A 144,179-nucleotide genomic window follows, 5' to 3' on the forward strand; every position below is an offset into this window, starting at 1 on the left:
GGGAGTTGAGCAATTTAATTTTAAACAATAGCATGAATTGATAAATGTTACCAATTTTAAATAGCAAAAAGTTTATAGTATTTTTTTTCCTGGGGAAAAAATAAAAGGGGGAAAAAGACTTTGGGTCCGAAGTTTGAATAGTGTTATGATGTGACTGCATTTTTCGAAAGAAAAGAACAAAAATTGTAGTTATCCAAATGCAGAAAGGTTAATCCTACATTAAATGTGAATTGTGATTAAGAGATCCAAGATAACGTGTATTTAATAAAATAATTTAAATCAAATTATTGCTTTAAATCTACATTATACATTCAAGAATGCATTATAGGTAGCTCAACACCTCATGCAGGTCAGTCAGGTATCTCCGCTCCCTTTAAACTTGCACGTTTCTGTTTCCCAGATGCCTTTGAAACTTACTTTGACCTTATTTTCTGAGCTTCTTTTAAACTTGCAGGTTATGTGGAACACATCATTCTATAATGTGATGTCTAAAAACAGTGATTTGGAAGTGAGGTATGATGTATTAATATGAGAACATCTAATAATACAGAAAATCTGCTAGTCCGACACCCAAGACCCAACCATGGCAGGTTCACTAAGTTTTACTGTGGTTAGTCACAGGTTTGGAGGGCTGTCGCCTGAAAGTAATGATCATTAATCACCATCAATGTTACATAGTTCACACTAAAAATAAAAGCACAAGGGTGAAATCGGCCTCTGCAGCAGCTTTTTTTTTAGAGTGCTCAGTGGTTCATTTGAAATCAGGTCCAGAATTCACCTGCACTTCTGATGGGAAATCTGTTGGATGTGTTTCTGACAAACATACACCCAAAAAATGTTATGAGTAAATGCACCAAGTGGATTGAACGCCCGCACTTTTGAACAGTGTGTTTCAGCCTATTCTGTTTCAATCTTTATGAAACGTGAAATAATCTGAAAGGTCTAGAACTTGATAGAGGGCTAAAAGATTATGAGAGGCATAGACAGGGTGGTTAGTCAGTACCTGTTTCCCGGGGCAGCAATAGCAAACACCAGAGGGCATATGTATAAAATTAAGGGAGGGAAGTTTAGGGGAGACATCAGGGGTAAGTTTTTTTTTACACAGAGGGTTGTGAGTGCCTGGAATGACTTGCCAGGGGTAGTGGTGGAGGCTAAAACATTAGGGGTATTTAATAGCCTCTTGGACAGGCACATGGATGAAAGAAAATGGAGGGTTATGGGGTAGTGTGGGTTTAGTTCTTTTTTTTAAGGTTTATATGGGTCGGCACAACATGGAGGGCTGAAGGGCCTGTACTGTGCTGTAGTGTTCTATTCTATGGCTCTAAAATCTTTTACATCACCAGTTGAGAAAATCATCTTTGTTCTACCTCCAATCACAAAGAGGAAATCTGCAGATGCTGGAAATCCAAGCTACACACACAAATTGCTGGAGGAACACAGCATTAGTACTCTTTTCCATAGATGCTGCCTGGCCTGCTGAGTTCCTCCAGCATTTTGTGTGTGTTGCTTGTTCTACCTCCTCTCGGTCTGCACTTTTCTACCGGTGAGAACATGCTTCCACCAATTCTGTCTAGCTACATAATGATATCAAACACCTTTGCCCTGGCCAACAAGTAGCTTTCACATCACAAATGTGCCAGACTCCTGTGAGACACACTACTGCCCTTCCCTTCATATTCAGTGGCATTGCATTCACTGAGTTCACCACCGTCAGTCACCTGGGTGAGACTTCAGGGGAAATATTTATGTACAATACTGTGTGTATTGTGGTGATGCAAGAGTTGCTGGAGAATTTTCAAGTGGGAAGAAGTGGAGTGATATTTGGAAATCTGAAATTTAAAGCATCATTTAGGAAGAAGATCACAAATAGGTGGTTTGCCAAAGCTGTAGCGAGTAAATCCTTCATTAACCTGTTACATAGGTTGTATGAGAGTGCAGATGAACTCAATCAAGCCTAGAGCAGATTAACGTTCTTACTGACAGTGATTTGCTCGCTGTTGAAATGAATACCTCTCTATATAAAATTCAATTTGCTCATGTTGTTGTCACTGGGTAAAAATTGTACAGCACAAGATTTTTGCACACACTGGTCATTACAAGTTAGAGGGGACACTGGTGGGAAGGCGGGGAGACCTCCAGTGTCCCTGATGCCCTCACGTAGAAGGTATATATCAAGCTGCTCTTTAAGGAGTTGGAGCTGGAAATGGATGAATTCCGCATCATCCAAGCGTTGGAGGGTGTGATAGGTATGACGTGCAGAGAGTTGAGTTACACCCAAGGTGCGGGACATAGGAAACTGGGTGAGAGTCAGGAAGGAGAATGAAGTTAAATAGCCATCACAGAGTACTCTTGTTGCCATCCCACACAACAACAGGTGGACACTTTACAAATTGTTGGGGGGGATTACCTGGCAGAGGAAAGTCAAAGGGGGGTGATAGAGGATTCGTTAGTTAGGGGAGCAGAACTAGAAAGGGACTAATATCCTAGTTGCAAGGCTTGCTAGTGCTCCCCTGTGGGGTGGGTGGTTAAACTAAAGTTGCAGGGAGGATTGGAGCCAGAATGACAGAACAGATAGTGAAGAGGGTGAATTGAATTGAATTGACTTTATTACATACATCCTTCATATACATGAGTTGTAGAAATCTTTATGTTATGTCTCTGTCTAAATGTGCAATGTGAAATTTATAATAGTTTATAATAAATAGTATGTACAACAGGACAGTCAGGATAAATAAAAGTACAATTGTATCAGCATGAATTAATCAATCAGAGGGCGTGGTGGAAGAAGCTGTCCCTGGGCCTGTTGGTCCGGGCTTTCAGGCTGTGGTACCGTTTCCCAGATGGTAGCAGCTGGAACAGTTTGTGGTTGGGGTGACTCTCGTCCCCAATGATCCTTTTTACACAGTGGCCCTTTTTACACACCTGTTTTTGTCAATGTCCTGAATAGTGAGAAGTTCACATCTACATATGCGCTGGGCTGTCCGCACCACTCTCCGCAGAGTCCTGCAACTGAGTGAAGTACAGCACCCATACCAGACAGTGATGCAGCCAGTCAGGATGCTCTCAATTGTGCCCCTGTAGAAAGTTGTTAGTATTTGGGGCCCCATCCCAAACTTCCTGAACCGCCTGCGGTGAAAGTGGTGCTGTTGCCTTTTTCACCACACAGCCAGTATGTACAGACCAGGTGAGATCCTCGGTGTTGTGTATGCCAGGGAACTTGAAGCTGTTCACCCTCTCAACCCCAGATCCTGGGTCAGCCTGTCTCCAGTTCTCCTGTAGTCTGCAGCCAGCTCCTTTGTTTTAGTGACATTGAGGGCCAGGTTGTTTTCTTGTTACCAAACAGAAGTTGTTCAGACCTCAGGGCATGAAATTATGATATTGTAGCCATTACTTGGACTTGCTTGCACCCAACAGTCTGAGGGATTTCAAGGAACAAATCTGTAGAGAGATTATGTACTATGCCAAGAAACAAAGGTTGATAAAGTGTTACGAACCCCATAACTGTGTCACTTACCAGCAAAGTTAGAGAGGTCCGTTGAAGTCTGATGGTACTATTTTAACAGTATTTATTGGAAAAAGTACACCAGCATAATATCAATGCAAACATACAGTTACTATACGTCGTCAATACTAGATCTAAAAGTGCGGGTATAATAATAATCAATAAGAAATAAGCTCTTTCGTTGTCTAGGGGATAATGTATTGTCCGATGGAAATATCAAAGGTCATTTAGTTCATGCAGGCTGCAGCCTTTGGTTGGAGTCAAGAGAGGGATTTTTGAAACTTGCCAGCTTTTCCTTTTTATGATGTCGATCCTTCCAGAGTTCCGTTGGTGTTGGTTTCTCCTTTTAGCTAAAGCCGTTCTTCCGTGGTAAGGCCCACCAATTCCTTGGCAAATGGAAAAGGACGCACGCGGGCCCCCCACCGGCTGTCACTATTAAACGCTGTCACGGGATTTCTTAGCGTTTCTCTTGGTGAGTCTAAAGGGGTTGTTCCCCAGACCCTCTTTTATCCTTACTCACGGGGTCTCAGATATCAATCAGGTTGGGATGATGCAATCCCTCAACCAGCCCACTCTGGTCATCCCCTGAGGGCTTCAATGAATAGTACAGTACTCAATACACAATTCCGTCTCCAAGAGACAATGGCCAATATCCGTGGCTTTGTATCGCCGAGGCCAGGACACATTCCAAATGTCTCTCTCTCATTTCCTGGGTCCCCAGACCCGAATTAATAGCGATCTTGCGATTCTCGAAAAGGAGGGGGCTACTTTGTACCCTTCGGCCCCTCAGAGTTGTGGCACGTTCATAACAAAAGTGAGTGATTTTAACTTTCCATTTATTGACTGGACTCCCGTGCTGTAAAAGGACTAGATGGGGTAGAGTTTGTCAAATCTGCCTTGATCAGTATTTAAAATTCCCGATGTAGAAGTGTGCAATAAGCTATTGGGAAGTGATCCAGTGCTAGTGACAGAAATTAGTGTATGGGAACACTTTGTATCTACTGATCATGAGATTCCAAGTAAATACAGAAAAACAGAGGCCTGGACCTCTTTCGAGATTCTAAATTGGAGAAAGGCCAATTTTTATGATATTTGCAAGGATTTGACAAGTGTGGATTGGGACAGGCTGTTTTTTTAGCAAAGGAGTACTTGGTAAGTGGGAGTTCTTCAGAAGTGAAATTTTAAGGGTGTAGAGTCTGTATGTGTCTGACAAAATGAAAGTTGAATGGTAACTAGTGCAAGGAATCTTGGTTTTCAACTGTAAAGGGGATTTCTTCTTTTTCTTTGTTACTGTGTATGTAATCAAAATGGCTTCTTTGTTTTGTTAAAAGTAGGAATGTTTCTTTGTTGCGAGAGAGTGCTGGAAGCTTGTTTGGGTTAAAATTTACTGATAACGAGAATTGTATTCCTTTGTAAACCAATTGGGATTCATGTTGTTTTGCTTCTGAGTCTGTAAGCTATTGTTGGCGGGCTTTTGGGGAGATCGGCGCGAGGGGGTGAGAGAGATAGGACGCGATGCTGTAAACTGGGCGAGGAACGGACCCCAAGCGGGGGGGGGGGGGGAGTCCGAGGCCAGGAGGTACCCCGAGGAGAGGAGATGAAGCTAGATGTGCTTGGTGGACCACTTCGGGTGGTCCTAAGCTGCGGGTCGAGGAGTTCGGAGGGGATCGTATGCCAGAAGACTTCAGTAATTGAGCTCCTACGGTTGTGCAGGAAGTGGTTTGGACTTTGATAAGTTTGGCGCCTTTTTATTTTTTTTCCTTCATATATATTGTATTGTTATTAATAACTTAGTTTTAGTAACCTTTATAAATTGTACTCATTTAATCGCATATGGTGTACTGTCTGTTTATGAGCAAGGCGGGGACATCACACAGCATCCACACCAGCTGATTACCCAGTTTGGCAGGGCCGAAGGCTGCTCCCCCTAGAAGAGAACAAGCTGAGCGAGCCTGAGGCGACCCAGGGGGTTGCACAACAGATATTGAGGCCCTGGATATCTCATTCCTCTAAATGCCACGGACTGTTGGGTGCAACCAAAACTCATTAATGACAACCATTTCATAATTCCACTCCCAAAGTCATCTGACTTTCCTTTAGTTGTCTTCTGTTGGATTCTAAAAGCTTCCTAACGGTCTTTTGCTCTTTTGTTTGCCCTCTCCTCGGCTTTTATGTTGGTTTTGGATTCTCATTTAACCCACAGTTGTGCCCTGCTGCCTTTCCAATGCTGCCACGTCTTTGGGATGTATCGATCACTCAGCTCTCGAATTGCTCCCAGAAACTCCAGCCATTGCTGCTCCGTTGTCACTCCTACCTTTTCCCTTCCAAACAAGTTTGGCCAGCTTCTCTGTCACAGAAACATGGAGAAGTTCAGTGCAGAAACAGGCTATTAGGCCCATCTAGTCAATGCTAAAAACATTTAAGCTGTCTAATGCAACTACCTGCACTGGGATCATCACCCTCCATACCCCTACCATCCAGGTACCAATCAAACTTCTCTTAATGGTGAAATTGAGCTCATATTCACCACTAGTGCTGACATCTCATTCCATACTCTCACGACCATTTCAGCAAAGAGCTTTTCCACATGTTCCCGTTAAATTTTCACCATCCCCACTTACCCATGACCTCTGGTTGTCGTCCCACCCAACCTCAGTGGAAAAAGCTGCTTGCATTTACCCTATCTATACCCTGATAATTTTGTTTACTTCTAACAAATCCTCAAAACAATGTATAATTTCCTTATTTATGTTCAGAGCCTTTTTTAGGTGTATTAGATGATGAGGGGCATTGAGTGTGTGGATAGCCAGAGGATTTTTTCCCAGTGTTAAAATGGCTAACAGGATGGGGCATAGTTTTAAGGTGCTTGGAAATATATGCCGAGGGGATGTCAGGGGTAGGTTTTTTACACAGAGAGTGTTGGATGTGTCGAATGCACTGCCAGCAGCGGTTGTCGAGGCGGATACAACAGGGACTTTTTACACTCTCTTAGATAGTTAGATGGAGCTCAGAAAAATAGAGGGCTATGCGCTAGGGAAACTCCAGGCAGTTTCTAGAGTAAGTTACATAGTCGGCACAGCACTGTGGGCCAAAGGGTCTGTAATGTGTTGTAGATTTCTATGATTCTATGAAATTCAAGGGAAATCTCTAAACCCACGGAGTGGTGACTAGTAGTGAATAGTGGGAAAGTTACTGGAACGTATGTGCAGGAACCGGAAATATAAGTATTTGGATAGATGTGGACTGATTAAGTATAGACAGCATGGCTTTGTGCATGGTAGGTCATGTCTAACCAATCTTATAGAGTCTCTCGAGGAAGTTATCAGGAAAGTGGATGAAGGCAAGGCAGTGGATGTTGTCTACATGGACGTTAGCAAGGCACTTGACAAAGTCTCATATGGGAGCTTGGTCAAGAGGGTTCAGTCACTCAGCATTCAAGATGAGATAGAAAATTGGATGAGACACTGTCTTTGGGAGAAGCCAGAGTGTGGTAGCAGATGGTTGCCTCTCTGACTGGAACCTGTGACTAGTGGTGTGCCACAGGGATCAGTGCTGGATCTGTTGTTGTTTGTCATCTATATCAGTAATCTGGATGATAGTGTGGTTAACTGGAATAGCAGATTCATGACCACCAAGACTGGTAGGTGTAGTGGACAGTGAGGAACACTATCATGGCTTGCAGTGTGACCTGGAGCCCCTGGGAAAAATGGTTTGAGAAATGGAAAATGGAATTTAATGCAGACAAGTGTGAGTTGTTGCACTTTGGTATGACCTACCAAGGGAGGTCTTTCACAGTGACTGGTCGGCCACGGAGGAGTGTTGTAGAAGAAAGGGACCTGGGAATACAAGTCCTTAATTCACTGAAAGTGGTATCACAGTTAGATAGTGATGGAAAAAATGATTTTAGCCCATTGGCTTTCATGAGCCAAATACTGACAATAGATGGATATTATGTTGACTTGTAAAGGAGGCCTAATTTGGAGTATTGTGTGATGCTTTGGTCACCTACCTACAGGAAAGATTTAAAAGAGATTCAGCGATTTTAGAGAAAATTCACAAGGATGTTGCCAAGTTTGGAGGACTTGGGTTATAAGGAAAGATTGAACAGGTCAGGACTTTATTCATTGGAATGTGGAAGATTGAGGTGAGATTTGATTGTGTTAAAGGGGCATAGATAATGTAAATGCAAGCTGGCTTTCTCCACTGAGATGGGGGTGGGACTTCAACCAGCGGCCAGGGGTTAAGGGTGAAAGGTGAAATGTTAAGGGGAACATGAGGGGAAACTTCTTCACACTGATGGTCATCTAGGTTTGGAATGAGCAGCCATCCCGAGTGGTGCATGCGAGCTCGATTTCAACATTTAAGAGGTTCGTGTAGGTACCTGGATGGTAGGGGTATGGCAGTGGGCAGTTTAAATAGTTCAGCACAAGACTAGATGGCCCAAAGGACCTGTTTCTGTGTTGTACTTTTCTACAAGAACCTGAAATATTACAAAAATTCACTCTAACCCCTTTTAACAGCTGTGCAGACCAACCATTCCTCTCAGCAGGAATTTTTTTATATGGTGTTAAAACTGTAGCACTTTCAGTTAATAATACATAAAAGAAAATCCCAGATGCACATCCACAAAGACTATTTGTGTGAGAGTGTTTCAGTTACTGTGGGGCCAGGCACCCATGCTGCTCAGCAGGAACAGGGAATAATACCAATGGAGAGAGTCAAACTGAGCCAAGGCACAGATTGGAGATGACAGAAATGCCCCATTCTTATAGAGACAGGAAGAGCATCAGAGAATTGATGGTCATTCCAGATACCAGCACTCTGCCCAGTCAGGAGATGATTTCTCTGTCCAACTTTCATTGAACCTCACTGTAACAGTGTGATACCAGATCAAACCTTGGCAACTAAAGTAATTTCATCTGAAATGTTGTCCTAAACCCATTGATGAATTTTGTAAATCTTTTCACAGGATAAAAATGAGAAGGAATTTGTCGCCGGGAATCTCAAACATGGCACGCCAGTTTTGCTGTCTCTGTCTGGATATTTAAGAAGTGGAGCAAGAGATTCAATCGACCATCCTTCCTGCTCAGACTGTGGAGAGGGATTCAATTGGTCATTTGACCAAATAGCAAGCCTGTCATTTTACACAGGAGAAAGGCTGTTCACCTGCTCAGACAGTGGGAATGGATTCACTCGGTTATCACAATTGAAGGTACATCAGCAAGTTCACACTGGGCAAGGCCATTCATCTGTTCTGTGTGTGAGAAGGGGTTCAGTCGGTCTTCTCACCTGTGGACACACCAGTCAGTTCACATCACACCGGGCAGAGGCTGGTCATCTGTTGAATTTCTGAGAAAGGATTCACTCAGTCATTTGACCTAATGGCTCACCAGCGAGTTCACACTGGGGAGAACCCATTCACCTGTTCAGTCTGTGGGAAGGGATTCACTCATTTATCCCAACTACAGAGACACCAGCGAGTTCACACTGGGGAGAGGCCGTTCACCTGCTCAGTCTGTGGGAAGGGATTCACTCTGTCATCTACCCTACAGAGACATCAGCGAGTTCACACTGGGGAGAGGCCGTTCACCTGCTCAGTCTGTGGGAAGGGATTCACTCAGTCATCCAACCTACTGGTACATCAGCGAGTTCACACTGGGGAGAAGCCTGTCACCTGCTCAGAATGTGGGAAAGGATTCAGTGACTTATCCAGCCTACTGAGACATCAGCGAGTTCACACTGGGGAGAAGCCGTTCACCTGCTCAGAATGTGGGAAAGAATTCAGTCAGTTATCCAGCCTACTGAGACATCAGCGAGTTCACACTGGGGAAAAGCCGTTCACCTGCTCAGAATGTGGGAAAGGATTTACTAATTCATCCACCCTACAGAGTCATCAGCGAGTTCACACTGGGGAGAAGCCGTTCACCTGTTCAGAATGTGGGAAAGAATTCAGTCAGTTATCCAGCCTACTGACACATCAGCGAGTTCACACTGGGGAGAAGCCGTTCACCTGCTCAGAATGTGGGAAGGGATTCACTCAGTCATCCCACCTACAGACTCATCAGCGAGTTCACACTGGGGAGAAGCCGTTCATCTGCTCAGTCTGTGGGAAAGGATTTACTGATTCATCCACCCTACAGAGTCATCAGCGAGTTCACACTGGGGAGAAGCCGTTCACCTGTTCAGAATGTGGGAAGGGATTTACTCAGTTATCCCAACTACAGTGTCATCTGCGAGTTCACACTGGGGAGAGGCCATTCATCTGCTCAGACTGTGGGAAAGGATTCACTCGGTTATCCCACCTACAGAGACATCAGCGAGTTCACACTGGGAAGAAGCCGTTCATCTGCTCAGAATGTGGGAAGGGATTCACTCAGTCATCCCACCTACAGAGTCATCAGCGAGTTCACACTGGGGAGAAGCCATTCACCTGCTCAGTCTGTGGGAAAGGATTCACTGAGTCATCCCATCTACAGAGTCATCAGCGAGTTCACACTGGGGAGAAGCCGTTCACCTGTTCAGAATGTGGGAAGAGATTTACTCAGTCATCCCAACTACAGAGTCATCAGCAAGTTCACACTGGGGAGAGGCCATTCATCTGCTCAGACTGTGGGAAAGGATTCACTCGGTTATCCCACCTACAGAGACATCAGCGAGTTCACACTGGGGAGAAGCCGTTCATCTGCTCAGAATGTGGGAAGGGATTCACTCAGTCATCCCACCTACAGAGTCATCAGCGAGTTCACACTGGGGAGAAGCCATTCACCTGCTCAGTCTGTGGAAAGGGATTCACTGAGTCATCCCATCTACAGAGTCATCAGCGAGTTCACACTGGGGAGAAGCCGTTCACCTGTTCAGTATGTGGGAAGAGATTTACTCAGTCATCCCAACTACTGAGTCATCAGCGAGTTCACACTGGAGAGAGGCCATTCATCTGCTCAGAATGTGGGAAAAGATTCGCTCGCTCTTCCACACTACTGAGACATCAGCGAGTTCACATTGGAGAGGAGCCATTTACCTGCTGAGAATGCGGGAAAGGATTCACTCAGTCATCCGAACTACTGGCACACCAGTCAGTTGTTATGAATCCCTAGGTTTTGTTTGCTGTGGACTGTCATTTTAAGAGAGAGAGAGAGATTAAGAAGGTGAATCAGTCTGACTTGCAGCTTTTTTTCATCACTCCCAGCTTGTTTAGTTTTAACTGAGGACACAGACACTCAGAGTCAGACGGAGATGAATGAGAAAAAATGGAAGGATCAAAACAAGGGAAATAGGTGCCAAGGGTCACTGTTTGGAATTTTCCTATGCCCACAAGTGTGGGTTAATTATCGATTCAGCGTATATCGAATGTGTGGTTGTCACCTCGTTTAATCGATAGGAGTGGATCTGATTTGGGGTATCCTATGAAGACCACCGATGTGTTTACCCTTGCCTGGGTGTGGTGTGGTAATTCAATTGAAGACGATACCCCTTGTGACAAGTCACTTTGGGTGATAATTCGTATGTGGATTTGGAAGGATGACAGATAAAATCTACAGTGACTGTTCTCTTGTTTTACCACCATGGAACCTGTGGAATTCGACATAATTGCCTTCCCTTGACATTTACCCTGGATTACAAATATCTCTCTCATCACCTGTTCTGTGGTTGAACTGAACTTTCATAATTTACCATCTCAAGACTCCAGACCTTGTTTCCCCCAAGCTCAATAGTTTTGGATTTATATTTACACACATATATACACATAACACTGTTAACTTTTGTTTATCTTGCTTAAGTTACTATACTATAAGTAGATTCTAATAAAGATAGTTTTAACATCAAAAACAGACTCCAGGTGTAGTCTCCATGAGGAAATCTGCAGATGCTGGAAATTCAAACACACACAAAATGCTGGTGGAACACAGCAGGCCAGGCAGCATCTATAAGGAGAAGCACTGTCGATGTTTCAGGCCGAGACCCTTCGTCAGGCAGTCTCAGGCAGTCCTGACAAAGGGTTTCGGCCTGAAACGTCGACAGTGCTTCTCCTTATAGATGCTGCCTGGCCTGCTGTGTTCCACCAGCATTTTGTGTGTGTTGTTCCAGGTGTAGTCTATTGGTGCTGATTCGTTTCTGAAGTTTTACGATTCATAACAAAATTGGGGCCTGCATCCGGGATATGAACAGCTATGGGGGCGTAGTCATTAATTATCGATTTCATTGGGGAAGTCGCTTTTGATTGATTTGTGTGTGGAAAATCAGCAGCGGATGCTGATTATTGTTTGGAAGCGGCAACCTCTGAGGCATTAGAGGATGCCAGACGGATTGAGTTGTTGAGTCTTGCTAGAAGGTTAAAACTTGCTATGTTGAAATTGACAATGAGGAGGGCACAGATGCAGAGGATAACAGCTGAACATTATATACCTGAGGGTGTGTTTAAAGTGGAGGAGTTGGAGGTGTTTCCTGAAAGTAAACCTAGTGAGCTTGAGCTCCAGTTCAAGTGACAAAAATTAAAGATGGAGGCTGCGGAAAGGCAGAGGCAGTTTGAGGCTATAGAGGCAGAAAAACAGAGGAAGGAAGCAGAAAAACAGAGGCTATTTGAGCTGGAAAAGATAAAGTGGTTGCAGCAAAGGGGTCTAGCGTTAGACTCTGGTGATAAGTTTGAGGCCAGTCAGGAAATTAAATTGGTACCTCCATTTGATGAGACGGAGGTTGATAAATACTTCCAGCATTTTGAGAAGGTTGCTTAGAATTTAAAGTGGCCAAAAGAGGGTTGGTTCTCTTACAAAGTGTAATTAAGGGGGGGGGGGGGGTGGCTTAGCAAGCCTATTCTGTTTTGTCAGTTGATTAAGCAGCTGATTATGTCATAGTGAAACAGGCTGTGCTCAAAGCTTACGAGTTGGTCCCAGAATCATACAGGCAAAAGTTTAGAAATTTGAGGAAATCTGTGAACCAGACATATGTAATTTGCTTATGAGAAGTCTGTGTGTTTTGATCGCTGGTGCACATATATGATGATGATAAATATATGATGATTTTAATAGCTTGAAAGAGTTAGTTTTAATTGAAGATTTCAAAAGGTGTGCTCCTGACCACATAAAGACGTATTCAGATGAAAAGGATGCTGCCACTTTGCAGGAGTCTGCTAGATTAGCAGATGAGTTTGCTTTAACTTGCAAGGTTAAGTTTACCCAGAATAAGAGCTTCCAAAAGAGTGCCAGGGATCACCAGGGTAAACCAGAAATTACATCTGGGACTAGTGACAAGAGTAAGGATGAAGGGAAGCAGTTAAAGGAGAAATTTTCTGGTCATACTTGTTACTATTGTAAGAAAGCTGTTCATATGATGGCTAATTGTTCTGTCCTGAATAAGAAAAAGGAAAAGGGGGCAGTCCCAAATGCCTGTGTTCAGTATGTTGAAGCACCTATCAACCCACAGGGTTCTGAACATTCTGTTTCAGGCTCAGTTAAGGTCTGAGAGGTCTGACCGAGTTAAGAAGGGATTCGATCATTTTATGTCAGATGGGTTTGTATTAGTAAAGGAAGGGTCAACCCCGGTGCCAGTGAAAATTCTTTGAGTTACTGGGGCTTCTCAGTCACTTATATTAGACAGCGTTCTAAAGTTTGGTGATGAGACTAACACTGGTGAGGTAAATCTTATTAAAGGCATTGGGGGTGGCATGGTTTCTGTGCTGTTGTACAAGGTAACTTTACTGTCAGGGTTGGTTTGGGGACCTGTTAAAATCGGATTATACTCCAGTTTATCATTGGAAGATGTTAGTTTGCTGTTAGGGAATGACCTAAAGTTGTTCCTGCAGTGCTGTTGACAACTAAGACAACCACTGATGACCCACAGATGGATTTTAACATTTATCCTTCCTGTGCAGTAACTCGAAGTATGGCTAAAAAGTATGCCGACTCAGACAGTTCTGTGCAGCATGATTCTGATACCCATGATAGCCAAAATCGGGATTCAGGTTATGATGACTTGTCAGGGAATTTCTGCCTTCATTGTTTCAACAGGATTCAGGTCGTAAGTCTGATGAGAAAGACTTATCCCTGTGTAGGAAGGAGTTTATAGCAGGACAGAACCGAGACCCTGAGATTCAAGCTTTAAAAGAAACAGCTCTCTCAGATGATGAGATTAAGAAAGTGCCAGTAGGGTATTATCTCAAGGATGGAGTGATAATGAGGAAGTGGAGGCCACCTGCTATACCAGTGAGTGGGGAATGGGAAATTGTTCACCAAGTTGTAGTTCCTAAAGTTATATGGCTGTAATTTTAACTTTGGCCTGCAGTATGCCATTAGGTCGACATTTTGGAGTGAATAAAACTGTAAACAGGATTATGAAATAATTCTACTGGCCTAATTTGAGGAAAGATGTTGTGACCTTTTGCAGAACCTGTCACACTTGTCAAGTTGTGGGTAAACCGAATCAGGTCACGCCAGTGGCCCCACTCCGGCCTATACCTGCATTCAGTGAACCCTTTTTAAAATTTATAGTGGATTGTACTGGCCCATTGCCAAAGACTAAAGCTGGCCATCAGTATCTGCTAACTATTATGTGTACTGCATCCAGATTCCTAGAGGCAATACCTCTCAGAAATGTTAAAGCTAAAACTGTGGCGAAGGCTTTTACCAAGTTCTTTATCTAGTTTGCCTAAAGAAATCCAGTCTGATCACTGAAGTAATTTTAGATCTGGATTATTCCAGCAGGTAGTTTATGAACTGGGAGGGAAACAAATTACATCGTCTGTGTACCATCCAGAATCACAAGGGGCTTTAGGAAGATATCATTCTGCCCTCAAAACAATGACTCAGACATACTGTGTTGAAAATTGAGAAGACTGGGATGAAGGAATACATTTGCTTTTGTTTGTAGTAAGAGAGTCGGTACAGGAATCACTGGTCTTTAGTCCATTTGAACTTGTATTTGGTCAAAGAGTGAGGGGACCTTTGACCTTGTTAAAGGAACAGTGGATTGATGGGGATGTACAAGTTAACCTATTAGACTTTGTTTAGAAGTTCAAGAATAAACTACACCAAGTCTGTAGTCTAGTGAGACAGAACTTAAAGATTTCTCAAAACAAAATGAAGTGTTGGTTTGATAAGTGGGCTTCAGAAAGAAAATACCAGGTGGGAGATAAGGTGCTTGCCTTATCTACAATATTGATGAATCCATTTCAGGCGAAGTTCAGTAGACCGTATCAAATAGTCTCTCAAACTAATGATCTGAATAATGTTATTAAAACACCCAACCAACGTAAACTAACACAGGTGGTACACATAAATATAATAAAGCCTTATTTTGACAAGCAGGCACCGTCTGTGAGTGTTGTTGTCAAAACATATGAATCTGACAACCCTGAGAATGAAACAATTGACTCGTCTGAGACTTTTCACAAGCCAAACATGGTCCCAGTTAGGCTAATGAACTCGGTTGTTCCAGAAAACATTGTTAACAAGTTGGCTCATCTGCAGCCAAAGCAACAACAACAGCTGAAGGAAGTAATTCTGAAGTTTAAAGATTTATTTCCCGATGTTCCCAAGCAAACCACGGTCGCAGTACATGATGTAGATATTGGTCAAGCCAAACCAATTAAACAATACCCATATTGCATGAACGTAGAAAAGTGTAAATTGGCTGAGCAAGGAATTGAATATATGCTGAAAATGGTATTATTAGTCCTTCAGCATCAGATTGGAGCTCACCCTGCATTATTATGCCCAAACCTGATGGTAGTGTTAGATTTTGCACTGATTATGGGAAGGTAAATGCAGTAACAATAACAGAATCCTATCCTATCCCTAGGGTGGATGATTGCATCAATAAGGTTGGAAAAGCTAAATTTCTTACAAAGACTGATCTGTTGATAGGGTACTGGTGTGTTCCATTGACGGACAGAGGTAGAGAAATTTCTGCATTTGTGACACCATCTGGGTTGTATGAATACAATGTTTTGTCTTTAGGAAGTTAAAATGGTCCAGGAACCTTCCAGAGAATGATTGATTCTGTAATTCGAGGGTCAGAACACAGATGCCTGTATTGATGACAGAGTCACAGGGAGTGACACTTGGGAAAAGCATATCTCTGCAATAGAGAAGCCGTTTGACAGGCTTTCTCAGGACAACCTTACAGTTAGCTAAGAGTGAATTTGGCCATGCCACTGTGACCTGTCTTGGCTATGTTGTTGGTCAAAGCAAGTTGGCTCCTTTTCGGGCAAAAGTCCAGGCAATTTCTCAAGTTCCTATTCTGACTGCTAAGAAGGCTCTTAGAAGGTTTCTGGGAATGGATGGATGTTACCGGAAGTTGTGTAAGAACTTTGCTGCTATCGCTCTTCCTCTGACCAATCTCCTGAAGAAGGGTGAAAAGTTTGTTTGGACCGAGCCTTGTCAGGAGGCATTTGATCGATTGAAAGTTATTATTTGAGATTAGGCCAATCAATGCAGTGTTGTCAGCAAATTTAATTAGCAGATCGGAGCTGTGGGTGGCAACACAAGTCATGGGTGCACAGAAAGTAAAGGAGTGGGCCAAAGAGACAACCCTGTGGGTTTTGTGTCCTGAGGATCAGAGAGACAGAGGAGACGGAGCCCACTCTTACCACCTGCCGGCGATCTGACAGGAAGTCCAGGATCCAGCTACACAAGACAGAATGAAGGCCGAGGTCTCTGAGCTTCTTGTCGATACTTCATGCCTTTGTATGGCTACTGCTCTGCCCATGACTGGAAGGAACTGCAGAGAACTTTGGAGAGCAGAGAACATCAGCGAAACAAGCCTCCACTCCATGGGCTCTTCCTTCACTTCCCCTCCCTCGGAAAAGCAGGCCATGTACACAAAGAACCTCATAACCTGGACATTCTTGCTGCAAATCCGCTCCCACATTGGCGGAGAGATACAAAAGCCTTGAAGCGCGTAACACCAGGGTGAAGGACGGCTCCCTGTCTGCAGTTATAAGCCAAATGAATGATAAAATGGACTCGACCTCACAATGTAACTCGACGTGACCCTGCACCATATAACAGATATGTCAAAGCTGAACAAAGTTCAGAGTCTTGAGATGGTAAAGTACGAATGTTCAGTAATCCACGGAATAAATGATCGTCGGGAGATATTTGTGATCCAGGGTGGAACGTAGAGAAAAGGCAGTTACTTCAAAATAACCGTCGACGAAGTTCTTATCCGTTGAATCTGTCCACAGACGAGTTCTCAGCGAAAGTGACCTGTCACAGGAATACCGTCTTCCCGGGGTTACACACAACATACCCAGGTAAGGGTTAACACAAGATATTCCAAAATCCACTCCTATGGATTATACGAAGGGACAGCCACACACATTCGTTGTGGTTCCGTGTACCGATGATCAACCCACTCTTGTGGGCACAGGAGAGTTCCAAGCCTCAGCTGCGACTGACTGAAGCGATCAACTTTTCCGGTCTCTCTCTCTTTAGACTGGCTGACTGCCTGTCTGCAGATCGCTCTCTCTCTCTTATGGTTCAGTCCACAGTCAGCGCTGTCAGCCTGTGACTGACGTCATAGTCCCGCCTCCTCACGCCGGCGCTCTTAAAGAAACAGTCACCGTACGACCACAGGCTCGGAACAGCCGCAACACAACTTCCCGACTTTTGAACTCAATGCTTCAACTAATAAAGACAACCACGCCATTTGCCTTCTTAACCACCCGATCAATCTGTGCAGTCTCTTTCAGGGAGCGATGAACTTCGAGTCTAAGATCCCTCTGATCATCGACACTGTTCAGGGTTTTGCATTTAACAGTGTACTGTCTCATACATTCGACCTACCGAGCTGCCAAGATGATCATCACTAATCAAATCTCACTGAGATTTCTCAGGTCCTGTTGAATTTATTGCCAAGTGCACAAGTACGGGAAGGTACAGGTACAGAGAAACACTGACTTGTGGCAGCATCACAGGCAAGTACATTCAGATAACACACGGAACAGAAATTATACGATTCTCTGTCAGTAACAATCTATAAATATGTTTTATGTTAATAACGATATATAAAATACATTGTGTCATGATCAATATTAAAATGTGCATTTTGTGTCAATAACAGAGTTGGAAATGTTGAATTTGGTTCCTGTCTCCATTCCTCCTGTAATCCACAACCAGCTCCTTTGTTTTTGTCACAATGAGGGAGAGGTTGTTTTCTTGACACCACTGTGTCGGGGTGATGACTTCTTCTCTGTCGGCTGCCTCGTTATTATTTGAGATCAGGCCAGTCAGTGTAGTGTAGTCAGCAAATTTAATTAGCAGATTGGAGCTGTGGGTGGCGACACGTCATGGGAATACAGAGAGTAAAGGAGGGGGCAAGGAGACACCCCTGTGGGGTATGTGTGCTGAGGGTCAGAGAGACAGAGGTGAGGGAGCCCACTCTTACCACCTGCCGGCGATCTGACAGGAAGTCCAGGATCCAGCTACACAAGGCAGGGTGAAGGCCGAGGTCTCTGAGCTTCTTGTCGATACTTCACTCCTTCGTATGGCTACTGCTCTGCCCATGACAGCAAGGAACTGCAGAGAACTTTGGAGAGCAGAGGACATCAGGGAAACAAGCCTCCACTCCATGGACTCCTCCTACACTTCCCCTGCCTCGGAAAAGCAGGCCAAGTACTCCAAGAACCTCACAACCTGGACATTCTTGCTGCAAACCCGCTCCCCCATCGGGGAACAGATACAAAAGCCTTAAAGCTCATAACACCAGACTCAAGGACGGTTTCCTGTCTACAGTTACAAGCCAAATGAATGATAAAATGGACTCGACTTCACAATGTATCTCGACGTGACTGCACCATATGTCTAGTGATTGTTTTGCCAGTTTCATTTTTCATTTTTAGAATCTTTTTTATTGATACATAATCTTCTACAGCTATAAAATGATACAAAACGTCAATAGATTAATATGTATACAATTAATAAAGCTGAAAAAAACTGATCGTAAAATATAAAAATGGAAAAATATATATGTAGAAAAAAGGGAAAAAATACAACATCTAACTCGGAAAAGAACCCAGTAACCACAAAAAAAGGGGGAAAATCCATTTGGAATGAACCCTCCGGAGCAATACGTTTGACCATCATCTAATTTTTTGTAAAAAGAATCACCAACCGCCATTTCATATTTATAAAAAAATAAAATTGGACGGAAACCATATAGCATAATTCAAATTAAATGATAATATTTAGCAAAAGAACCCCATCTTCTCTCAAAATCGAATCGAGGATCAAAAGTTCTACTTCTATTTTTTCCAAACTAAGACATAACATTCCTTGAGAAAACGATTCAATTAATGTAGGGGAAGAAATATTTTTCCATTTTAATAAAATAGCCCTTCTTGTCAGTAGTGTAACAAATGCAATTACATGTTGATCTGAAGATGAAATACCCTGAATATGATGCGGAACTATTCCATATAGAACAGTCAATCTATTAGGTTGTAAATTAATTTTCAGAGCTTTAGAAATTACAGAAAATGAAGATTTCCAAAACGATTTTAATGAAAAACATGAACAGAACATATGTGACAAAGTAGCTACTTCAGTTTTACATCTATCACAGCATTTGTCTATACTAGGAAATATTTTAGATAGTCTCTCCTTTGTTAAATAATAACGGTGAACAGTTTTAAATTGAATTAAGCAATGGTTGGCACATACAGAAGAAGAATTTACATTTTGCAAAACTCGAAGCCAATATTCATTAACAAAGGTCATATTAAGTTCTCTCTCCCAATCTTGTTTAATCTTTAGTGATAGGTTTTGTTTTGTAACAAAAATAAATTATAAATTCTGCCAATGGAACCTTTCACAAAGGGATTCAATTTCAAAATGGTATCCAACAAATCAGATTCTTGTAAACATGGAATCTTAGGTAAATATTGTAAAAAATGTCTGAACTGAACATATTGCAAAAAAATGTGTATGAGCGAGAGAAAATTTGTTAATTAACTCTTCAAAGATCATAATGGACCGTCACAAAATAAATCTGTAAAAGAATGGATCCCTTTATTTTTCCATAGGAGAAAAATGGGGTCAGTTGTTGAAGGTATAAATGAGAAGTTTCGATGTAAAAAACTAGTCATCTTAAATTGTTTAAACATTTTTAAAAAACGAAACTGAACCCAAATCCGTAGGGATTGTTTAAGAACCGGGTAAAGATTTAAATTTGGAATTTTAGAGAGCTGTAAAAGTAATGGAGCGCCTAATATTGAAGTTAAATGAAATTGTTTAACTGCTTTTAATTCCAAATCAACCCATAATGGATTTTGGTTCTTATTAACACAATATAACCAAAAACAGAATTGTCTAATGTTCTCAGCCCAATAATACAGTCTTAAAGTAGGAAGTGCAAGTCCACCATCTTTTTCAGATTTTTGTAAATTATACTTATTAATTCTTGGACTCTTATTGTTCCAAATAAAGGAAGAAATAAGTGAGTCAATTTGATCGAATTTTCTTTCAGTTAAAAAGATAGGTATATTTTGGAAAATATATAAAAAGCTAATTAAAATAATTTTACCAGCATGAATACGACCTATTAAAGAAAAAGTAAGTGGATTCCATCTAGAAAATTGTTGTTTCATGGAGTCCATTAAAGGAACTATATTCGCTTTATAGAGATCTTTATATTTTTTTAGTAATTATAATACCTAAATATCTAAATGTATTAACAGTTCTAAAAGGAATATCATTATATATACTAACAGGGACTTTTAATGGAAACAATTCACTTTTATTCAAGTTAAATTTATATCCAGAAAATTTAGCGAAATCTTTAAGTGTTTCCAAAAGTTTAGGAATTGATTCCTCAAAATTTGAAATAAAAACCAAATCATCATCTGCATCAAGAGAAATCTTATGTATGGTTCCATTCACAGAGATACCAAGAATATATTTAGCTTCACGTAGTGTTATAGCTAAAGGTTCCAATACAAGATTAAATAATAAAGGGTTTAATGGACATCCCTGTCTAGTTCCACGAGAAATTGAGAAAAAAAGAAGACCTGCAGTTATTAGTAATGACAAGCTCAAGGGAGGCTTCCTGTCTGTGGTTATAAGCCAAATGAATGATAAAATGCTCTCGGCCTCACAATGTAACTCGACGTGAACCTGCACCATATGTCTATCTGCACTGCACTTTCTCTGCAGCCATAATGCTTTGTTACAGTTATTGTTCTGTCGTATATCAGCTCCATGTACTGTTGTAATGTATCTGTCTGTGTGGATGGCACGTCAGGGAAGATTTTCACTGTAGTTCAGTACATGATGATAATAAATTCCCCATTTTGATTGTGTGTAAATATTAGTCAGACTGAGCTTCTTCTCTGGAACCACAGAAGGAAACTGAACTGTTGTCTTTCTGAGGAACGCAAATAAATAGAAAAGGCTTTAATCTCTCATTACGATCTGCGGTAACTGGGATCAGGTGCGTCTCACATATCAATATCAGAATCAGGTTTAATAGCACCGGCATATGTCATGAAAGTCGTTCAGCAGTAGAACCTAATTTTTAACCATAGATTTTAACAATTGTGATTTAATATAAGAATATAAATATCACATTGTTAAATTATATAAATAGTACAAAATGAAAAAATAAAGATGTAATAAACTATTTTAATTGTGCTGACTGTTTGACTGACTGGGTTGTTGCTTTGGAACTAGTGGAGTGAAGCTTAACTGAACTGTACACATTTCTGAGAAGTTCAGATAATTATAAAAAGCTAAATTCTCACATAAGTGGGTCAGACACCCAGAAACATCCGCAGCACTTCAGCAGGTGAAAACAGTGGAATGAAACATGCTGATAATATTGCCGAGAAAAAAACATATTGTCCACCACAACGAGAGGATATCACAGATCCGGATCTCACTGCCTTGTCTGAACGGGGAAAGATGAAGCTACACGTACACGTAGAGCAGTGACTCGCAGATGCTGCAGATCTGCGGAAAACGTGAACAGGAAACGGGATCACATGGCCGCTTTGGTCTCTCACCTCCAGACAGATGTCCATTTACTGACTACTCTGTGGAAAGAAGAAAATGCCGCTCACATCTCCTCTCACCTTAAATGTATTAGACATTTCAACCCCCAGGAAAAATATATCGTCTGTCCACTCTATCTCTTCCTCTTGTAATCTTATAAACGTCCATCCAGTCTCGCCCCAGCCTGCGCCGCTCTGGAGAAAACAACACAAGTTTGTCCAGTCTCTCGTTATAGCTCATGCCCTCTAATCCATGCAGGGTCCTGGGTTACCTCTTCTGCGCTCTGTCCAAAGCCCCGACATCCTTCCGAGAATGGGGGCGACCAGAACTGTATGAAACACACCAGATGTGGGCTAACTAGTTTTATAAAACTGTGTTACGAACTGAAACGTTTTAGAAACGAACCAGCAGCAATAGAGTTCACACTGGAGTCTGGTTTTGATGTTAAAACCATTATCTTTAGTAGTATCGACTTATAATATGGTAACTTAACGAAATAAAGGAAAGTTAACAGTGTTATGTGTATATATGTGTAAATATAACTCCCAGACTATCGAGCCTGAGGGAACAAAGCTCAGAGTCTTGAGATGGTAAAGTAGGAAAGTTCAGTAATACACCTTTCAGTAATAAAAGCTCCCAGAAGCTCCAGCCATTGTTTATGTTTGGAGCCTTTTTTAGGTGTATAAAATGATGAGGGGCATTGATCGTGTGGGTAACCAGAGGTTTTTTCCCAGGGTTGAAATGGTTAATACGAGGGGGCATAGTTTTAAGGTGCTTGGAAATTTGGTATTACACTGGTATTATAAACTGATTAAACACCCATATCACATGAACGTAGAAAATGTAAATTGGCTGAGCAATTGTTGTAAGTGGGGAAACAGATTCGGTAGGTCTCAAAGGCAAGGACTTTGGACACACACAGTAATGGTAGAAACGTATTTTATTTACAGAAGGCAAACGTGGGAAAATGGCAACAGAAGCAACACGCACACAATTTACAGCAGTCGGGGGAAAGTCGAATCGGCAATAAAACACACACGGACAATTACTATCGAATGTGGGAAAATCGCCTGTGAAGAAAGTACACAAGCACACACCCACACACAACCAATGCGATATGCGCCACACCTTGACCGAGTGCAGGCTCGGCTCTGTGCTATTCGGGACACTAATCGACGCTCCCAACCCTATTCAATGCACAGCTCACCAACAAGTTCTCCAGCGCCGTTCCACGGTTCTCAGCCTGGAGTGAAGCAGGGTGGTCCCTCGGAGATGGCAAAGGGAAAGGGTCCAGCACACGTGGCACCCTTTATAGTGCAGCAGGGCTGGAGGGTCCCGCCCCGGTAATTCACAGGGGGGCTAATGGCTCGGTACCAGCAGAGTTAAGCCGATTACAAAGGCCAATTGCTCGAGGCCAAGTACAAGGCTAATTAAAGGGGCCAATGTTGGGGTGTGCATTGATCGGCGAGGAGGGGTCAAACCTTGATTGACAGGTGTCGTGCCTTCCGACCAGGAAGTGAGCAGTGGTGTCACGTGACAGTCACGACCCCATCCATACCTCGGATCCACGCCACTCGCCAAGCATTACATGTAACACAGTGAGAAGGAAAGTGATATATCTTAATGGAAGTCTTACACTCAACTATTTCTAAGGTTAACGCTGTATGTGACTGTACAGGCCTGAAAAAAAGGCAGACGTGCTCTGAATAGTTTGGCAAGCACAGCATAATATACACACAGCGATGATAACGAGAATGAGTGCAATCGACCAGTGGGTGACAGTTGCCCAGGGACCCAAACGGCCACCAGTTTCCCCATGAGGTGTCGTGCCGGAGGAGCTGGTCCCTCGATGTTTGAATTTTTGACACCGAGTCCCGAATGTGAGCAGCCCAGTGGGTGATGTTGCTCCACACGTCCGGGGTAAACGTGCAGCACTCCTTACCAATGATTGCACAGGTACCACCATCAGCCGCCAGTTGGTAATCCGGGGCCTGTCGATTTTGCAGGGTGACCATCCTGACGGCCGCTAGCTCTGCCGCCGTTCGGGTGAGGGCATCTTCGGTCTGTTGCAGTGCCACTGCAACCTCCTTGGCCAGCGTCTCGAGCACACTGGTCATCTGGATCACCTCACGGGGCAATCGGGCCGTGCCGTATCTGGGAGAGGCTATCATCCAGAACCTCTCCGCCTCCGTGATGGCCCTCTTGTCCCGGTGGCCGCTGTGTGTCTGGTGCGCCCCCAGATCGTTCAGGGGGTGGATGAAGGGCAGCACATATGGCACATAAAGCAACAGCCGGACCAGCTCGCGAGAAGCCACGGGTAGGCGCGGTGGCCGCAAACCCAGCGGGTCCCGTTCAAAGTCCAGGGAGCCCCCAGCTTAGCGGCACCATCGGCAGTGGTCACTGGAGCGCCCGGATGTTAAAACCACTATCTTTATAAGGATCTACTGATAATATAGCAACTTAACCAAGATGAACAGAAGTTAACAGTGTTATGTGTAGGTGTGTGTAAATATAACTCCCAAACTATTGAGCTCGGCGGAACAAGGCTCAGAGTCTTGAGATGGGAAAGCATAGAAGTTCAGTTCATCCACGGAGTAAATGATGGGAGAGGGATATTTGCAATCCAGGGTAAAACGTAGAGAGAAGGCAATTACGCCGAAATCCACGGGTTCCACGTTGGTAATTAATAAATATCAGTGGTGGAAGATCCTCCGTCGAGCCGTTCCAAATCCACACCCGAATGACCACCAGAGTGATCTGTCACAGGGATGCCGTCTTCAACGGGTTACCACATCACACACCCAGTCAAGGGGTAACTTCGAGTGGTACCAAAGGACATTCCCAAATCCACTCCTTTGGATTATACGGAGTGACAGCCACACATCCGATGCGCACCGGATCGATGATCACCCCACCCTTGTGGGTGTAGCAGAGTTCCAAATTCCCAGCTTCGACAAGCTGGAACTGCTACCTTTTCCAGGTTCGCTCCTCTCTCTCTCTCTCTCTCTCTCTCTCTCTCTCTCTCTCTCTCTCTCTCTCTCTCTCTCTCTCTCTCTCTCTCTCTCTCTCTCTCTCTCTCTCTCTCTCTCTCTCTCTCCCCCCCCCCCACTCCTGACCGTGACTGTCTGTGTCCTTGTTTTAAAGGTAAACAGGCTGCGAGTCGGTCAGTGAACAACATCATAGTCCTGCCTCACTGAAGCGCTCTGTTAAAGTGACAGTCCACAGTGAACGAAACCTGCGGGTTCGTAACAGTGTATTGATGGGCGAGGAGGGGTTAAACCTTGATTGGCAGGTGACGTGGCTTCCGACCAGGTAGTGGGCTGTGCTGTCACGTGTCTGTCACGACCCTCTCCGATACACTAGGTCCAGCAACGCTCGCACAAACCGCTCAATCTCAGAGCCCCGCCTCTTTGTCGACCTACTAGTGTACTCCCGACATAAAAACAGTTACCCGTCTTTCCCTCCAGGCGACCTAGAACGCTCGGAACGAGACGCGGAGCCGGCTGTCCTTCAGCAGCTGGTTCTTACAGCGCCAGTGCCGGATCCGGAGAAGAAGAATACCCTTAACTCCTGGTGGAGTCATCGGGCGCCGTCATGACAAGCTTTATGCACTGATCTTTTCGTTTCTATAGCATTCTCCAGTTTTATTTTTACGAGGTCGAGTTAAGCGTGCAAGGGATCCGGCTGGATTCGAAATCGGGCCCCATCGCTCCGGAGTCTGGAGCTGATGTCACTACTCCACCAGCCGGCCCCACCTCAGAGTGCAGAGGAGCAAATTCCATCCACACAAGGTCATAGTTCGAGGACGACATTTGCCGCGTGCAGGTTGCCGTCGCGGGGGAGCTGTACGCTTGAGAGACACAGAGGCGGTCTATTCGGGAATCTCCCCCTCTAGACCTTCTCGAGAAGGCTCCAGAGTCCGAATGTAGATCCCGCCAGGCGTCTACCAAGTCAAAGGAGCCGACTAACTCCTTTAACTTCTTTGCCGATGCTCTGTCGCGCTGGAGACTGCAGAGGTTCTCCACCTCGAAGGTACATTTGAAGTCCCCACCCCCAGGATCCAGGGAGCTCAGTAGAGTGGACAGCTGACGGAATAGGGAGTAGGCGCGTCTGCATCACCCCGCCCCTCAGGGCATACACGTTGATGAAATGCAGAGGTTCACCATCCAGGCGCACAGCCAGATGGAGCAGGCGGCCGGGCTCGACATCCTGAGCTTTTACCATTTCCGGCTGGAAGGTCGAGACCAACAGGATCGCCACCCCGCTAGAGTTGGAGCTGAGGTGGCTCATATAGACCCCGCCCTGCCACTCCAGGAGACAAGCAGACTCGTCTCCCGGGATGGTATGGGTTCCCTACAGGAAATTCACAGCGTATCTCCCATCCCTGAGGACAGGGGGATTGTTATATCTGTGGAGAGAACTCCTGCTACCATTAAAATTTAGACCAGCTACAGTGAGCGTCATGTTGGGTGTACACTAGGCCTCAGCAACAGTACCCTTCCCGCTGAGAGCGGAGGCGCCCTCAACCACACTATCCAGAAAAAATGCAAGAATGGTCTTTGCTTTCCGGGCCCGAGTGGTACCAACGCCACCCTGTGACCCACCGTCTCCCGAAGGAGCGAGGCTACTTTCCACCCTGATGTCCCTCACCAGGTCATCCAAGAAGGATTTCAGCTGCCGTCTGTCATTCCCCGACACAGCATTCCTCTTCCCCTTCCCCTTCCCCTTCCCCTTCCGTCTGAGGATGACCAGCAGGGACTTCACCAGCCTCGGCATGCTAGACCAGCGAAGCGAGGTTAGTTTAGTCCGATGCTTTGCACCCTCAGAGGTGAGAATGAACTCTCTCATTTCCTCCACAGGTATCAATGGGGATTTCTCAGGAGGGTTGAGGATTCCATTGTCTCACTATCAAAGGAGTCTCCCTCCAACCCCTCACTGCAGATAGATCCCCCATCTTCCTCCTCGTGTGTTGTATAAGGTGGCTGCACTTGTAACCCAGACTGCACAGAGGGTACCTCCCTCAATCCTTCCCGCTCCACCGTCGCATCAGTCTTATCCACAGTTACAACAATGGAGGGATAATCCCCAATAACTCCCTGCGAGCCATAATTTCATGGCGTCGGCCTGCAGAGTATATCATCCTCCCCAGAAGGCAGGTACGAGGTGGACTCCAGCAACTGCGGTCCTAGGGATCCACTGGCAGCCTGCTGAGAGTGAGAGAGCCTGGTCTCCTCTCTGTTTACATTATTCAATACCCTTGCTTACTACTAACTGCTCAGTCCTGGGTGCAGGGCTCCAGGACAGTGTGGAATGAGTTTTATCCTGTGCCTGATACGGGGACTGTGAGGTAGGCTGGAGTGGAGGGAGATTCTCTTACTATCTGACCCTGTGACTGTCTGATGAGACTCTGTGCCTGATCCGGGGACTGTGAGGTAGGCTGGAGTGGAGGGAGATTCTCTTAATATCTGACCCTGTCACTGTCTGATGAGACTCTGTGGAGGGAGCTCTATAAGACGGCCTGACTCTTTGAGTGTGTGATGAAACGGTGCGGAGCGAGCTTCAGTCTGTGTCTGATCCGGGGAGTGGAGGTTGTGTGGTGTGGAAGGAGATTCCCTCCGTGTATAATCGGGGGACTCTGTGATGGAATGGTGTGGAGTGAGCTGCAGTCTTTGTCTGACACAGGAAGATTGTAATGGGTCAGGCCGGAATGAGATCTGGTCAATGTCTGACCCCGTGACTGTGTGATGTGACGTTGTGGAAGAAAGCTCGCTCTGTGTCTGACACAGGAATTTTGTAATACGACGACATTGAGGTATTCTCAATGTCTGAGCCTGGGAGTGTATCATGGGATGGTGTGGAGGGAATTATCTGTGTCTCACCCTGTGAGTGTGTGATTCTACAGTGTGGAGGGGGATTTACTCTGTGTCTGATCCTTGGAGTGGATGATGGGACGGGTTAAAGAGAGCTTTACTCTGTGTCTGATCCATGGGCAGTGTGTAGCGAATTCCACACTGTGTCTAATCCTTGGAGTGTGTGATGGGACTGGTTAAAGGGAGCTTCACGCTGTGTCTGATCCGTAGATTGTGTGATGGGACGGTGTGGATGGAGCTATATTATCTGTCAGATCCGGGGAGTCTGTGATGCGAAGTGACTGATCCGGGAAGTGTGTGATGGGACGATGCGATGGAGCTTCACTCTGCGTCTCATCCGGGGAGTGTGTAATGGGACTGTGTTCAGTCTGTGTTCAAGCTTCAGTCTGTTACTGATTCCGGGAATGTGTGATGGGATGGTGCGGAGGGAGCTTCACTCTGTATCTGACAGGAATTTTGTAAGGGGCTGAATCGGAGTTATATTTTCTCAATGTCTGACTCTGGGAGAGTATCATGGGATAGTGTGGAGGAATTCTTTGTGTCTGACCCTGTGACTGTGTGATCCGACAGTGCAGAGGGATATTCACTCTGTGTCTAATCTGGGAAGTGTGTGAAGGGACTGCGTCGAGAGAGCTTCACTCTGTTTCTGACCAGGGAGTGTGTGATGTGATGGTGCGGAGGGAGCTTCTCTCAGTGCTTCACCCGGGGTGTTTGATGGGATGGTGTGGTGGTAGCTGCTCTCAGTTTCTGACCTGGGGACTATTAGATGGGTCGGTGTCGAGGGAGTTTCTCTCTGTGTCTGAGCAGTTAGTGGGGTCGAGATGGTGGCGGAGGGAGTTTCACACTGTTTCTGTCCCCGCGATTGTGTAATGTGATGATGCAGATGCAACTTCACTGTGTTTTAACCCCGGGATTGTGTAATGTGATGATCCAGATGCAGCCTCTGTGTTTTAACCCTGGGAGCGTGTGATGGTACATTGCGGAGGAAGCTGCACTCTGTTTCTGACCTCGGGAACGTTTGATTGCTCTTTGTGGAGAGTGTTTTGGTCTGTATCAGGAATGATTGATGGGAGACATGGAGGGAGCTTCACCCTGTGTCTAATCTGGGGATGGACGGTGTGGTGGGAGATTCTTTCAAAGTCTGACACTGTCACTGTGTTATGTAACATTTTGGAGGGAGCGTCACTCTGTGTCTGACGCAGGACTTTTGTCATGATATAGCCTGGAGTGAGATTTTCCCAGTGTCTGATCCTGGGAGTGTAACATGGAATGGTGTGGAGGGAATTCTTTGTGTCTGACCCTCTAAGTGTGATGATAGCATGTGGAAGGAGATTCATTTTGTGTCTAATCCAGGGATTCTGAAATGGGATGGTCTTGACGGAGATTCACTCTGCGTCTGAGCTGGGGTGCGTGTGATGGGACAGTGTGGAGGGAGGTTCACTCTCGGTCTGATCCGTGGAGTGTGAGGTAAGGTGCTACGGTGGGAGATTAACTAAATATCTCAGCCTTTGAGTGTGTGATGTGATGATGAGGAGGGATCTTCACTCTGTGTTTGATTCAGGACTATTGCAATTCAACATCCCGGAGTGAGATTGATGGGACGATGCAGACAGAGCTCCAGTCTGAGTCTGACACCCCATGTTGATTGCTTCTGTTCCATTCTCTATTTTGTGACCTTTGTGGACACAGGACAGAGATATGAGCTTCCAATCACTTTTGTCGTTTTTGTCTGTGAGAGCAAGGACAGCGCGCAGGAATGTGGGGGTCAGGATAGTGTGTGTATCTGGGCTGTGAGGAGGCGGTGGTCAGCCTGGATGGGGATGGGAAGTGAAGAGGTCCTGGGGACCAGACACTATCAGACTGACATCCCTCAGCCTGGAGCTGAGACGCTGCTGTACCAGTGTGAGGAACTCAGACTCGTTATTGCAGTTCACCGGGTGCTGGGGGGCAGCAGTAACCCCAGGTCACTGTTTCTCCTTTCATGTGACTCGAGTCCGACACCAAAACAGGAAGTTACAATGGTTTATTGATATCATCATGACAAATGTAAATTAAAAATTGTGTGAGCTGTTAACGTTCTGGAATAAGCTGATTAATGTGATTGACTATGTTTTGAAATTCCGAGAGAGGCTCGGCAGGATATGTGACCTGGCCAAGGATAATCTGCGAGACTCCCAAATTAAAATGAAGCAGTGGTATGATAGACGAGTACGAGAACAGGTATTTCAAGTGGGCGTTAAGGTATTGGTTCTGTTCCCATTCGTGACCAACCCCCTACAGGCGAGCTTCCAAGGTCCGTACAAGGTAATTAAGAAAATAAACTCTCCGAACTATATTATCGAAACCCCGGATAGGAGGAAGCCGAGCCAGTTGGTACACATTAATATGCTGAAAGGTTATCATGATTCAAAAGCCGCGCCAGTCGGTGCTGTCACGAAAACAAATGAGGCTGTAAGGATTGATAATGAGGGGCCCGAGCATCTTGAAAAGATAAACATAGTGCCCACCAGATTAGAGAACTCTGTTATTTTGGCCAAATTTGCTGATAAGGTCATGCATTTGAAGCCTGGACAGAGAGAGCAGCTGACAAATCTAATTAACCGGCATGCAGATTTATGTCCAGATGTTCCGAGGAGATGCGAGGGAACAACACATGATGTTATTCTTACTTCAGCCCAGCCTATTAAGCAGCCCCCTATCGGATGAATTTGGAAAAGATCAAGCCAGTGGAAAAAGAAATTGAACATATGCTAGCTGCTGGTATTATCCGGGAATCTTCTTTAGCACGGGCATCTGCATGTGTGGTTGTCCCGAAGCCTGATGGTAGTGTAAGGTTCTGTACAGATTACAGAAAGGTGAATGCCATCACAAAATATTGATGCTAACCCTATCCCCAGGGTGGATCATTGCATTGATAAAATGGGTAAAGCGAGATACATCACCAAGATTGACTTGCTAAAAGGATACTGGTGTGTTCCTTTAACTGACAGGGCTCGAGAAATTTCAGCATTTGTCACTCCGTCCGGGTTCTATGAGTATAATGTCTTGCCTTTTGGAATGAAAAACGCTCCAGGGACATTTCAGAGAATGATTGACTCAGTGATTAAAGGATTAAAGAACACAGGGGCTTATATTAACGATTTAGTGGTTTGGAGTGATACGTGGGACGAGCACATTGAGGCTGTGGGGGGAACTGTTTAAACGAATGACTGCAGCCAATCTCACCGTGACCCTCGCCAAAAGTGAGTGCGGCCATGCCACAGTCACGTACCTGGGGTATGTGGTAGGCCAGGGGCAACTGGCCCCTGTGCAGGCTAAAGTACAGGCTATTTCTGAAGTTACCGTGCCGACTAATAAGAGGGCACTGAGAAGCTTTCAGGGAATGATGGAGTACTATCGGAAGTTTTGTAAGAACTTTGTGGATATTGCCCTCCCTTTTACAAAGCTCTTGCAAAAGAATGAAAAGTTTGTGTGGAGCAATCCTGGCCAAGAAGCCTTCGAGAGGCTGAAAACTATACTATGTTACCACCCTGTGTTAAAAGCACCTGACTTCGAAACTCTTCTCCCTGGCAACCGACGCAAGTGACGAGGCTGCAGGGGCAGTCCTACTGCAGAGAGCTGAGGACGAAATTGAACACCTAGTGGCTTATTTCTCTAAGAAGTTCAATGTGCACCAAATAAATTATTCCACTGTAGAAAAAGAATTACTGTCACTTATTCTGGCGTTACAGCATTTTGAGATTTACATTTGTCCGGCACAGAAACCATTGATTGTTTAAACTGATTACAACCCATTGGTATTTTTGACTAACATGAAGATTAAAAATAGACGGTTATTTAGTTGGAGTCTGGTGTTAGAAGAATTTGATATTAAAATCAAATTCTATTAAAATCATTGTCAGTAAAGAAAACTGACAATGTAATTGCTGATTGTTTATCCAGATGTTAGATTTGAAATTATATCTGTGTTACTCTGTTGGTTAATGACTGCATCTGTACTATATTAGATTCTGTAATGTGCCTTACTATTGAATTTTCCCCCCGGTAAAAATACTTTTAAGGGTGGGGGTATAATGTGTGATGAGAAAACCAGTTGGAGATGGGGTCCAGAGTTGACCCCCCTGTGAACTATGCTGCTAACGAGAGAGAGAGGGATGGGGCGGGGGCATCCTGTTGCAGATGGGAGAGCGAGAGACAAGGATTAAAATGGATGATTTAGTATTATGGCTTCTTCGCTAATTGTTGACTTTGACGCCAAGGACATTTGGCCTGTTTGTGTGGATCTCTGCTGACACAGCAGAGTGATGCCAGGTGCCTGCTGAGACAGGAGGGAGTGGCCAGTTTGATGGACATGGTCAGTTGATGGATGGCTGAAGCTCGTCAGGGGAGATAAAAGACGGGTCTGCTGAGACACCGGGAGACACGCCAAGAGACACTGCAAGAGTGTTGTGCACCCACAGGAAGGTGGAGGCTTGGAGGACCGAATCGGGAGATCGGTCAAAAAGCACACAGTGTGACGGCAGGGCTTTATTAATGCAACAGAGTTAGTCAGTTTTTCGATGTTCGTTGTCAGCCGGGTCAATCTGTCCGTGAACTCCCTGTCGGTTGCTGCCGTACGCTCCAGTATTTTTTTTAAGTTTTAAGTTCTCCTGCGCGTGAGCCAACAGTTGTCCGTCGTTTTAAGTTTTTCTAGTCTGTAACTACACAAACCCGTACTTCTACGGCGAGATTCGACACCAAACATGTCGCTTGTTTTCGGCAGATGTTTCCTGCGCATGCGCAGCAGGAGGAGATTCGCCGAAATCTCCGTTTCAGTGTGGACAGAGATATTTTCAAAAACGCATAGTGTGGACGCCTATTGTTTTTACGCGAAATCGGTGTTTCCAAAATTATCCGGTGTACTGTGGATGTAGCCCAAGTGTTAGCAAAGTTATGCATATATAGAGGTATAAATAAAGTTCTCTTTCTTTTTAAATCTTTTTATTAATTTTTTAAACAAACATAAATAAAACATGAATACAAAGTGTTTGAGAGTACATAATTAATAGTTTAAGTAGACATTCAAATATATAATAATCAATATATATAGCCTCCCAAACTCATAGTATTTATGAACAAAAGAAGCAAAAAGAAAAAAAAAACAAAAAAAAAAGAAGAAAAAAACACTAACCAACATGGTCATTGCATAATGTTAAATACATACAGTAGTGCCAATAACACCGATCCTCCATCCAAATAATTAAGGATAATAAAAGTGAGGTTTAGGAAAAGACAATTTAACTCATATGAAAATGTTGAATAAATGGTATCCAAGTTTCTTCAAATTTAACTGAAGGATCAAAAACAACACTTCTAATTTTTTCTAAGCTCAAACAAGAGATAGTTTGAGAAAACCACTGAAATATAGTTGGAGGGTTAATTTCTTTCCAATTCAATAAAATGGATCTTCTAGCCATTAATGTAACAAATGCAATCATTTGTCGAGATGAAGAGGATAAACGACTATTATCCACCATTGGTAAACCAAAAATTGCTTTAAAAGGATGCGGTTGGAAATTGATATTCAGAACTCTTGAAATAATACTGAAAATATCTTTCCAGTAATTTTGTAAACAAGGGCAAGACCAAAACATATGGGTCAATGAAGCAACATCAGAGTGACATCTGTCACAGGTTGGATTAACATGAGAATAAAATCGAGCAAGTTTATCCTTAGACATGTGAGCTCTATGTGCAACCTTAAATTGTATTAGGGCATGTTTAGCACAAATAGAAGAAGAATTGACTAATAGTAAAATTTTCTCCCACTGCTCAGTGGATATAAGACAATGAAGTTCTTCTTCCCATTCCTTCTTAATTTTTTCTGATACTTCTGGCTGTATTTTCATGATCATATTATAAATGACAGCTACTAAACCCTTTTGACAAGGATTCAGAGCTAAAATTCTTTCCGTAATGTCCAATGGACATAGTTTCGGAAAAGACTGTAACTAATTATACAAAAAATTTCTGACTTGCAAATATCTAAAAAAATGAGTATTAGGTAAATTATATTTATTAGATAGCTGTTCAAATGACATAACGCTATCATCCAAAAACAAATCACGAAAACATGTTATACCTTTTGATTTCCATAAAAGAATCGCTTGATCCATAAAAGAGGGCCGAAAAATATAGTTAGGTATTATAGGGCATGATAAAATAAACTTATTCAAACCAAATAATTTACGACATTGAAACCAAATTCGCAATGTATATTTGACTATAGGATTAGTTATTTGCTTATTCAATTTAGATAAAGATAAAGGAAGTGAAAATCCTAAGATTGAAAACAATGAAAAGACTTGTACAGATTTACATTCCAAATTTACCCATTGTGGGCAAGCAGCTGTAGTCAATTCTTGTGTCCAAAATATTAAATATCGTGTATTAACTGCCCAATAGTAAAATCTCAAGTTTGGCAAAGCCAAACCGCCCTCCGTCTTAGGCTTCTGTAAATATTTTTTTGCCTTGTCTAGGATTTTTATTCTGCCACAGATAAAAAGATATTTTGGAGTCAATAATATCAAAAAAAGATTTAGGAATAAAAATTGGTAATGCTTGAAATAAATATAAGAATTTGGGTAATACCATCATCTTAATAGCATTAATTCTACCAACCAATGACAAAGATAGTGGAGACCACTTAATAGCAAGTTGCTTAATTTGGTCAATTAAGGGTAAAAAGTTAGCTTTAAATAAATCTTTATGGTTTTTAGTAATTTTAATACCTAAATAAGTAAAATAATCTGTAACAACTTTAAATGGTAAATGTTTATAAATTGGAACTTGCATATTTAATGAAAATAATTCGCTCTTATTAAAATTCAATTTATAACCAGAAAAGTTACTAAACTGAGCAAGCAAGGACGAAATAGCAGGAATAGATATTTCAGGATCAGATATGTATAGTAACAAATCATCAGCATATAATGATAAATTATACGTCCCCTCCCCACGAGTAATACCCAAAACATTAGGTGATTCACGAATGGCTATAGCCAAAGGTTCCAAAGCGATGTCAAATAGTAAAGGACTTAAAGGACAACCTTGCCTTGTACCACGGAATAACTGAAAAAAAGGAGATCTTTGATTATTGGTAAAAACCGAAGCCAAGGGCTTATAGTATATTAATTTAATCCATGATATAAATTTTGAACTAAAATTAAAATGCTGCATCGTATTAAATAAATATGGCCATTCAACTCTATCAAATGCTTTTTCAGCATCTAAAGAAATGACACATTCTGGTATTTTGGATGAAGGAGTATAAATAATATTAATTAATTTTCTAATGTTAAAAGATGAATAGCGATTTTTAATAAATCCAGTCTGATCTTCAGAAATGATTCGAGGTAATATATTCTCTAATCTAGTAGCCAAAATTTTACTAAAATTCTTAAAATCCGTATTCAGCAAGGATATAGGCCGATAGGATGCACATTCAATAGGGTCTTTATCTTTTTTAAGAATTAAAGAAATAGAAGCTTCAGAAAAAGATTGTGGCAATTTGCCTATAATTAACGCATCTTTAAAAATTTTACAAAGCCAAGGAGAAAGTATAGAGGAAAAAGATTTTAAAAATTCTGCAGAAAAACCATCTGGACCAGAAGCTTTACCGGAATTCATTGAAAAAATAGCCTTTTTTATTTCAGTTTCCGTGATAGGTGTATCTAAGAATACACTATCCTCTACTGTTAATTTTGGAATATTCAATTTCCTTAAAAATTCATATATTTTAGAAGAATCCTCAGCAAATTCTGATTGATAGAAGGAATTATAAAAATCTTGAAAGGCTTTATTTATCTCTTTATGGTCGATTGTTAGAGTGCCATCTTGTCTACGAATCCTAGTAATCTGTCTTTTAACCGAAGCAGTTTTCAATTGATTAGCCAATAATTTACCATACTTATCTCCATATACATAAAACTGGGTTCTAGATTTAATTAACTGAATTTCAATCGAAATGGATAATAACAAACTATGCTCCATTTGAAGTTCCACTCTTTCTTTATAAAGTTCTTTGCTGGGGGTCACTGAATAAATCTTATCAATTGCTTTGATTTTATCAACCAATGTTAATATTTTAGAATTAGTTCGTTTCCTAACTCAAGCAGAGTATGAAATAATCTGTCCTCGAATAAATGCTTTAAATGTGTCCCATAAAATTCCACTAGAGATCTCTGCTGTAGAATTTGTTGAGAAAAACAAATCAATTTGTTGTTTGATAAAATTAACAAAGTCTAAGTCCTGCAATAAAATAGAGTTGAACCTCCAAGATTTAGCATTAATAGATGAATCCATTATCCTAATAGATAACTTCAAAGGTGCATGATCAGAAATGGTAATAGAGTCATATTTACAATCGATAACATATGTAAGTAAACGGTGATCAATGAAAAAGTAATCAATTCTTGAATAATTATGATAAACATGAGAAAAGTATGAAAACCCTTTGTCATTGGGGTGTAAAAAACGCCAAATTTCGCAAATTGCTGAATCAGTCATAAAGGAGTTGATAATATTTATTCGGAAGAACCTGGGTGGGCTTAGATCTATCCATCGAAGGCTTTAAACAACAGTTAAAATCCCCACCCATTATCAGTCTGTACTGATTCAAATTGGGAAAGAATGTAAATAGACACTTAAAAAATTCAGGACAATCAGTGTTTGGAGCATAAACATTAACTAAAACAACTTTTTGATTAAAAAGTAGACCAGTAATAAGCAAAAATCTACCTTGTGGGTCTGAAATTGTTTCATGATGTATAAAGGAGGTTGAAGAATCTATAAAAATGAAAACGCCTCTTACTTTGGCTTGAGAATTCGAATGATATTGTTGGTCTAAAACCTAAAAAAGCGTTGATTATCCACTTTCCTTGATTGAGTCTCTTGTACAAAGATAACGTTAGCATTCGTTCTAAGGAATACTTTGAATATTTTTTTCCGTTTGATCGGATGATTTAAACTATTAGTATTCCAAGAAACAAAATTAATATCCCTATCCATATTGACAATATTTATTACAATTAACACATAAGGTTAAAAAAAAGATGAACTCGTGAATTCGGAAGAGGGAAGTAAGTTCAAGGACGAACCGGAAGTCACGGCACTGCAACCATTTTTGTAGTTTCATATCAGCCCATGAAGTAAAACTAAGCATAAAGCAAGCAAAAAGAAAAGAAAGAAAAAAATCCCCCTCCCTCCACCCTCAAAACCCCAGGAAAAAAGCCAAAGAGAGGCAAGCAAGCAATCTAACACTAAAATTACCCCCATGTCTCAAGACGGTAACTGAAACAAAAAAAAAGTTGAATAAAAAATACAAACTACCCATATTATGAGAAAGGGTTGGTATAACAAAAATTAAAATATAAAGTTAGTATTATATATATAAAACAAAAGGATTTAAAAATAAAATGATAAAACCCATAAATGAATAATACTGAATTAGTGTTTTAAAAGAAAGTTTAAAACTTATTCAAACACCTCAAAACGGATGTGACGTTCCAAGCACTAAAGTCTTTCGGGAAGAAGAAACGACATTTTATTTTTTTTTTTAAATCTTAATATTTAAACGTTAAAATAATAAAAAAGTGTATACAAACTTAAAAGAAAACCCTAATAAATTACTTTCGAAACTAACAGATTAATAATATGAAAAAAATTACAAACTCAGAATAAACCAAAAACGAACTTTTACCATGTATAAAAAATACATGTAAGCCATACATAAAAAAAAATCGGTTTATAAAAGATCCAAATCTATAAACTAATTATTACATTAGTCAACCCGATAAAATGTTATTCTTCCAGAAATCTTTGAGCATCCGCTGGAGATTTGAACAGCCGATAAGTTCCGTCTTCGAGAGAAACTCTCAAATGTGCTGGAAATAACAGCGTTTGCTTGTAGCCGTCCTGATGAATTTCCGACATAACCGATTTAAAAGCCATTCTTGCCCTTAAAACTTCGGGACTGTAGTCTTCCAGAATACGGAATTTAAAATCTTGAAAGCTGATCATACCCTTTTTCCGTGCAGTCCGAATCAAACGTTCATTGGTATGAGGGTAGTGGATCTGGAGAATTACTTGTCGTGGTTTCAAACTTGAATCTGAATGAAAACGAGAAATGCGATGTGAACGGTCAATTATTAGAGGGGAATCCAGTACTTCTGAGCCAAAGACATCCATTAAAAATTTGGAGAAAAAAACAGTGAGATTGCCATTCTCAAATTTTTCCGGAATCCCAGTTAACCGAAGATTTTGTCTTCGAGAGCGGTTTTCAAGATCAGTGATTTTAGATTTATAACGATCCATCTGTTGAGAAGTCGAAGTTTGCTGTTGTTGCAAAGTTTCAATTATACGATCTCTCTGGCGAGCGGCTTCTTCAAGAACTAAAATACTTGATGTTGTTTTTGTGACTCCAGTGTAATTGCTTGAAGTTTTGCGTCAAATGTCTTCAAAATTTCATCGAACGTAGAAAGCTTTGCGGTTAATTTACTCTCCAGTTTTCCAAGTCTGTCGTCCATAAGAATCGCAATTGCTTCTAAAGTTACCGGTTCTTTCGTCTGTTTCGATTCCTTTGCTTTAGACATTTCAGCGAGTTGAAAATGATTCAAACAGTTGAAAAAAATTTCATATGTCTAAACCCCTTTAGAATAGATATAAAAAGATCAAAGGGGGGTGTTTGCAGGTTAAAATAAAGTAAAAGGTTTGGAGCAAAGCCTAAAATCGCTTCACTCCATAAGCGCCATCTTGAGACTCCCCATAAATAAAGTTCTCAAGCTCATTCAAGCTCAGGTTGCAGGAATTACAGTCTTACGATGGTACGTAAGAAAGTTCCATTCACTCCGCAGAACTGAGGCGAGAGAGAGAGGTATTTGTAATCCGAATGTCGCTGATCTTCCCGTTGCTTTCCGAATCCTTCAGGTGAGCCAAATGTTGACTTCACTAAGGGTACCGTCTTCAGGTGGTAAAGCGACTGACCCAGGCAGGGGTTAAACACACCGGTAGTTCCCACACTGTGACAGCCGCTGGTCCAGTTCCGCGATGTACGAAGTATCTCCAACAGTGATTTGCCTTCTTCAGTGAACTATCACGCCCAGACAAGGGTAAACACGTAAGTGGTATTCACAATAGCTTCCCCCTCACCAGAGAACCCACTCCTGTGGATTAACGGGCTGACAATCATACTTCCGTATTCGAACGGAATCGAAATCACCCCTCACGGGCTACTTGGAGGGAGAGTCCAAACAGAGATCACTTTGTCACTAGGTTTTCTCTGTTTCAAACCTTCCTCTCCTCTCTGCAAACTTCTTCTAGCTGCAGCGCTTGTGAGGGTCATATATCAACACTCTGGATCGATCTCCACTCACCACTTTTAAACTCCTGAAAGTTTAAACCAGCCACCCCACGCACTGGTGTGTTTCATTGACCAAAGCCATCTCGACTCTGACTGTGTCCTTGTATATTGCAAATCTACAAATCTCTGGTGAGACCGCACTTAGAGTATTGTGTTCAATTCTGGTCACCTCATTATAGGAAGGATGTGGAAGCTATGGAGAGGGTGCGGAGGAGATTTACCAGGATGTTGCCTGGATTGGAGAACAAGCCACATGAAGCAAGGTTAGCAGAGCTGGGACTTTTCTCTTTGGAGTGTAGAAGAATGAGAGGGGACTTAATAGAGGTCTACAAGTTTATGAGAGGCATAGATAGGGTGGATAGTCAGTACCTGTTGCCCAGGACACCAATAGCAAACACCAGACGGCATAGGTACAAAATTAAGGGAGGGGAGTTTAGGGGAGACATCAGGGGTAATTTTTTGTTTTACACACAGGGTTGTGAGTGCCTGGAATGAATTGCCAGGGATGATGGTGGAGGCTAAAACATTAGGGGGGATTTAAGAGCCTCTTGGACAGGCACACGGATGAAAGAAAAATGGATTTAAAGATTTAATTTATTAATTAGTTTATTTTTCTTTATTCTCTTTTGGGAAAATCCTTATCCGTGAAGGTTCGGAGATGACTGGAAGGATGTTTTTTTTTTCTCTCTCTCTTTTTTTAAAAAAAAATATACTCAATTGGACTGCCCAATCTTTCTTCTTCTTTTTCTTTTTTTTTGGTTTCAGTTTAGTTAGCGGTTTTTCCCCCTTCATCAAATAAAATTTCCAGGTTTTTGATGATTGCTATGAGGAGTTGTAGTTTTTTTTCTACCGTTGTAAATATAACAGCATAACATTTTGCCTGTCTGATTTTGACATTATATACGTTCTGATTTTTATTGCTGTTTATATGTCTTTTATATGAGAAGTTTAGCAAACAGATAATATAAACGACATTACGCTGTTATGAAAAATGGAGGGTTACGGGGTAGTGTGGTTTTAGTACTATTTTTTTAAGGATTATATGGGTCGGCACAACATAGAGGGCTGAAGGGCCTGTACTGTGCTGTAGTGTTCGATTCAAAACAAGCCGCAGGGAGAAACATTCATTGTCCATCAGATAACTCCACCTCCCTCACCATAGTAAACAAGTCTTTCTCCACCCCCCACCTCCCTTCCAATTTCTCTCTCTCTCTCCCTGTTCCTATCTCCTCTTCCTTTCTACTTTCTGGCAGTCTCTCTCTCCTCCTCCCTCTCTCTCTCCATCCCCTCCCCCCGTCTCTTATCTCTCTCACCCACTCTCTTTCTGCATCCCTCTCACCCACTCTCGATCCTCCCTCTCTCCTCCTTTTTCAATTCCTCCTCCACTCTCTCTCTCTCTGTTCCTCCTCCCGCACCGTTTCCACACACACACTCCCTCGCTCCCCACTCTCGCTGCTTTCCCTGTTCAGATGGTATCCCCACACCTCTGTCACTTCCACTGTCCCTTTCAAACTTATCTCTCTCGCTCCTTGTCTCTTACCCCTCCCTCTCTGTCTCCCTTTCTCTCTCTCCCCCTCCCTCTCTCTCTCCATCCCCCCGTCTCTTATCTCTCTCCCCCACTCTCTTTCTGCATCCGTCTCTGTCTCTCACCCACTCTCGATCCACCCTCTCTTCTCCCTTTCATTTCCTGTCCCACATCTCTCTCTATCGCTCTGTACCTCCTCCCACATCCTTTCCACACACACACTCCCTCGCTCCCCACTCGCGCTGCTTTCACTGTTCAGTTGGTCTCCCCCCCTCACTTTTACTGTCCCTTTCAAACTTATCTCTCTCTCTCCTTGTCTCTCCCCCTCTCTCTCTCTCTCCCTTTCTCTCTCTCTCCTCCTCTCCCTCCTCTTCCTCTTCTCAGTTTATCCCTCGCTCTGTCCTCCCACACTCACTCTCACTCTCTCTCTTTCTTTCTCTCTCTACGGCAGACCATCGCCTGCCTGGTTGCGAATGTGATCTGCGCCCTCGCCTGCACTCCCGCCGTCATCCTGTACTCGCTGAACGTCCGCATCTTCCCCTGCATCGGGTACTGCTACACCGGATGCCGGATGGTGAGTGTTCCGCCCGCCTCCCAACACACACACACACACACACACACACACACACACACACACACACACACACACACACACACACACACACACACACACACACACACACACACACACACACACACACACACACACACACACGCTAGCGAGCCAGCTCTCATCCACACACACCCACCCGCACCCACGGCTCTCCCGCGCCGTATCGCTCCCTCTCCCCTCGTCAAGCTCCTCCGAACCCTCCTTCCCCTCTGTTGTAGCGGCCCCTCTCTCCTCTCCTCCCCCTCCCTCCCTCGACCACGTCCTCCGGCAGCTCCTTCCACTGACGGACCACCCGTATCCCTCTAAACCTTTCCTATCCGAGTCCCCGTCCGAGTGTCGTTAACGTTCCTGCCTCGACCACTTCCTCCGGCAGCTCCTTCCACAGACGGACCACCCGTATCCCTCTAAACCTTTCCTATCCGAGTCCCCGTCCGAGTGTCGTTAACGTTCCTGCCTCGACCACTTCCTCTGGCAGCTCCTTCCACAGACGGACCACCCGTATCCCTCTAAACCTTTCCTATCCATGTCCCTGTCCGAGTGTCGTTAATGTACCTGCCTCGACCACTTCCTCCGGCAGCTCCTCCCACAGACGGACCACCCGTATCCCTCTAAACCTTTCCTATCCGTGTCCCTGTCGGAGTGTCGTTAATGTACCTGCCTCGACCACTTCCTCTGGCAGCTCCTTCCACAGACGGACCAACCTCTGGGTGAAAAAGTTTCCCCTCGGGTCCCCTATTAAATCCCTAAACCCTGTACCCTCTGGTTCTTGATTCCCCGACCCTGGGGGAAAAGTCTGTTCACATTCACCTTATCTGTGCCCCCTCGTGGTTTTACACCCCTCTGTCAGGTCATCCCTGCGCTCCAGGGAATGAAGTCCCTACCTGCCCGACCTCTCTCCGTAACTCAGCCCCGCGAGACCCGGCGACACCCTCGTAAATTCCCTTGAGCTCCCGCCTCCGGTACACGCTGCCCTGTCCGACGATGGCGGCCATGACAAACGCCGCCTTCACCGCCCCGTCTGACTGTGACCCCACTTTCAGGGAACCGTAAACCAAAACAGTGCGTTCCGTTCATCGAAAGCTGAAGTTCTGATACAAGAGTTAACGCAGATTTCTCTCCACTCCCCCCCCCCCACACTTCTAAACACATCTCCGTCTCCTACACTCCCCCTGTCTCCCCACCCAACGCGCTCCTTCCCTCTCCACCGACTCTACATACACCTTTCAACCACATACCACACAACCATCTTTCTTACCGGCCATCTCTCCCTCTCCCACTTCCCCTCTCACTATCTCTTCCTCTCACCCCTCTCTTACCCTCCCTCGGAACTCCCCCCACCTTCTCTCTCACACTCTCAACTCCTCTTATCTCCCACACTCTATCTCCCTTCTGCTCACCTTTGTCTTTCACCTCCCTTTCTTACCTCTCTGTTTCTCACCCCTCTCTCCAGTCTCCCTCTTTCACCCCTGTCACCCCTTTCCGTCTCTCCCACTCTCTGTCTCTCACCCTCCGTTGCTCACCCCTCTCCCCCAGTTTCCCTCCTTACTCTCCCCTCCTTGTCCGACCTCTCTCCTCTCCTGCCTCTCGTTTCTCTCACCACTCTCTCTACCCTCTGTGTCTCACCACTCTCTCCCCCATCTGACTCTCACGTCTCTCCCTTTATTAACTGTCCTCTGCCACCTCTTCACTTTTTTCCCCTTCTCTACTCCCATCTCTCTCCTACCCACCCCCTCTCTTCCTCACTCATTGTCCCCCTTCTCTTCCTCCCCGTCTAGGTCTTCCACCTCCGCCTACCCCACACCCTCACTCCCAACTCTACCCTCTCTCCCCCCTTTTCTGTCTCTTTCTCTCTCCCTCCCTCCTCTCTCTTCCCCGGCCATCGACACCCATGCCCCTCCCTCTCTCTCTCTCTCTCTCTCTCTCTCTCTCTCTCTCTCTCTCTCTCTCTCTCTCTCTCTCTCTCTCTCTCTCTCTCTCTCCTCTCAGTCTCACCGCATTTCTCTTTCTTTCTCCCCCTCTCCACTCCTCTCTTTCCGTCTGGCTCTCTCCCCCCTCCCATGCTCCCTCCGCTCTGTCGCTCCGCCAAATACCGAATCTTGCAGAGGTTTGTCAGCGGGATCACGGTGATCTTGCTGGTCAACTGCCTGGTCTCGCTGGTGATGTCCGTCCTCACGGCCATCGCCAACTGCAGGGACCTCGAGTGCTGCGCCGCACAGCCTCCGGTGGTGAGTGGGATCTTCCTGTGCACGGGGGGTGTGTGTGTGGGCGGCGATGGATGGGGCATGGTAGAAGGGATGGGGAAGGTGAAAAGACGGTGGGGAGGGAGCAAGAGACCTGGAGGGATAGAGAGGGAAAGGGTGGAGAGACAAGAGGTGGGGGAGAGATCGAGAGAGAAGAGGGGACAGGAGGGAGAGAGGGGACTGAGGGAGAGAAAGGCTGAGGGAGTGGGTAGTGGATCTCATCTCCTCTTCTCGCCTCTTTCTCCCCTCCCCTCCTCAATCTGACCCCTCCCTCTTCCCCACCCCCCTGCAGAAAGTGGTGGTGATCCACGCCAACCAGCCCGCACCGCCAGACCTCGCCTCCGTCTTCTCCGACAAGCCGGCGCCCACTCCTGCCTTTGACGGGCCCCAGTGACGACACGTTCCCCTACTCCACGGGGCAGTCTGAAGGATTCGGGCCGAGCGACCTGAGGCTCGGCCTGAAAGAAAAATCAAGGCGGGAGTTTGGAGACTGAGGAGGGGAGGGGAGTGTAATGGTGCTAGCCTCTTCCCGTAGTCACATTCCTCCCCGTGGGAACCCCCCCAATTCCAGCTCCCTTTTTACGAATCGCCCTCTCCCACCCTCGGCATCCGGTCACTCCTGAAACACTCCTCTCTCTGTCCCCTCGCTCTTCCCTCTATCACCGCCCATTTCACCCTGGCTGGCGGCCATTTTGTGATGGTTGCTATTGACAACCGTTGTCCTCGCATCATAGAATGGGGCACACGCTTTTCCTCACCTCCACTCACTTCCCTCTCTGTTTATTCAATCTCAACTCCTCATCCCTCCTCTCCTTTCCCTTCCTCCTCGATCTCCCAACTCTCCATTTAACCTTCTACCGACAGCCATTTTGTGACAGTGTGAGACCCTCCTCCCCACTTCCTCCACCACGAAGTGTGTCATGGCCTCACACTCATCATCTTGTCACCCTCCTTCCCATCCCATCACTCGCAAACCCCTTCCCTCCCTCCCCTCGCTCTCCTCTCCCCACCACCTCGATGCTCCGCATTGTACGCTGTTTGGCTGCCATTTTCCGATGCCAATCTTCGCCTCTCCTCATCGCTCTCTTTCTCTCTCTATTACCAGGTGAGTCATCCCCTACTCACCTTATCACTCCTGACACCCTCCCCTCTCTGACTCCTTACCCTGACTCCCACCATCCACCATATCCCGTGTGGTGAACATTTTCTGAGGGAAATTTCGCTCCCCTTCCCAATCCCTTCCCACCGTCGTTGAGTGAATCGCTCCCCTCTCCCTCCGTTGAGAGACTCAACTCTCCGACCTATCAGCTCTGACCGCGTCCCCGACCACTCGCTCCCCCTTTACCCTTTGCACACAACCCCCCCCCTTTTCTTGCCGTCCGTCTTATTTGCGAAGGAAAGTCACCACCCACCCACCACTATTGAGTAAGTCACGCCCCCCACACTCCCCATCCTGTTCCTACTCGCCCTGTCCTATCTGACCCCTCTCTCCCAGTCCGAGCACTTCACCTCCCTTCCCGTCCCATCAGTTGCCCTCCCTCCCTCCCTCTCCTTCCCATCAGATCCCTTCGCTCCTCGTTCCATCAATCCCCTCCCCCCACGTCCCATTTTCCCTCGCTCCCCGCCCCATTACTTCCACTCCCTCCCCGTACCATCAGTCCCTTCCCTCCCGTCCTATAACTGTCCCTCCTCCCTGTCCCATCACTCCTCCCACTTACACGTTCCATTACTCCCCCTCCCTCCTAGTCCCGTCACTTCCTCTCCCTCCGCGTCCTATCATCCCCGCTCCCTTCCTGTCGTTTCACTCCTTATCACCCCGTCTTTCTCCATGTCGGCCACCAGTTTGTGACAGGGACTTTCGCCCCTCCCCTTTTTGTCCCCTATTGAGTCAGTGACTTCGCCACGCTCACCGTCTCATCAGTCCACTCCTCGTCCCATCACTCCTCTTCCTCCCAAACCCCTCACCCTCCTCCCCAAAACCCACATGTACATGTGTATGTGTGAATATCTGAGATATATACATTAGTTTATTCAATGAAAAACCTCATTAGAATTAACACATATATACAATACGCAAGACTATATAAAACACAAATTAAAATACCGTTATTACAATCAATAACACACTCGATCCCGGGATTGTATCCATGGGCACCGCATGTTCCTTCGCCATAGATTCTGAGTGTGACAGTGGCCATTGTAAGTCAGTGTCTCACTCCATCCCTGGCGGCCACATTAACCAAGGATTCGCCCATTTTAAATCAGCGCGTCCCTCCCTCTCTTGTGCTCACTTCTACCAAAGCCGCCACTCCCTCCCCAGCGGCCATTTGAAGTCAACGTGTCCTTCACTCCTTCTCTGCCGCTCACTTTAACAGAGGCGTCGCTCCCTCCTTGGTCCCGTTTCAACCCGGCCGATCGGGGTCTCCTTCAGTCACCACGTCTCTCTCTTTTCCTCAACAAAATTAACGGTGTTGACGGCCGTTTTCAATCGGCGTCTAGCTCCGTCCCTTCCCGGCGCTCACGCTGAACAAGGTATCACAAACCCTAAACTGCCCCGTCAGATATTTTAAGCGGAGCAGCGGCTTTTTTATATCAGAGCGTCACTCTCTCCTGGTAGATCATTTTACATCAAACCGTTAACCGCGCTCCCTTCTCAATGTGCCACTGTCTCCATTTCGACCATTTTACCCGGTGCGTCTCTCCCTCCCTCGGTCATTTTAACTCTGCCTGTCACTCCCACTCTCTTGTCAGTGTATCACCCTCTCCCTGTGGACCATCTGAATTCTGTCCATCACTCTCTCGCTGTCGGCCATTGTAACAAAGGTATCTGGGACTATTTCAGGTCGGGCCGCCATTCCCTCTAACCTGCCACCTCCTGGCGTCCATTTTCTTTCAGTGCATCCCTTCCTCCCTGGAGACTATTTTCAATGCGCGCGTCACTCCCTTCCTGGTGACAATGTTATGTCGGCGCGTCAGTCTCTTCCCGGTGATAACTTTCAAAAAGTGCGTCAGCCCCACCCTGTCGGTCATTTTAACTCTGCCTGTCACTCCCACACTCTTGTCAGTGTATCACTCCCTCCCTGCCGGCTATGAGAAACAAGGTGACCACGGCCATCTTAATTCCGCCCATCGCCCCCTCCCTGGCGCACATTGTCACTCAGCCCATCACTTTCTCCCCGGAGACCATTTTCAGTCAACATTTCACTCCCTCCCTCGTGACCATTCTAAATCCTTCTGTCGGTCCCTCCCTATTCACCATTTTCAATCAGGAGCCCCTCGCAGGACAGACACTCTCGACCACCGTCCACTCGATTGCGCAGACTGTTTATCACAAATAATAAATATATCGCAAACGATAGAGACCGATCCGACATCCTCATCTCCGGATCCTGTGCGTCATCACTCCGAGTGTAGTGGAGAGAGGAGGATACAGACACCAGGAAACATGTGGGGTAATGTTCCCGGTGTCGATACAGAGACCCGACACCGTGGGTGATAAAAGTCTCGGTGTGGAGACAGAGATCGGGAATCGCGCCTGGCAAAATTCCCGGTTTTGGATATGGACACCGGGAACCGGGCGCAATGAATCTCCCGGCATGGGGACACGGAAACCGTAAACCTCTCTCACACCCACCCCCTCCCCCATCTTCAGGAAGGCGTATCGATGGTCATTCAGTCCGATCGTGTCCACCGTCTCCGCCAGGAGATGAGCATCGTTACAAAACGGTCAACATCCACACGACCCTCGACTGTCCGTGTAACTAATAAACCCATCAGCGTTCTCGTCAAATTTCATAAACCCCACTCCGAGTTCTGTCAAATACAGAATTCAGGCGTCCCCGCCAATTTCCAGGATCGCATTCCCGTTGGAAATGAGCTGAAAGGGTTCCCAGTGGAAGGCAGATGGTGTGAGTGAATGGGAAGAGACAGATTTCACTGGGAGATTGGACGACAGGAGGGAATGGGAAGCGGTGCAGACGGTGGGGGTAAATGGGAAGGGGCGGGGCCCACTGGGAGGCAAACAGTGGGAGTGAAGGGGAAGGGGTGGGGCACAATGGAAGTTTGAACGATGCAAGCTAGGAATGCGGATAGGTGGAGTGAATGGGCAGGGGTGATGTCATTGGGAGTGCGGATGTTGGGAATGAATAGGAAAGAGGGGTATTTGATTGGGATTGCGGACCGTGGGAGAGGAGGGGAAGGGGTGGAGTCCCGCTTTGCAAAATTTAAGGATAATTCGATTTCATCGTGGGCTACCTCTCAACTTTAGAATTCAAATGTCATTGTTAACTGCTATGGTTATGATTCCCGTCAGTACTTCCCTGCCTGTTTGTGCCCACTCCAAACCCTCTCCTGGTCTGTGCACACTGCATCCCTCCCCGTCTCTGTGACCACTTCTACATATATTCATTGTTCATGTGTGTGTGTGTGTGTGTGTGTGGTTTCCTGTGCTGCAGTTCCAGGGTGAACACAATGAGAATCTCCTCTGTAATCTGTTTCAACCCGAGAACTCTGTTGATATATCTCACACTACAGATAACTTCTTTTTTTCCGTGTCTGACCACGGGAATGTGTGATGGGATGGTGTGGAGGGAGCTTCACCCTGTGTCTGACCCCGGGAGTGTGTGATGCGACAGTGTGGATGGAGATTCGCTCTGTGTCTGACCCCGGGAATGTGCGATGGGATGGTGTGGAGGGAGATTCACTCATCCCCCATCCCTTTCGTACTTGGGACCTAAGTGAAATCGCTTTTGACATTACAGTCAATTTTGTCTGACTGCAAGTGGCAGGCAGGGTTAGTTAGCCACGATAGGGGTAGGGTTGAGGTGAGATCCTGGGCACCCAGACTCTGCATGTCCGACATTCCTCAGCCTGGAGCTGAGACGCTGCTGTACCAGTGTGAGGACCTCCCACCCACTGTTGCAGCTCACCGGGTACGGGGCGAGGGGGTTTAGCAATAACCCCACGTCACTGTTCCTTTTTTAATGAGACTTGAGTCCGACACCAAGACAGGAAGTTACAGGTTTATTGACTTCATCATGACAAATGTAAATTAAACAACTTGTGAGCTGTTGACGTGCGGGAATAAATAAGCTGCTCCCGACTCACTCATAGTCACACATAATTAACTGACCGGCGACAATGAGAGACAGGTTGAATAATCAGTCCCGTTTCTCACCGTCACTCTGCATCGGAGAACCGATGATTATATAATCACACTTCTGGACCGTGTCCGAGATCACTGCAGATCCAGGGTCACTGCCGAAGTATTTAACATTTAATATCATTATATCTGCCAGGCTGCCGAATGCCCCGTCCTCAGCAAAGGGAGCAAAAGGATTCTCTCCCGGGATAATCCCACCCCGGGACACCGGTGTCACAGACTGAGCCCCGGACCCCGGGCTCTTCATGTCTGTGTAATTCCCCGGGGTGTCACGAGGGGGAGTGTGGAACCCGCATATCCGGCGGAAGCTGAACAGCTATACAACAGGCGGATGTACGTCACTGCGGCACTACTTCCGATGTCACCGAGTTCGAGATTGTATCCAGTTCCATTAAAGCCAATTACCCCCGGCGCGCGGCGGCCATTAAAGGTAAGTGCGGGCGTTAAAGGGGGGAGGGCGGGGAATCGGCAAAAAAATGTCCCTAACCCGCTGGTGGGGATGTTCACACATTCAGATGTTCACAGGTCACTGTCAGTCCGGGTCTGGGTTCCTGCAGAGATCCCAGTTCCTTCCTCCCGGCCCGACTGAACCGATTCCCCGCCAGCCTGAAACAAATGGAAGAATAAAGATGAAATTAACAGATTACACAACAGTGTCAGTAACAGGACCAGGGTTAATATTTCAACAACACTCACAGACAAATAAAACCGCGGATCCGCTGATATTTTATCGCATTGAATATTAACATTAACACTCACCTGATCCACTTCAGACTCGGGAGGGTCAGTATGAGGTGGCGGAGAGCGGGGACAGATCGGTCTGTCAGCGAGTTTAATCCCAGGTTCAGCCTTGTCAGTGATGCTTTTGTACTGAGAGCGGAGACGAGATCCTCCGCACCAGAATCTGTGAGACCCACGTCCCACAGCCTGGAGATGAGAGACAGTGAGGGTGAAGGACACAGAGAGACAGGAGACGGTACAAATCCCCAGTGTTTATCAGTAACACAATTACTGATCACATTAATGTTCAGTGTTAGACCCCAGTGACTGTAAACACAATCTCCCACAGTCTGGTACTTACTCCAGTTTCTGTATTTTACACTCCGCGTTCCTCAAAGCCACAGACAATAATTTCACTCCTGAATCTCCCAGTTTATTGTCACTCAGGTACAGCTCCATCAGTGATGGGTTTGTACTGAGAGCGGAGGCGAGGTCTTCGGCGCCAGAATCTGTGAGACCGACATCCCTCAGCCTGGAGATGAGAGAGAGTGAGGGTGTAGGACACAGAGAGACAGGAGATGGTACAAATCCCCAGTGTTTATCAGTAACACAATTACTGATTTTTTTTTTCTTCAGCACGACTGCGCAAGTCGGCCAGTGAGAACAGCGAGAAGAGTTTAAAAGGAAGACATATTTACAGAGCGAGCGTCAGAGGAGCGGGAGACAGAGCAGGAAGGCTTTGGCTCAACGGGGCTTCGGCGATAAAGGGTCGAGGCGAGGTAGGTTATCTGTTTACAATACAGACAGAGAGTATGTGTGTGAGACTGGTTTTCTGTGCTCGGTGTCAGATGTGGGAGATCCTGGAGACTCCCAGCCTCCTGGACGGCAACATCTGCACCCGGTGTGTCGAGCTGCAGCTCCTTAGGGACCGAGTTACGGAACTGGAGATGCAGCTCGATGACCTTCGTCTGGTCAGGGAGAGTGAGGAGGTGATAGAGAGGAGTTACAGGCAGGTGGTCACACCGGGGCCACGGGAGACTGAAGAAGTGGGTCACACTCAGGAGAGGGAAGGGCAAGCAGCAGGTACTAGAGAGTACCCCTGTGGCTGTACCCCTTAACGACGTGCCCCTGTTCGAGTACTGCTGGAGGGGGTGGCCTACCTGGAAGAAGCAACAGTGTACATGCCTCTGGCATAGAGTCTACCACTGTGGCTTAGATGGGTAGGGAAAGGACGAGGATAGCAGAAGTGATAGGCGACTCTATAGTTAGGGGGTCAGACAGGCAATTCTATGGGCGCAGGAAATAAACTCGGATGGTAGTTTGCCCTCTCCCCCCCCCCCCCCCCCCACGGTGCCAGGGTCCGGTATGTTTCTGATCACGTCCACGATATCCTGAAGTAAGAAGGAGAACAGCCAGAGGTTATGGTACATATTGGACCAACGACATAGGTAGGAAAAGGGAAGAGGTCCTGAAAAAAGACTACAGGGAGTTAAGAAGGAAGTTGAGAAGCAGGACCTCAAACGTAGTGATCACGGGATTACTACCTGTGCCACGCGACAGTGAGAACAAGAAAAGAATGAGGTGGAGGATAAATGCGTGGCTGAGGGGTTGGAGCAGGGGACAGGGATTCAGATTTCTGGATCATTGGGACCACTTCTGGGGCAGTTGTGATCTGTACAAAAAGGACGGGTTGCACTTGAATCCCAGAGGGACCAGTATCCTGGCGGAGAGGTTTGCTAAAGCTATTGCGGAGAGATTAAACTAGAATTATTGGGGGGTGGGAGCCGAACTGAAGTGACGGTGGAAAGGGAGGTTGTCTCACAAACAGAGAAAGTTTGGAGATAGAGCAAAAGGAAGGATACACGGGTGATAGAGAAGGGAGGCGCTCAGATCAATGGTTTGAGATGTGTCTATTTTAATGCGAAGTGTATCATGAATAAAGCGGGTGAGCTTAGAGTGTGGATCAGCACTTGGAGCTATGACGTTGTGGCCATTACAGAGACTTGGATGTCACAAGGGGACAGGAGGCTGCACCCAAATGCAGGACGCAGGCACTGAAGTACTAGGGGCAGGACAGGAACAACTAAAGGATAGAACAAGATGGGGAGACCATGGCGTGCGTGAGGGACGTGGCATTCAAAGGTCATCCTGGCGTTCAGAGCTAGTTCAGGCAAGGGAGGAGGATCCCCGAGTTCAGGGAGAGGCGGGAGGATCCCCGAGTTCACGACGAGGCAGAATCCCGGAGTTCACGGCGAGGCAGGATCTTGGAGTTCATGGCGAGGCAGGATCTTGGTTAGGCTAAAGAATGGGTCTATGGGACAAGGAATGCTGGGAGGATAGCCCCCTGGGCGGGCCGCATAACTCCTGGGCAGGGCCCGGCCTCCCAGGTGGAACACAGAGGCCTGGGCAGGTCGCGGAGCACCTGGGCAGGTTGCGGGGCACAACACGTTGGAAGCGAGGGGTAGGAAAGAGGCAGAGTCCTCCGCCGGGCAGCAGCAATCTGGCCTGGCTTGCCCGACGGAGGCAAGGGATAGGAAGGGGACTAGGTCCACGGTGACTCCGAGACTGACTCACAGAACTAGTTGATTAGAGGTGGGTACTCCAAGCCGGGGCGAACAGGATGAACAGAACGAAACCGGGTGAACAGCGCAAGCAGGGCAAACATGATGAACAGGTCAGAACAATTTACAATTCTACCGCCAGGACTTAAGAACTTTTTAAAAGCTATTATTAATGCTTTTTGAGATAGTGATTTAGATGCATATAATATTTTTTACTGAGTTAAGTATTGTATGTAATTAGTTTTGCTACAACAAGTGTATGGGACATTGGAAAAAAGTTGAATTTCCCCATGGGGATGAATAAAGTATCTATCTATCTATCTAACAGGGTAAATAGGGCGACCAGCACAAACAGGACGACTAGGTCGAAATAGGATAAATAGTGCGAGCAAGGCGAACCGGACGGAACAGCGGGACGAGCGCGTACAAGAAAAGCAGGGGAACAAGACAAACAGGATGACCCCCGAACTAGACTCAGTCCCAGAGCCCCTTATATACACCTACCAGCCGATGGGCATCAGATGCACCTCCTTGAGTCCAAACAAGCCACGGTGATCCAGAGGTGTGACTAGTTGGCTCAAGGGTGAAAGGAGGGACGGCTACAAGGCCCGGAGTCCAGAGTCCGCGGACCAGATCAAGACCCGGACTCCGGACCGGACCATTACAGTGGATGGTGCACGGCAGGAATGGCGACTACAAGTGCCAGGCTTTAGATGTTTCGGAACGGACAGGGAGGGAGGCAAAAAAGGTGGGGGCATGGCACTTTTGATCAGAGATAGTGTCACGGCTGCAGAAAGGGAGGAAGTCATGTAGGGGTTGTCTACAGAGTATATGTGGGTGGAAGTCAAGAACAGGAAGGGGTCAATAACCCTACTGGGTGTTTTTTATAAACCATCCAATAGTAACAGGGACATTCATGAGCAGATAGAGAAAGGTTCTGGAAAAGAGTAATAATAACAGGATTGTTGAGGTGGGAGATTTTAATTTCCCAAATATCGTTTGGCATCTCCCTAGAGTGAGGGGTTTAGATGGGGTGGAGTTTGTTAGCTGTGTGCAGGAATGTTTCTTGATTCAATATGTAAATAAGCCTACAAGAGGAGAGGCTGTACTTGATTTGGTATTGTGAAATGAACCTGGTCAGGTGTCAGATCTCTCAGTGGGAGAGCGTTTTGGGGATAGTGATCACAATTCTATCTCTTTTTCCATAACATCGGAGAGGGATAGGAACAGTCAAGTAAGGGAAACCTTTAATTGTGTAAGGGAAAGTATGAGGCTATCAGGCGGAAACTTGGAAGCATATATCTGGAAGATGATAAGGCTAGCAGGAAGGAGCTTAAAATGAAATTAGGAGAGCTAGAAGAGGCCATGAGAAGGCCTTGGCAGAGAGGATTAAGGAAAACCCCAAGGCATTCTACAAGTATGTGAAGAGCAAAAGGATAAGTTACAGAGAATAGGATCAATCAAGTGTGACAATGGAAAAGTGCGTATGGAACTGGAGGAAGTAGCGGAGGTATTTAATGAATCATTTGTTTCAATATTCATGATGGAAAAGGATCTTGGCAATTGTAGGAATGACTTGCATTGGACTGAAAAGCTTGAGAATGTAGATATTAAGAAAGAAGATGTGCTGGAGCTTTTGGAAAGCATCAAGTTGGATAAATCACCAGGACATGACGGGATGTACCCCAGGCTACTGTGGGAAGTGAGGGAGGAAATTGCTGAGCCTCTGGCAATGATCTTTTCATCATCAATGAGGATTGGAGAGGTTCCGAAGGATTGGAGGTTTGCGGATGTTGTTCCCTTATTCAAGAAAGGGAGTATAGATAGCCCAGGAAATTATAGAACAGTGAGTCTTACCTCAGTGGTTTGTCGGTTGACGGAGAAAATCCTGAGAGGCAGGATTTAAGAACATTTGAAAAGGCAAAATATGATTAGGAATAGTCAACATGGCGTTGTCAAAGGCATGTCGTGCCTTACGAGTCTGATTGAATTTTGTGAAGATGTGACTAAACACATTGATAAAGGTAGAGCTGTAAGGTATAAGCTACTCCATGCAAGGCTTATTGAGAAAGTAAGGAGTCATGGGATCCCAGGGGACGTTGCTTTGTGGATCCAGAAGTGGCTTGCCCACAGGAGGCAAAGAGAGGTTGTAGACGGGTCATATTCTGCATGGAGGTCGGTGACCAGTGGTGTGCCTCAGGGATCTGTCCTGGGACTCTTACTCTTAGTGATTTTTATAAATGACTTGGATGAGGAAGTGGAGGGATGGGTTACTAAATTTGCTGATGATACAACGGTTGAAGGTGTCTTGGATAGTGTGGAGGACTGTCAGACGTTACAGCGGGACATTGACAGAATGCAAAACTGGGCTGAGAAGTGGCAGATGGAGTTGAACCCAGGTAAGTGTGAGGTGGTTCATTTTGGTAGGTCGCACATAATGGCAGAATATAGTATTAATGGTAAGACTCCTGACAGTGTGGGGGATCAGCGGGATCTTGGGGTCCCAGGCCATAGGACACCCAAAGCTGCTACGGAGGTTGACTCTGTGGTTGAAAAGGCATACGGTGTCTTGTCCTTCATCAATCGTGGAATTGAATTTCGGATCCGAGAGGTAATGTTGCAGCACTATAGGACCCTGGTCAGACCCCACTTGGAGTACTGTGCTCAGTTCTGGTCACTTCACTACAGGAAGGACTTCGAAACCATAGAAAGTGTGAAGAGGAGATTAAGAAGGATTTTGCCTGGATTGGGGAACATGCCTTATGAGAATAGATTGAGAAAACTCATCCTTTTCTCCTTGGAGCGACGGAGGATGAGAGGTGACCTGATAGAGGTGTATAAGTTAATGAGAGGCATTGATCATGTGGATAGTCAGAGGCATTTTCTTAGGGCTGAAATGGCTGGAAGGAGACGCCATATTTTTAAGGTGCTTGGAAGTAGGTACAGAGGAGATGTCAGGTGTTTGTTTTTTTATGTAGAAAGTGGTGAGTGCGTGGAATGGGTTGCCGGTGGCGGTGGTGGAGATGGAAACGATAGGGTCTTTTAAGAGACTCCTGGATGGCTACATTGAGCTCAGAAAAATAGAGGGCTATGGGTAAAGCCTAGGTAGTTCTCAGGTAGGGACATGTTCAGCACAGCTTTGTGGGTCGAAGGGCCCGTACTGTGCTGTATATTTACTATGTTTCTATGTTTGTACTTATCACATTAATGTTTAGTGTCAGACACCCAGTGACTGTAAACACATTTTCCCACAGTCTGGTACTTACCCGAGTTTCTGTATTTTACACTCCGGGTTCCTCAGGCCCGCAGACACCAGTTTCACTCCTGAATCTCTGAGGTCATTACCCCTGAGGCTATACACAAACAGACAAAGAGATGAACAAAGTGATTCAAACCGCGGGTCTGAGGGAATTTCTATCACTCGGATATTTCAGGAACCATTAAACTCTTCAGTAAATCACTGATCGGAGTTCCCATCATTGTCAATGTACCTCACTGACCAGCTCCAGGGATTTCACCGAATGTCAGTAATTTAGTCTATTGGTGTGACCCTGAAAACTCCACATATTCACCAATGGTTAGAAAAGTGTTCCTAACGTGAGAGTTGCAGAAGGATCAGGGTTGAAGGGTGGGAAAAAGTCTCACATTGAGGAAGATTTGTATATGGGAAGGTGTCGATGGGAGATGGTGGAAGCTAAACTACCTGAGCAAAAGGGATTGGACGACAAAACCTGCAGGAGGATAGTGATTGAAGAAGAGAGATTCCAGAGGAGGAATGAAGAGGGCTTCCCCAGGAGGAAGGAGGGGAGATCCAAAAGGGAGGAAGAGGGATGGGGAAGAGAGATCCCACAGGAGGAAGAGAGATGGAGAAGAAAGATCCCACAGGAGGAACAGGGATGGGGAAGAAATATCCCACAGGGGAAAGAAAATGGGGAAGAGAGATCCGACAGGAAAAAGGGTATGGGGAAGCGATATCCAACAGGAGGCAGGGGAGTGTGAGAGATAAAAGATTATCCAACAAGATGCGATTATCCAGAAAAAGGAGTGAGATGGGTCAGATGAGAAGATGCCACCATGGGGTCTGGGTATCTGGAAGTGAGCACAGTCACACAGGTGAACTGATAGTGATATTCGCACACGGGGAAGGGTATGGGAGGACAATCTCACAATAGTATTTCTTTCCTTCTCACGGGGACAGTCTGCTGACGGTCTCTTGTCCCTCACCGGGAAGGGGCTGAGAATCTCTGACCTACCTGCTGCAGTCAGTCTCGGTCTGGGTGTCAGTAACAGTGAGAAGGAACGTTGTCAATGAACGTGTCACAGGCAGCGAGAAACACGGTCATTCCTGTGATTTACTACCATTGAACCAATGGCCGCTGTTCACTGATCTGATGAAGTCTCCAACATCCCTTCACTAGGAACCACCGAACCCACCCATCCTTGGAGAATTACTGACCGATCCTCTGGGCATTTGTCACAATTCTTCAGAATCTGATTTACTACAGTTTAACCCAAATCCCTTTACATTGAAACAACACAATGGAACAGTTTCACAGTTCAGAGTGAGAAATAAATCAAGTTACCTCAACTCCAGGCACTTGTGCAGCCCGGGTCCCAGCCGCTCGATTCCTTCACACTGAATGTGGCAGTTCTCCAGTTTGAGGTGCTTAATTGTATCGCAGAGTCCGATGACATGAGACAGGACCGCACAGTCAATCGGAGTCAGTGTCATTCCACTGAATGAAAGTGTTTCCACAGATCCCAGTGTGGCCTGAGCCAGCCCACGATTCTGAGACTCGAACAGGTAGTGCAATGTGTTCAGGAGGCTGCTTTTACCAGTTTCACTCCTCGTGTTTCCACTGAGTTTAACCTCCTCCTTCACCCAGTCAATCACCCGGCAGGTTGTTTGATGAGGAAATGGACCCAGAAACTCCTCCAGGCCCCGAGCTGTCATTGGGTTGGAGAGACCAGCAACGAAACGGAGAAATACCTCAAATCGCCCATCTGTTGTGCTGTGGGCTTCAGTGAGGAATTTCAGGAAATCCCCGGGATGTGGATTCAGGAATTCTGCGACTGCAGCTACAAACTCTTGGATGGTGAGGTGTGGGAATGTGTACACCACGCTCCGGGCAGAATCCTCTCTCTCTAAGAGCTCCATCAGTAACCCGGACAGGAACTGGGAAGGCTGTAGATTGAACTTGATCAAATCTCCATCTGTAAATACAATCTTCTTCTCGGACACTCCTCTGAAGGCCATCTGACCAACCCTGAGTAACACATCACGGGGGTTCTCAATCTCACGGCCGTGGTTTTTCAGGATATTATAAATATAGTAGGAGTACAGTTGGGTAATGGTCTTGGGAACTCGCTGTGGGTCCCTGACTCTTTGTGTGAAGAACGGGCCTAGTGCCAGAGCGAGGATCCAGCAGTAGGAGGGGTTGTAGCTCATGGTGTACAGGATCTCGTTCTCCTTCACGTGTTTGAAAACAGCTGCCGCCACCGTCTGATCTTCAAAATGCCTGATGAAATATTCCTTCCGTTCCTCACCAAGAAATCCCAGGATTTCAGCCCGGACACTGATCTCAGCCTTTTCCAATGAATGTAACGCAGTGGGGCGGGTGGTCACCAGCACTGAACACCCTGGGAGCAGCTTGTGCTGGATTAAATTGTACACAATGTCAGACACCTTGCACTTGAATTCAGGATCTGTGCATGTGGAAGGAGGTTCTGTGTGTCCCCGACTGTCAGAAAAATCAATTTTGTCTTTGAATTCATCCAAACCATCAAATATAAACAGCAATCCCTCTGGATTCTTCCAGACCTCTCTCAGGATATTCCCAAAGTAAGGATACTGATCCAGAATCAGTTCCTTCAGGTTTATTCTGCAGGTAATATGGTTTAAATCCCGGAATTTGAAACTGAAGACAAACTGGAACTGTTGATATATTTTCCCTGTGGCCCAGTCATAAACAATCTTTTGTACCATTGTTGTTTTCCCAATCCCTGGAACTCCAGCCAGCGCTGCCGAACTCCCAGATTTGGATTTACTCCGGGAAAAGCTGCTCTGGAACAATTGATCCGTCTGGATTTTCTCCAACTCTCCTCGGAGATGTTTCTGTCTCCACTCCTCGTGGTCTCTGCCTCTTGCCAGCAGCTCATGTTCCACCAGTCTCCGATCTCGAACAGTAGAAATGACCGTGAGCTCAGCGTATCGATCAACCAGTTCGAAAACCTTCACCTTCTCCCTCATCAGGATCGTGTTCACTCTCAGTGTTTCAGTTTGTGCCCGCAGAGTCTCCTTGTGTTTCTGTTGAACATCTTCCATGGGAACAGACAGTTGACAAACAGTTAGATGCCTCAACTCAGAACTTAGTATCTAAGCACACAGGAGTTAGCTCAAAGCTATTGCATGAATTGGATTCAACAATAGATGTTCGTACAGTAAAGTAAATTTGATTAACAGACCGCTGACTGGACGGAGAGGCCTGGTCCAGATAAACACCAGGTCATCACATTTCCACATTAATTGTGCTGTGAAGCTGAGTATTTCCCTGGTAGTTTATTGACCCCCGACTGTCCCGTACCGGACAATCTCCCGCTACTGTCACAGCTGTCATTTTTTCCTGAGGAAGAAACTTTTAATCCCCAGGGTTGATGTGGCGTATGGAGACAGTGAAGAGGGTGGTGCGCATTCTGTCAAAGGAACAGGTAGGGAAGTCACAGTTCCCCCTCCCTTCCGACCGTCACTGATTTAAAATACAAAGAAGTAACTTTGCGCATCAGCACGTGCACTGTGGGTGGCTGGTTTGTGCGTGTGGGATCTCAAAGTGTGTTCGAATGCTGTCATGGGTGTGTGGGGTCTCACTCTGTGACTGGAACCTGTCAGGGGTGTGTGGGGTCTCACTCTGTGACTGGAACCTGTCAGGGGTGTGTTGGGTCTCACTCTGTGACTGGACACTGCCACGGGTGTCTCAGTTCTCACATCCTGACAGGTCCCTCTTAGGGGTCTGTGGGGTCTCACAGTGTGTCAGTACTCTGTCAGGGGCGTCTGGGGATCACAGTGTGTCAGGATCCTAACAGGGGTGTGCGGGGTCTCACAGTGTGTGGGGACCCTGTCAGGTGCGTATAACCACATAACAATTACAGCACGGAAACAGGCCATCTCGGCCCTTCTAGTCCGTGCCGAACGCTTACTCTCCCCTAGTCCCACCGACCTGCACAAAGCCCATAACCCTCCATTCCTTTCCTGTCCATATACCTATCCAATTTTACTTTAAATGAAAATACCGAACCTGCTTCTACCACTTCTACCGGAAGCTCATTCCACACAGCTACCACTCTCTGAGTAAAGAAATACCCCCTCGTGTAACCCTTAAACGTTTGCCCCCTTACTCTCAAATCATGTCCTCTTGCATGAATCTCCCCTACTCTCAATGGAAAAAGCCTATCCACGTCAACCCGATCTATCTCCCTCATTATTTTAAATACCTCTATCAAGTCCCCACTCAACCTTCTACGCTCCAAAGAATAAAGACATAACTTGTTCAACCTTTCCCTGTAACTTAGGTGCTGAAATCCAGGTAACATTCTAGTAAATCTCCTCTGTACTCTCTTTATTTTGTTGACGTCTTTCCTATAATTCGGTGACCAGAACTGCACACAATACTCCAAATTCGGCCTTATCAATGCCTTGTACAATTTTAACATTACATCCCAACTCCTATACTCAATGCTCTGCTTTGTAAAGGCCAGCATACCAAAAGCTTTCTTCACCACCCTGTCCACATGAGATTCTACCTTCATGGAAATATGCACCATTATTCCTAGATCACATTGTTCTACTGCATTCTTCAATGCCCTGCCATTTACCATGTATGTCCTATTTTGATTATTCCTACCAAAATGTAGCACCTCACCCTTATCAGTATTAAACCCGATCTGCCATCGTTCAGCCTACTCTTCTAACTGGCCTAAATCTCTCTGCAAGCTTTGAAAACCTACTTCATTATCCAGAACGCCACCTACCTTAGTATCATCTGCATACTTACTAATCCAATTTACTGCGACATCATCCAGATCATTAATGTATATGAAAATCAACATTGGACCCAATACAGATCCCTGAGGCACACCACTATTCACCGGCCTCCAACCTGACAAACAGTTATCCACCACTACTCTCTGGCATCTCCCATCTGGCCACAGTTGAATCCATTTTATTACTTCAATATCAAGACGTAATGATTAAACCTTCCTAAGTAACCTTCCGTGCGGAAGCTTGTCAAATGCCATACTGAAGTCCATATAGACAAGGTCCACTGCTTTACCCTCGTCAACTTTCCTCGTAACCTCTTCAAAAATACAGTAAGATTTGTTAAACATGACCTTCCACGCACAGATACATGCTGACTATTCCTAATCAGACCCTGTCTATCCAGATAATTATATATACCATCTCAAGAATATGTTACATTAATATACCCACAACTGACGTCAAACTGACAGGCCTATAATTGCTAGGTTTACTCTTAGAACCCTTTTTACACAATGGAACCACATGAGCAATACGCCAATCCTCCGGTACCATCCCCGTTTCTAATGACATTTGGAATTTTTCAGCCAGAGCCCCTGCTACTTCTGCACCAACTTCCCTTAAGGTCCTAGGTGATATCCTGTCAAGATCCGGAGATTTATCCTCTTTTATATTCCTTAAAAGTGGCAGTACTTCCTCCTCTTTAATCGTTATTTTTTTCCATAACTTCCCTTGTTGTTTCCCTTACATTACACAATTAAATATCCTTCTCCTTAGTGAACACCGAAGAAAATAAATAGTTCAAAATCTCCCCCATCTCTTTTGGCTCCATACATAGCTGTCCACGGCGATTCTCACAGGGACCAATTTTATCCCTCACTATCCTTTTGCTATTAATATAACTGTGGAAACCCTTCGGATTTATTTTCACCTTACTTGCCAAAACAACCTCGTATCTTCTTTTAGCTTTTCTAATCTCTTTCTTAAGATTTTTCTTACATTGTTTATATTCCTCGAGCGCCTCATTTACTCCATGCTGCCTATATTTATTGTAGATCTCTCTCTTTTTCCTAACCAAGTTTCCAATATCCCTTTGAAAACCACGGCTCTCTCAAACTTTTAACCTTTCCTTTCAACCTAACAGGAACATAAAGATTCTGTACCCTCAAAATTTCACGTTTAAATGACCTCCATTTCTCTATTACATCCTTTCCATAAAACAAATTGTCCCAATCCACTCCTTCTAAACCCTTTTGCATCTCCTCAAAGTTAGCCTTTCTCCAATCAAAAATTTCAACCCTGGGTCTAGTCCTATCCTTCTCCATAATAATATTGAAACTAATGGTATTGTGATCACTGGACCCGAAGTGCTACTCCACACAATAATACGTCACCTGACCTATCTCTGATCTATCTCAGGTGTAGGATCTTACAGTGTGTGAGGAACCTGCCCGGGTTTTGTAGGGCCTCACTGTTTTGTCAGAGTCCTGTGTGTGGGGTCTCACAGTGTGTCAGGACCCTGTCAGGTGTGTATGGGGTCTCACAGTGTGTCAGGACCCCGTCAACCATGTGTGTGGGGTCTCACAGTGTGTCTGGACCCTGCCAGGGGTGTGTGGGTTCCCGCAGTGTGTCGGCGCCCTGTCAGGTGTGTGTGGGGTCTCACTGTGTCTCAGGACCCTGTCAGAGGTGTGTGGGGTCTCACAGTGTGTCAGGACCCAGTCAAGTGTGTATGAGGGCTCACAGTGTGTCAGGACCCTGTCAGGGGTGTGTGGGGTCTCACAGTGTGTCAGCACCCTAACAGGGGTGTATGGGGTCTCACAGTTTGTCAACACCCTAACAGGGTTGTGTGGGGTCTCACAGTGTGTCAACATCCTAACAGGGGTGTGTGGGGTCTCACAGTTTGTCAACACCCTAACAGGGGTGTGTGGGGTCTCGCAGTTTGTCAACAGTCTAACAGGGGTTTGTGGGTTCTCACTGTGTGTTGGACCCTGTCAGGGGTGTGTGGCGTCTCACAGTGTGTCAACACCCTAACAGGGGTGTGTGGGTTCTCACAGTGCGTTGGAACCTGTCAGTGGTGTGTGGGTTTTCACAGTGGTAAGGAAGCTGTCAAGGGTATGTTAGATCTCTCAGTGAGTCGGGACCCTGTGCGGCGTGTGTGCTTTCATAGTGTGTTAGGACACTCCCAGGGGTGTTTGGGGTCGGAGACCTGTCAGGAGTGTGTGTGGTCTCACAGTGTGTCAGGACATGTCGGGGCATGTGGGGTCTCACAGTGTGTCACAACCCTGTCCGGGGTGTATGGGGTCTCACAGTGTGTGAGGACCCTGTCCGGGGTGAGTGGGGTCTCACAGTGTGTCAGGGCCCTGTCTGGGGTGTGTGGTGTCTCCCATTGTGTCAGGACACTGTCCAGGGTATGTATAATCTCCCAGTGTGTCCGGACCCTGTCAGGGTTGTCTGGTGTTCACAGTGTGTCAAGACCCTCTTAGCAGTGTGTGGGGTCTCACAGTGTGACAGGTCCCTGTCAGGAGTGTGTGGTGTCTCACAGTTTGTCAGGACCCTGTCAGGGCTGTGTAGGGTCTCACAGTGTGTCAGGGCCATGTCAGGGTTGTGATGCGTCTCACAGTGTGTCAACACCCTAACAGGGGTGTGTGGGTTCTCACAGTGCGTTGGAACCTGTCAGTGGTGTGTGGGTTTTCACAGTGGTAAGGAAGCTGTCAAGGGTATGTTAGATCTCTCAGTGAGTCGGGACCCTGTGCGGCGTGTGTGCTTTCATAGTGTGTTAGGACACTCCCAGGGGTGTTTGGGGTCGGAGACCTGTCAGGAGTGTGTGTGGTCTCACAGTGTGTCAGGACATGTCGGGGCATGTGGGGTCTCACAGTGTGTCACAACCCTGTCCGGGGTGTATGGGGTCTCACAGTGTGTGAGGACCCTGTCCGGGGTGAGTGGGGTCTCACAGTGTGTCAGGGCCCTGCCTGGGGTGTGTGGTGTCTCCCATTGTGTCAGGACACTGTCCAGGGTATGTATAATCTCCCAGTGTGTCCGGACCCTGTCAGGGTTGTCTGGTGTTCACAGTGTGTCAAGACCCTCTTAGCAGTGTGTGGGGTCTCACAGTGTGACAGGTCCCTGTCAGGAGTGTGTGGTGTCTCACAGTTTGTCAGGACCCTGTCAGGGCTGTGTAGGGTCTCACAGTGTGTCAGGGCCATGTCAGGGTTGTGATGCGTCTCACAGTGTGTCAGGACCCTGCCAGGGGTGTGTGGGGTCTCACAGTGTGTCAGGACCCTGTCAGGGGTGTGTGGGGTCTCACAGTGTATCACGAACATGTCGGGAGTGTGTATGGTCTCCCGGTGCGTCAGTTCCCTAAAAGGGTTGTGTTGGATCGCACATTGGGTCAAGACACTAACAGGGGTGTGTGGGTTCTCACAGCGTGTCAGTACCCTGTCAGGTTTGTGTGGGATTCAGAGTGCGTCAAGACCCTTGTAGCGATGTGTGGAGTCTCACAGTTTGTCAGGACCATGCCAGGAGTGTGTGGGGTCTTACAATGTGTCAGGACCTGTCAGAAGTGTGTGGGGTCTCAGAGTGTATCAGGACCCTGCGAGGGATTTTAGGGTCGCACACTGAGTGGATGGGAAACATTGTCCAAGATGGCATGCAGCTTGGACAGCACCCTCTTTTCAGACACCACCGTCAGAGAGTCCAGTTCCACCCCCAGAACATCACTGGCCTTACGAATGAGTTTGTTGATTCTGTTGGTGTCTGCTACCCTCAGCCTGCTGCCCCAGCACACAACAGCAAACATGATAGCACTGGCCACCACAGCCTCGTAGAACATCCTCAGCATCGTCCAGCAGATGTTAAAGGACCTCAGTCTGCTCAGGAAATAGAGACGGCTCTGACCCTTCTTGTAGACAGCATCAGTGTTCTTTGACCAGTCCAGTTCATTGTCCATTCGTGTCCCCAGGTATTTGTAATCCTCCACAATGTCCACATTGACCCCTTGGGTGGAAACAGGGGTCACTGATGCCTCAACCATCCTCAGGTCCAACCCCAGCTCCTTAGTCTTTTTCACATTAAGCTGCAGATGTTTCTGCTCACACCATGTGACAAAATTTCCCCACCGTAGCCCTGCACTCCGCCTCATCTCCCGTGCTGATGCATGCAACTATGGCAGTGTCATCAGAAAACTGTTATCAGAGTCATCAGTACCCTGTTCCTGCCTTCTCCCCATATCCCTTGACTCTGCTATTTTTAAGAGCTCTATGTAACTCTTTCTTGTAAACATCCAGAGAATTGGCCACTACTGCCTTCTGAGGCAGAACATTCCATAGATCCACAACTCTCTGGGTGAAAATGTTTTTTCTTGAACTCCATTCTAAATGGTCTACCCCTTATTTTTAAACTGTAGCCTCTGGTTCTGGACTCCCCCAACATCGGGGACATGTTTCCCGCCTTTAGCATGTCCAATTCCTTAATAATCTTAGGTGTTTCAATCAGATCCCCTCTCATCCTTCTAAATTCCAGTGTATACAAGCCCAGTCGCTCTAATCTTTCAACATATGACAGTCCCTCTATCTAGGGAATTAATCTCATGAACCTATGCTGCACTCCCTCAACAGCAAGAACGTCCTTTCTCAAATTTGGAGACCAAAACTGAACACAATTCTCCAGGTGTGGTCTCACCAGGGCCCTGTACAACTGCAGAAGGACGTTTTTGCTCCTATACTCAACTCCCCTTGTTATAAAGGCCAACATACCATTAGCTTTTTTTCACTGCCTGCTGTACCTGCATGATTTCTTTCAGTAATTTAATAATATTGTAATTTCATAAATTGCAATATTATTTGTAGATATTTTCAGTCCATTCCACTTTTTTGCCTCAAGCTCACAACTCTCGGTTTCTCTGTCCTAATTCCCATATCTCACCCTTCACAGTGTCCATCACACATCACATCAATTTCAGCTTCTGTGGACTGAGCTGAGGATTTTGTTTCCGATCTCACCCTCACTAATACTGTCTCCTGATGGAATTCCCAGGATTATTTAGTGGGAAATTGATCTGGATAACTTTAGCAGTGTTTGTACTAAGGCGTTGCAGATGTGAAGAGAGTGGGGTTCATAATGCTGCTCTGGGATTAAACAGACTAGTTGTAGTGCTATCTGCTTTTCTCATTAAATGGCTGCTGTCATTGTTATTCTGTGACGAAAACTTCAATGGACTCCCAATTCTAAAAAATGATGACCTGTAGGAACTGAGGGTATTTAGAAAAGTGATTTAGGATGAGGGCTGTACCGGGAGTTGACATTTCCCATATTTTCGCTCCTCAGATGACCCTTTTCTCCATTCTGACCCCGGTGCTGGGATCTGTAGTTGCGGGACCCAGAGAGGAGTGATCCCTTTCAGCAAACTCACCTGCTCTCTGAGTTGTTCCTTATAATGTCCTGTGAAAAGTCTCCCTCCAGCAAACATTTTTCTATGTGTCTCACTATGCGCTGTGTCACGGTGGAACATTTACCTGATCAAGTCCCCGAGGCTCAACAACGAGATGACCCTATACAACATCAACCTTTGATGGAAACAGCGGTTTCTTCACTTACCTTTCAGTTCCCTGGGAATCTCCAGTACGGGTTGATGGACCGGAACACAACCTGTTCGGAATTATACAATTTGAGAAATTGAAATGTGTCAAATTATAATCATGTAATGCTTGATTCCAAAATTAATTTAGTATTTGATATTATCTCACCATGCTTCTCTATTTCTTTTAGTATTTTGTCCAATTTTGGGACACCAATCCGCATTTTCACAAAGGTTTCCCACATCACTCTCTGGGCGCGGGAGCCTTTCTCCATCACGAGGCTCAGGAGGAGTTTAGAACGGTCCGCCCGCTCTCCCTTATCAGCGAGATCAGAGATTGTCTGTGAAGAGTGACAGTGAACATATTGGGGACTGACAGATTCACACAGAGAATGAGAAGTAAATGATGTGCTCTGTAACGGGATCACACTGAGCAGTCACCCGGACTGGTGCTGATCCTGTCTGGACATGGACTGTACATTCTGAGTGCAGAGCACACGGAGGGACATTCACCGTGAACCTGGTCCAACAGTCAATCAGATCCTGGCTGGTCTGTGACCGCTTCATTGACGTGGCTCCAAATCCATAAATAATCCCTCACCCGGATTTGACGGTGTAAAACAGAAATCAGAAAATATCGATCACAGATGAAGAAGTAAGTCAGGAGGGTTTTTATAACAGAGTGAGCAGTCTCGGAGAAGTTGCAGAAAAGATGATGTGATTCATCTCCTCAGTCCGCCAGTGTCCAACATGCCAGCGGATTACCGGCTGACACCTGATGCCTTTCCTTTGCCTTTTCCAGTGGAGGTTTATTCAGTGATTACACATTTCAACATGGCAGTATTCCCCGATCCACACTGTTTGCAAATACAGATTGTAACACAATCATCGCCACCCAGGACAGAACACACTCGAGCTCCTGTGGCACCCACAGTTGATGCCCCAGTTCTCACTGACATCCTGCCGTCACTCTGTACATTCTTCCACGACTGGAACTTCCTGTCATATTTCCATTTAGTACTGTAAGCCCACACAACAGTTACTTGCTCAACTCACTCTGAACATAGAGCAGCCTCCCACCGCGGGGTCTTTTCACCTCTTCCTCTCACTGGTTCCGATTCATATGTTCGAGATTGCATGTACAGTATTTATTTCCCAGTTGTTCTTGTATCTAACTTGATATCCGATGAGTCAGAGTTCCGACACCCATCAGTCCTGTGATGTGTGAAAATTCAAACCCATTCTCCCTCCCACTCACCCGATGTTCCTCTCCGCTGAACTGATTCTCGGCCGTTAACGCCAGGCTCACTCTGTGCACCCTTCCTTCCATCGCCTGCTCCAGCCTGTCCCGGTAGAAGTCCGTCAACTGCAGCAGCTGGAAATCACTCCAGCTTGCCAGGAGCTCGGTGATCGCTGAGCCCGGACCTGTGAAGGAAAATGGAGATAATTAAACAAAATACTGACCCCATATTGGGCAGCATCTTTCTCTCTGGAACCTAAAGATCACCTAACACAGTCCGAAATTGAAGACTTGAAACGACTCTGTTTATTACTGAGAATACAGTAACCCATCACCATCACTCTCCTGGTGCTGCCCATCACCACCGCTTTGCTCTGGGTTGCTGTCTGTCTGCCTGGTCAACCCTTTCCTCGGCAAATCTCTGGAATATCTCACAAATTGCTGGAGGCCAGGTCGCATCTATGGAGGGGAATAAACAATCAACGTTTCTGGCCAAGGACCTTCATCGGACTCGAAACGAGGGGACAGAAATTCTAGATATTGCCACATTACTTTCTATTCCTTGTGGTCCTGATCCGAACCATTAACTGTTTGTTCCCCCCCATGGATGCTGCCTGATCCGCTGAATTCCGCTAGTACTTCGTGTGTCTTTTTGTTGCTCAAGACTTTCAGCATCTGCAGAATGTCTTGTGTGTGGAACACCTCTCTGCTTTAACGTGCATCTCAGTTTGTGACAGAAGCAACAAACAGACAGTAATTGCATCCCTTCCACGTGTGACGGTGCTTCTCCCACGCATGTCAATTCTCTCTTTCATCTCTCTGCTCAGTCCCCTCACAAATATTTTGAACATTGCCGATATTGAATTAAACTCAGACACAGAATCAAGGCAATATTTATAAATTCGCTGACATTTTTTCGTGACCTTTCCCGAGGTTGATGTCACTAGAACTCCTCCCCTGCCCGCCCGTTAAGGTGTGATCAGATTTTGCTGCTCAACAACAGGGTCAGTGTCGCTCGGAGGGCGTTGGTGGCGGACCCAAATGCAAGACACAGACACTGTGGTACTAGGAAAAGGACTAGTTGTGTCAAGAAAACAAGGGAAGTGGGGAGGAAATTATGCTGGACATCGACACAGGCCCTGGAGGAGACCAGGATTCAGGGCCTGGGCTAGGACATGAACTAGAGGCACCGGACGAGGGCGTGGACTAGGAACAAGTGGCCTGGACTAGGAACACGGAACTCCGCAACGGAGCCTGGACAAGGACCCTGAATCTGGGTCTTGGTTGGAACTCGGAACCTGGGTTTTGACTTGGAACAGGAACACGGGTCGAGGCTAGGACCATACGTGGCTACAGGTCGTGGTTTGTCTACAGGACAGGACAAGACGCACGGACAGGATGAGAACACGAAGCCTTGACTAGGTCTTGGGAGACTGGAAACACAGAGCCTCGGTGTTGGGAGTATGGGAACACAGAGCCTTCACTCGGGCAGGATGCGGTACTCCTGGGCAGGATACAGCTTTAGAAGGAAGGGAAGGGAACAGTCCCACACTGAAACCAGGAGCTACTTATGTATCCAGCCCAAAATGAGAATCATGTGCCTCTATTGAGACACTCCAACAGAACACGTGAAAAACGGAAAACCTGGAATAAGGATTGATGGACCGGACCGTGATCCGGAATGCAGACTTCATGGACTAGACCACGACAGTCAGACATTAATTGAGGTGTAAAGGAGAACATTGTTTTGTTTATAAACTGAGGAAAGCACCTCCAAATATTTTGGAACCATCCATTGACACAGTTGGATCGAGCTACGCCCATTCACCCACACTCACACAATACCCATTTCAGCTTTCTCCATGGATTGTACACCGTGCCGGGATCCTCCGAGGTACCCTCGCTATATTGCCGGCAATTCCCTGTTATGAACCAGTCCTGTGTCTTGGACCGGGAGTGATGTGTCGACAAAATATCAAGGCAGGTTGAGCAGACAGCGCCCACCTATTTGCTCCTCCTACCACTGGTGGCGCTATGGTGAGTAATGGACAACTATTTCCGCAGTGTGGGTTGAAACATTTCCGCAGACCAATGGGACATCTATTCCTCTCATCACTGAATTATACAGCTTTCTCAGTCGCACCTGATTCTCACCGTCTCCTTTCAGTTTAACATCGCCTGGCATTGACACCAATGGCAATATATGGTTTGGCAGAACTGAAATATCTAATACCAGAGGGCATTTGGTTAAGGTGAGTTGTGTTAGATTCAAAGAACATGTGGGTAGTTTTTTCAAAGAGTGGTGGAATGTATTGCCTCAGTGGGAGATGAAGCAAATATGACGGGCGTGTTTAAGATGCTCCCAGATGTACAAAGTACACAAAAATGAAAGGCTCTGGTCAATAATTTAAAAGAGGATGTCATCATCTTTCCCTTCCCGCCTCCCCGGATACATAAAGAGTTAAATAGAGAATGGACTTTGAACCACTGGATAATGAAGTTGCTGCGGTACTAATAGTGGATAAAGAAATACCGGATGAACTCAATGAATACTTTCCGTCAGGAATAGCAAACAAACTCAGTTAGTATTTTCCGTTGCTGTTCCAGCGGTGTGCCAGATAGTTCAGCGTGTAATGGGGCAGAAGTGATTGTAATTGCTATTACGGAGGAGAAGCTGAAATGCTTGAAGTGAGATAAGTTACCTGGTCTGGATGACACAGTATATCAGAAGTCTGCTTCGGGTGTGTGAGTATTCTCAATGTGTTTGGACCAGGAGTGAAGGCTTCAGCAGAATAAACAACACTATCTCGTTTACCATAGCATTGGAGAGGGATAGGAACAGACAAGTTAGTAAAGGTACAATTGGGGTAATAGGAAATATGAGGCTGTCAGGCAGGAACATGGAAGCATAAATTGGGAACAGATGTTCTCAGGGAAATGCACGGCAAATGTTCACGGGTTATTTGCGTGGAGTTCCGCATAGATACGTTCCAATGGGACAGGGAAAGGGTGGCAGGGTACAGGAACCATGGAGTACAAAGGCGGTACAGAGCCAGTTGTTCATCTATTCAAGAAGAAAAGAAGAGCTCACGAAAGGTTCGAAAAACTAGGTAATGATAGAGATCTAGAAGATTACAAGGCTAGCATGATATTAAATGAGTGGCTGACAGGATTAAGGAAAACCCAAAGGCATTCTACAAATATGTGAACAGCAAGAGGATAGGACGTGACAGAATAGGACCAATCAAGTGCGATAGTGGAAAAGTGTGTACAGAACCGGAGGAGATAGCAGAGGTACTTAATGAATACTTTGCTTTAGTATTCACTGCGGAAAAGGATTCTGGCGATTGTAGGGATCACTTGCAGCAGACTGAAACGCTTAGCATACAGACATGAAGAACGAGGATGAGCTGGAGCTTATAGCAAGCACCAAGTTGGATAAGTCCCCGGGACCGGACGGGATGACCCCAAGCTACTGTGGGAGGCAAGGGAGGAGATTGTTGAGCCTCTGGCAATGATCTCTTCATCATCAATGGGAATGGGAGAGGATCCGGAGGATTGTAAGGTTGCGGATGTAATTCCCTTATTTAAAAAAGGGAGGAGAGATGGCTGAGGAAATTACAGACCGTTGAGTCTTACTTGATTGAAAAAATCCTGAGGCAGGATCTGTGAACATTTGGAGAGGCATAATATGATAAGCAATATTCAGTATGGCTTTGTCAAAGGCAGGTTTAACGAGCCTGATTGAATTGTTTGAGGATGAGACCAAACACATTGATGAAGGTAGATCTATAGATGTAGTGTATAAGGATTTCAGCAAGGCATTTGATAAGGTACTCCATGCAAGGCTGACTGAGAAAGTAAGGTGGCATGGGATCCAAGGGGGCATTGCAGGCATCCAAGCAGCTGTGCAGGTTTGAATCTGTGGTTAAGAAGGCATACGGTGCATTAACCTTCAGATTCATGGAATTGAGTTCGGAAGCTGAGAGGTAATATTTTAGCTTAATAGAACACTTATCAGACACCACTTGGAGTACTGTACTCAGTTCTTGTCGCCTCACTAGAGGAAGGATGTGGAAACCTTCAAAGGAATTCAGAGGAGATTTACAAGTGTGATGCCTGGGTTGTGGGGCGTGCTTTATAAGAATAGATAGAGTGAACTCGGCCTTTTCTCTTTGGAGCGGCGGAGGATGAGAGGTGACCTGATAGAGGTGTCCAAGATGATGAGATGATTCCAGGAATGAAAGGGTTATCATACGAGGATCCTGTGGATAGTCATGATTATTTCCACCCACCCCCCCCCCCGCCGCCCCAGGGCTGACATGGCTACCACGAGAGGGCACAATATTAAGGTGCTTGGAAGTAGGTACAAAGGAGATATCAGGTGTAAGTTATTTTTTTACGTAGACAGTGGTGAGTGTGTGAAATGGGCTGCCGGCAATGGTGGTGGAGGCAGATACGACAGGGTCTTTTAAGAGGCTTCTGGATAGGTACAGGGATCTTATAAAAATAGAGGACTGTGTGTAATACGAGATAATTTCTAAAGTCATGCTATGTTCAGCAGAGATTTGTGGTCCGAAGGGACTTTAATATGCTGTAGGCTTTTTTATGTTTCTATCAATAGACGTCCAGAAACATCGACTGTACTTGTGTCCACAAATACTAAACACAAATACACAACTGCAGATGTTGTGGATCAAAGGATACGTACACAACGCTGGAAGAACTCAGCAGGTCAGGCAGCATCCGTGAGAAAAGAGTAGCCAACCTTTCATGCCGAGACCCTTCATCAGGAATCATCCACAAATGCTGCCTGTTCTGCTGAGTTCCTCCAGCATTTTGTGCGTGTGTTGTTCAGATTTCCTCTTGTTTGTGTGCAGAATCAACAGCTGAATTCGTGGAAAATCCAACTGGGCGATCTGGAAGACCGTGTGAGGAATCTGGAGCAGCAGCTGGATGACCTTTGACTCATAAAGGAAAATGAGGCAGTCATAGATGAGAGCTACAGGGAGGTAGTCACAGCTAGGCTGCCGGAAACAGGTCGTTGGGTGACAGTCCGAGGGGGAAAGCGAAGCAGAGTACGCAGGTAGTGCAGAGTCTACAGAATGTAGCCATTCCCCTGAATAATAAATTTACCGTCCTGGATGCTGCTGGCGAGGACGACCGACCAGGTGTGAGCCACGGTGGCAGGGCCTCGGGCACTGAGTCTGACTCTGTGGTGCAGAAGGATGGGACGGTGAAGAGGAGATATGTCATCATTGGAGACTCTACAGTCAGGGGAGCAGACAGGAGATTTTGTGGACGTGAGAAGGACACCCGCATGGTTTGTTGCCTCCCGGGTGCCAGGGTCCGGGATGTCTCTGACCGGGTGCATGACATACTGGGTACGAGGGGGAAAGCAACCAGAAGTCGTGATACATGTTGGGACCAACGACATAGGCAGGAAGAGGGATGAGGTCCTGAAGTGTGAGTTTCCGGAAATAGGCAGAAGGCTGAAGAACAGGAATGCAAGAGTGGCGTTCTCAGGATTGCTGCCAGTACTACATGATAGTGATGGTAAGAATTAGAGGAGATGGCAGTTGAATGCGTGGCTGAGGAGTTGGTGCAGGGGGCAAGGTTTTAGATTTCTGGATCATTGGGATCTCTTCTGGGGAAGGTGGGACCTATACAGATTGGATGGGTTGCACCTGAACTCGAGGGGGAGCAATATCCTTGCAGGTAGGTTTGCTAGCATGGTTCGGGGAGTGGTTAAACTAATTTGCAAGGGGGATGGGACCCGGAACATTAGAGCAGTTAAAGAAGTGCATGGAGTAAAGCCAGATGTAACATATAGAGAGGCTTCGCTGAAAGAGTAACATAATAAAGGGTGTAAAGGTAGTAAGGTAGAAGGGTTAAAGTGTGTGTATTTCAATGCAAGAAGCATCAGGAACAAAGGTGATGAACTGAGAGCTTGGATCCATACATGTAATTATGATGTAGTGTCCATTACAGAGACTTGGCTGGCAACAGGGCAGGAAAGGATTCTCCAAATTCCTGGATTTCAGTGCTTTAAAAGGGATGGGGGGGGGGTGGGGAAGAGGGGTGGGCATTAATAGTCAGGGATACTATTACAGCTGCAGAAAGGGTGGGTAATGTAGAAGGATCCTCTTCTGAGTCGGTATGTGTGGAAGTCAGGAAAAGGAAGGGAGCAGTTACTCTACTGGGGGTATTCAATTGGCCCCCTGGTCGCAGCAGAGATACCGAGGAGCAGATTGGGAGGCAAATATTGGAAAGGTGCAAAATTAACAGGATGGTTATCATGGGTGACTTTAACTTCCATAATATTGATTGGCACTTGATTAATTCCAAGGGTTTAGATGGGGCAGAGTTTATTAAGTGTGTCAAGGATGGATTCCTGTCACAGTATGTTGACCGGCTGACTAGGGGGAATGCCATTCTAGATCTCGTATTAGGTAACGAACCGGGTCAGGTCACAGATCTGTCAGTGGGTGAGCATCTGGGGGACAGAGATCACCGCTCCCTGGCCTTTAGCATTATCATGGAAAAGAATAGAATCAGAGAGGACAGGAATATTTTTAATTGGGGAAGGGTAAATTATGAGGCTATAAGGCTAGAACTTGCGGGTGTGAATTGGGATGATATTTTTGCAGGGAAATGTACTATGGACATGTGGTCGATGTTTAGGGATCTCTTGCAGGATGTTAGGGATAAATTTATCCCGGTGAGGAAGATAAAGAATGGTAGGGTAAAGGAACCAAATAAAGTGGAAAATTTAGTCAGGTGGAAGAAGGCAGCATACATGAGGTTTAGGAAGCAAGGATCAGATGGGTCTATTGAGGAATATAGGGTAGCAAGAAAGGAGCTTAAGAAGGGGCTGAGAAGAGCAAGAAGGGAGCACGAGAAGGCCTTGGCGAGTAGGGTAAAGGAAAACCCCAAGGCATTCTTCAATTATGTGAAGAACAAAAGGATGACAGGAGTAAAGGTAGGACCGATTAGAGATAAAAGTGGGAAGATGTGCCTGGAGGCTATGGAAGCGAGCGAGGACCTCAATGAATACTTCTCTTCGGTATTCAGCAATGAGAGGGAACTTGATGACGGCGAGGACAATATGAGTGAGGTTGATGTTCTGGTGCATGATGATATTAAGGGAGAGGTGGTGTTGGAGTTGTTAAAACACATTAGGACGGATAAGTCCCCGGGGCCTGATGGAATATTCCCCAGGCTGCTCCACGAGGCGAGGGAAGAGATTGCTGAGCCTCTGGCTAGGATCCTTATGTCCTCGTTGTCCACAGGAATGGTACCGGAAGATTGGAGGGAGGCGAATGTTGTCCCCTTGTTCAAAAAAGTTAGTAGGGATAGTCCAGGTAATTATAGATCAGTGAGCCTTACGTCCGTGGTGGGAAATCTGTTGGAAAAGATTCTTAGAGATAGGATCTATGGACATGTAGAGAATCATGGTCTAATCAGGGACAGTCAGCATGGTTTTGTGAAAGGCAGATCGTGCCTAACAAGCCTGATAGAGTTCTTTGAGGAGGTGACCAGGCATATAGATGAGGGTAGTGCAGTGGATGTGATCGACATGGATCTTAGTAAGGCATTTGACATGGTTCCACACAGTAGTCTTATTCAGAAAGTCAGAAGGCATGGGATCTAGGGATGTTTGGCCAGGTGGATTCAGAATTGGCTTGCCTGCAGAAGGCAGAGTGTTGTGGTGGAGGGAGTACATTCAGATTGGAGGGTTGTGACTAGTGGGGTCCCACAGGGATCTGTTCTGGGGCCTCTACTTCTTGTCATTTTTATTAACTACCTGGATGTGGGAGTAGAAGTGTGGGTTCGCAAGTTTGCAGACGACACAAAGGTTGGCGGTGTTGCAGATAGTGTTGAGGATTGTCGAAGGTTGCAGAAAGACATTGATAGGATGCAGAAGTGGGCTGACAAGTGGCAGATGCGGTTCAACCCGGAGAAGTGTTAGGTGGTACACTTTGGAAGGACAAACTCCAAGACAGAGTACAAAGTAAATAACAGGATACTTGGTAGTGTGGAGGAGCAGAGGGATCATTGGGTACACGTCCACAGATCCCTGAAAGTTGCCTCACAGGTAGATAGTGTAGTTAAGAAGGCTTATGGGGTGTTAGCTTTCATAAGTCGAGGGATAAATAGTTTAAGAGATGCGATGTAATGATGCAGCTCTATAAAACTCTAGTTAGGCCACACTTGGAGTACTGTGTACAGTTCTGGTCGCCTCACTACAGGAAGGATGAGGAAGCATTGGAAAGGGTACAGAGGAGATTTACCAGGATGTTCCCTGGTTTAGAGAGTATGGATTATGATCAGAGATGAAGGGAGCTAGGGCTTTACTCTTTGGAGAGAAGGAGGATGAGAGGAGACATGATAGAGGTGTACAAGATATTAAGAAGAATAGACAGAGTGAACAGCCAGTGCCTCTTCCCCAGGGCACCACTGCTCAGTACAAGAGGACATGGCTTTAAGGTAAGGGGAGGGAAGTTCAAGTGGGATATTAGAGGGAGGGTTTTCACTCAGAAAGTGATTGGTATGTGGAATGCACTGCCTGAGTCAGTGGTGGAGGCAGACACACTAGTGAAGTTTAAGAGACAGGTATATGGAGGAACTTAAGGTGGGGGGTTATATGTGAGGCAGGGTTTGAGGGTCGGCACAACATTGTGGGCCGAAGGGCCTGCAATGTGCTGTACTATTCTATGTTCTATGTTAAAATACATTGTAGCATTTTCAGGGTGCAACGCGACATTCTTTCAATTGTATAATGCATCCAGAAATCAGCACATGATTATGGTGAAAACAAAAATCGATTCCCAGGTTCTGCCAAGCCTCAGTCTAAGATTTGAGATGCCGTTTGAACTGTGCATTTCATCACTCACCTATCAGTTGAGTGGGTAACTCAGATAACCCTTGGGCGATGTTCATGTATTCCTGTGGGTCGGGGCCTGTTTAAATCAAAAGGCTTTCATGAAAACAGAGTTTATAATCTAAAATTGTTATAATTCAATGTCACTTTGTGTTCAATGCTTATCTTTAACATACCGAGCACTTGTATATCCTTGAGTATTTTGTCCAACTTCTGTAACTCAGTCCGCATTTTCACAATGGATTCCCACATCACCCTCCGGGACTGCGTGTCTTTGCCCATCACCAAACTGATGAATAGTCTGAAACTCTCTATCCGGTTTCCCTTCAGTTCAGTGACTTTCTATAAAAGGGAAGCAGTGAATTCATTTTGTTGCACACGAAAAGACATGGAGAATATGGCTCGGTTGCTTTCTGAACAGGCACAGTCAATGCTACTTCAGCTACTTCACTATTTCATCCTCCCTCTAAAGATCTTGGCTTTGTCATTCAGAGAGAAGCGTAACTGAATGAAATTGCAAGTCAATATTGTGCCTGAATAAGGCTTTAGCGACCCTCAGCAGGAGAGGTTTTGGCTGACAGACATACTTTATTGATCCCGAAGGAAATTGGGTTTCGTTACAGCCGCACCAACCAAGAATAGTGTAGAAATATAGCAAAATAAAACATTAAATAATTAAATAATAACATGTTAATCACGCTAAGTGGAAATAAGTCCACGACCAGCCTATTGGCTCAGGGTGTCTGACACTCCAAGGGAGGAGTTGTAAAGTTTGATGGCCGCAGGTAGGAATGACTTCCTATGACGCTCAGTGTTACATCTCGGTGGAATGAGTCTCTGGCTGAATGTACTCCTGTGCCTAACCAGTACATTATGGAGTGGATGGGAGTCATTGTCCAAGATGGCATGCAACTTGGTCAGCATCCTCTTTTCAGACACCACCGTCAGAGAGTCCAGTTCCACCCCCACAACATCACTGGCCTTACGAATGATTTTGTTGATTCTGTTGGTGTCTGATACCCTCAGCCTGCTGCCCCAGCACACAACAGCAAACATGAAAGCACTGGCCACCACAGACTCAGCATCGTCCGGCAGATGTTAAAGGACTTCTGACTCCTCAGGAAATAGAGACGGCTCTGACCCTTCTTGTAGACAGCCTCAGTGTTCTTTGACCAGTCCAGTTTATTGTCAATTGGTTTCGCCAGGTATTTGTAATCCTCCACCATGTCCACACTGACCCCTTGGATGGAAACAGGGTTCACCTTGGCCCTCCTCAGGTCCACCACCAGCTCCTTAGTCTTTTTCACATTAGTTTGCAGATGCTCATTGTGATTAGTTTGCTCAATCTGTCAGATAAGCATCAGCTTACCAAACAGTGGCATGAAACATCTGTATAAAATTAAATCAATACTACAAAGCAAAACAAAACGACACAATATGAAAATATGTGGCAGTTTATCCGTTATTTAGGGAGAGTGGAATAAGGTTTATGTTTCAAATATTTCATCAGTAGAGATATCAATATTTGTCAACTATTGAATATGTTAGAGCTGTTTTCTCTACTTCATCATTTCACCCTTCAGGGTTTCATCTAATCCAAGCCAGCAGCAAGTGACACCTCTAATTAAAAGGACATTTTACTGAATATGACAGCAAGCAAAGAGACATCACCGTCATGTTTCCGCAACGACCCCCGTTGCTTTAATCAGAAGCTCTGAATAATTCAAAATTTACATCTGACCTGTTATATATTTTCTTTTGGCACAACTACTGCTGACATAAAACCCCTCTCCACATATTTTGCAATATATTAGAAGGTTAGTGCAGGCAGTATTTCTGTGAATGTTACTTTTTTTTCCATCCAACGAAACATATCTGATGGAGTTGACAATGGCAGAATGATGAGGAAACAAAGCAGTGTGACAAATGACAAAATTACAGTCTGACAACAAGAAGGCAAGGGGAGGGTAGAGCGAGAGTTAAAAAGATGGATTATGGGATCAAATCTCACATAGATAGGAACATAACTGAATTTTCAGAAGCTACACTGCAGATAATTAGAAAAGGCCACAGTCAGAGAAACAGGCATTCGGTAAGTTGGGGGCGCGTTCAGTCGCTAATGATCCTAATCGGTGTCGCTAACGGTCCTAATGATCGCTAGATCCTTCTGTGCATTAAGAACCTAACTTAATGCTGGGCAACACAATCAGCGAATTCTTCGCTGGCGGAGAACATCAAGGAACTACTCAACGTGCTGCTTCCTGAGTCCGAGAAGGTTTACAATCTAATAGCGAGTGGCAGTCATGGTCGCTTTTCCTGGCATGCCACAAGTTTTATTCCCTAATTTATTGGGCAGAGAACAGTGGAGGATGGCGGGACAGCTGCGTGGTAGCGGTCGTAGTGAGGATATGAACTTAAGCCAGGAGAGAGAAGTTAAAACCAGTTCACAGCCCGGGACTGGTGTGACACAGCCTCCAGGATGGAGTCAGTGCTCTCTCCCAGTGTTTCGCTCGGCAGAAAACAAGTCCTGCTGTGGACTGGTCTGAGGGCCTTATGCCGCGGGGTTCCCTGTTTTATAGTTACCAGCAAAGAGGCACATATAGCTGGCGCACTCCAGTGTTCATTTGACAGGGGCAAAGCTCTATTGCGGTTGACTGAAGATTTGGGGTCTAAACTGCATGCATGCATAATTGGCTGGTTGCACTTCATTGATATTTTCAGTAAGCCTTTGACAATGTGCCACACATGAGGCTGCTTAACAAGCTATGAGAGCATGGCACTACATGAAATATTATGGCTTGAATAAGGCAGTGGCTGATTGGCAGGAGACAGAGAGTGGGAATAAAAGAAGCCTTTTCTGGCTGGGGGACGTTGATGAGTGGTGTTCCACTGGAGTCTGTGTGGGGACCGATTGCATTATATTATACAGCAGTGATCTGCATTATGGAATTGATGGCTGTGTTGCAAAGTTTGCAGATGATATGAAGGTAGGTGGAGGGCATGTAGTTTTGCGGAAGTAGAGGCAACAGAAGAACTGAGACAGATTAGGAGAACGGGCAAAGAGATGGCAGAAAGTATACAGTGTTGGGGTATGTTCATGTACTTTGGTAGAAGAAAATAAACTGTTGGCAATTTTCTAAATAGAGAGAAAATTTAAAAAAATCTGAGGTGCAAAGGGACTTGGGAGTCCTTCTGCAAAATTCCTTAAAAGTTAATTTGCAGGTTGAGTCTGTGTTGAGGCAGACAACAACAATGATGGCATTCACTGCAAGAGGTCTAGAATACTTTTATATTATGATATAGGGCAAAAACATTTATAAAGCATTGGTGAGACGCCACTTGGAGTATTGTGAGCATGTTTGATCCTTTTATCTAGGAAAGTATGTGCTGAAACTGGAGAGGGTGCAACAGGTTCACGAAAAAGACTACAGGATTGAATGACTTGTTATATGAAGGACGTTTGAAAGCTCTAGGCCTGTCTTTACAAGAAATGAGAAGAACGAGGGAAGACCTCGTTGAAATCAACTGAATAGCGAAAGACTTTGATAGGGAGGATGTGGAGAGAATGTTTACTATGGTTTGAGAGTATAGGTACTATAGGACGAGAGGAGACAGCCTCAGAATAGATGGTCATCGTTTTAGAACGGAGATGGGAAGAAATTTCTTTTGCCAGAGAATGGGATTGAGAGGCCTTGGGGAGGGTCCAGAGAAGAATCACGAGGAAGATTCCTAGAATGAAAGTGTTAACGTATGAGGAGCCTTGAGTAATTTTGCGCCTGTACTCCTTGGCTTAAGGGAAGTCTCATTGAAACCTGTGAAACATTGAAGGGATGTAGCGAGGATGTTTCCTATATTGGGGGAGTGTAAAACCAGAGGACACAGCCACAGAATAGAGAGACTTCAATTTAGAAAGGAGATGAGGAGGAATTTCCTTATCCAGTGAGAAGCGAATCTGCAGACATCGTTGGCACAGATGGATGTAGAGATTAAGTCATTGGGTATATTTATAGTGGATATTTATATCTATCTTCAGCCAACATACACCTAACACCTTATGATGGAATGGAGGATCAGGATGCAACTGAAGATAGATCGGCCTCGGACTTTGCTCAGAGAAATAGCTAGTGATGTTCTGGGACTAGAACGACAGATCGCCAAGAAAGGGCACCAGTAGGAAAATGGAATGAGTTCCCCTAACAGGAATAGTGCAAATAATTATGGAATAATTCAGCATAATTTCCTTATGGTCCACTGCACTGGAAAATAATCCCTCAGTTTCACTACTACCGGGTCCGAGGAGTTACAGTTGTGAAAGGGATTGAAAGGTTTAAGTTCCATACCAGTAAAACTGAAGTCTTTAGATGATGAATTTATAGATGAAAATACATATTTACAAATTGCTACACTTGCCTGATTAATTACTTATAGCGCCGACAACAGAGTCAATCACTTGGGTCATGCACATAATGTTCTAATACCGCTACTGGCTGGATAGGACATATCGTAATGGGAAGGTCTGCTTGTGTTATACATTATGAGTGGGGGGCGGGGTGTTGGAGTGTAGAGTGTGTTCAGACTGGAATTGCAGAGGGATGGGAACCAAAGCGCCGGCCCAGATAGTGGGGAGAGTGTGGAGATATATGTCATTAAAAATCAAAAATAGGCATCAAAAGATTGAGCATTGGGTGAATATAGTCCTGAGGAGTGTATATCTCAATGCAATACGTATAGAAGGAAAGGATGATGAACTCAGACAATCGCTGAATTATGATACTTTTGCTTTTTCCACTTAATGACTTGGTCTCCCATAGTCTAAAAGGATTAGATGGGATAGAGTTTGTCAAATGTGTTCAGGAAAGTCTTCTTAATCAGCTCACAGAAATCCCAATGAGAAAATGTGCGTTACTTTATCTATTAGTGAAAGAGACAGGGCAGGTGACAGAAGTTTGTCTAGTGAAAACTCTGCATCTAGTGAGCACGGTGCCATTAGTTTCACAGTGAATATGCAAAAAGATAGGCCTGATCCATGGGTTGCGATACTAAATTATTCGAAATTAGATGAAGGGTAATCTTGAATGTATCAGAAATGATCTGGCAAGTGCCGAATAGGACAGGCTGGTTTTTGGCAAATGTGTACTTGATAAGTGGGAGATGTCAGAAGTGAAATTTTAATAGTACAAAGCCTACTATATGCCTACTGGCATATAATGTGAATCTAACAAATTTGGGAATCTTGGTTTTCAAGCGATATTCAGGCCCTGGTTGATAACAAATTGAGATGCATTGCAGGTGTAGGCTGTTTGGAAAAATGAGGTGATTATGGAGTATTGAAATGCAAAAAAGTACTAAGAAAAGAAATCGGGGTGCTAATAGGAGTCATGAGCTTCCATTAGCAGACAAAATGATGAAGAATTCAAAGAGATTCTACAGATAATGTTAAGAGCAAAAGGATTGCACTGGACGAAATTGAGCAAATACAAACTTCGTCCTGTGCAAAATCAGATTGGTGAATCGTCCATAGAGCCAGAAGAGATGGGGAAGATTTCAAATGCATTTTTGCATCTATATTTTCTCAGGAGACGGGCACAAAGTCTATACACGTAAGAGAAAACATCATGAACTCCATACTGATCAGGAGATGTTTGCTGTTTGGGGGCATATTAGTGTGGATTAGTCCCTAAGGCCTGACAAAGTGGTCCTTCAGACCCTGCAGGAGGCAAGTGCAGGATTTGCTTGACACCTATCATCTTTAACGATAGGTTAGGTACCAGATTGTTGAAGGATAGCCAGTGTCGTTCATCTATTCAAGAAAGACTCGAGAAATAAAACAGAAAATTATAGGCCAGAGAGCCGACATCAGTTGTGGGAAAGTTATTGGAAGTTATTCTAAGGGATTCAATATATAAGTGTTTGGCTACAATTGGAGTGACTAAGGATAGTCAGCATGGCTTCAATCGTCTAATGAAGCTTAGTTTTTGGTGGAAGGTACCAGGAAAGTTGATGAAGTCATGGATGTTCTCTATATGGACTTTAGCAAGGCACTTGGTATGATCCCACATGGCAGGTCGATCAAAAATGATCAGTTGTTGGGCATTCAATATGAGGTAGTAAATTGTATTAGACTAGCTTTGTGCGAGAAGCCATCGAGTGGGAGCACATGTTTGCCTCTCTGACTGGAGACCTGTAACTAGTGGCGAGTCTCAGGGGTTGGTGAAGGACTCCTAGATGTTTGTCATTTATATCAACAGTCTGGATGATCACATGGTTAGCTGCATCTGCAAAGTTGCAGGTGACGCAAGGACTTGGGAGTGCAGTGGACAGCAAGGAAGACCATCAGAGCATTCGATGAGATCTGGACCAGCTGGAAAAATGACAGATGGAACTTAATACAGCCTAGTGCGAGGAGTTGCACTTTAGTCGTGGGTAGATCTTACACAGGGAACAGTAGGGCACAGGACACAGAGGAGTGTAGTACAAGAAAGGTATCTGAGAATGAGGTCTATAATTATTTGTAAGTGGCATCGTAGTTAAGAATGCTGTTGGTACATTGGTCTTCATAAATCAAAGTATTCATTAGAGGAGATAGGATGTTTAAGTTGTATATGACGTTGGGGAGGTCTAACTTGGAGGACTGTGTGCAGTTCTGGTCACTTATCTACCGGGAAAATGAAAACACGAATAAAAGATCCCTAGCTATAGGTAAGTAGCCCCACTGCCTTATAGGCAGCCTCGGGAGAAACGGAGGCTCTGGGAATAAACACAGACTGAAAAAATCGCTGTGGGGCTCCAAAGGCAGCTGGATGCAAATGAACGTGATTTTATCCACGCGAACCTTAAGTCAGTGCTCCCCAAATTCCATCAGTACGTGGACTTTGCAACGATGGGGAGAACGTGTTGGACTTGGTTTACACGATCATCCCCGACGCGTACCGGGCAGAGTCACGCCCCCACCTCGGATACTCAGACCACATCTCTGTTATGCTAATCGCAGCATACAGACCGCTCGTCAGGCGCTCCAGACCAGTTCAGAAGCAGGTGAAAACCTGGCCAGCAGGAGCCATCTCTGCTCAAGACTGCTTTGAGCACACTAACTGGCACATGTTCAGGGAGGCTGCAACTGATGGCGACTCTACCAGCTTAGAGGAGTACACAGCATCAGTGAACAGCTACATCAGCAAGTGCATTGATGATGTCACTGCCCAAGACCATCACTATACGTGCCAACCAGAAGCCATGGATGACCGCAGAGGTGCGTGCGCTGCTGAGGTCCCGCGACTCCGCCTTCAGAGCAAGTGACAAGGCAGCTCTAATAACAGCAAGGGCCAAACTGTCCCGAGCCATCAGAGGGGTAAAGGGTGCACACGCTCAGCTAATCCACAGCCACTTCCAGGACAGCGGCGGCACGCGGCGCATGTGGAAGGACATCTAGAACATCACCATTTACAGGACAACATTACCTGACTGTGCAGGTGATGCCTCCCTCCCAGATGTGCCGAATAACTTCTACGCCCTGTTAAGGCGGAAAATGATGTGGCGGCGAGGAACTCCACCCCTCCTACAAATGGCTAGGCGCTGTGTCTCACCGTGGCCGACGTGAGAAGAACCGTGTGCAGTTCAACCCATGGAAGGCTGCTGGACCAGACAACATCCCTGGTAGAGTGCTCAGAGGATGTGCAGACCAGCTAGCGGATGTTCTCACTGACGTCTTCAACATCTCCCTGAGCAGCGCCACCGTTCCAACGTGCTGCAAGGCCGCCACCATCGTCCCCGTGCCGAAGAATTCTTCAGTGTCCTCTCTAAATGACTACCGTCCCATTGCACTCACATCCATTATCATGAAGTGTTTTGAGTGGCTCGTCATGAAGATAATAAGACCTCTCGGTGAGAGCTGCCCCCCTCACTGGACTCCCTGCTGTTTGCGTACCGTCCCAACCGCTCAACAGATGACACCATTGCCACCACCCTCCACCTAGCCCTACTCCACCTGGACAAAAAGACACGCACGTTCGAATGCTGTTCATAGAGTTCAGTTCAACATTCAACATCACCATCCTTCAGAAACTGACTGGAAAGCTGAATTTACTGGGCCTGAGTACCTCCCTCTGCAACTGGATCCTAGACTTCCTGACTGGGAGACCTCAGTCAGCCCGGATTGGGAGCAGCATCTCAAACACCATCACACTGAGAACGGGGGCTCCCCAGGGGTGTGTGCTCAGTCCACTGCTGTTCACTCTGCTGACCCACGACTCTGCTGCAACACACAGCTCGAACCACATCATCAAGTTCACCGATGACACAACCGTGGTGAGTCTGATCAACAAGAACGACAAGGCAGCTTACAGAGAGGAGTTGCAGGGGCTAACAGACTGGTACAGAGCCAACAACCTGTCTCTGAATGTGAACAAAACAAAAGAGATGGTCGTTGACTTCAGGAGGGCACGGAGCGACCACTCCCCGCTGAACATCGACGGCTCCTCGGTAGAGATCGTAAAGAGCACCAAATTTCTTGGTGTTCATCTGACGGAGAATCTCACCTGGTTCCTCAACACCAGCTCCGTCTCCGTCCCAGCAGCGTCTCTACTTTCTTCAAAGTCTGAGGAAACTCCATCTCCCAACACCCTTCCTCATCACATTCTACAGGGGTTGTATTGAGAGCATCCTGAGCAGCTGCATCACTACCTGGTTCGGAAATTACACGATCTTGGATCGCAAGACCCTGCAGCGGGTAGTGAGGGCAGCTGAGGAGATCATCGGGATCTCTCTTGCCGCCATCATGGACATTTACACTACACGTTGCATCCGCAAAGGAAACAACATTCTGAAGGACCCCATGCACTCGTCATACAATCTCTTCTCCCTCCTGCCATCTGGGAAAAGGCACCGAAGCATTCGGTCTCTCATGACCAGACTATATAACAGTCTCTTCCCCCAAGCTATCGGACTCCTCAATACCCGAAGCCTTGACTGACACCTTGCCCTATTGTCCTGTTTATTATTTATTGTAATGCCTGCACTGTTTTTGAGCCCTTTATGCAGTCCTGTGTAGATCTGTAGTCTAGTGTAGCTTTCTCTGGGTTGTTTTTTTTTACGTCGTTCAGTCAAGTTTTTTGTACTGTGTCATGTAATACCATGGTCCTGAAAAAAAACGTTGTCTCATTTTTACTATGTACTGTACCAGCTGTGGTACAATGGTCGAAATAACAATAAAAGAGACTTGACTTGACTTGAGCATCTTTCCAGCGTCTTGCTGTGGCCAAGTTGGTGCCGAACGAATTGCATCGCTCTCCGTTGTCCACAGCGTTGTGACCAAGAATGGGATCTTGACGACTGGAACTCTACACCTTCCGCCCTGGCTTGTACCGGGGAGAGGTCACTCTAGTGCCGCTGTTCGCAACGACACTAATGTATAGGCCCAAGCTGCACACACCGTATAAGGCACAGATAAATGAAATGCATGCAAGCTTTTTGAGTTGAGGTTCAGTGGCACTAAAACTAAATATCATGGTTTAAGGGGAGAATGTAAGATGTTCAAGGGGACCAGGAGTGGAAACTTATTTACTCAGTGGGGCGAGAAAGTGTAAAATAAGTTACCAGCACAAGTGGTGCAAACAAGTTCGATCTCAACGTTTATAGTAGCTATGGATAGGGGTAGGGAACACTGTCGTTTGTGCTGTACTCATGCACAGATTGTAGGCGTAGAGACGACTGTCGATGGAGCTGTAAGGTACACGGATGGGTGTAGGGAAGCCTGTCAGTGGTCCTGTGCAGTTACAGAGATGGGTGAAGGGAAGGCTCTCAATGGTGCTGTACAGGTACAAAAATGGTAGAAGTAGGGAAGCCTGTCAATTGTGTTGTATAGATACACGGATGGCAAGTGTAGGAATGGCAGTCGATGTTACTATACAGGTACATGGTGTAGTAAGGCTGTCGATTGCGCTGTAAAGGCAGACGGATAGCAGGTGAAGGGAAGGTTGTAGACAGTATACGTACATGGAATGTGGTGGTTGGTAAGGCTGTTGATGATGTTCTACTGGTACACGGATCGTAGGCGTAGCAATGGCTGTCGATTGTGTTGTACAGGCACGGATGGGTGTAGTGAAGGCTGTCCATTGTGTTGTACAGGTGCAGGGGTGAGTTTAGTGAAGGCTATCGATGGTGTTGTACAGGTACAAGGATTGCAGGTGTAGGGAAGGCTGTTGATTGTGCTTTACAAGTCTAGGAACAGTGCTTGTAGGAAGGTTGGAGATGGTTATGTACACGTAAACGGATGGTAGGTGTTGGAGAGTCTGTCGACGGTGTTGTACATGTACACGAATGGGGGTAGGGAAGGCTATCGATGGCGCTATACAACAAGGATTGTAGAGGTCGCCGAAGCTGTCGATGGCAGTGTACAGTTGCACGGATGGGTGTAAGGAAGGCTTCTGATGGTGCTGAACAGGTACAGGATTGGCAGGTATAGGGAAGGCTGACGATTGTGCTGTTCAGATGCACGGATAACTCTATAGAAGACTGTCGATGGCGCCGTAAAGGTAGACGAATGGGTGTGGGGAAGGCTGTCGACTTGGCTGTATAGTGAAACGGATTGTGGTAGGAAAGCCGTCGATGGCGCTGTACACGGATGGGTGTCGGAAAGGCTGTCAATGGTGCTGTAGAGGTACATGGATTGGTGTAGGGAAGGTTTTCTCTGGTGCTGTGCAGATACACTGATAGTGGATGTAGGGAATTTGTCGATGCTGCGGTATAGATATACGGATGGATGTAGGGAAGGTTGTCGATAGTGCTATACGGGTACACGGATGGGTGTAGAGAAGGCTGTGATCTGGTGCTGTACAGGTACACGGATGGTAGGCATAGGAACACTGTCAATGCTGCTGTACTGGTGCACAAATGGCAGGTGTAGGGAAGTGTGTCGATTGTGCTATATGGGTGCAGGGATTGTAGGGGTTCGGGAGGCTGTCGATGATGCTGTACAAGAATACGGATAGTAGTAGTAGGGAAAGTTGTCAATGTGTACTACTTCTCTATATCTCCAAGAAATGTCACCCAATGAGTTATTTGCGAACTCAGATGGAGAAGAGCTGGTTTCGCTGCAAGAGTTCCGTCCCTCAGTGGCTGCAATGAAGCCAGTGGGTCAACTGAACTTTACCGATTGCCCTGATAAGATGCGTAGTTAGTTTGAAATCGACTGCCTGTTGAACAGTCCGGATATGCAGAAACTGTTTTAATGCCACACTGGTAAATACAGACAGACAGACAGACAGACAGACAGACAGACAGATATACTTTACTGATCCCGAGGGAAATTGGGTTTCGTTACAGTCGCACCAACCAAGAATAGTATATAAATATAGCAATATAAAACCATAAATGATTAAATAATAATGTTAATTATGCCAAGAAGAAATAAGTCCAGGAACAGCCTATTGGCTCAGGGTGTCTTACACACCGAGGGAGGAGTTGTAAAGTTTGATGGCCACAGGGAGGAATGACTTCCTATGAAGCTCAGTGTTGCATCTCGGTGGAATGAGTCTCTGGCTGAATGTACTCCTGTGCCTAACCAGTACCTTATGGAGTGGATGGGAAACATTGTCCAAGATGGCATGCAGCTTGGACAGCATCCTCTTTTCAGACACCACCGTCAGAGAGTCCAGTTCCACCCCTACAACATTACTGGCCTTACGAATGAGTTTGTTGATTCTGTTGGTGTCTGCTACCCTCAGCCTGCTGCCCCTGCACACGGCAGCAAATATGATAGCACTGGCCACCACAGACTCGGAGAACATCCTCAGCATCGGCAGATTTTAAAAGACCTCAGTTTTACAGCGGGTTTGAGGAGAATATCAGCCGCTTCCCACCTTAATCGGTTCATGGCTGAGGCCTGTTCTGCTCAACGCAATTCGGAGATCAAAGATTTTGCCATGTGGAACCCAGAACGTACAGGAGATTAATTTTGATCACTATCCCCCCTGATATAAGCAGTTATATGATAATTATCTAAATACACTTACCTCATGTTCTTCTGCACGGAAATGTCCTTCCTGTCCAGACATACATCTGAGTGTTTTGACCCCTTCTTCTATCGCTTGTTCCAGCCTGTCCCTGTAGTACTTTGTTAGTTCGTACAGTCCATATTCGTCCCACTGTGCCAGGAGGGCAGAGATTGTAGACTCTGCGACTGCGAATATGAAAAGAAGAAAGCAGACACTAACCCAAATTACCACGTCTCCAGCGCTCTCACCATAGGCCATTCATGTATCGAAACTCCGGCACTCCGCTACAAACGCGGATTATCTCCCAACATCCAACACTGGCCTTAAACCCTATCCAACAATGAACTGGGAGTTACTTTACCAAAAAGGACAATTTTTGCCAGAAACTATACCCTGGCACTCCACTCACGCACTCCACTCCACTACAGTTCTATTTTAGATGGGCAATAAATGCTGGGATTGTGAATGATGCTCACTTCATAAAGATACCCTCTGCTTCCGGGCGGCTACATGTCCCTTAATTCACACCCCAGAAGTGCACTCTTCATCCGTATAGCTCCATACGCTCTGCTACCCATGCTGGAAACCCTAAGAGCAGGTAGAACATTTCTTGTAGTGGGGAAACGTTTGCCCCACTACAACACATGCATCACACCCACACATTTCCCCCGTAACCAACTGACCAACCTCAAACAAGGAACCGCATTCTGCGACCACATCACTCTCGTATATCACTCACTCGCTCCTTGTCGTGCACTTGTGAATTCCGTGTTCAATGAGCCGAACAGAACAAGGATTCACAATGGGTGTCTGCAATGGAGCCGAGACTCTGGCTGACCAGATTTGGAGTGGGACTGTGCTGGTGAATGTGAACCACACCTCCTGCTAGGTGACCACCTCGATGAACCCGTAACTGGGCACATCCACTCCCAGAAAAACAACAGGATAGACAATGACTACGCGGTAGAAACCTTGAAAGCCTACAGCACAATACCGGCCCACAGCGCTGTGCCGAATATGTCCTTAACTTAGAATTTCCCTAGCGTTACCCATAGCACACTATTTTTCTGGGCTCCATATACCTATCCAGAAATCTCTGAAACGACCCTATTGTATCCGCCTCCACCAATGTCGCTGGCATCCAATTCCACATACTTACCTCTCTCCGTGTAAAAAAAAATCTTATCTCTGACATCTCCTCTCTAGCTACTTCCCAACAGCGTAAAACTGTGCCCCCTCCTGTTGGCCATTTCATCCCTGGAAAAAAAGCCTCTGAATATCCACACAATCAATGCTTCTCATCATCTTAAACACCTCTATCAGGTCACCTCTCATCCTCCTTCGCTCCAAGGAGAAAAGGCCGAGTTCACTCAACTTATTCACATACGGCATGCTCCTCAATCCAGGCAACATCCTTTTAAATCTCCACTGCACCCTTTCTATGGGTTCTACATGCTTCTTGTAGTGGGGAGACCAGAAGTGAGCACAGTACTCCAAGTGGGGTCTGACCAGGATCCTAAATAGCTGCAACATTATCTCTCGGCTCCCATAATTCATCCTACGATTAATGAAAGCCAATGCACCGTATGCCTTCTTAACCACAGAGTCGATATGTGTAGCTGATTTGAGTGTCCAATGGACTCGGACCGCAAGATCCCTCTGATCCTCCACACTGCCAAGAGTCTTATTATTAATACTATATTCTGCCATCCTTTTTGAAATACAGAAATGAACCACTTCACGCTTATCCAGGTTGAATTCCATCTGTCACTTCTCAGCCCAGTTTTGCATCCTAGCAATATTCCGCTGTAACCTCTGACAGCCCTACACACTATCCACAACACCTCCAACCTCTGTAATACCAGCAAATTTACTAACCCATCCCTCCACTTCCTCATCCAGGTCATTTATAAAAATCACGGAGAGTAAGGGTCCCAGAACAGATCCCTGAGACACACCACTGGTCAACGGCCTCCATGCAGAATATGAACCATCTACAACCACTTTTTGTATTCTGTGGGCAAGCCAATTCTGGATTCACAAAGGAATATCCATTTGGTTACCATGCCTCCTTACTTTATGAATAATCCTTGCATGGGCTACCTTATCAAATGTCTTACTGAAATCCCTATACACTACATCTACTGTTCTACCTTCATCAACGTGTATTATCACATCCTCAAAAATAATATCAGGTTCTTAAGGCACAACATGATTTTGACAAAGCCATGCTGACTATTTATAATCATATTATAAGTCTCAAAATTTTCATAAATCCTGCATCTCAGGATCTTTTACATCATCTTGCCAACCGCTGAAGTAAGACGCACTGGTCTATAATTTCCTGGGCTATCTCTACTTCCTTTCTTGATTAAGGGAACAACATCCGCAACCCTCCAATCCTCCGGAATCGCTGCAAGTAATCCCTATAGTCACTAATATCCTTTTCTGTAGTGAACACTGAAGCAAAGTATTCATTAAGTACCTCTGCTAACTCTTCCAGTTCCATAAACACTTTTCCACTGTCACACTTGATTGGTCCTGTTCTCTCACGTCTTATCCTCTTGCTCCTCACATACTTGTAGAATAGCTTGGGATTTTCTTTAATCCTTTCCGCCAAGGCCTTCTCATATCCCCTTCTGGCACTCCTAATTTCCTTCTTAAGCTCCTTCCTGCTAGCCATATAATCTTCCAGATGCCCATCATTAATTAGTTTTTTTTAACCGTTCATAAGCTTTCATTTTCTTCTTGATTAGATTTTCAACATGGATCCTGCACCCTAGAATCCTTTCCATGTCTCATTGGAAAATACCTCTGCAAAACTCCATGCAAATAGCCCCTGAACATTTGCCACATTTCTGCCGTACATTTCCCTGAGGACATCTGTTCCAATTTATGCTTTCAACTTCCTGCCTGATATCCTCATATTTCCCCTTACTCCAATTAAATGCTTTCCTAACTTGTCTGTTCCTATCCCTCTCCAATGCTATGGTAAAGGAGATATTATTGTGATCACTACCTCCAAAATGCTCGCCCACTGAGAGACCTGACACCTGAACAGGTTCATTTCCCAATACTAGGTCACGTACAGCTTCTCCTCTTGTAGGTTTATTTGCATATTGTGTCAAGAAACCTGCCTGAACATACCTAAGAAATTCCACTCCATCTAAACCCCGCACTCTACGGAGATGCCAATCAATATTTGGTAAGTTATAATCTCCCACCACAAAAACCCTGTTATTATTACTCCTTTCCAGAATCTGTCTCCCTATCTGCTCCTCGATGTCCCTGTCACGATTGGGTAGTCTATTAAAAAAACCTAGTCGAGTTATTGATCACTTCCTGTTTCTCACCTCTACCAAAAAGACTCTGTGGACAATCCCTCCATGACATACCCCTTTTCTCCAGCCGTGACACTATTTTTGATCAACAGTGCCACGCCCTCACCTTTTTTGCCTCCCTCCCTATCCTTTCTAAAACATCGGAAGCCTGGCACTCGAAATAACCATTCTTGCTCCTGAGCCATCGAAGTCTCTGTAATGGACGCACATTATAATACCATGTACTGATCCACGCTCTGAGCTCATCAGCTTTGTGCATAATACTCCTTGCATTAAAATAGACACATCTCAAATCATCAGTCTGAGCGCGTCCCTTCTCTATCACCTGATTTTCGCACTGCCTACAAGTTTTTTCTATTTGAGAGCTAACAGCCTCTTCCTCCGTCTCTTCAGTTCGATTCCCATCCTCAGCCATTCCAGTTTAAACTCTCCCCAGTAGCTTTAGCAAACCTCCCCGCCAGGATATTGGTTTCTCAGCATTGAAGTGCAACCCGTCTTTTTTGTATAGTTCACGCCAGCCCCGAAAAAGGTCACAATGATCCAGAAATCTGAATCCCTGTCACCTGCTCCAATCCCTCAGCTACGCATTTATTGTTCACCTCTCTCTATTCCTATTCTCACTGTTGCGAGGCACAGGCAGTAATCCCCGGATTACTACCTTTGAGGTCCTGCTTCTCAGCTTCCTTCCTAACTCCCTGTAATCTGTTTCCTCCTCCCTTCTCTTACCTATGTCGTTGGTACCAATATGTACATTTCATTTTTCAATCTTTTTATTGATTTTCAAATAAAGAATATACAAATCACAGGAGGAGTTTAGCAAACAGATAATATAAAAGACATATAAACAGCAATAATAAAAACAGAAAGTATATAATTTCAAAATCAGATAGATAAAATATTATGCTGTTATATATACAATGGTCAAAAAAACTACAACTCCTCATAGCAATCATAAAAAAAATGGAAATTATATTGATAGAAAAACGCTAACTAACCTGAAACCAAAAAAAAGAGAACGAAAAAAAAGAAAGAAAAAGAAAGATTGGGCAGTCCAATCGAGAATAAAATTTTAAAAAAAGAGAGAAGAAACATCCTTCCAGTCATCTCCGAACCTTCCTGGATAAGGATTTTCCCCAAAGCGAATAAAGAAAAATAAATCAATAAAAATTAATTAAACCATGTGAAAATACTGAATAAAGGGTCGCTAGACTTGTTCAAAATTAAAGGATGTATCAAATATGCGGCTTATAATTTTCTCCAAGCTAAGACACGACATAATGGAGGAAAGACAATAAAAAACAGTAGGTGGGTTAGATTTTTTCCAGTGTAGCAAAATAGCTGTCCTAGCCAGTAAAGTTGAAAAAACTATCACGTGTTGGGCGGAAGCAGAAACTTTGCTTGCTTGCTCTGGAATTATCCCAGAAATTGCTGTAAGTGGATTCGGTTGAACATCAACATCTATAACTTTGCATAATATTCCAAACACATCCCTCCAAAAATTATTTAAACTTACACATGACCAAAACATATGAGTTAAAGTAGCCATTTCTGCGTTTTATATTAGGAAAAATATGCGCCAATTTATCTTTGGACATATAGGCCCCTGTGTACTATCTTAAAACGATTTAAGATATGGCGTGCGCAGATAGATGAATCATTGTCTAAATAATCAGTTTTACTCCATTGATTATCTGAAAGTGAATGCTGAAGTTCTACTTCCCAGGTGCGTTGAACCCTAGCATTAGGCGACATGCAAGCATTCATTAACTGTTTATAAATGATAGCTTTTAATCGTTTTTGAAAAGGTTTAAACTGAGAACTACCATAAGCCAAATTTAAAGAGCAGGCCGAGAAGCAATTCGGTAAAAAAATAAACACGTTAAAAATTCCTAACCTGTAAATATCTGAAACAATGTGCATTAGAGATATCATATTCATCCATTAACTGTGAAAAAGACATTAAAGGTTTGTAAAAACAGATGTAAAACAGTTTTTATTCCCTTAATTTTCTATGTTAAAAAAGCCTTATCCAAAGTTGATGGTTTAAAAAAGAAAATTGAATAAATATTACCAGAAAGTAGAAAATCATTTAATTCAAAAAGTCTACGAAATTGAAACAAAATTTTTAACGTATGTTTGACAATAGGGTTGAAAGCTTGTCTACCTATTCTGGCGAGCGAAAACGGAGGAGGAGCTCCTAATAAAGAAGTTAACGAAAACCCCATTACTGAATTTTCCTCCAGCTGTAACCATGAAGGGCGAACTTGGTCGTTTATATCATAAATCCAAACAGTAAAATAACAAATATTAATTGCCCTATAATAAAATCTAAAGTTTGCTAAAGCCATGCCTCCATCTTTTTTTGATTTTTGCAATAAAAGTTTATTCACGCTAGAGCTTTTATTATTCCAAACATAAGACAAAATCAGAGAATCTATTTTATCAAAAAATGTTTTTGGAACAAAAGAGGGAACTGCTTGAAATATATACATACATTTCGGTAGAATAACCACTTTTGTAGCATTTGTTCGACCTATCAATGACACCGGCATAGGTGACCATTTAGAAAGCGTCTGTTGAGTATATTCAACTAAAGGAAAGAAATTATATCTATATAGGTCTTTAACATTTTTAGTAATTTTGATACCAAGATTAGTAAAATGGTTTTTGGCAATATTAAAATGTATTTGATCATAATAATCAGAATAATTATTAATAGGAAATAATTCATTTTTATGTAAATTAAGATTATATCCAGAAAAATACCAAATTCCATACATATAGGTAACATAAAAAATTGATTTCCTAGGATTTGAGATGTAAACTTGTAAATCATCCGCGTATAATGAAACCTTATGTAATTTATCCCCTCTCCTAACACCCTGCACAGAATTAGAATCCCTAAGAGCAATAGCAAGTGGTTTTAAAGCCAAATTAAATAATAAAGGACTAAGGGGACAACTCTGACGGGTACCTCTATATAATCTAAAATAAGGAAACGTTTGATTATTAGTTAGAACCGCAGCTGCCGGGGCATAAAGCCTGGACCAAAATAAAACTCTTCAAAACCTGAAATAGGTAAGGCCACTCCACCGTATCAAAGGCTTTCTCTGCGTCCAAAGATAGACTACATTCAGATTCTTTGGCTGAGGGGGAATAAATGATATTTAACAATCTTCGAATATTAGTATGTGAGTACCTATTTTTTATAAATCGTGTTTGATCGTTGGAGATAGCATTAGGCAAGATATTCTCAAGCCTATTTGCTAGAATCTTAGAGAAAATTTTAAAATCTGCATTCAGTAAAGAAATAGGTCTGTAGGATATACATTCCAGTGGGGCTTTTCTTTTTTTTTGGAGTCAATGAAATTAGTGCTTCGTAAAAAGTTTTAGGAAGTTTCCCAGAGGATGTAGAGACGGTAAACGTTTGATGAAGATGTGGTATAAGCATTTCATGAAAAGTCTTGTAAAATTCTACCATATAACCATCAGGTCCCGGAGCTTTACGTATTTGCGTTGGGGATATAGCCTTGGCTATCTCCTCTTGTTTAATAGGTGCATCTAACATATCAACATATTGAATCGAAATCTGAGGTATGTTTAACATTTGCAAAATCTATTCATAGTAATAGTACTATCAGAGAGTTCAGATTTATAAAGATTAGAATAAAAGTCCATAAATATCTTATTAATTTCATAACGATCTAAAGTTTCTGTTCAATCTGGTCGGCGATTTTTTAAAATCTGTCCTCTGACCATCCCAGCCTTTAACTGACCCTCTAAAAGTTTGGCAGATTTTTCCCCATGTATATAAAATATATTTTTAGTTTTAAAAATTTGCTGTTCAATGCGGAAGGTCAGGAGCAAATCATACTGTGATTGAAGTTCGACCCTTTCTTTATATAGGTCTTCAGTAGGTTTAACTGAATGCACTTTATCTATCTGTTTAATCTTATTAATAAGCACTGACAATTCTGCTTTAGTTTTCTTTCTCAAGGCTGCTGAATATGAGATTATCTGTCCACTAAGAAAAGATTTCAAGGTGTCCCATATAACCAGATTTGACATTCCTTCAGTTGTATTAAATTCAAAAAATATAGAAATTTGCTGCTTAATAAAATTAACAAAAGCTGGATCCTGTACAATACGGGGTTCAATCTCCACTGTGAGATTTTCAAAAATCTATCCGAAAGCTTAAGGATTAACTTTAAAGGCGCGTGATCTGAGAGCGCAATGATGTCATACGCACATTCAACAACGGAGTTTAACAGACGAGTATCTAAAAAAAAAAATCAATTCGAGAATACTTGTGATGGACGGGTGAGAAAAAAGAGAAATCTTTATCATTAGGGTGTTTATATCTCCAAATATCGACAAGGCCATATACTAATAAAAAAGAGTTAATACAAGCTGCCGCTTTATTACGAAGCGACAGATTGTTTGATGACCTGTCAATCGCCGGATTTAGGCAGCAATTAAAGTCATCACCCATGATCAGCTTATATTCTTTGAGATTCAGTAACTCCGAAAAAAGTTTCTTAAAAAAATCAGAATTATCTACATGAGGTGCGTATACACACACCAGAGCTACCTTTTGCTCGGATAATAAACCAGTAACAATTAAATATCTTCCAATCGAAGAATCAGTAGTAGTATTAAAGTGTACAAAAAGGATTTTGGGACTAAGAAATATAGAAATGCCTCTTATTTTACTATCCGACAGCGAGTGAAATAGGGTCCTTTCCAAAAGCGGAAAAACCTGTCCTCACCCTGTTTTCATATATGATTTTCTTGCGCAAAAATAATATCTGAATTAAGTGTTTGTAATTTCTTAAAAATCTTTTTAGGCTTAATGGGGTGATTAACACCGTTCCAATTCCAAGATATTATATTGCTTTTATTAACATCCATGTTTAAAATTGAATTTAATATTATATAAAAGGAATGTTTCGCAAGTACAGATCAAACCCAAAGGCGCGAGTACAACCAGAAGGAGTGATGCATTTACGAAAGAGAAATCCATCAAAAGAACGGCACAATCAAGAAAAGAACCTACTCTAATAGAACACTCCCCCTCCCCCCACCCAAAAGATAGAGACTATAGAACCAATAGGCTGGTCCCATGCTGATTAATAACCCTTGAACCTGTTCTCCGTTATGCAGCTCCGTATAGTAAAAATAAAGCAAAAATCCCACGGAAAATAGCATATGGTGCTCGGTGCTCGGTGTCGGAGGGCTGGTCGGAGGCACGAAGTTGTCGGAAGTTTTCGGACGGACTCACAGTTGGGCTGTGCTCGGGTGCTTCCAGAGGCTGCATCGGGAAGTTTTGCCACGTTGGAGGTTTCTTCCTTCTGCCATCTGCGTGAGATGATGGGCTATCTGGGACTTTGAGACTTTTTTTTTACCGTGCCCATGGTCTGCTCTTATCAAATTATGGTATTGCTTTGCACTGTTGTAACTGTATGTTATAATTATGTGGTTTTTTTGGTCAGTTAGTCTTGGTCTGTCTTGTGCTTATGTGATATCATACTGGAGGAACATTGAATTTCCCCTTGGGGATGAATAAAGTATCTATCTATCTATCTATCTATCTATCTATCTATCTATCTATCTATCTATCTATCTATCTATCTATCTAATGAAAGACACAAACAGAATTCAACCACTATAATGTTATGTCTAACATTAATAAAAGCATAATCAACAACGGCCATCTTAGAATCATCAAAGTAGCTTAAACACATATTCAGAAAAAAGAATAAATCCGGCCGAATAATGTTACAAACAATATTCTTTCTCTCGAAGAAGAAAAATAAATGAGTATATATATAAATATTTAGATATATATCTATAATACAGACCTAAAACTATAAGCATTGAAACAAATAAAATAAATAAAAAGATCAATGCACAGCAGCTCCTACAAGGACCATTAAAGTACAATACTATAAATGTTCCCTACAAGACAGTTACATATGTAGTAATTACTAATAAGGTAAAAAAAAATCAACCACGTCCCATACCAGAGAATTAAAAGGTATAGAATGTACTTAACTCAGAAGCTCCATAAACAACTCATACAGCAAATACTTCAAAATTGCCTATTGAGTAATCGGAATAACTTTAATATTTTATTCAGTAGGCTTCACTTTAAGGTTTTTAATATATTCCCATCCCTCTTGAGGAGAGTAGATTCTCAATAATTGAGATTTTTCAGGAAAAATTATGAGTTTTGCTGGAAAGCGAAGGGAGGGATTTACATCTAATTTATACATTTCACTCATAACTTCTCGATATTTTTTTCTTTCGGCAAAAGTCTCGGGAGGATAATCTTCGACTATACGAATCTGTGTCGAATTAAACATCACATCCGCTTCTTTCTGGCTTCTTTAGTCGTATAATAATGCAAAGAAAGTACAACTACTCGAGGACGTAATTCGGCTGAACGGCGAGAAAATGGAATTCTGTGAGCTCTGTCGATTAAGTGGCGAGCTTCAAGAGTCTCATTGAAAAGTGAGTACAGGATATCTGAAAAGAATTTTAACAAATCGCCAGCTTCAGTACTTTCAGGCAGTCCCAGAATACGCAGATTCCGCCGACGCCCTCTACTATTTAGATCAATCATTCTTTTCTTCGTTTTAGATAGTTCCGAGGTAATTTCATTGATTTTCTTTTCCATCGAAGATATCTTCATTCCTTGATCTTTAATAGTTTGCTTGAATAGATCATGCTCACTTTCAATTTGGGTTGCAGTCTGCTGAAGTGTTTGAAATTGAGAGTCCAAGTTTTTCAAAGAATCTTGAATCGTAGAAAGAACCTTTTCAAGCTTCCCGTTTGAACTGGCCAGCTTATCAATTATAATATTAAGCGATCCGAATTCCGATTTCATATCTTGTATTGAAGAAAATATTCCTGCTCGTGTAACAGATTCCTTCGTTTTCTTGGTTGTTCCGTTTGTTCCATTTCAGAAAAAAATCTTGCCGCTTCTCAGTTCAATACCAGAATGACCTTTTTCGGCCATTGTAATTAAGTCGTAAATCCTTCAGTAGAAGTAATAACTCCTTCAGTAGGAGTAATAAATCATCAAAACTAAAAAGGATCTGTTAGTGGGATATAAAATATATTAAAAGAGAGAGAGCCGCTAGGAACGCGACTTAATCCATAAGCTACAAGTTGGGAAATCGGTACCAATATGTACTGCGACCCCTGTTTGTTCTCCTTCCCACTTCAGAAATCGTAGACGCGATCAGAAACATCCCGGACCCAGGCACCTGGGAAGCAAACAACCATCCGCGTTTCTTTCCTGCGTCCACAGAATCGCCTGTCTGACTCCTAACTATAGAGTCCACTATCACTGCTGCCATCCTCTTCCTTTCCCTGCCCTTTTAGGCCACAGGGCCAGACTCTGTGCCCGAGGCACAGCCACTGTTGCTTCCAGCACGTCGGTCGCCCCCAAACAGTACTCAAACAGGAGTACATATTGTTAAGGGTGACAGCGCCTGAGGTACTCTCTAGCCTATGACTCTTACCCTTCCTTCTCCTGACTGTTACCCACTTGTCAGTCTCCCTGGGCCCCGGTGTAACTACCTGCCTATAGCACCGTTCTATCACCTCCTCACTCTCCCTGACTACACGAAGGTCATCGAGCTGCATCTCCAGTTCCCTAACACGGTCCTTCAGGAGCTGCAGATCGATGCACCTGGCGCAGATGTGGCCAACCGCGAAGCTGAGAGTCTCCAGGTCTTCCCACATCTGACACCCAGCAAAGACCAACGGCCTCACACACATGCTTCCTGTCTCTAATTCTACACAGGCAGCCTACCTCTTCTCAACCCGTCATTGTTTAAGCCCCGGTGAACCAAAGCGTTCCTATTCTGTCTTCCTCTACTCCATCGCCCGCTCCTTCGTAGCCCGCTCTGTAAAGCCTTCTCGCTTTTAAACTCTCCTCGCTGTTCTCACTAGCTGACGTCCACGCGCTTGCGCATTCGTGCCCCAATTGAAAGCGGAAGTTGAACAAACGGATGACCAGACAATCTTAATGAAACAGTGCCTGGTGATACTGGGACTATCATTGTGACTATCTCCCACAAGCAAATATCACAAAGTTTCCAGTCACCTGTTTCAATCACAGACCAGCCACTGGATTACATACTGTCCAATCCGCTAGATCTGATATTCCACTGTACAACACGCTGTCCCATCACTTGGGTTGAATACTGAGCATTGCCATAGAACCATAGAACACTACAGCACAGTACAGGCCCTTCAGCCCTGCATATTGTGCCGACCCATGTAATCCTTAAAAGAAAAAGTACGAAACCCACACTACCCCATAACCCTCCATTTTTCTTTCAACCATGCGCCTGTCCAAGAGGCTCATAAGTACCCCTAATGTTTTAGCCTCAGCCACCATCCCTGGCAAGTCATTCCAGGCACTGACAACCCTCTGTATAAAAAAAAAAGTACTCCTGACGTCTCCCCTAAACTTCCCTCCCTTAATTTTGTACATATGCTCTCTGATATTTGCAATTGGTACCCTGGGAAACAGGTACTGATTATCCACCCTATCCATGCTTCTCATAATCTTGTAGGCCTCAATCAAGTCCCCTCTCATTCTTCTATGCTCCAAAGAGAAAAGTCCCAGCTCTGCTAACCTTGCTTCATATGACTTGTTCTCCAAACCAGGCAACATCCTGATGAATCTCCTCCGCACCCTCTCCATAACTTCCACATCCTTCCTATAATGAGGTGACCAGAATTAAACACAATACTCCAAGTGCGGTCTCACCAGAGATTTGTAGAGTTGCAACATGACCTATCTACTCTATACTCTTGAACTCAATACCCCGGTTAATGAAGCTTAGCATCCCATAGGCTTTCTTAACTACCCTATCAACCTGCGCAGCGACCTTGAGGGATGTATGGATTTGAACCCCAAGGTCTCTTTGTTCATCTGTACTCTTAACTAACTGACCGTTAATCCTTTCTTCTGGTTTGTCCTTCCAAAATGCATCAGCTTATAATTATTCTGCCTGAAGGTCGGTGACTAGTGGTGCCTAGTCCTGGGACCCCTGCTAGTTGTGATTTTAATAAATGACCTGGATTTTGAGGCGGAAGGTTGATTAAGTAAGTTTCCAGATGACACGAAAATTGGAGGAAGGATATGGAACTTTTTCTGCTTCTTCCTCAAGATAAGGACACATAGATCGTGCAACAGGAAGAACAGTCCCAACTTGTCCTGATTCCCCTTATAGCTCAATAGCTTCACTCCAGGTAATGTCCTCCGGAATATTCTCTGTGCTTTTTTTCCATCTTAATGACATCCTTCCTGTGTCCTGCCCATGTGTATAAACAGCTCCAGGAAATCGTGCATCTGTACTCTTGGCTGCCCCTGTTCTACAACACTTTCCAGGGCCCTAATATTCACTGTGCAACTCCTGCTCTGGTTTAACTTTACAAAGTGAATCTATTCCAGAATGCACTTTCCACGTTCGTCTCAGTCTCCTTATAATCTTATGTAACCCCTTTATACCACCGATGTTGATGGCATTTGTAAACTTACGAACGGTATTAACAACTTTATCTACCAAATCATTAAGATCAAAAAAACAAACAGTAGACGTTGTAGCCCATCCACACCACTAGCCTCAAGCCTGCAAATTTAATAGCACTCTGTTATTAACCCTCTGAATCCTTCCGCATAAGCAATTTCATATCCAGTTGGCTAGTTCGCCTGCAAGAAAATGAACCTCCATGTTATATATGATGACGTATATGAACTTTGATTAAACGAAAGTGCACTTTGAACTTCTAATTCAAAGTGTGGCGTGGATAATTGGCATGTTTGTCTTCATTAGCTGCAGCACAGAATAAAATTGCAGCGTGGACTTTTGACGTTTATAACCTGCTGATTGGGTCAGTATATTGTAGGGTTCTATTAGTACTGGGGATTGCAGACCGAATAGTTCAATTATAGGAGATTAGATCCGATGCACATGGTCTTATTCAGAGACTCGGCTCAGATTTAAATTATTAATTTCCCTCCATCTATGTTCACTGACCTGCTGAGTTCCTCCATCAGTTTGCGTGTTACCAGATCGAATTAGCCCCATGAAATGCCGTGAGATTCACTGTAATCCTACTCATCAATGACATTGGTCCAGATGTTTATCTCCTGCTATTTTACATTCCCTGTGCCCTGTCAGCTTTGATGCTCCTTAAAGGTATTTTGAGAAACCCACGATCACCATTTCTCCATAGCCCAGATACTGATAGTAAAACGCCGAAACAGAACACAAATTTAACTAGAATGAAGGGTCTCCTGATCAAAGCTGGCAATGTTCTCGGCTCGGCTACAGAAAACAGGGAACACAAAATCTCTGAAATCCTCGAAATGCTCAAATCATTTTGCTCTGAATTTTATAAATGAAAGTTGCAGTTGTCAGGGCCTGTCTAGACGTGAAGCAGAAACTGACCCTGGACTTTTACACAACGCACAAGCCCGATGTTGCATTCCTGTGTTTCACTCACAGCCACCTGATTCAGGAGTCTCTGTTCCTTTCACGCAGCTGAAGCTTTGCATGATGAGCGGAGTGATTCGACCATTGCCGGTGTCAGGTCCCTGCGCTGGAACTGATTAACTACTTAATGCAGCTTTACCAGTGGGATCAGTGACCATGCGTCATGAAACTTCTCTGTGCTCCGTTAGGGCCAGTGTAATTTTCTTCATCTGAACTATTGTGCACCTAGAGGACAGAATTTTATTCATAAAGATCCCAGTGAACATACCTGTAGTCATTCTGACTGTGATTGACGATTGCTGATTTTCGTCTTCCTTTTTCCACTGGTCCGGGTGCAAGAAAGCTCCACCTGCTGGTGATGCTCTGAATTACAAAAACAAGCTGAGTCAGACAGAGAATGGTGACTTTGCAAATATGATAGTATCTCCATCCCCTGTATCAGTGCAGCAATTGGCTTAGGGGCTAAACATTCCCCGTTATCATTAACTTCTACGCCATTTGTGAACGTCTGTCCAGTGATACCTGCGCCCTCTACCGATAGGGTCATAGAGCAATAGAGCACCAATATAGACCCATCTACGTAACGAGACAATGCCGACCACAGTACCCAGCAAGATGATCCCAATTTCCTGTGATGGGTCCATTTCCCTCCTTGCCTCTTCACTCCATTTCCATATTCCAGCTGCTTCTGGAATTATACAATTGTGCCTGTCTCATCCACCTCCTCTGGCTGCTCCCTCCACAAAATCACCAGCCTCCACATGAAACCATTGCTGCTCGTGTTCATTTAGCAACCTATTTACCACTCCAGTGACCATTTAGATACACTATAAACTACGATAATCTTCACCGCGAGCACCATCTCCTAATTTTGTGTCAGCTGCGAATTTACAGATCAAGCCTTCTGCATTCGCATCGAGATCATTGCTATAAATTAACACATATCTAAAGTCCAAAAACGAGGAAATCTGCAGATGCTTGAAATTCAAACAACAACACACACACACAATGCTGGTGGAACACAGCAGGCCAGGCAGCATCTATAGGAGAAGCACTGTCGACGTTTCGGGCCAGTCCCTACTTTGAGACCTTGCGGCGCACACTAGTTACGAGACTTCATTCAGAGGTGAAACCTTCTGCAGCCACACTCTGCTTGCTCCCTTGAAGGCTAATTTTGAATCCAGCTACATTGATCTCTTTGGATCGTATGGAATTTTATCTTCCATACCGAGCTGTCATGTGGCACCTTGTCAAAGGTTTTGCAGAAGTCCAATGTACAACATCCACACCCCTACCCTCATTGACACTGATCTTCAAAAACCTTAAAATGTATTATTTTTTAAAAAACAACAACTTTCCATGCACAATGCCCTGGTACTCATGATCAGACGCTGTCGATCCAAAAGTTGGTATATATTCTGTGCGTAACTTGCACATGTTGTGGAAAATTATCTCTGGCATCTCCCCTACACTTTTCTCCACTCACCAATAAAAAGCCATGTTGGAAACAATTAATAATATTTTGCTTTTCAAAATGTAGAAAATTCCTGTCCGCTAGTATCCTTTCGAAGGTTTTGCCCGCAGCAGATGTAACATTCACTGGTCTATAATCCCAAGGATTATCTTTTTTACCTTTATTGACTTACGGAACATTTTCTATACTCCAATCCGGTGTTACTACGCCTATGGCCGGAAAGGGCATAAAGGTCAGTGTCAATGCTCCTGTAAGCTCCTCCCTCACTTCCCGTAGTAACGTGGTGTATATCGGAAGCTCCATCGACAGCTCTTTCTTAACATTGCCGTGTTCCTACATTAATGTCTCAATCACAGCCCATCTTCTTGGTAACTCTGAAACAAGTAATACATTAAGAACCTCACCATTCACCTCATCCTCCAGACACGTTTTCAGCTTTGCTCCTGAGTAGTCCTACTTTCAAACTATTCATCCTTCTGTTCTTCACTCGTGTAAAACGCCTTGGGGATTTCCTTTATCCTCCTTGCCAAGGATTTCTCAAGTCCCATTCGACTTGTAAATCCTTCTTAAGATCCTTCCTGACTAACTTAAAATTCTCTGGTGCCTTTGCTGAATACTCTTTTCCTAACCCTGAATAATGCTTAATTTTTCCTCTTGCCTAAATGTTCCTTACCTCTTGTGAACCATGATTTGTTTATCTGAACATCATTTCCATGACTGCTGGGCAAATCTATCCAGAACCCTATAAAAGTGTCCCGGAAACCACCTCCTCAAATCAGATGTGCATTTCTCTGAGAAACATTTTCCCAATTTACGCTCCCATGTTGCTAACAATACCGTCATAATTGTCCATCCACTAATTAAATACTATCCCGTATCGGTTGCTACTATAATTGACCATGATAAAAGTTGGGGTGTTGTGGTCACTATCTCAAAAACGTAACTCATCGAGACTTCTGTCATTTGACCAGCTTCATTGCCTCATTCCAGATGCAGTATGGCAACTCCTCCAGTTAGCCCATCCACATATTATGTCAAGAATTCTTCCTGGACACACAACGCATTGTGTCCCATTGACACATTTTGGAACAAGGAGGTGGGATCAACGTCAGGAAAGTTGAGTTCAACAATGATTGCATTTGTACCGTTCCCAAAACTGTCAGGTTATCTGCTCTCATTATCCTAGAAGCTTTGGGGGAGGCCTATATAATGCTCCAGTATGATTGGCCCCTTCCTGCTACTGACCTTCACCCACACAGAGTCTGTAGACGGTTCCTCCATGATGTCCTCCGTTCCTGTACCGTGATACCATCGCTGATTAGTCATAACGATTGTCCCTATTTGACCTCCCTCCATATGCATTCGGAACCAACTACACTTTGGAACAAAGAGCCAATTCTGTCATTGTAACAGTCAAGTCTGTGTGACGGTGTTAACACGTACCATCAATGTACTGAACCATGTTCTAAATTACTCTTATTCTTAATACATATCGTATTAAAGTTAACACATTTCAACCAACCCAACTGCTACATGATGCCTGCCCACAGTTAATCCTTCCAAAGCCTCTCTGAACATCGCACCTACCTTTATATCAACCGATCCATCATCTGACCCAATACTCTGGTTTCCATCCCGCAATAACTGAGTTTACACCGACCCCGGCAGCTCCAGCTGACCTGGCTGCAATTATATTCGTCCATTGCAAGTACAGTTATAAGCCATGCCTTTGGTACAGGGTCAATTTGGAACATAACTTTATTTCAATACCGCTTAATTAGCGGTTCATTCGTTCTTACAACTTATTTAGTAGAAAAGTACTTGATGACTCCAGGGTATGTAAATTATTGGTTGGCAGTTGCTAGTTAGGTTTGAATGAAAGGTGATGCAAGGACATTTGACTTCAAATGAGTTTGTTGCTAGCAGAGGCCTGTGCAACGCTACACTGGAGGGCAAGAGTATTATTGCAGGTTTCAATAGCCAAAGGAATCAGTGATATGTTACTGTAATTCATGACAATTCCAATTTTTTGGCGATCACTACAGCGCGAAGCACTTGGGGCATCTTACAAAGTGAGGGAATTGTCAACGCATTTTGAGATGATCGTGACGTAACAGAACCAAGGATGGAGGTATGGGATCCGAAGGGGCATTGCTCTGTGGATCCAGAATTGGCTTGCCCACAGTAGGCAAAGAGTGGTTGCAGACTATTTTTATTCTCCATGGAGGGTAGAAATGCTACCCCGGGACAAGTGGGCGATTTAACAACCATAACATTTCCCCCGATAGTCCCTGTTCTTACCTGGGGCTGGACTCCCGAGTCAGCTCTCGGCGAATCCGAGCATCTGAATGTTATGTCCCTAACAGTAAGTGAACACACGCTGAGCAATCTCCAGTTGATAACACGCTCATAAACATGAACTTCAGTCTATTCAGCATGTAACGCCACACCTTGTTCCACAACGCTTGTGTTAAACCACATGAAACCTTATTTTACATGAATGAGTCACTCTTAAAAGTGGTCTAAGCCAGAATTAATACTACAGCGCAAGCGATGCAGTAATTTCCTCTCTAGAATATTTGATCCGCTCCAGAGAGGAATCACAACCCGCATCCTGGTTCGGTTCTTTTGGTGTCGTCGGCTTTAATTTATTGTTCACCTTAGGACTAGTTTATTGTCAGATTATAAACCCCAGAGACAGCTCAGGGCAAAGATCGCTGTGGGTTCAGAAGGAACCCACAGAGACAGCAGAAGGAAGGGCGCAGTCAACTGTTGTAAAATATTCTGCATTTGGAGCCATTTATTTTTTGTTTCCTTTTGAAAACTGTGCATTCTGTAAGTGTGCCCTGGCTGCCTGAAGTAGGTACTTCAATGTCAGCCTGTTTATAAAGACCCACTTTAACAGAAGTCCGCAGTTGGACCATTAGAACAATTGGACGATTGTGGAGGAACTGTGCCGAGATAACAATCTTCCAGAGATAACAACCGGTCAAATTCAAAAGCAAGATAAGAACACTCTTCCCCTTCCGTTTATTACTCACTTACTGGAAACAAGTTACCATGTCTCTGTAGAATCACATAAAATTATGATCTTTTCCCGCTGGCAAACTTGCCTGGCATCGCACTTATTTTACTAGGACATCTCCCGTTCCTCGGCTGAGATCGATAGAAAAATCACCAAACACTAAATTCACTTTGTTTCTGATCTCTCAGAGTGCGCTGTTGGTATGTTGAATTAGTTACAGGACATTCGTCCACTCAGTCCTGTTCCTCCAATCTCTTTGACCACAGCTGAACTGTGATTTCAGTGACACACCCCTGCGACCGCCTGGGACAGTTCACTCCCTTGCCTGTAGAGAATCTGTGTTCTGCGGAATTAAGCACATTGAAAGAATGCCCTGTTTCTACCTTTATTTGTGGAAGAGAATTCCAAAGACACATTAGTTCCACCTCAGAAAAATAACCTCATTTATCTTCTTGTGTTTCATAAACATGTTCGCCACATTCCTACAATACAGACAAAATGCTGGTGGAACACAACAGGCCAGGCAGCATCTATAGGGAGAAGCGCTGTCGACGTTTCGGGCCGAGACCCTTCGTCAGGACTAAACGAAAGGAAAGATAGTAAGAGATTTCAAACTGGTGGGGGAGGGGGAAGTGCGAAATGATAGAAGACCGGAGGGGGTGGGATGAAGCTAAGAGCTGGAAAGGTGTTTGGCGAAAGTGATACAGAGCTGGAGAAGGGAAAGGACCATGTGACGGGAGGCCTCGGGAGAAAGAAAGGGAGGGGGGAGCACCAGATGGAGATTGAGATCAGGCAGAGTGATGGGCAGAGAGAGAGAGAAGAAAAACAAACAACGAAATATGTCAGAGATGGGGTTTAGAAGGGAAAGAGGAGCATTAACGGAAGGTAGAGAAGTCAATGTTCATGCCATCAGGTTGGAGGATACCCAGTCGTTATATAAGGTGTTGTTCCTCCAACCTGAGTGTGGCTTCATTTTGACTGTAGAGGAGGCCATGGACAGACATATCAGAATGGGAATGGGACGTGGAATTAAAATGTGTGGCCACTGGGAGATCCTGCTTTCTTTGGCGGTCAGAGCGTAGGTATTCAGCGAAATGGTCTCCCAGTCTGCGTCGGGTCTCACCAATATATAAAAGGCCACACCGGCAGCACCGGACCTGTGGTGCTCCCCTCTCTCCCTTTCTTTCTCCTGAGTCCTCCCGTCCCATGATCCTTTCCTTTCTCCTGCTATGTATCACTTTCGCCAATCACCTTTCCAGCTTTTAGCTTCATCCCACCCCCTCCGGTCCTCCTATCATTTCGCATTTCCCCCTCGCTTCAAATCTGCTTTCAAATCTCTTAGTATATTTCCATTCAGTTAGTCCTGACGAAGGCTCTCGGCCGGAAACGTCGACAGTACTTCTCCTTATAGATGCTGCCTGGCCTGCTGTGTTCCACCAGCATTTTGTGTGTGTTGTTTGAATTTCCAGCATCTGCACATTTCCTGGTGTTCGCCACATTCCGCGTAATGCTCAATGTCCCCAGCAAGGAATCAGCGGATACAACCTCCTCACCTCCTAAATAACAAGGAATCAATCAATTCCCCGTCTTTATCGAATACCAGCGATTACAGCGCAGTGGTTAGCATTGAAGTGGACAGGCAACGGCATCAGAAGCCCCGGACATGCAATCAGTGGCCACATTATTAGGTACAGGAGGTACATTGTAAAGTGCCCACTAGGGGTAGAATTTGCAATTTTTAACTACGGCCAGTGAGAATTACCACATTATTTTTTAATATAAATATCACTGCCAGAAGTACCACGTCTTCCCTAAAAAACAACATATACAGAATAATCAAGCACACAGATCCGTAAAGCCGCGCGATCTCAATGATAATATTGATATGGTAGAAACATCAGAAATACTGCCGTTGTAAGTGGGCTTATTAAAACACCATAACACTGCCGAATACAGTCCCTGTTCCTACCTGATGCAGGACTCCTGGGTCTGGATTCAGTGAATCCGAGTATCTGAATTGTATGGACACTAACAGTAAGTGAACACACCCTGAGCAATGTTCAGTTGATAACACGCTCGTAAACCTGAACTTCACCCTATTCAGCATGTAACACCACACCTTGTTCCACAACGCTTGTGTTAAACCACAGAAAGACTCAACTTGCTTCAATGAGTCTTTCTAACCTGTGGTCCGAACTAGAATTAATACTTCAGTGCGCGAAATTTTACCACCTCCAGAGAGGAATCACAACCCACATCCTGGTTCCGTTCGGTTGGTGCCGTCGCTTTGAGTTTTTGTTCACCTTGGGACCAGTTTATTGTCGGATTATAAACTCCAGCAGCAGCTCAGGGCAAAGATCGCTGTGGGTTTATTTCACAGAGACAGCAGAAGGAAGGGCGCTCTCCACTCTGATGAAATATTATGTATTGGGAATAATGTTATCTTTTGAACAGGAGGCATTCCCTTTCTCCAGATTTGGCTGTGCTCCCGTAGCCTGCACCTGCACTGATTTTAATTTGGCCAATTTAAAAGCAATCTTTAACAGTTGTCTGCTGTTGTAACATTAGGGTAATGGGCAAGTGGGGAGCGGCTGTGCCGAGATTACTATCTCCCAGAGATAACCACCAGTCAAAATCGACAGCAAGATAAGGATGCCCTTCTCCATCAGTTTATCGTTCACTTACTGGAAACAAATTGTAGGATCACAGCGCCATAATATGAAATTTAGACTATCTCCCGCTGGTGAATTTGCCTGATATCACATTTACTTTACACATACATCAAGCGTTTTTCATCAATGAGTGATGGAAGAACTCGAAACATTAAATTCACGGGGTCTCTTATTTGTCGGAGGTTGTTGCTGGCATATTGAATTAGTAGCAGGATATTCGGCTATTTCTAATTGAAGAAATAACAGGCGGGTTAGAGATGTTGATGTTGGGTACTTTGATTTTCGAAAGCCCTGTGACAAGGTGCCACGCTCGAGGCTGCTTAGCAAGCTACGAGCCCGTGGTGTTGCAGGGAAGATTCTAGCATTGATAAATTAGTGCCTAATTGGAAGGAGGTCTTATGGTCTTATGGAAATGCAGCTTCCCTGGCGGTGGAGGAAAGAGGACACACCAACAGGTGGAACTGGCTGTGGGAAGACATGGTTTGTCAGGTCTGAGAACGAGTTAAATTTACCATAACCTTCAGACTGAATCGGAAAACCATTCTGAGGGTATTTGAAATGTCAGAAGCAGGGGAGATGTGATCGCATGTGTTGAGAGCAGGGTTTGGATCTCCATCAGACCCTCAGTGAGATGGTTCAAGTTACAATGTGCAGGGATGAAAGCAGTGTCTGGCCCGGATTTAATCACTGATTCTGACACAGTGAGAGGGTTAGTTTTACTGTAAGAAAACAACATTAATGGAAGAAGACACAGGAACTTCATCAATTGCCAGTTGATTAGCAGAAGTGACCAATCGTTACGTTATCTTGACAGAAACAGATATTCCCAGTGGTGACAAAGGGGTTTATTTCAGGTTGGAGAGGGGTGTGGTGTTTTGAAATCTGTGCCCTGCGGTGCCACCATCGTTAGCTTAGCATGTCCGGAATGGCGTGTTACACAGCACGGAAACAGGCCTTTGGCCGGCCATACCTGTTCTGACCATCCACTCACTGTCTACACTGCTCCCATTTATCAGCACTTGGTTCATAGCTAACTGTATCTCGGCAGTTTCAATGCTGATCAGGTTTATTCCCTGGTTCACTTCTTGAATAATGCATCTACATGAGGTTCTCTAGGAGTTTGCTGGTGGTTAGGCAGGACACAATGATATTGATCAAGGCCTTCACTCTTCACTTTCCTCTCTCTGTACCCTGATGGGTCTGGAGACGTATACGCCTTAATGCACTTTAAGGGACCCAACACTGTCTCATCCTTTATTTCAAAATGCCCGAGCATACTTGTACTCTCCACACTGATCTCCCTATCCTCCATATCTTTCTCCTTGGTAACTACTGATGTAAGTTACTCATTAAGGACCACACTCATCCTGGAGGGCTCTGTTTGATTCGACCATCCTGAGCTTTACATACTTTTCCTTATCTTGCTTGACTAAATTCATCACTTCTCACGATATTTAAGGTTCTCTGACGCTGCCAATCTCGTCATTTCTTCATACTGGAATATACCTGTCCTTTACTCCGTGCAGATGGACTTTAAATGCCTCCTACATGTCAGATGTGGACTTGCCAGAAGCTTTTGTTTCCCATTAACTCTCCCTAGTTCCTGCCTTATGAATTCGTAATTTACACTGATCCAATTGATTACCTTCCCGCAAAGTCTACACTTTCCTTCTCTTTAGCTCTCTTAAACTTGAGGCGTTCTGCCCTAACTGTTCAACTACCAAATGGTCGGGCATCTTGCAAGAATAAGTACACAAACCCAGGTCCATTACAGCTCCTGCTTTTGTTGGTCTATCTAGGTACTGATTTAAGATGTCATCCCAAATAGCAAAAATAGTTGAAACTAGAGAATTTAGGAGCTTTCAATAATCAAAAGCGGCAATTTAAAAAACAATATGCAGAGAAAATGTGAAATATGAATACAAGCTAGCCAGTAATGTTAAATTGGACACCAAAATCATTTATCAGCTGTCTCAAGAGTAAAAGAGGGCCAAGAGTGATGTACTCAGTGAAAGGCGCAGCAGATATGTGAGTATTGTTTAGGGAGCATTGACACGGGGTTCAGTAAGGGCTTGTCTCATTGACGCAGGGAAAGAATGATAGCGTAAAGTAACAAGAAATATGGACGATTCAAGAAGAAGAAAAAGGTAGTTTAGGTTTAGGAAGAAAGGATCTGGTAGGGTAATGGCGAGTCTCAATGCAGACAGGAAATAATTTAACAGTGGACTTAGAAAAGACATAAGGGGACTTGAGAATGCCTTAGCGAGTTGCACTAAAGTAAGCGAAGAACAGGAGGATGACTAGATCGAGCGTGGGCAGATCAGGGATAAAAGAGGAAAACTGTGTTTGGAATCAAAGGAGGCGGTGAAGGATCCTCACTGAATACAATGATGAATGTGAACACAGCGTCAAAAGGCTAGAACATGCCGACGCTAAGAAACTTGGAAAACATTATGATAGATGAATTTCCGGTGTCAGAAGGGATACAGTCCAGGTAATTTTGGAAAGCGAGCGAAGATATTGCTGTACTTTTAGACGGAATATTTATGTCTCAGCTGGCCATGGAAGTAGAACAAGAAGATTGGGGGGTTGGGGGGGGGGGTGGGGGGTGGCAAATGTTAGTCCTTTGTTGACGAGAGATAATAGGGATACTCCTTCGAATTGCAGACCAGCGAGTATTATGTCAGTAGTGGGTAGAAATTTCGGTACACTTTACAACTATATTTGGACTTCGCATTTATAGAGGGAAATAACCGATTTAATCTGACCACCCAGCAGCAGCTGGATAATTTATGGAATTAGGGCTGATGACGTAAGCAAATCGCTGAGCGATTGACTACACCGCCACGTTATCTAAACTGACCTGTCAATTACTTATTACAGGGCAAATGGTACAATGACCTCAAAACAATCTTTTCCAAGGAGACCTACAACTTAATGCCAATATTTCAAAGGGTTCAGCAGCAGCTTTTGCTTCTCATTGAAAGAACCAGCCTTCCAAAATGCCAATTCAAGTGCCCACCAATTTATCCTAAATCCAATTGACCTCCGAATCGTGATTTTATTGTTTCGGGTGTAGAAACGGTCAAATTTAGATCCCTTTAATCCTGAATCCACATGGCCGATGTGGAGTCCGTGTCTCCATCAGAAATCCATAATAAATGAAGCATACATAACTACACAAACTAAAAACGCGGCGCAAGCAAACCAAACATCCAAACACACTTGCCTTCCTGCAACACCGTCGCAGGCAATTGGGAAATATAGAATAAACAATTTCCAAAGCAAAAGGCCTCAGCAAGTATTCTAGAGAACCTAGCAGAGTGAGACGTGGAGACCTGAGACTCACATACATAAGCACTTCTTTAAAATTTTGGAAAGATATGCAGTCTCCGAATTTCGCATCAGTTCCTGGAAAACACTTCTCGAAAGGAGACACAAATTGTCTGCCTCATGTATGGTGTAAAAGAAGATTAATTTAATTATCCATCCAGCACAATCTACAGAAACACATGACTACCATGAAGTCATTCATGGCTGTAATCTTTCTATTTCACTTTAAATTGAACTCAAATATGTCCAAACCTCGTGCTATATATTAAATCCCCAATGCATTCATATTTTCAAAATATCGCAGAAAATGACATACCCTTATTTGTTCAATAGTTAGCAAACATCTGTAATTGCAATCATGCAATATTTAGTAAAGCCTTTCGACTCCAAGACAAAGAGACGCAGAAAGTAATATATCCATATAACCATATAACAATTACAGCACGAAAGCAGGATATCTCGACCTTTCTAGTCCGTGCCGAACGCTTCCTCTCACCTAGTTCCACTGGCCCGCACTCAGCCCATAACCCTCCATTCCTTTCCTGCCCATATACCTATCCAATTTTACTTTGAATGACAATATCGAACCTGCCTCTACCACTTCTACTGGAAGCGCATTCCACACAGCCAACAGTCTCTGAGTAAAGAAATTCCGGCTCGTGTTACCCTTAAACTTTTGCCCACTAATTCACAAATCAAGTCCTCTTTTTTGAATCTCCCCTATTCTCAATGGAAAAAGCCTATCGACGTCAACTAGATCTAGCCCCCTCATAATTTTAAATACTTCTATCAAGTCACCTCTCAACCTTCTACTCTCCAAAGAATAAAGACCTAACTTGTTCAAGCTTTCTCTGTAACTTAGGTGCAGAAACCCAGGTAAAATTCTAGTATATCTTCTCTGTACTCTCTCTATTTTGTTGACATCTTTCCTATAATTCGGTGACCAGAACTGTACACAATACTCCAAATTCGGCCTTAACAATGCCTTGTACAATTTTAACATTACATCCCAACTCCTATACTCAATGCTCTCACACTTATCAGCATTAAATTCCAACTGCCATCGTTCTGCTCACTCTTCTAACTGGCCTAAATCTCTCTGCAAGCTTTGAAAACCTACTTCATTATCCACAACTCCACCTACCTTAGTATAATCTGCATACTTACTAACCCATCATCCAGATCATTAATGTATATGACAAACAACATTGGACCCAGTACAGATACCTGAGGCACACCATTAGTCACCGGACTCCAACCTGACAAACAGTTATCCACCACTGCTTTCTGGCATCTCCCATCTAGCCACTGGTGAATCCATTTTACTACTTCAATACTAATACCTAAGGATTGAACCTTCCTAACTCACCTTCTGTGGGGAACCTTGTCAAAAGCTTTACTGAAGTCCGTATAGACAACATCCACTGCTTTACACTCGTCAACTTTTCCCGTAACCTCTTCAAGAAATTCAATAAGATTTGTCAAACATGACCTTACATGTACAATTTGTAATCCATGTTGACTGTTCCTAATCAGACCCTGTCTATCCAGATAATTATATATACCATCTCAAGAATACATTCCATTAATTTACCCACTACTGATATCAAACTGACAGGACTATAATTGCTAGGTTTACTCCTAGAACCCTTTTTAAACAGTGGAAACACAAGAGCAATACGTCAATCCTCTGGCACCATCTACGTTTCTAATGACACATGAAATATTTATGTCAGAGCCCCTGCTATTTCTCCATTAACTTCCCTCAAGGTCCTTGGGAATATCCTGTCAGGACCCGGAGAATTATCCACATTCATATTCCTTAAAAGCGCCAATACTTCCTCCTCTTTAATCGTCTTAGTTTCCATAAGTTCCCTTCTTGTCTCCCTGACCTTACACAATTCAATATCCTTCTCCTTAGTGAATACCGAAGAAAAGAAATTGTTCAAAATCTTCCCCATCTCTTTCGGCTCCACACATAGCTGTCCACTCTGATTCTCAAAGGGACCAATTTTATCCCTCACTATACTTTTGCTTTTAGTATAACTGTAGAAACCCTTCGGATTTATTTTCCCCTTACTTGCCAAAGCAACCTCGTATCTTCTTTTAGCTTTTCTAATTTCTTCCTTAAGATTCTTTTTACATTCTTTATATTCCTCGAGAACCTCATTTACGCCATGCTGCCTATATTTATTGTAGATCTCCCTCTTTTTCCGAACCAAGTTTCCAATATCTCTTGAAAACCATGGTGCTCTCAAACTTTTAACCTTTCCTTTCAACCTAATAGGATCATAAAGATTCTGTACCCTCAAAATTTCACCTTTAAATTACCTCCATTTGTCAATTACATCCTTCCCATAAAATAAATTGTCCCAATCCACTCCTTCTAAATCCTTTCGCATCTCCTCAAAGTTAGCCTTTCTCGAAACAGACATCTCACCCTGGGTCCAGTCCTATCCTTCTCCATAATTATATTGAATCTAATGGTCTTGTGATCACTGGACCCGAAGTGCTCCCCAACACAAACGTCCGTCACCTGACCTATCTCATTCCCTAACAGGAGATCCAACACTGCCCCTTCTCTAGTTGGTACCTCTATGTATTGTTGCAAAAAATACCTATCCTGCACACATTTTACATACTCCAAACAATCCAGCCCTTTTACAGAATGGGCTTCATTATCTATGTGTGGAAAATTAAAATCTCCCACAATCACAACCTTATGCTTACTACAAATATCTGCTATCTCCTTACAAATTTGTTCCTCTAATTCTCGCTCCCCATTAGGTGGTCTATAATACATGCCTATATAAGTATTACTACATCGTTCTCATTCCTCAATTCCACTCAAATAGTCTCCCTAGATGGGCCCTGTAATCTTACCTGCACCACTGTAACATTATCTCGGATGAGCAATGCAACACCTCCTGCTCCCCCTCCGATTCTATCACACCTGAAGCAACGAAATCCAAGAATATTTAGTTGCAAATCACACCCCTCCTGCAACCATGTTTCACTAATATCTATAACATCATATTTCCAGGTATCAATCCATGCTTTAAGCTCATCCACCTTTCTTACAAAGCTCCTAACATCAAAATAGATGCATTTAAGAAACTCTCCACCTCTTCCTCTCTGTTTATCCCTAACAATGCAATCAACTTTATTATCTATTTCCTCCTTCTCCCCGACAACTTCGGTCTGAGCGCTCCCCTTCTCTATCACCTGCCTATCCTCCCTCACACACTGTCTACTAGCTTGCTCTATTTGTGAACTAACCTCCTCTCCCCTAGTCTCTTCAAATTGATTCCCACTCCCCCCCCCGAACCATTCTAGTTTGAAGTCTGCCAGTAGCCTTAGCAAATCTCCCCGCCAGGGTATTGGTCCCCCTAGGATTAAAGTGTAACCCTTCTTTTTGTACGGTTCACACCTGCCCCCAAAGTGGTCCCGGAGTGAATATCGTCGACGAGTTAATATTCAACACAATAAAAATATGACGACTCCACAACTCCAAGCATCCAACGACTTCCGAGGTTTCCCACCTCCAATTTCCGCTCGGGAATAAAATGCTAACATATGTAATCGTTTCTTTGAACGCAACACATCCAGTCCCGGCAAAAGCCGTGCAATTTTTTTCTGCATTCCTTCAAACTTATTTACATATTTCCGGCAGGTAGCTGAACAAAACTGCATTAACATTCCAAATTAAGCCTCAACAAAGTCTTAAACAACATGAACATAACTTCCCATGTAATCAGTACTTTAATGGACAATCTTTCCCATAATCCTGATTGAGAAGTTACAGATCCTCGGCCTCTATAATTGAACACTCGACTTCCTAACCTAAGTATACAATCTGTGCGGATAAGTGAAAATATCTCCTCCTCGCTGACGATCAACACTGATGCGCCTCAAGGTCGTGTGCTTAGCTCACTGCTCTATTCTCTCTATACGCATGACTGTGTGGCTAGACATAACTCAAATAGTATCTATAAACTCGCTGATGATACAACCATTGTTGGCAGAATCTCATATGGCGACGGGAGGGCGTAGAACAGTGAGATATACCAACTACTTGAGTGGTATCACAGCAACAACCCGGCACTCAACGTCAGTAAGACGAAAGAGCTGATTGTGGACATCAGGAAGGGTAAGAAGAAGGAACACATGCGAATCCTCCTTCGGAATTTGAGGAGATTTGGTACGCCAACAAATACACTAAAAACTTTTATGGCTGTACCATGAAAGCATTCTGATAGCTTGCATCACTGTCAGGTCTGGCTACTGCACAGGACCGAAAGAAGCTCCGAATCAGAATCAGAATCAGGCTTATTATCACAGGCATGTGAGGTGAATTGTGTTAACGGAGCAGCAGCATTTCAATGCAATACATTATATAGAAGAAAAAAATCAGAATAAAATAATAATAACAAATAAATAAGTAAATTACAGTATACATCTATTGAATAAAGTAGAAATCGTGCGTAGATTTAAAATAAAAGAAGTTGCAGAGGGTTGTGAATTTAATAGGCTCCAACTTAGTTACTAGTCCACAAGTTCACCAGGACACCTTCAAGGAGCGGTGTCTCAGAAAAGCAGCGTCCATTATTAAGGGCCTCCAGCGCCCAGTGCATGCCCTTTTCTCACTTTTACCATCAGGGTGAAGGTACAGTAGCCTGAAGTCACACACTCAGAGATTCAGGAACAGCTTCTTCCCCTCCGCCATCCGATTCCTAATGGACATTGAACGTGTGAACACTACCTCATTTTTGAAATATGTATCTTTTTTTTTTGCTTTTTGCATGATACTTAATCTATTCAATGTACGTATACTGTAATTGATTTACTTACGTATGAATCATTATTATTATTTGTCTTCTATATTATCTTTTGCATTGAACTGCTGCTGCTAAGTTAACAAATTTCACGTTTCACACCGACGATAATAACATGAATCTGATTCTGATTTCCATTCTGAGGTCTAATGCGCGCAAAGCTTTTTTAACGACCCTGTCAAACTGCGCCGGAACTTTCATTGAATTATGAACCTGCATTCCCAGATTCGTTTGTTCTATCGTACTCCTCTGTGCCCTGTTTCTCATTGTGTCAGACCAACCCTGGCTAGTCCGCCCAAAGGACAAAATCTAACACTTGTCTGAGTTAATTCCAATCTGCCATTTTTCAGCCCATTGTTCCATCTGGTCCAGATCCCGCTTTCTGCTCCAGCAGACTTCCTCGTTGTTAACTACACCCGTAGTGTTGTTGTCATCGGCAAATATGCTGACCCAGTTAACGACATTATTATGCAGTTCGTTGAAATGGATGACAAACAACTACAGACACAGCCTCGACCCCTGCGGCACTTCACTTGTCACAGGTCCCCAGTCAGAGAGACAGCCATCTATTACCACACACTAGCTTCCCCAACATAGCCAATGGCTAATCCAATTCACTACCTTATCGTGAAAGTCAAGCGACCGAACCTTCTCGAGCATTCTCCCATAGGGAACCTTGCAAATTCCTTGCTGAAGTCCCTGTAGACGGTATCCACTACTTTGCCTTCAACGCCATTCCTGGTCAGTACCACGGGAAGGCCTGTAAGATTGGTTAGACATGATCTAGTACGGACTGGCCCATACTGACTGTCGCTCATGTTCCTTTTTGTTCATATACTTCTCTTCATACCCCATGACCAGCGTAGTCTGAACACCGAGGACAAATCCTCATTACGTAATACTTGACGAGTCCCTTCCAAGCAAAACTATCGATATCACCCAGCGGCCGGCATTGACATTTATGGCCTTTTCGTGTTAAATTCTCCTCCAGCATTTTATTATCAAACGCTTTGAGAGCAGTCTGGAAAAGCAAGGTGTCGTAGCTTTAAATAATTAATCGACTGGACGGAGATCGTATGATACAGTAGACAAGACAAGATATAGAACAGAAAATACTACAGCACAATACAATAGTTTCTAAGAACCTTTCAACTAATTTAAGTTCAATCTAACTCCCCCACCCCGCATCTGAATCTGAATCGGAACCAGATGTAAAATCACAGCCATACGTCGTGAAATTTGTCAACTTTACGGCAACAGTACAATGCAATACAGGATAAATAAAAATAGGGAAAAACTAAGTGCTGGCGGGGAAGAAGCTGTTTCTGAATTGCTGAGCGTGAGCTTCCAGGCTTCTGACTCCCCTTCCCGACGGTAACACTGTTTAGAGGGCGTGTCCTGTTGGTGGCGGCTTTAATGATGGACGCCACTGTTACAAGGATCACCCCGTCTAATAATGATCAGTGAGTCACAGAGAATCGGTATTTAACAACAAGTATCTTTTACTATTTCAACTAAATGGCGTGTAGGGTCACACGCTATCTATCTGTGTGCACCCTACTAGAACCCCTGACACTCCATGAACAGTCAATGAAAAGAAAAGGTATTAAACGGGAAAGGAGTCTATACTGATCAGGCTTTCCTCGTGATCTCGATCTCCACGTGTCTGTGCGGTCCTCCTTCTCCACGATGGTTGGTCTCTGGCTGCTGGAGAGTTATCTCCCCTGCATATTTGGAGCTCCTGCGTCATAAATTGTTCCTTATCAATTGAACCATGGGATCTCCAACCCATTGGCTCAAGGTCACCTGACCGACCTGGGTCACCTGGTTACTGGTCATTGTACAGGGCTACAACCAACATTGTTTCATGGCTCTGCCCACCTCAGCCTTCTGTATTTGTGTCTTTACACTCTGACTGGTCCACGCCAGTTCAATGAGGCAAACCAGACAGAGTCTCGCGAGATTACAGATTTCTTCTTTGGTAGGTCTGGCATTTTACATAACAAGTAGCTCCAACTCTGAGAATGGTCTCAGGTTTATTGTTCTCATTAGATTGTCCCAGAATCAAGAATCAGTTCAGAATCCAAATGGTTATTTGTTTGAGAATGGCCTCAGGTTTAGCAGATCATTACCTGAACCTTCCACCACAGTTGTTTGCTCTGATTAGATTATCCAAGAGCAAGAATCAGTCCAGAGTCCACCGAATGGTGTGTGTGTGGGGGGGGGGGGGGGGGTGGTAGAGAAATCAGAGCCCTTACATAACAAAAGGCTACTTGTTTGACAGTAGTCTCAGAGTTAGCAGATCGTCAACTGAAGCTTCCGGTGTCCACTTTCAGTTGCTCTGATGAGATTATCCAAAAGCAAGAATCAGTTCAGAGTCCACAAAATGGTGTGGGGGGGTGGGTGAGGTAGAGAAATCAGTCCCTTAACATAACAAATGGCGACTTGTTTGAGAATGGTCTCAGGTTTAGCAGATCATTACCTGAAGCTTCCTGTGTCCACATTCAGTTTCTCTGATTAGATTATCCAAGAGTAGACAAACTCGCGGGGGAAACAGAGAGAACTGGTGTGTCTGCTTCCCCTGTCCTTGATCAGACAGTAGTTTCTTTTAGTCAGCAGGGTGTTTTATGGGCCCTTCCTTCGGCCACGGACAGCGTCTTTCTCGGGTCAGCTGTCGTTAAATGCTCCAGGGTGGATGGTGGAGGGTTTTGCTGAGATGCCGAGTGCTGTAGGGGTAGGAGGGTTTTACAGAAATGGGGAGTAATGTAGGGGTTGAAAGGGATTTACGGATGGCGAGGGGTGATTGGGTGTTCCTCTGCCACTGTGGAAATGTACTTGTAGTACCGCGATGGAATTTCTGTCTGTAACGAAATGAAACTTATATTGTGGCGCAGTTTTTTGCTAATAATGTTCATGCAATATTATACTGAGTGAACCTGAGTACCTGACTGCAGACCGCAGTCCCTACACTGTATTCCATCTGCCACTTCATTGTCGGTTCTTCAAACCTGTCTGAGTCCTTCTGCAGGCACCCACTTTGCTCGAAGCTGCCTATCCGGCACTTACGTTTGTATCATCTGAAAAGCTGGTCACTAGGCCATAAATTCTGATCATTGGTCCAGATTCCAGAACTGATCATTCATCCAGATAGTTGATATCTAACAAGAAAAGAGGCGTTCTCAATACTGACCCCAGCAACATACCGTTAGTTACCGGCTGCAAAGAGTGTCGGCTCGCATTGTACTGACTCTTTGCTCTTGCCAGTAATCCAACCTTCGATCCATGCCAGTAGCATTCCTGTAATACCATGACCTGTGATGCTGTTAAGCAGCCTCATGAGCAAAACCTTGCTAAAGATCATCTGAAAATTCATGCAAACAACATCCACTGCCTTTCATTTCTCTATCTTGCTTATTAATTACTCAAAGAATTCCAACAGATTTCTCAGGAAAGATTTCCCCAAAGGAAAACTCATGCGCCTCTAAGTAGACCGAGAAATCATCCTGAAAGGAATCCAAAGTCTTCCCAACCACTGAAGTCAGACCATCTGTTCTATCATGTCCCTTCTTCTTCCTCCCTCCTTTTAAAAGAGTGGAGTGGCATTTGCAACTTTCTAGTCCCCCAGAAACATTCCAAAATCGAAAACCTCTTGAAAGATCATTACTCCTTCTGTAAGAGAAACAGGAGGCGGCACTTCTTCACGAAGAGGCGCTGAGAATGTGGAATGGGCTGATAGAGCAAGTGGCTGTATCGATTTCTACATTTCAGTGAATTTGGATGGATACATGGAAGCGAGGGGTACGGAAGGATATGGCTCCGCTGGAGATTGCTGGAACTGGTCCGATTACGGAGTTGGCACAGACTAAATTGGCCGAATGGGATTTTTTGTGTTTTAGTGTTATATGGCTCTAATGCCTTCACAAACTCTTCAACTACCTTTTTCTGAACACTGGTCCAGGAGTCTTATCTACCTTCAGGCCTTTCAGCTTCCAAAGCACATATTCTCCTCAGTAATCGCATCTATGCTCACTTCTGCCCCCTATGCTCTTTCATTATTGGTATTGGTGGGGAAATAGATGGTAAGTCAGAGTAAGAGGTGTACGGGGCAGGGGAGGAAGTACAAGGTAGTTTATTGATGAAACAGGGAGGGGGTGGTGAAGTAAAATATCTCCTCAGGATATATTTTCTATAACGAAACCAGGATTCGCACTCCATGACGGATGTGTAAAACTAATAAGAAGCATAGACAGATAAACTTAAGTGGAAGCACAATCCAGGGAAATGAAGAAATGGTCACTATAGAAGATTAAGTTAACCACTAATGACCCTCCATTGAAAACATCCCCGGGAGATGAGCAGACAAGTTCCTAGCAAACTGAGAAATGAGTGCGTTTCGCGATGCCCGTACTTCCGGATTTACCAGCTTGAGCTGAGAAACAATATAAATATAATAATTGTTTGTCATAGATCGACAAATCCTCTATAGGCGGACGATCGCTGCTTCATCATCAAAGGCAGAGCAATTAATTTAATTAATAGAATTTATATCTAAAGATGTAAACACGAACATTGGAAAAGATAAGTGCAGAGCAAAGTAAAGCATGGAAGTTGTAATAGAGCTGGTAGAATCAGCAAGATACAATACAACCAAGAGATGAGCATGAGACATGAGACCAGAAGACGTAAGAGCAATTATTGGCTCATCGAGTCTGCTCCGCCATTTCATCATGGCTGATCTAACTTTCCACGCAGCCCCAATCTCTTGCCTTCTCTCTATATCCCTTCATCTCCTGACCAATGGAGAATCTATCAAACACTGTCTGAAACAAACGTAGTGAACTGGCCTCCACCACTGCCATTGGCAACGAATTCCACAGATTCACCACTCTCTGGCTAATCTCATCTTCGTTCCAAAAGGACGCCCCTCTATTCAGAAACTGTGTCCTCTGGTTCTAGACTCTCCCACCATAGAACATTCTCTCCACATCCAATCCATCGAGACATTAGATAGGTTTCAATTATATCAGCCATCAGATTCTCTTCTTATGACAAGATATTCAACCCTGGAATCAATTTCGTTAAGCTCCGTTAAACTCACTTCATGCTCGTGCATCCTTTCTAAGATCAGGGGCACAAAACTGCTTACAGTATTCCAAGTGAAACCTCGCCAGTACTTTATTAAGCCACAATATTAAGTCCTCTTGAAATGAATGCTAAAATTTGATTTTTTTTTACCAACAGAGCAACACAACCTTTTCTACGTACCTGCGTGTCCTTTCTATAAAGTTACAAGTATATGGGACACATGAGATGTGGTGGATACTGCAGGTGCTGAGAATCCAGAGCAATACACATAACGTGCTGAAGGGGCTCACCAGGTCAGGCCGCATTTTATGGACGGGAATCAAAGTTTTGGGCTAAGACGTTGCATCAGAACTCTTGATACGCGGGTTTCTGGAATGCCAACAGGCAAGTGAAACATAAAGTAGTGCGATAAAGGGAAAACATGACAAAATTTACTGCAAGGCTTAAGAACATTTGCCAAGCAGATCTCCATTGTATAGCAAATACATCAAAATCAATAAACACTTCTGCTACACCAATTATTTAAATATTATTTCGGCAAAATTTACTTGGTCCCATTCCGATCTGGAAACTTTACAAATGAAAAATAAGAACTGAAATGACAAATTCAAAAGAAACACTGTTTACACTGAAACCCCCTTAGATTAACATTACCGAGGACAGAAGGATGAAAAGCTATAAAGACTTTTTAAAAAATCACCGAACAGTCTGATAACACTTCTAAAGTATGTATTTGTATATAAAAAATAAACAGGATTCAGCACTCCATGAGAGTATATGGAAGTCTTCTAAAATGAAAACAGACCAGAAAACCTACATGAGAGGCCAGTTCAGAAAAATGAATCATCTCTATGGAAAAAAAACGTTAAACAGTGGAATTTAATTAAACAAATTTGACAGGGGGATAGGAACCGGAGTGATGGGGCTGAGGAAGGGGAAAACTGAAATAAATCAGAGATAGTGCGCGACACAGATGACAGAAAGGACAGGCAGGAGATGAGGCATAATCACAGCCAGTGGGATGAGTTACAGGACTATAGATGCCTGGTGCAGTTACAATAGAAACAACACATACTGGACTGAAAGTGTGATATTTGAATGAACGCAGAATAAGAAATAAAATGGCCGATAGTGAAATTCAGCTACAGTTTGGCAAACATGACTTTGTGGCCATGTCTTAAACTTGGCTAAAGAATGGCTGCCATTCTTTGGGAGCTGAACTTCCAAAGGTATATAGTCTATCGGAAAGACAGGCTAGTAGGCAGAAGGGGTGAGTGGCCCTGCGTATAAGAAATAATATTAAAGCATCAAAAAGGATGGCATATGACTGGAAGTTGTAGAGTCTCTATGGGTTGAGGAAACAACTGGCGAGTAAATGTACCATAGTGGCAGCTGTATACAGGCCTCCAAACAGCAGCCGGGATATGAATTACAAACTTCAGAAGGAGATTGAAAAGGCATGGCAGAAGGTCAATGTCATGATAATCGTTGGGGATTTTAACATGAAAGTGAATTGAGAAAAACTAGACAGTACTGGACCTCAGAAAGAAAATTTGTTGAATGCCTAAGGGATGGCTTTTTAGAACATCTTGTTGTCGAGCCCCTAAGGAATCGGTTGTGCTGGAGTGGGTTTTGCGCAATGATCCAGGGGTGATGAGGGAGCTTAAGTTTAAGGAACGCTTAGGGAACAGTGATCACAATATGATCGAGTTGACTTTGAAATCTGAGGAGGAGAAACTAAATTCTAACGTGTCGTTATTTCGGTGGAATAAAGGAAATGGCAATAATATGAGGGGGGAAATGGCCAAGGCAGAATGAAAAGGGACACTAGCAGGAATTACTGCAGAACAGCATTGACTGGAGTTTCTGCGAAAAATGTTGAAAGTGAAAGACAGAACTATTTCAAATAAGAAGAAATTTTCGAATGGAAGACGAACTCCACCGTGGCTGACAAATTAAATCAAAGCCAAAGCAAAAACAAAAGTGACAGCATACAAGGAAGCCATAGTTAGTGGGAAGATAGCGGATTGGGAAGCTTTTAAAAACTTGCACAACGGAACTAAGAAGGTCATTAAGAAGGAAATGATAAATTATGAAAGGAAGCTGGCGTCTAATATCAAAGAAGATAGGAAAGTTTTTGTATAAGTATATAAAGGGTAAAGGGTACAGATATAGATAAGATATAAAGGGTAACTATAGGACCAATGGAAACTAATGCTGGAGTGATTGTAATGAGATCCGAAGAGATGGCAGAGGAAATGAATGAGTATCTTGCATCAGTCTTCACAGTGGATGACGTCTGCAGTATACCAGATATTCAAGAGTGTCAGGGAAGTGAAGTATGTGCAGTGAAAATTACGACTGATAAGGTGTTCAGGAGACTTAATGGTCTAGAGGTTGATAAATCTCCTGGACCTGATGGAATGCACCCCAGGGTTCTGAAGGAAGTAGCTGGAGAGATTGCGGAGGCATCAACAATGATCTTCCAGTAATTGCAGAATGACTGGAGAACTGCAAATGTTACTCCGCTACTTAAGAAGGTGGGAGGCAGCAGAACTGAAACTATAGACATGTTAGCCTGACATCAATGGTTGGGAAGTTGTTGGAATCGATTGTTAGGGATGAGATTACGGAGTACCTGGAGGCACCTGACAAGATAGGTCAATGTCAGCATGGTGTCCTAAAATTACTACATTCTTTGAGGAAATTACAAACAGGGTAAACAAAGGAGATGCAGTGGATGTGGTGTGCTTGTATTTTCAGAAGTCCTTTGACACACAAGGCTGCTTAGCAACACAAGAGCCCATCGAATTACAGGGGAGTTACTAGCATTAGTGGGTCTTTGGTTGCTCGGCAGTAAACAGGGAGTGGGAATAAAGGGATCCCATTCTGCCTGGCTGTCGGTTACCGATGGAGTTCCACAGGGTTCTGCGTTGGACCCGCTCCTTTTTAAGATATATGTCTGTGATGGGAATTATGGGATTAATGGAATTGTAGATAAATTTGCCGATGATACAAAGATAGATGAAGGACTCAATTAAGCGGCATAGTGTCCTCAATAAATGAAGGGAATTTCCGGACTTCGTTTATATTCTTCAAGAGTGGTCCCAAATAAATTGCTACCCAAATTAACTGATGCCTTAATTAACTGAAAATATAAAATACAAATAAATAAATAAATAAATAAATAAATAAATAATCATTACCAAACCAAAAATAGTTCCTGCTCGTCCAGGAAACTGATGCTGGAGGGGGAAATGCTGTTCGTAAAAAATGAGTGTGTGTCTTCATGTGTCTGTACCTCCTCTCCAATTAATTTTAATTTTCATTAATGAGAAAAGGGTGTATCATGTCTGGTTGTGTGTCCTTAATGTTTCCTTTTGAAGGGATCCTCGATGAGAGGCAAGCTAGTGTTCATGATGGGATTTTTTCAAGATTCAATATTCAAGATTCAAAAACTTTATTGTCATTCTAACCGTACATCAACTCTGCAGGGCAGATTGAGGCAGTGTTTCCCAGGGGCAGTGCAATCATAACATAACAAAAGCAACACTAAATAATAAACATATCAATAAATAGTAAAACACAACTGCCACATGTCAGTTAAAGTCAAGTTATAAGTGTCCAGTGCAAGTTAGGTAGAACAGCTATTTAGCAGTCTGACTGCCTGTGGGAAGAAGCTGTTTAGTAGCCTTGTGGTTTTTGTTTTGATGCACCTCTAACGTTTGACTGATGGCAGAAGAACAAACAGTTCATGGAGAGGGTGTGACGGGTCTTTAATGATGTACTGTGTCTACTGGAGGCATCGACTCTGAAGGTGGTCCTGGACAGAAGGTAGGGAGACCCCAATAACTTTCTCTGCTCCCCTAACCACCCTCTGCAAGGCTTTTTTGTCGGCGGCACTGCAGATGGAGTACCAGGTTGTGATGCAAAAGGTCAGCACACACTCAACCACGCCTCTGTAGAATGTAGTTAAGATGTTAGTGGGGAGTGATGCTTGCTTATGTTTCCTCAGAAAGTGCAATCTCTGCTGGGCTTGTTTCACAATCCCAGTGGTGTTCCTGGACCAGGTAAGATTGTCCGAGATCTGCCCGCCAAGGAACTTGATGTTTTCCACTCTCCACTGTGGAGCCGCTGATGCTGAGGGGTGTGTGCTCAGGCTGAGACCGTCTGAAATCGGCGATCATCTCCTTGGTTTTGGTGACATTAAGCAACAAGTTGTTGTCACTGCACCAGCTCTCTAGGTGTTTGACCTCCTCCCTGTACATTGTTTCATCATTTTTGCTGATGAGCCCCACCACTGTGGTATCATCAGCAAATTTAATGATCAGGTTCGCTTTGAATCTGGCTGCACAGTCATGTGTTAGCAATGTAAACAGCAATGGGCTAAGCAAACAGCCTTGTGGGGATCCAGTGTTCAGTGTGATGGAGTCAGAGATCTTCCGACCAACACGGACTGACTGTGGTCTCTCTGTCACGAAATCCAGAATCCAGTGACACATGGCAGTGTTAAGGCCAAGCAGTGACGGTTTCTCCACTAGTCTCTGCGGGATGATGGTATTGAACGCTGAACCGAAATCAATATACAGGATTCTGGCATAAGCGTCTTTGTTGTCCAAGTGAGAGAGAACTGTGTGCAGTGTGGTGGATATTGCGTCCTCCGTAGAGCGATTTGGACGATAAGCAAACTGTAGAGGATGCAGCGATGAGGAGAGGCTGGCTGTGATATGAGGCTTGACAAGCCGTTAAAAACATTTCATCACTATGGGGGTCAGGGCGACGGGACGGTAATCATTCAGACAGGCTACAACTGATTTCTTTGCTACAGGGATGATTGTGGAGGTTTTGAAGCATCTGGGCACAATGGCTTGACTAAGGGAAATGTTGAAAATGTCTGACAGGACATCTGCTAATACATCAGCACATTCCTAAAGCACACTTCCAGGGATGTTGTCGGGATCTCCCGTTTTTCGTGGGTTGACTATGGCAAGGGTCCTTTGTGTCTGCTCTGAATCAATGATTGGAGCCGGCTGCTCAGATGGTAAGAAGGGACTGGCTCTCCCCCTTGCTATATTGTTTGATGCTTCGAAGCGTGCAAAGAATTTGTTAAGCATATTTGGAAAAGAGGCGACGTTGTCATCGGTTTTCTGCCTGATCTTGTAGACTGTCAGAGCTTTAATTCCCTGCCACATCCGTCTGGTGTCACCTGTGTCACAGAAGTGTCCATGTATTTTTCGCTTTCCTGATCCCTAGAGAAAGCGCAGACCTGGCTGAGCGAAGCGTACTCCTGTCCCCCGACCTGTAGGCTGATCACGGGCCTTCAGTAGTGAACGCACCTCTGTTGTCATCCATGGCTTTTTATAACCACGTGCGGTGAAGATTTTCATCACAGTGACATCCACCGTGCATTTGGCTGTGTAGCTGATTACTGCCTCCACATACTCCTAAATGTCTGTATGGTCATCATAGGAGGCTGCTGTTTTGAATATGTCCCAGTCTGTGTGTAAAAGACAGTCTTGTAGTGCCGAGGCTGATCCTTTTGGCCAGACCCTTATCCGCCTTTTCTCTTTATCTCACATGTTTAAACTGTGGTTTATATGCTGGTGTTAACATGACAGATATGTGGTCAGAGTGGCCAAGATGGGGGCAGGGGGCTGCTTTGTATGCCTGTGGGGTGTTGGTATAAACCAAGTCCAGTGTGTTGTCTCCGCTGGTTTTGAAATCCACATATTGCAGGAATTTGGGGAACACAAGTCTTTAAGCTGGTGTGGTTAAAGTCCTCAGCAATCACCACAAAGCTGTCCGGATTTCGGGATGCGGACGGATTTAGGGTGTTTTCTCTAATATGGGGCTACATACTGAATTTTGGATTGCACAGATTTAGGTGTATGCTTCAAATATGGGAGCGCGGAAGCATTCGCTGGGTGCACGGATTTGGGGATGCTCGCAGTCTTAGGGGTGTGATCTGGAAAATGGGGGTGCACGCGGATCTGGAGCTGAAAGGCAATGTTATGTTATGTGCGGATTTTTAATGTTGATGTAGTCATTTTTTTCTCAACTGTTTGAAATGATTCCTGCTCTGTGATTTATTGATATGTCCGACAATATGGAGGTGCACACTAATTTGGGTATGTTTATTGATTTAACCGTGTGTCAGCCACTCTGGAATTGCAAACGAATTTCGGGGATGTGCGGAGATTTGCGTCTGTCGGGGTGTGTGGATTTGTGGGGTTCAGGCGTAGTTGGTGGTGCACATGGATTTGGACCTGCACACTGATTTGATGTTGCATGTAGATTTGGGGCTGTGCGCAGATTTAGGGTTGTGTTGGTGAAAAACGGTTGCAAGTGCGTATGTCGGTTGATTTGGAGATATGACAATCTCGAGGCTGTTTCATTTGTAGACGCCTAAACAATAAATGCACTTTCAATGTTGAACTTTGCTCTTGCTGTATTAGTAATGTGGATACAGTTATTTTCTGAACTTTTTGAAAGGTTTCTTGCTCTGGGATAATCAAATGAGCGTGTGGGGTGTCAACAGGTTTGGCGATGTGACGGATTTGGGGTTCATATGGATTTAGGGATGTGCGCAGATTATGGAGTGTGTTGGGGAATATTGGCGCAGAGGAATTTAGGGTGCACTCGGATGTGTGAGTACGTGAGCAGATTTAGGGATTTATTGGCGCATTTGGATGCACACGGATTTGGGGTTGCCAGTGGACCTGGGTCTCGAACTTACTTCAATTACAGGTATTTTCATAATAGATGGGCTTAAACTGAAACTTGTTCTGTCTACGTCTCTAATATGGAGGCAGAAATTCCGTGAAATGTTTGAAATGACACGTTCTCTGAGATAATGATACATTCAGATGGGGGTTTGAGCAGGTTTGCGGGTGTATGCGGATTTAGGATGCACAAGCACTTCGGGATGTGCGCTGATTTATGGGCGTGTCGTCAAATATGTGGCTGCGCACGAATTTGCAGAGTGTCGGTGCATTTGGACACGTGACGTGTCTCAGGAATGTTTCATTTCTAGATACTTTATTAATAAATGTATAAATGCACTTTAAACTGATCTTTAAACTGCTTCCTTAACGAGGAGACAACTATTTTGTGAACTATTTGAGATTATTATTATTTTTCACTCGGTTAACGATGTGTGCATGTGGGGATGTCAGCGCGTTTGAGGGTGTACAGGGATTTGGCAATGTATACATTTCGGGATGTGTCGTCAAATATAGGTACGATCACAGATATGGGGGTGTCGTTGGAGTTGAGTCGTGGGGATTCTCAGGATTGATTCGGAAACCCCCTTTCGTCCCGGACGTCTCAGTAAACGGCTCCTTCGCCCTCGCCGGCAGTCTCCAACTCAGCGCCGAGAAACCCGCAATTCTCCAGCCTGGTACGTCTGGGGTTTACACGCTCGGTCCCGCCAGTCCGAGAGATCGGGATGTCCCGCCCACCCACGCCTCAGCATTTGTCTGAATGCTGTGTGTTTTGCTGCCCTGTTACAGCTCGTCACAGGAGATAACAAATTCACACGGTACGCAAATAAAAGAAGTTTATTTAGAGCTGAAATATTACTGAATGTGCACAGGCTGGAGCACAAAACTTCCAAAACCCGGACTCATCGATCCGCAGCAGACTCCCCACGTTGTCTCCACCGAATCACGGTCCCCGCCGGATCGGATCCTACGACCTGTCCTCTCCGTAGTTTTCGTGGGGATGTAACGGCTTTGTTGGCCTGTTAACCGATGAACATTTACGTTCGCGTGCTGGATTCAATATCGAAAGCGGTATGCCGGTTGACAAGACCGGGACTATGGTTAAAAATAAATAAATGAAAACAAAGGGAAGGGCGAGTATAATAATTGGTAGGAAGTGGTTATCGTGGGCTGGGTGACGACAGTTCCGAAGCTATGTCTCCCTCAGGTTCTGGACCACAGAAACACAGAACATTACAACACAGAAACAGGCCTTTTAGCCCTTCTTGGCTTTGCCGAATCATTTTCTCCCTAGTCCTACTGACTTGCAAATACACCATATTCCTCCAAACCCCTCTCATCTATGTACATGTACAAGTTTTTCTTAAATGTTAGAAGTGAGCCCGCATTTCCACTTATTTTGCCAGCTCATTCCACACGCACACCACTCTCTGTGTGAAGAAGCCCCCCCCCCCAATGTTCCCTTTAAACTTTGCCCCCTTCACCAGTAACCCATGTCCTCTGTTTTTTTTTCTGCCCTAGCCTCAGTGGAAAATACCTGCTTGCATTCACTCTATCTATACCCATCATAATTTTATATACCTCTATCAATTCTCCCCTCATTTTTCTACGCTCCAGGGAATAAAGTCCTAACCTATTCAACCTTTCTCTGTAACTCAGTTTCTTAAATCCCGGCAACATCCTTGTAAACCTTCTCTGCACTCTTTCAACCTTACTAATATCTGTCCTGTAATTAGGTGACCAAAAGTGGACACAATACTCCAAATTCGGCCTCTCAAATTCCTTATACAAGCTCACCATTACATTCCAACTCTGATATTAAGTAGCTTGATTTATAAAGGCCAATGTACCAAAAGCTCTGTTTACGACCCTATCTAACTGTGACCCCAGTTTTTAGGAATTTTGTATCTATATTCCCAGATCCCTCGATTCTACTGAACTCCTCAGTGTCCTACCATTTATCTTCTATGTTCTACCTTGGTTTGTCCTTCCAAAGTGCAATACGTCACACATGTCTGCATTAAACTCCATCTGTCATTTTCAGCCCAAGTTTCCAGCTGGTCCAAAACCCTCTGCAAGCTTTGATAACCTTCCTCACTGGCCACTACCCCTCCAGTCTTTGTAACATCAGCAACTTTGCTGATCCAATTTACCACATTATCTTCTAGATCAGTGATATAAATGACAAATAGCAATGCACCCAGCGCTGATCCCAGTGGCACATCACTAGTCACAGGCCTCCACTCAGAGTAGTAATCCTCTACTACCACTCTCTGCCTTCTTCCATTGAGCCAATGTCTAATCCATTTTACTACCTCTCGATGTACACCTAGGACTGAATCTTCCTAACTAACTTCTCATGCGGACCTTGTCAAATGCCTTACTGAAGTCCATGTAGACAACATCCATTGCCTTCCCTTCATCCACTTTCTTGGTAACCTCCTCGAAAAACTCTAATAGATTGGTTATACATGACCTACCACGCACAAAGCCATGTTGCCTCTCCCTAATAAGTCCCTGTCTAACCAAATATTTGTAGATCCTATCTTTTAGTACACCTTCCAATAATTTACCTAGTAATGGCGTCAAATTTACCCGCCTATAAATTTCCGGATTACTTTTAGAGCGTTTTTTAAGTAACGGAACAACATGAGCTGTCCTCTAATCCGTGAGTACCTCCCCCGCAGATACCGACATTTTATCTGCCAGGGCCCCTGCAATTTCAACACCAGTCCTCTTCAAGGTCCGAGGGAATACCCTGTCAGGTCTTGGGGATTTATCTACTCTGATTTGTCTTAAGATACCAAGCACCTCCTCCTCTATTTCCTATCATCCAATTTACTACCTCCATGACTTGTTGGCCTTATTTCCATACATTCCAGGCCAGTTTCCTTAGTAACTACAGATGCAAAAAAAAAAACCATTTAAGATCTCCCTATTTTTTTTTTGTTCCATACATAGCCGACCACTCTGTTCATCAGGAGGACCATTTGTATCCCTTACTCTCCTTTTGCTCTTAGTATACTTGTAGAAGCTCTTTGGATTATCCTTCACCTTGACTGCCAAATCACCCTCATGTCTTCTTTTAGCCTTCCTGATTTCTTTCTTCAGTATATATATTTTTTTGCAATTTTATACTGCTCAAGCACCTGATTTGCTTCCTGTTGCCTATAGATGACATACATCTCTCTCTTCTTCTTTAGCAGAGTTCCAATATCCCTCGAGAACCAAAGTTCCTTATTATTATTCACTTTGCCCTTAATCCTAACAGGAATATACAAACTCAGCATTCTCAAAATTTCTCCTTTGAAGGCCTCCCACTTACCAATCACATCCTTGCCAGAGAACAACCTGTCCCAACCCACGCTCTTTAGATCCTTTCTCATTTCTACAAATTTGTTCTTTTTCCTGTTTAGAACCTCAACCCGAGGACCAGATTTATCTTTATCCATGATCATATTGAAACGAATGTTGTTATGATCACTGGAACTAAAGTGTTCCCCTGCACACACTTCCGTCACCTGTCCTAACTCGTTTCCTAATAGGAGATCTAATATTGCATCCTCTCTATTTGGTACCTCTATATATTGGTTTAGAAATCTTTCTTAAACATATTTTACAAACTCTAACCCGTCTAGAGCTTTAACCGTATAGGAATCCCAATAAATATGTGGAAAATTATAATCCCCTACTATCAAAATTTTATGTTCCTGCAGTTGTCCACCATCTCTCTGCAGATTTGCTCCTCCAATTCTCGCCTAATATTGGGTGGTCTATAACACAACCCCATTAATGTGGTCATACCTTTCCTGTTTCTCAGCTCCACACATATGTCCTCAGTAGACAAGCCCTCTAATCTGTCTGCCTGAGCACTGCTGTGAAATTTTCCCTAACTAGCAATGCCCCCTAGCCTTCTTTCCTCTGCCTCTAACACGTCTGAAACAACCGAACCCTGCAGCAATAAGCTGTCAGTCCTGCCCCCCTGCCCCCCCAGTTTTATTCCTCCCGCTGCCACGTTGTCCAGTGACAGTCAGTTCTGCAGTGTCAAGATGGAAAACAGTGCGACCGCCTCTAAAAACAGCTCAATATTTATTATTTATTAATCATTTGAATAATTGACATGAGCGGATATTTCGCTGCGCTGAGGAACTGCTCTCTGAACTTGGACTGAGTTACCCCATAAATAAACGTGTTTGTGCAGCAACTTAACACCAGCAACATATCTCCCGTGTGTCCAAATATATATTCCGAATCATTGTAATTATTCTGATCCAATCCGGAAATCCTGTAATAAAGAAATTCGCCAACAGTTACCGACCACAGGATGATGAAGCTCCCGGAGATGGTGAGAAGTAAGATCACAGACCTCCTTCTGCTCTCCATCTCCGGGTCACTGCGGTTCTCCGCCTTGTTTTGACCCCTCAGCCCCTTACGGACGCGACTAGTCACTAAAATGTATCTGACTGTCAGAGCGTTGAACAGCAGTATTAACACGAACGGGAGTAACGGCGTTAGGAAGGTAGAAAGCGAGTCAAATCCCACCCACCCGGGATTCGTATAGTAGCCCGGTATTTCAGTACAGTCCCAGGGTATATTATCAATCACTCTCACAGGCTGGTATATAAAGAAATTGGGTATATTTTTAAAGCAGAACAAAACGCCGGTTGTTGTCAGAACCACAGCCGCAGTTTTCCCGGTACAATACTTTTCTTTCCGCTTCTGGAAACAAATGGCAATAAACCGATCAAATGTAAAAGTGACGGTGAACCAGACTGAACAGTCAGTGGCTGCCTGCCCTAGGGCAAAGATCACTCTGCACACGGGGGTGATGTCCAGGAAAGTTCCTGGGAAGTAATAATAACTGATCCGCCACAGTATAACTTGAGATATGATGGTTAGTAGATCCGCGGTTGCCATGGCCACCAGGTAGCGAGTGGTGCAGGTGGAGAGGCCGCACTTTCCCCGGGACAGAATCACAATCGCCACTAAATTCACTGCGGGAACAGCAAAAAAAAAACAAAATGTGAATTACTGTCTCACCGTTCCGTAGGTCTGAAGACATAGTTAAGCTGGAAATTGAGCACATTACAACTTCGCAAACAACTCATTTCTGGAAGTTTACAAATGTTCGGTACTCGAAGAGGAGCAGTGTTTGGAAAGAAGGCATTGTCAATTGATTGCCGAGAGGGCTTTGGAGAAATTAATGTAAATCTCCAGCAATCAGGTTTCCGAGTGATACGTGGAGCCTGGCTACCAGGGCAAATTTCTCAGCGATGATGGTTGCCGCGTTACTGTCACCTATGGTCTGTCACTCTCCCGATACAGCGGTCCCGCTCCCTCCGCCTCTGTCCACTTACACGGTCCAAAGCAAATTTACAGCCACCCGTCGCATGTCCTCGTCCCCTCTTTGATTTCCGTTCGTCACCCGCCCGCAGGGGCCCCGCTTGCCTCGCTTCTTTTAAATTCTGCAGCTACTCCTTCCCGGGGTCCTTCACACCATGTCAAAGTGTCCGATCAGAAAGTTTCTATTCGCCCTTTTAATAATTTTGCCTGAGCCACTGAATGCCTGACGTATCTTGCACGTTAGTGCTTTGAACATCCAGTGCATAAAGAAAAAAAGGAATAACATAGGCACTTCAGAAACATTGTCCTCCTTTAGGCTGATGTGTAAAGTCTGGATACTCTTGTGCATTTCTCACTGCCGCGATCCCGTCACCGATGTAGTGACACTCTCCTCATACAGCGAAGCACCGCCTATCCGCCTCTGTCCATTAGAAAAGCAGATTTATCCCCCCCCCCCCCCCGTTCGCATGTCTTGTCATGAGTTGCTCCGAACTGCTACAGCATTGTTCCAAATACTTCAAAGCTCATTGTTCCTGAGCGGAGTATCGCAGTGACCTTACCCCGGCTGAGCTCCATCAGACTTCGCTATGTGGTCCCTTCACTCTCACTTCACTTCACGGATAACAGGGTATAAAACAAATCCTGCTGCACTAGACCTACACAGAACTTTTTCTTTAATCTTTCGAAACTCCGGATGTTTGAGACTGACAAGTGATATCTGCGTTCCTTCCCGAAATCTCAGCGACGATTCTCTTCTCGCATTCCCTTCAAACTTGCAGCGATTTCTAAACGCACAGAGCAGTACCTTTAAATTTGAATTTATAGTATGTTACAGTGTTGATATGGAATTACACCAATAGTCCGTAAAGGTGCCCAGCGCTCCAGATTATTGGAACTTACTTTAGCAGAGGCTTTGCATTGTTAAAGCAAAACTGCCCGCCATGAACCCACAAAATGAATTCGTTTCTGCGATCTTCCACTCTACATCTGTTTCAGCTGCCGATCTATTTTCGGCCGAGTCGACGGATCAAACTGCAAAGAAACTTCTGAACAAAAGCGGAGTGTTGTCACAATGTCTCCACCGCACTCATAACCGCATAACAACCGAACTAGTCTAAAGAACGCGCAGTCACAGCCGCAAATGTTACTTCGCGCATGTTCTTACCGGGAACACCGATAACGGCAATGATCATGTACCATATCTTTCTCATACGGTAAAATGTTTCAAGCATGTTGAGTGAGATTCAGCGTGTCTTCCAGCTTCCCGCGATCTCGCTGAAGAAACTCTGAGCTGATGAATCTCCACGGTCATTCATTTATACTCGTTCCAGCACACTGAATATTCGATAATACAGAAGGCTGACGTGTCTTCCAACAGCTGGGGTAAAAATACGCATGATGTCATTCAAGAATAATTCCCACTGTGATGAGGTATGGATAGATTGACAAGGAACTGAAAAATCTCAAAGATGAAGAAATATCGACTCTAAAAATTAGGGAATTCTGTTGCGAAACACTGCCAGGCTCACCTCTCGGCAAGTCAAATCCCAATTGTAATGAGGTATGGCATGAAATTGTAAAATCTCAATGTACAAATCTAAATTGTAAACTTGTACTGAACGCAAGGAAACTGTTGAGCATATTGATTAACACTTTATCGAGCACCTCAGCTCTATCCACAACAATGCGGGAATTCACAGTGGCAGACATTTTTAATACACTTACCCACTCCATTTCCGACATACTTGTGCCATTATGAGGCCACTTTTAGTTTGAATAAGTAACAGCTCATATTCCGTCTAGGTATCCTCTAACCGAATGAAAACAACATCGATTCTTCTAACTTCCGATATGTTACCCTACTTCCTTCCTTATTCCTCATTTCTCCACCTTGGTATCTTACCTCTTCTCCTCTCCTGCAAGCCTTCATATTCTGGCAACTTCTAATTTCTTTTCAAGCCCTGATGAAAGAACATGGTCGGAAACGTAGACTGTTTATTCATTGCCATAGATGTTGCTTGACCTACTGAGGATCAGAGTGAATATTTCCTCCCATAACACACCAGTTCACTCCACGTATTATCATCATCCATATAACCATTAATACCATCATTCAAATACCAATCTTCTCTCCCTCTGCACAAAGATTCCCACACCATTATTTCAAACCTATTCTAACCGAGCTCCACACTCCGAGCAATATCTCCCGTCACCGAACACCCCCGACACAAAGATTACTACACTAGTATTACAAACTCATTCTAACATACATCCACAATCCGATTAATATCTCCCATCCCCTAACAACCTCTCCCCATACGGAACGATTACTACACTAGTGTTACAAACCCATTCTAAACTTCCTCTAGACTCCGATTAATATCCCCCATCCTCTAACATCCCTTCCCTCTATACACCCATAAACCCACCAATGGGTATCGTTACATCTAGCCCTCCCTTCGAAGAAAAAAATAATTTCGCCGTCTGTTCCAACCCTCTTCTCTCCCGTACACCCCTTAATACCTCACCCTGCGCCATGTCACCTCCTCAGACCAAAACTGAATTAATACCCGAACCGACAGAATTCCGAATACTGCTTTATCCACTTACCTTTGTATACTTCACCTAATGTAATTCCATAATATCCTTCCCACACACCCCTTAATACTGTACCCAGTATAATCCCTTTCGCCTCTCTTTCAACCCACCCACTAATATTCCACCGTCTAATCAAACTCTGCAATTCATCCACACGCCCATTAATACAATAATTAATATAATCCCTCTTTCCTTTGTGGTAACGATGAACCTAATATTTCACATCATTCTGTAGCGTGAATGACACCAGCAGTATGAATGAAAGTTGCGACTGTTATTGATAGAAGTGACTGTTGTTGCTATTGCTAAGGAGAAGATGTTTGAGAGGCTGAAATACGGGAAGTTAGAAGCACTAATCAGCTGGACCAAATGGAGGAGACCAGGATGCTCTATCTGGTTCACTGCCACATTGATATCTGATCAGTTTGTCGCCACCTGTTGCCAGATGCAAAGTATTTGCACCTGGGAAACTGGGGCTGTGGATCTGACAACAGCCTCCGCTTTCTGAAAGACGTGGCTGAGGACACATTAGCGGTGAACTTTGAATAATGATTGGATTTTGGAATAATCCGGAAGAGTGAGAAGTAACAAATGACAATCTACTCCACTCTGAGAAGAGAAGTGGGCAAACGACAGGAAACTATAGGCTGGATAGCATGACCTCAGTGGTTGGAAAGATGTAGGACTCCATTATTAATTATGAGATTTCTCGTATATGAAGAGTAACGATAATATAGGGCGGATTTTTCGTGGGTTCCTGAAGGGGTAATGTAGCTTTATAAGTCTGTTGGAATTATTTGAGGGTTTCAAAAGGCAGATTCAATACAGGAGAGTCAGTGGATGTTGCTTACTTGGATTTTCAGAAGGCCTTTGACAATGTGCCGCGCTTGAGGCTTCTAAACAGTATAAAATGCCCTTAATACAAAAACATACTGTGATGGATGGAAGATTGTCAGAATGGCAGAATGCAAGAACTGGGACTGAACAGAGTTGATTAGTGATGTCCGGTAAGTGTCGGCTTCGGGGCAGTTTCTGTTTGCTTTGAGTGAAGGGAAGAATTCTATTGTCAACAAATAAAATCTCCCATGATGCATGCGGTCAAACTGTGATTTATTCAACTATGGATTCCGTCATGGTGTTTTTTGAAGGAACTTTCACATTTATTTCACGTAGATGCTTAGTCATTCTTCGGGCCAGCTATTCAATTCTCCTTCCCAACCTGCTTCCAGATTGAGTGTTTGTCCCTCTGAAAGAGGAGGCAATCATTCTTCAGAAAAGTCTTTATTCTCATCCGACATTTCAGATATTCAAAGCCGCATGCTGACTATGCAGGTCCCCGTGGCGCTAGCAGAATGTCAGTACACGGTGGGGAAATGTCGATGCTATGGGTTTGAACCTCATGTAGAGCACGTGTGTTTTAGATGGTTGTCCCAGATGTGAGGGTCGACTCTCCAGCTGCGAATTTGGAGAAGGAAGTCTGAGAATCGGAACCGGAGTGCTGCGGGAGCCATTTTGATCTTTCCTTCTCATCGGGATAAGTGAGGCGGGACTGCGCAGGCGTGTGACGTTGGGCAGTGAAGCGCGGAAGATTAAAAGGAAGACAGCCTTAGACAGCGGGCAGCGTCGTTTGCGGGCAGCAGAGTGAGCCGGGAGCAGAGTGAATGCTTAAGGGCTTTGGCTCAACGGGCTTAGGCGGAAACGGGCGTGGCAAGGGAGGTTTTGTTTTCAATTTTTCCTGTTAATTCAGAAAAGAGGGAATGATGAGTGTGAGGTCAGGTTGCTGTTCTCGGTGTCGGATGTGGGAGGTCCTGGAGTCTCCCAGCCTCCCGGACATTCACATGCGCCGAGCCGCAGCTCCTGAGGGACCGTGTTAGGGAATTGGAGCTGTAGCTCGATGACCTTCGTCTGGTCAGGGAGAGTGAGGAGGAGTTACAGGCAGGTGGTCACACCAGGGCCATGGGAGTCAGACAAGTGGGTCACGGTTAGAAGAGAAAAGGGGAAAATTCAGGTACTTGAGAGTACCCTAATGGTTGTACACCTTGACAATAAGTACTCCCGTTTCAGTACTGTTGGGTGGGGGGGGGGGGGGGGTGTACAACCTACTCGGGGAAGCGGCAGTGGCTATGTCTCCAGCACAGAGTCTGGCCCTGTGGCTCAGAAGGGTAGGGAAAGGAAGAGAAAGGCAGTAGTAATAGGGGACTCAATAGTTTGGGTGTCAGATAAGCGATTCGGTGGACGTAGTCAAGAGACCAGGATGGTAGTTTGCCTTCCTGGTGCCGGCGTCCGGGATGTTTCTGATTGCGTCCAATATATCCTGAAGTGGGAGGGTGAGGAGCCAGAGGTCGTGGTACATATAGGTACCAATGACATATGTAGGAAAAGGGAAGAGGTCCTGAAAGGAGAATATAGGGAGTTAGGAGGCAGTTGAGAAGAAGGGCCACAATGGTAGGAATCTCGGGATTACTGCCTGTGCTACGCGACAGTGAGAGTAGGAATGGAATGAGGTGGAGGATAAATGCGTGGCTGAGGGATGGGAGCAAGGGCAGATATTCAAGTTTCTGGATCATTGAGACCTCTTTTGGGGCAGGTGTGACCTGTACTGAAAGAACGGGTGGCACCTGAATCCTACGGGGACCAATATACGGACGAGGCGATTGGCTAAGGCTACTGTGGAGACTTTAAGCTCGAATGGTTTGGGGGTTGGAATCAAATTGAAGAGACTAGGAGAGAGGATGTTATTTCACAAATAGAAAAGCTTGTAGAGAGTGTATGAGGGAGAATAGGCAGGTGATAGAGAGGGGAGAGCGCTCAGACCGAAGATGAAGGGGAGAAGTAAGAAAATGAAGATAGTAAAGTTGCTTGCACCGTTAGGGATAAACAGAGAGTAAGAGCTGGAGAATTTCTTAAATGCATTTATTTTAATGCTCGGAGCATCGTAAGAAAGGTGGATGAGCTTAGAGCATGGATTGATACCTGGAAATATGATGTTGTAGCAATTAGTGAAACACGGTTGCAGGACGGGTGTGATTGGCAACTAAGTATTCCTGGATTTCGTTGCATCAGGTGTGATAGATTCGGAAGGGCAAGAGGAGGAGGTGTTGCATTGCTTGTCAGAGAAATTATTACAGCGGTGCCTTGGCAGGTTAGATTAGAGGGCATGTCTAAGGAGGCTATTTGGGTGGAATTGAGTAATGGGATAGGTGTAGTAACACTTATAGGGGTGTATTATAGACCACCTAAAGGGGAGCGAGAATTGGAGGAATAAATTTGCAAGGAGATAGCAGATATTTGTAGTAAGCACAGGGTTGTGATTGTGGGAGATATTAATTTCCCACACATAGACTGGGAAACCCATTCTGTAAAAGGGCTGGATGATTTGGAGTTTGTAAAATGTGTGCAGGATAGTTTTTTTTTTGCAGCAATACATAAAGGTACAAACTTGAGAAGGGGCAGTGTTAGATCTCCTGCTAGGGAATGAGATAGGTCAGGTGACGGAGGTATGTATTGGGGAGCACTTCGGGTCTAGTGATCACAATCCCATTAGTTTCAATATAATTACGGAGAAGTATAGGTCTAGACCCAGGTTTGAGATTTTTAATTGGAGAAAGGATAACTTTGAAGAGATGTGAAATGATTAAGAAGAAGTGGTTTGGGTCAATTTGTTTTATGGGAAGGATGTAATAGAGAAATGGAGGTCATTTAAAGGTGAAATTTGAAGGTACGGAATCCTTATGTTCCTGTTAGGTTGAAAGGAAAGGTTTAAAGTTTGAGAGAGCCATAGTTTTCAAGGGATATTGGAAACATGGTTAAGAAAAAGAGAGAGATCTACAATTAATATAGGCAGCATGGAGTAAATGAGGTGCTCGAGGAATATAAAGAATGTAAAAAGAATCTTAAGAAAAAATTAGAAAAGGGATCTGTACTGGGTCCAATGTTGTTTGCCATATGCATTAATGATCTGGTTGATGGGGTGATAAATTGGATTATTAAATATGCAGATGATACCAAGATAGGTGGCGTTGAGGATAACGAAGTAGGTTTTCAAAGCTTGCAGAGAGATTTAGGCCAGTTAGAAGAGTGGGCTGAAAGATGGTAGATGGAGTTTAATGCTGATAAGTTTGAGGTGTTACATTTTGGTAGGACCAATCAAAATAGGACATACACAGTAAATCGTAGGGCATTGAGGAATGCAGTAGAACAGTGTGATCTAGGAATAATGGTGCATAGATTCCTGAAGGTGGAATCTCATGTGGATAGGGTGGTGAAGTAAGCTTTTGGGATGCTGGCCCTTATAAATCAGAGCATTGAGTATAGGAGTTGGGATCTAATGTTAAAATTGCACAAGGCATTGGTAAGGCCACATTTGGAGCATTGTGTACAGTTGTGGTCACCCAATTATAGGAAAGATGTCAACAAAATAGAGAGAGTACAGAGGAGATTTACTAGAACGTTACCTGGGTTTCAGCACCTAAATTACAGGGAAAGACTGAACAAGTTAGGTCTTTATTCTTTGAAGCGTAGAAGGTTGAGGGGGGACTTGATAGAGGTATTTAAAATTATGAGGGGGATAGATAGAGTTGACGTGGATAGGCTTTTTTCCATTCAGAGTAGGGGAGATTCAAACAAGAAGACATGAGTTGAGAGTTAGGTGGCAAAAGTTTAAGGGTGACACGAGGGGGAACTTTTTACTCAGAGAGTGGTAGCTGTGTGGAACGAGCTTCCTGTAGAAGTGGTAGAGGCAGGTTCGATATTGTCATTTACAGTAAAATTGGATAGGTATATGGACCGGAAAGGAATGGAGTGTTATAGTCTGAGTGCAGGTCGGTGGGACTAGGTGAGAGTAAGCGTTCGGCATGGACTAGAAGGGCCGAGAAGGCCTGTTTCCGTGATGTAATTATACGATAAACCACGATTCGCAGGTAAATTGGCATTTGGATTAAATATTGTGTACTTGAATTGGGAATTTGGAATTAGCGTTTTGGGAGGCTGGTTCTTTTAATGAGAAGCAAAAGCTGCTGCTGAACACTCTGTAGGGTTCCACTGGTAAAGATTGTTTTGAGGTCATTGTAGCATCTGCCCTGTGATATTTAAAGAGCTGGTCAGTTTAGACAATTCATGACTGAATGACCACTCTGTCAGTTTCGGCCGTTAACAGCTCAGCGATTTCCATTAATTATCCGGCTGCTGCTGTGTGGTCAGATTAAATCGGTTATTTCCCTCTATAACTACAAACTCCCAATATAGCTGTAAATTGTACCGAAATTTCGACCTTCCTTGCGGAACACGGCTGCCCGCTGTCTTCCAGCCAGAATTCACTCTATCTACTACATCATCCAATTCTTAATCAACGCAGCCACGTTTCTCCGGATCCCATGCCTCCTGACTTCCTAAACGTTTCGACTATTGGGAACGGATCAAACGCCTTATCAAAATTAATACATCCACATCGACTGTTCCGATTCATCTGTTTGTTTTTCACTGTTACAAAGAATTCAATCTGGTTCATAAAGGGCAATATGCCCCTCAAAAAGCCATGTTGACTCTCCGTAGCTGGACTACGTTTCTCCAAGTGCTCATAAATTCCCTCCACAATAGCCTTTCTCCAATAGTTTACCCACTACTGACATAATACTCACTGGTCTATAATTCGAAAGAGTATACCTATTATCTTTTGTCAACAGAGAAATTACATTTGCCACCCCCCAATCTTGTATTTCTACTTCCACGGTCAGCGAAGACACAAATATCTTGTCCAAAAGTGCAGCAATATCTTGCTCGCCTTCCAAAATTACCTGCACGGTATCGGGGAATCATCTATCATCATGTTTTCCAAGTTTTCAGCGCATCTTTTTTCTGAGCCTCGGCATGTTCGAGCATATCTGCCTTGTTACGCTGTGTTCCCACTCATCAATGCATCCAGTGAGGAGCTTCACCGCCTCCTTGACTCCAGACACGTTTTCCTCCGATCTGCCCACACTGTCTCCAGTCTCCTCCTGTTCTTCACAGTGCAACTCGCCAATGGTTCTCAAGTCCTCATCTAACTCTTCTAAGCCCATTGTTAAATTCTTTCCTGTTTGCATTGCGACTCGCCATAACCCTACCCGATCTTTTCTTCCTAAACTTTAAGTATCCTTCTTTCTTTCTCTTGGCGAGGTGTTCCAACTTCCTTGTCAGCCAGAGTTACTTTACGCTATCATCCTTTCCATGCATCAATGAGACAAGCCCTTACTGAATCCCATGTCAGTGCTCCCTAAACAATCTCCACATATCTGTGGCGCATTTTCCTGAGTACATCAATTTCCCAATATACGTTCCTAAGTTCCTGCCAGGTAGCACCATACATCGCAAACCCCAAATTACATGTTCCCACGTCCTACCTCTGTGCAAGGTAAATGTCGGAGAGTTCTACCCTATCGTTCTGAAATACCCACCCGCGGAGAAATCCGTCACCTGATCCATTTCATTTTCTAAAATTAGATCCGGTACGGACTGTTCGCTAGTCCGCCTTTCTTCTTATAGTGACATGAATCCTTCCTCTGGACACAACTGAGAAGTTATGCCATACCTAAAGCTTTTACCCTGGGGTGGTGCCAAAGAATATTGTTCAAGTTTCAGCTGCCGTGTCAATAACTTGGCACACGTCAAAGACCCGCTTCCCGGTCGGTTCCTCATTGTTCCCGTTGCGTTTTGTTTTTGTTAATCTTGTGGGCGGCTGTACAGAATACTCCAGATAGGGTGCTCTCTCCTTTCATGTATCTGTACTTGTCTCCCAGTCTAGTAACAAACGAACGCTCCACGTTTCCCTCCCTTTCTGCAGCAGTGACACCAACACTGATTTCCCATCGCGCTCCCTTTACACTCTGTTACCGACCCTGTCCATTTTGAAACATCTAAAATCCCGGAAAGTCCTGCAGCCATCCCTGTCCGTGTGACAGTCGAGTGTCTGTGATAGTTTGGAACATACTTCAACCAATGTAACAATCATGCCAGCAGCAATTGTTATGAGTGCTGAACAGACCTGATGGAAATGGGGTGATGGGTTAACCATGCCCCCGCCTTTGAGAACTATGAACTATGCTGCTGCTGAGAGAGTGAGGGACATTTGATTTATGTGTTATGGCTTTTTCCTGGATTGTTTACCTTTCGCTGCAAGGACGTTACTGTGCTCGTTAACATTCCTAAGGAGACAGCAGGAGTGGCCTGATTTGATGGGCATGGTCATTTTGAGTTGATGGATGGCTGATATCATGTCAGTGGGGATAAAGGTCAGGTGTTGGGAGACACCCATCAGACACACCAGTGGATACTAACCGAGTGTTGTGCACCCACAGAAAGGTGGAGGCTTCGAGGACCGAATCAGGAGATCGGTCACAAAGCTCACAGTGTGACGGCAGGGCCGGTGGGGACTTGTGTGTGTGTCCACTCATGCCAGAGTGACGAGTCCACCACAGAAGAACGGTCTGTCTGAGGACGGAGGGGCCATAACTGAATGACCACAATGGTGCGACGAAATCAGAAAGGAACAGGTTAGCTCGCTCTCTCTCTCTCTCTCTCCAACAACTTACAATACAACAACCGCAACTACCTCAGCACACATGAATTGAACTGCACTCTATATTCTCTTATGACAATTCATTTACCCCTAGACATTAATAGAGCTTGTTTATTATTGTTGATTATTATTCCTACACTTCTATGTTTATTATTGCTAACCTGTTATACATATATATTTGCATTTTAGAAAATCTATTGCTTAGTTTACTAATAAACACCTTTAGTTTTCGGAACCGCCAGACTCCAACGGATTCTTCTGATTCTGCTGGTCTGTAAACCCAGTTCCGGGGTACGTACCACAATGAACTGCTTACCTGAACTGTATGATGCAAGCAATCCTCCGCCAATTCTGCAATTTCCGGATGTCAGGGCATATGATTGTTTGAATATA

General features: G+C 44.4%; 2 protein-coding genes across 2 annotated transcripts in view; one reads left to right on the forward strand and one right to left on the reverse strand.

Moving 5' to 3' along the window:
- Positions 1 to 11,329, forward strand: part of LOC140723063 (uncharacterized) — a 12,732-nt gene extending 1,403 nt beyond the window's left edge. The window contains exon 2 of the mRNA XM_073037686.1: positions 8,472 to 11,329. Within this exon, the coding sequence (XP_072893787.1) occupies positions 8,884 to 10,527 (1,644 nt within the window). The 5' untranslated portion in view covers positions 8,472 to 8,883 and the 3' untranslated portion in view covers positions 10,528 to 11,329. The remainder of the gene's footprint in view (positions 1 to 8,471) is intronic.
- A 37,402-nt stretch (positions 11,330 to 48,731) lies between these two features.
- Positions 48,732 to 107,669, reverse strand: LOC140723042 (NACHT, LRR and PYD domains-containing protein 3-like). The gene is made up of 13 exons (XM_073037662.1): positions 107,616 to 107,669; positions 101,416 to 101,510; positions 87,305 to 87,471; positions 75,473 to 75,638; positions 75,310 to 75,375; positions 66,431 to 66,597; positions 65,342 to 65,513; positions 65,193 to 65,243; positions 56,155 to 57,889; positions 54,838 to 54,924; positions 49,372 to 49,542; positions 49,050 to 49,217; positions 48,732 to 48,896 (listed from the first exon to the last, which is right to left on the reverse strand). The coding sequence occupies exons 2-13, from the start codon at positions 101,423 to 101,425 to the stop codon at positions 48,794 to 48,796; spliced, it is 3,063 nt and encodes a 1,020-aa protein (XP_072893763.1). The 5' UTR covers positions 101,426 to 101,510; positions 107,616 to 107,669; the 3' UTR covers positions 48,732 to 48,793.
- Positions 107,670 to 144,179: the final 36,510 nt, after the last annotated feature.

This window comes from Hemitrygon akajei, unplaced genomic scaffold (assembly GCF_048418815.1).
Source record: "Hemitrygon akajei unplaced genomic scaffold, sHemAka1.3 Scf000099, whole genome shotgun sequence".
NCBI lineage: Eukaryota > Metazoa > Chordata > Chondrichthyes > Myliobatiformes > Dasyatidae > Hemitrygon > Hemitrygon akajei.

Excerpts from the sequence above, each read along its gene's own strand:
- LOC140723042 (XM_073037662.1), bottom strand. Across the intron at positions 65,514-66,430 it reads TCAGCGGAGAGGAACATCGG|ACAATCTCTGATCTCGCTGA; the intron begins GTGAGTGGGAGG and ends CACTCTTCACAG. Across the intron at positions 65,244-65,341 it reads AAAAGAAATAGAGAAGCATG|GTTGTGTTCCGGTCCATCAA; the intron begins GTGAGATAATAT and ends AATTCCGAACAG.